Below are 144,179 nucleotides of genomic sequence, written 5' to 3'. Positions count from 1 at the left end.
TGTTTTCCTGTGCAGCGTCCTGTCTCCACACAAATACTGTAATGCTACATTTTTTTCAGTAGGAGGCAGCAAAGTTGTAAAGTTGTAATCAGGGAAAAACAATGTAAATTGTTCACAGTCACCCTAACAATGTACATTGTTCTGTAATTAGTGGTCATTGTGTTGTATGGTTATTGATTTCTGAAAGACATCACTTCCACCCTCCCAGAGCTCAGTTAATAGCCTGGGCTACTGTGTTAAAGGATAACAAGGCACTGGAGAGCTTCATCACAGTACTGAGATCACTAAGAGACTAAGGTCTGATGTGAACACTGAGGCATGAAAGGACAACAAGTGTTTTTATTCCACAGATTCATCCTAAAATTCCACCCCTACCTTCTCTCTGATTGTTTGGAAATGAACTGCCTTGCTGCAGAAAGGATTTCCTTTTGAGGGACAGTAAAGATCTAAAGTGAGCTAAATATATAGATCTTAACCCTCTGAAAGCTGAGGGAATTGGTCTTGGTATCCTTTGGTATGTTAACTTTTTTTTTTTTGCAAATTGTGGAAAATTATACATATATATATACATTCCATCACATCCTGAGTTATTTTCTTGATTTTTTTTATTTTTGACTTTTCATTTTTTCTTATTTTTAGGTAATTTTCTTGTAATGTTTTGTTTTTGTTTTTGTTTTTTACTAATTTCTTTACATTTTTGCTCAGGTTCCAAAGGGTTAAATAGGATCATGAATTCATTGAACTCCTGAAGTTATGCGTCTTTAAAGGGTTAAACAGTAACAGCTTTAGGCAGTTAAAAGGCCATAAAATCATCCTTGCTGCCACCATATTGTCCAAAGCACAGTTATGAAGCAGCTCCAGCCCTCCAGGAAATATAACAATCAAAGTAAAATCAACTGCACTGGAAATTGTGTTTATTGTCAGGAGTTTCCTATGCAGTTATATACAGTTGAAGAGTTTTCTGCCATCTCATCACTGGTAGAAATCCCACACTTTAAAGATGCTCTCTTCAAAGGCACTAATGAGAGGATCTGAGAGGTCAGAGAGCAGGAAATATTTACTGGAGGAGGTCATAAAGATAATGACTAATGATTCTAGATAATGCTTCACTCTTGGAGATCATTATTGTTTGGAGTGTGTGATTGTGAGTGATTTAAACTTGGCCTGTTTCTACTGATAAACATAGTCTGCCTGGCCTGTTTATGTTGCTGTGAATCCTCAAATGTTCTATACTGAGAGAAATGTGACTGTTGATATGAATGATAGAGACGCAGCAGGAGCAGCAGAGAGGATGCACACACAGCAGCAGGCTGCCAGTGAGCTTTCAAACTCCCAATTTCCTTTAACTGTCCTTTGCTATTTTCTGTCAAGGGACTGAGGCACACACATACACACACTCACACACACACACACACACACACACACACACACACACACACACACACACACACACACACACAGACACAGACACAGACACACACACTCTGAGAGAAAGACACGTCACAGTTTCCATCCTAAACATAAATAAACCCTCCTGAGAGCATGGCCATACACAGTCAGCTCTGCGAAGTCTATTATGACACCTCAGCTGCTCTTGTTCACATGTGCAGCGTCACATGATGACTGTTTGATATCAACATCAGATGGATCACCAGGAACAAGACAAGCTGCTTATTCATGTAGCATGATGGTGTTGCAAGATACTGACCAATAACACAGCACCAGTACTTACAGCATTACTGTGTTTGACCTGACTGACCTGTAGCCCCACTGGAGAGACAAAATGACTAAGGCCAGCGCCGGCTAAATCATTACACAGTCACACCACCCTGAGCACATGATCCACACTGACAGACAGCTGCAACATAATGGACAGCTCCGTCTAAAATGTAATAAACCCTTCGAAACCTGGAGCGACATCCATTTTCTTGTGCTGCGTTCAGACACCTCAGTCGTATTGATTGCTTTACTGGCTAAAAAGGAAGTAAAGCAACGTGGTGAGAGATGTCTCACACATTGCAAGAAATAAGGAAAAGAAAATGACCTGATAATTAATTGTGAAAGAAAGAGAGAGAGAGAGAGAGAAATTATTAGAAGATAACAACAAAGAAATAAGGGAAAATGTCCCGAAAGCTACATCAAAATTCATAACAATAATAACAACAGTATTAATAATAATAATAATGATAATAGTAATAGCTTTTAAAATTATTATTAATAACTAATAACCATTTGCTAAATATCAAGTAATTTTCTTGTAAGTTGGAGAGAAAGAGAGAATAAGTGAATAAAAAGAATAATAATAATTATTATTATTAACTATTTTATCTATACATTTATTTATTTAATTATTTTACCTTTTCTGTGTGAACATTTTTTTTCTTTTGTTGCTGAATATCAGGTTATTTTCTTGTAACTTGTCACTTATAACTTCTTTCCATTCTTTTTAAAAGATAAAGCCAGTTTGCTCAGGTTTCAAAGGGTTAAGGTACCACATAGTGTGTGTTTATCAAGTTGGTGTTTATGGATGTTGCAATGCTTTAATTTTATTGACTGTGCTGACTGTAATAAAATGGCCATGGCTTTTTGCATACACTGAAGTTTTGGAGGAAACCACAGTGGAATTCTCCATCAAACACCTGGACTTGTGCTTGTATGATTTTTGTGTGTGTGTGTGTGTGTGTGTGTGTGTGTGTAGTTGCACTTACTACATAGTGAAGGCCATGTCATGGTTTTGAGTGAGGACATTTTTAATAAGTAAAGACATTTTGAAAGGTCATCTTCAAAGGCCTGTTTGAGTGCTAAGACTTGGTTTTAAGGTTTAGGTTAGAAGTAGGTTTAGGTTAGAGTTGGGGTTAGGCATTTAGTTGTGATAGTGTAAGGGGCTAGGAAATGCATTATACTAACGAGTCCACACAAAGAATAGAACTACAGGAATGTGTGTGTGTGTCTCTATGTGTGACTGAGTTTGTACTTATTTCTCCTGCTGGTTAAAAAATGTGAATACTGATAAAAGTATTACAGTGTGTGTGTATGTGTATCATAGTTGCCCTTTACTCTGTGTTTCCACATTACCTGTCGCTGCCAACGTGGTTCGCCCACACTGTTCCATATGGCAGAACATACAGTACATTATTGATCCGGCCTATTTATCTCTTTTATCTATGCATACAGTCTGTAGGAAACTGCTGTCAGTAAGCTGGTCAGCCTCACTGGGCCCATCCCTATATTCCCAAGGTCCTAGTCTAGCCTTGTGTTAGCTTTGTAGCGTGCATCTCTTGATAAACCAACATAACACTGTATTGGTAAGAGCAAGCTTTATAGTTCAAATAGCAAGAGAATGAAGGGATACTGTATGGATGTTTCAATTGCAGTTCGAATGATGAAAATCAGTTCAGCCGCTGTGTACTTTTTACATCTTAAGTCAAGAAAACTGCCTTGCCTACTAATTTGAGGGGGTAGATTTTAAGGAGTATAACATTACCAGACTATAAGCTGAATGTGGGCGAATTCAAGATGTTGACCCGAAGAAACATACATTAAACATTTGATCGATAAGGAAAACATTGCTGAGAACAAAAAACCCTCTGAAAGGTATCCTTAATGTCTGGTTGTGTGGTTAATGTGCTAACTGGCTAAATAGCTTCTTCATTTTTGCGGCGTATTCCTCACAATTGTCACTAGTCAGCCATTGTAGCAGCTATCATAAAAATGTGGAACATGAGGGGGCACCCTACCATCAACAGTCATCTGCTATCATCCCCATTAACAGATGTTTTCATATAAAACTGATCAAACCTGTATAAGCCAGTTACCAACTGATTGCACCTTCAGCCAGACAAACTTGAAGTTGTTCATGGCATTGGGTTGAGGTAACAGCAGGTAGGAAGGGCGGGGTGCAGTAAGAGTTGTTATTACAGTTAATTATAAACTGGATTGAGACATCAACAGTTATTGTGGACATGTGCATGTACTTGCTTGATTATTTGAATAGCTTCCTGTTATTATTATTAGGCCAACTGCAGAGCATTTTTGTGACTGCCTTTTCTTTCTCACAGATCTCCTGTTCTCATTTCTTCCCCTCAGAGGTGCCTGACGGTCCCTGGAGCTTCTCTGATATCTGCATCGTCTCATCAAGATACCGTCTGCAAACACACAGCACTGTTGAAACATGTTGGGCTGTAGATATCTCTGTGTGAGGTTTTTATTATGACTCTATAGTATTTATAACATCTTGATCTTTTCTTCTTTTCCGCCGTATGTATCTTGCTGTGCAGAGATCACACATAAAAAGATATGAACTCTCAGATCACAGCCCCCTGCTGTAATGAGATGGGACTCAAACTTTTCACCATTCTGACCCTTTGACTCGAAGTTTTCTGAATTTTAATGGTGCTCGAACAGTTAGCATTTAAAGGTCCCTTATTGTAAAAAGTCAGATTTTCATTTGTTTTTTAATATGATAGGTGCTTTGTAAATACGGTCGGAGTATGAAATTGTTCAATCCACAGAGAAATACACAGTGTCTGAATTCAGAAACTGTGCCTTTAAATGAGTTGTCAGGATTTTTGCGAATTTGTGATGTCACAAATTAAGTAATATAACACAAGCGAGAGTGATGATATACAGTCCAACATCACGACCTCGAGTGTGATATTGCTTTTATACAACAGTTCTACAAGAGTCTTTTATTAGTTAACAGTAATAAGCGACAAGAAATTATGATTTGTTTGTTTAATTAATGATTTTTTGCCCAACAGGGTCTCTTTCACAGATTGATCTATTGTATTCTTCTTATTCCCCACTCCTAATGGGCTCCAGGAGGAAGACTCTGTTCATTAGCATGACATCATATGATTTGTGAGAAATGAAGTACAGAGCAGTTTAAGCCAGCCAATGGGTGAATGCACCGAGCCCTACTATATTATACAAGTCCTGCTCACACAGCTTCACCTGAGGCCTGTACAGTGTGACCTGAGGATGTGAGAGCAGACAGACAGCCAACATAAACACGGTGACATCACCAGTCTGGGTGAAATGTCTCAATGCCAACGAGGTCAGTTCACCCTGATAACAGCTAGGTTCAATGTTGTGTCACTCTGAGCCACACGTTCAAGAAAGATGAACCTTGGAACAATCACCTGAGTTTCCTCAACCTGGTGTCAACTGGCTTTTTCACACTTCTCTCTGTGGGTTTCATCAGTAGGAGAGCGACATCATGACACATTTTCCAGTCAGGAAGCAGTGTCCTTTATGAAAAACAGAGTATGTTTTGTGGGTGCAGAGCATTGTTGTCTGCTCTGCTTTACTGTTGGAAACAACTTCGATTACTTTTAAAGGTCTTTGAAAAACTGCTAAGAAGTAAACATGTTAGTGCTTTATATAATCCTCGACCTGGGTGGAATGTTTATTGCTTGTATACCTCTCTTCTTTGACTATATTCAGATTCAGATTCAGAAAACTTTATTGTCTGTCCGACTGAAAATCACCTTACACGTGGCTTAACATACAGACCAAAACAAACCTAGACAACTAATATATACAGCATGTGTTCAGAAAACAGAATAAATAGTTTATACAAATAATTTAGATGGAATAAAAATTACAATATACTACTGTGTGCATAGTGGCACAGTGTTTATGTAGAAGTGTAACTTTACCATTTCAGATGTTCATGTCAGTGGAAATAAAAAACTTTTTATACATGTTTTTTCTCGGCCAAGGGGACTTTATAGTGGCAGCCTTAAGGTAGTAGCTGGACAGACCTATGCAGAAGGTAAGAGCGATCTTTTGTAATGTGATAGGCTTTCCTTTCACCTGATTAGGTATGAAGTACTGACAATGGAGTTAGAGTTTTACCAGTTATCTTACTTGCTCGGTTAATGATCCGAGAAAGCTTTGATTTTTTCTTGACAAAGATGAAGTTGAACCAGGATGAGATGTAAAAAGTGAGCACAGATTCAGCATATATCATAATATGATATATATAATATCATATTATCATTATTCTAGCATAGGAGTGATTTAGCGAAGTTATTAGAGCAACTGTTGTGGTGGTTTGTGTTTTTTGTTGGAGTGCTTGTGACTGTTTGTATGAATGCTTGGTGTGTCACCTACTTTTCTGCTGTGTTGCAGGGGCTAGGCGTGGCTTCCGGGTGCTGGAGCTCACTGCACACTTCCTCACCTGCTCCTCATCAGCAACCACTCCTCTGCAGTATAAAGACTCCAGCTTCACTCCTGTTCGGTGCCAGATTGTTTTCCACCTCACTTGTGGTATATCGGCTTTCTCTCATGAGATTTTTCCTGTGCTTCTTGAAACTTTTTGACTCAGACTTGTTTCCAGTGCCTATCTTCTCTGAGCTCCAGCGCCTCGCCGCCCAGCCCCATCGCCTTCGTGTTCAGTCACTGGACTCCCTCACCTTCTCGGATCTCCACCACAGCCTCACACAGCCTCCTCTGCCTTCATGATCCCTGGATCCCTTCCCCCCAACCTCCATTCCCTTCCTCCATCATCCACTCTCATTAAAATCCTTTTGATTATTTTTTTCAACCCTGTCTGTGTTTTGCTCTTGGGTCCACCTCTCACTCACTGTTTACATAGCCGGAACAGCTGTGAGGGAGCAAGGGACAGAAATTTGTGTGTGATTCAGCCTTTTAACAAATGTGATTGATTGTCAAAGACACATTTTTGTGAGGCTGTAAGGTGTGGACACCTAGTGGAAATGAAATTAACTGTGTCATAATGTGAAATTGTGAAATTACTGCTTTAGTCTTAACTTTACCAAAAAGACACCGTCAGTGTGTGCCAAAGTTCACAAAACTGAATTGTTACATAATTTGGCTTTAATCTACACAATAATGAATAACAGTAAGCTCCAAAGTCCTATTTATGGGGATGATAAATTTGTATGGCATGTAACTATAGACCACATGCAGTTTAAAGCGCTGACCTCCCCCAGTGTGGATGTGGATGAGGCCTTTATGTTTAAACCAATCCATGAGCTCTCCTGCTCTGCAGCTGAGCGTGCTATTATGCTACAAGCATCCACACAGATGATATTTAACAGTCTCAGTAAAATAAGCAGTGGAGCTCTAAGTGCTGCATGCAGTGACTGCTTGTTACAACCAGGTGTCTGAGCTTTTTAAAGGCACGCTTAATGTATATTTACAGTATATATATATATGTATACATATGTATGTGTATATCTATCTATCTATATGTATATATAGGATATACATGTTCAACAAGCAATCAAAATGCATTTTGAGGAGGCATTTTAGCTCTGTTATATAATACGTGCCTTGTTTTCTGCACATATTGAAGGAAATTAACTCCACCCTCAATCAGTAAAACTTCTGTACACGAGTTTCTTTCAGTCAGCCAGTTTATCTGTACTTCCAGTGTACACAAAGAAAGGACTGGACATCTGTGTGCACTCAGCTCATAAATAGCAATATGGTAATCCCTGCATCAGTTCATCCCAAATAGAAGTATTAATTCAGCTGCAAGTCATGTTACATCAATACAAACTAACACAAATATGCATGTGTGGGTGGAGGCATGTGAAAAGGAGTAGTTTTCGATGCAAGTCGTAACAGGTAGAGTTCCCAATTGAAAAGGAGACTTAAATTCCCTGGAGGGTTAACTCAACTGATCACAGCCAAGATGGCTCAGGTCCATGGAATTCTTATAGGTCACATACAGTAAGAGCTTGGAGGTCCTACACAAAAACCTCTGGGTTTTGAAATCAGTGAATTGTAACAGATATTAAAAGTATTGTCAGCTGGTGCAAACGTATATGACACTCAGTGACCAGGCAGGGAACAACTGCTCACAGCTGACTGAATGTCTTCTCTGAAACCCACTTCATGGGAAAATACCTGGACACAGGGCACATGACAACTCCTCCTTATCCTAGAACTCCCCTCATACAGTTTTATGTGTTTGTATCTGTGTGTGTGCGTGTGTGTGTGGGTGTGTGTGTGTGTGTGTGTGTGTGTGTATGTGTGTGTGTGTGTGTGTGTGTGTGTATGTGTGTGTGTGTGTATTGTCCTCCCTCCTGAGTTTCCATCCCACCTGTAGCTATGTATACCCCGCTGGTCAACGTGACGCACGAAAGCTCGACCTATTGGACGGCCTCTGCATTCAGGGCATTGCATTGCTCTCTCCGACTTTCACACACACTGTGTTTGGCAACAAATACACTCAGTCATGAGGCTCTGCTCATAGAGACACACATATACACAATAAGTATATCCCCTTGTCCTCAATGTAGTCGTCACAAGTGCCGATGTGATGTCTATCAACAAGTAGTGTGACTCTAACAGCATGAGATACACGTACACACGCTCATATACTCAAACAAACACACACATGCATACACAAATTCATGCATCTCCAAGATCAAGCTTTTCCAGTGTCCCTCCATGCAGGCATTTTACAACAGTACAGTCACAGCACCTCAGGCCAAATACAAAACATTATTTTATCAATTTCTCCTCCACATGTCACAGCAGCTCCTTAGAGGATACACATCAACCATTTCTGGTACTTTTTCAGTAGCACAGCTAAAGGAAATGGGACAGGTAATGTGATCCATGGGAAAATGGCTTGTTGGATTAGGGTTCGGTCTCTAAGGATGCAGAGCAGTGTACAGCCTTTGTGTTGTTGGAGTAAAATGCAAAAGTTTGGCTTCTCTTTAGTTAGGACCAGTCCCCTTTGGTTTAGATAAGCTTGGGAAAGTACAGAACATTCAATAGCTCTTAGCACACTGGGTCTTTATCTACAGGCAGTAAGATGCTTGTTCCTGGCTAAGATGCTCAAACAAATGCTTAAATAGTGAGAGCTGCGTGAAAATAGGGTGATTATACAAAAACAGTTGCACAAGTAGAGAGGAGTCACAAGGTCAGTGATCTGTTCTTCAGCAAGAAATACATGAAACAGATTCTTTCACCTACACTGATGTCACGCTCTACCCACAACTCAGAGCAAATAATCCACCACAGAGAACCCTGACATAAAATAAGTAACTCATTTGTGAAGATTATTTTATAGATACTTATATATATATATATATATATATATATTCCCTTTTTCACTACTTCCACTTTAATATGCCGATACATTTCCCAGAAATCACAGTTCATCTAACAGTAGGCCTATGTCAATTTTACTACTGCAGAAGTTCTTCCTCTTCTTACAGCCTTTTTCAGTCTTGGCCATGTGCCAGAATCTTGGCCAATGGCACTAAATCTGCCCCTATGTAGTGCTGAGGGGATCTACCTGTGCTAACAGGTGACTTATGACCAATGGGATTAGTCATTGAGCACACCTGGTCAGAGCAGATTTGGATTGTTAAGAACATTTGTGCATCTGGAGTTGACTTCTCTTTTATTTTCTCTTACCAGAAAATTAAGAGAGAGGAAAAAAAGAGAAATTTAAGAGAATGTTGCTTCATGAGGCCCATTGTTATCTATACATACAATCACTTTTACATACTTTGTGTATTTAGGAAAGTAAAAGGCTTAGCAGTGTGTGTGTGTGTGTGTGTGTATTTATTTATGTGTGTGTCCGTCCCTGCTATCTGAGGTGAGTCATGGTTTAACCTTAACAAGTCCTGCATACTGCTGTGGACTCAAAGTGGCCGTGTCCCTCTGTACTGACCATCAGTGAAGTCGGTTCAAAGTGACTGTTTTAACATCATGGACACACATATAGCCCGACAGCTAAATGGAGGCATACACAAGATTCCTCATGTGTGGCAGAACAAACGACAGCTTTTCTCATGCGGCCGGCTGGAGGTTTCCTGCTTGCTGCCTGAGTGTCTCTCAAACTCTCTGACTCAGGTCTTTATTTGTGAAGCGTCGTCTGCTCTGGCCAGTGGCTGTGCATGTATATGTTCCCATTTTAGCTGAGCACACATACCTGCAGTATGCATATAGTATACACACCACCACTAGTTTGAATACCAATCTTTGTGCGCAGCAGGAACCTTAGACGTATAGGTATATTTGAATGTTTACTCATGGTAATGCACACACACAGTCTTTCCACCCTCACACACACTCTAACAGGCCTCACACAGGTATGAGCGCACACACCTGCTGCCTCCCATACGTTAAACATACATTCACAATGCCACTTTATCTCTGATGCACCTATTTGTTTACACTCACGCTTCTCAGAGGGACTCTCCCGGCCGCGTTGTTAAGAGTGTGGGAGTTGAACTCTGACCCTGCCAACTGTACAGTCAAGTTCAGAGCAAACGCACACATGGTGAGTCTGTAGTGGCACGGACAAATCAATGTGTGTCAACAAGCTGCAGATTAGATAAGATGTTATGGCCCGGCTGCAGTTGTGTTGGTAAATTCAGCTGACGGTAACAATGTGGAGTACATGGAGCCCAAAGTGTAAGGCCCACTATAACATTTCATACATTACTATCGCTCTGCACACAAACGGCACTTTTCAAAATCAAGCTTCTTAAAAATGTTATACATTAATATGATTTTCTACTTTCATTGAGTTTATTTTTGACATCAGTCCTAATCATAAGTATCAAATATTCATTTATTTTCAAACTTTTAACCCTTTGAAATGCAGGTTTTTGTAAAATGGTAAATGGACTGTACTTGTATAGCACTTTTCTAGTCTTATTGACCACTCAAAGCGCTTTAACACTACATGTCACATTCACCCATTCACACAAACATTCACACACTGGTGGCTGCGGCTACTGTACAAGGTGCCACCTGCTACTCAGTAATCATTCACATACTCACACTCCGATGATGCAGCAACTGGAGCAATTTGGGCTTCAGTATCTTGCTCAAGGATACTTTGACATGTTGCCCAGAGGAGCTGGGGATCAAACCACTGACCTTTCGATTAGAGGAAGACCCGCTCTACCTCTGAGCCACAGCCGCTATGATGATGTCATGATGCCACTATGTTTTTAGATGAAAAAACAAACAAACACAAAAATTAATTGTTTTCAATATACCACATGCTATTTATTATTCTTATTTGATCACAGTCTGGGATATGTCAATGATTAACAGCAACATTGATTGTGACAGTGCAACTAGTGGAAATAGCATGTATTTTCTCCATATGCCAAATCTGGTAAAACAAACAAACAAACAAAAAAAACGTCATCAGGTGGAAAATATTCAAAATGATAAATTCCAAGGCAAAAGCCCAGAATGATACCCAGAAAAAATACAATGCATGTTTTTTATGCTTTGAGGATTAATAAAGTAATACAATTTATCCCACATAAAGCACATAAGCAGGGGTTATTCATGGGGAATGTTCAGTTTTGGGGGGAGGTCGGTCCCTCTGCTCTGCACAAGGATTACACAAAGATTTGGTTTTTATCCAAAGGCTGTGCAACTACTTCAGACTTGAAAAATGCATTGCACTTAACACTGAATGTCTCCGCTCTCTGAAAGTGTCTGCTCACTGTTGAGCTGATTTCAATATATTGAAAGGATTTGTTGTAATGCTTCTGGAGCAAAGAGTTACTGGCAAAGTGTGGTGTGCGTGTTGAAATATCTGCCAGTTACAATACTGTCTGTCTGTAAGGCCAATTTCACTCAGAAGGAAGGAAGACTGGTGCAAGACTGATGAACAGAGGTTCATCAGAACAAGAGTATGGAGTGTGTTTCATCTTATAAAAACCTGAACATTGTGCTGGATGACTGTTTTTCTTTTAAGCTACACATTGAACTACTTGTGGAAAGGCTAAAGATGAAACTGGGTTTTTAATTTTAGAAACAGGAACTGCTTTTCTTGACCAAACAAGACTGCTCTCTGCTATATTTATACTCACCACTGTGTTCATCACATCTCAACACATCTCTGTTTTGATCTTATCTTATTTTTACTTGGGGGTTTTATTATGTCTTTATGTCTTTGATGCATGAAATGTCTTTATTGTAAAGCATGTTGGGCTTCATTTCTTGTGTGAGAGGTGCTATACAAATAGAGATTATTATTAAAATTACTATAAGTATTGTAATAATAATAACAATAATAACAATATTATTATTATTGTTGTTGTTGTTATTATCATCACTGTACTCTATATGCTTGGGTGGGTGGCTGTCTGTGTAAACTGTGTAGACTTTTTCATCTGCATTTTCTTATATACAAAGCTGTTCCTAGCCTACTTCCAGCCTATGTATGTGTGTATATTCAGAAAAAAAATGATATTGTCTATGCGATCCGTTCACATGTCTATACTTAGGGTTAATACAGAATTTGGCAAAAAAAGCCTTTATGTATGCTGCTCCATGTGGAGTCTTCTGCAGAAGGACTTGACATTGCACTCTTTGGCTCCTTGAGGCTGTTTCAAAGCTCTGCTGCGGGTTTAGTATGTTGTCCTCTTCATGCCGATGTCAGGGTGCATCTTAGCTGGTCTTTTAATTGTCATGTTTTTATGGTTTACTTTATAGCATATATTAATAAAGTTTTTAGTTCTTCCTTGTTGTAACTTTGTTTGGTGCTCTTTTTGTGTTTTATACTGTTTGTTTTGGCTGTATATATTTTGATTTAATAGTTTTGTTCCATGTTGTCTGTCTGTGACTTTTGTTGCTGTCTGTCTTGGCCAGGGTGCCTTTGATGTTTTTTTCTGGTTAAATAAAGGTTATTTAAAAAAAAAAAAAGTCAGTTTCAGGAGGGAACAAAGACAATGCTGCATAAATCAAACATAATCTGTACTACAAATGAAGCATGACTGACTAACATTATTAAAGGTAATTTGCTGTTCTTACTGTTAATAGAGATGTAATTTTTAAAAGAAGAAATATTTCTATTACAAATGAAATGTTAAATTAATCAGGACAGACAGGCATTTAACAGCTGCAGCCCATCTTGGATGGTCTGACCAGGAGCTGAGGGTGACTTATGTTAGCTCCTTTGGATTGGATTAATATTACTGTGGAACTTTAATGGACTTTAATGATTCGGTTGGCTGACTTTATGACTCCTTTTACTTGTGCTGCTGTTTTTTGCAGGGGTGGATGTAGTGAAATAAAGCCATCCATTCATTCATTCTTAAAAAAAACATTACTAGTACTAGTGAACTAGTGTTCACACTGCACTATGAGACAATGTGTAAAAAAAAAAAATCATATTTTGCTGCCCACTCTATTGCTTTTTGTGCAAGCAAAAAATAAGCAACCAATCAGAGCTGGTGAGAAAACCATGCCCACCAACCAGACCAGACGTTCTCATTTTACAGCTAAATAGTGCACTAAAATACATTGGTGAGAAAATGAAAAACATGGTGACAGAATTTTGATTCATATTTGATCAGCACTGCTTTGTCAGTTTATCAAAATGAAACATTGAGACCATATCCCACTTTACATATAAAGTGGGAAGTACATATTTAAGGGTAGCATAATAATAGAGGCTGAATATGGACAGAGAGTGAGTTTGGGGTAATTATGTCAATAAATGTAAGACATATGATATGAAAAATACTATATGTCAACAAACACACACAGAACTATATCCAAAATTGCTAAGCACTGTTAAGGCATCCCTCTCAACATTTCGACCCTTATTTTTTTGCTGGTTATTCACTTAATATAACCCTTAAAACCCTGAATAAAAACATACATACAAACAAACAAACAAACAAACAATAACCCCTGATTTCATATGCTTCATTTTGACGACTTTTACAAGCATTTAAACCAAACCAAATTTGGTTTAATTTTCTTTGAAAACATGAAAAAAGGCAATCTGAAACTTGGCATGAAATAATAAAAAAAAATGCAAAAAATTAATAAATAAATAAAAAGTAAAGGTGACAAGAAAATGACCTTAATATAAAGAAATATATATTTATACTTATTATAATTTTATATTTAAAATTAGATGATGGGAAATATATATATATTATTATCTATTTATTTTATGTTAGCACTTTTTAGGCCTTTTCCTGCTTGTTGTTGTTGTTTTCTTCCTCTGATTTTCAGGTTGTTAGTATTTTTTTGCTAATCTTGGGGTCATTTCTTGTTAAGTTGCTCATTGCCTTCTTTTCATGTTTTCGAAAGAAACTGAGCGACACTTGGTGTTCCAAAAGTTGGCCAATACACATTAGAGCGACCCATATAAAACAAACTGTAGGCTACAAACACCCTCCACATTAAGGACATGACCCCAGTGTCCCCAGTGGTAGTTATTTAGTTAAATATTATATGGATATTCGAACAGTATGTTTATTATAGATAATGCAACATGTGACATTTTCACTGGGGGAAGTGATATAGGCTGAGTGCCATTTTGACCATCAAACACACTTTGATAAAGCTGATTTTCTGCTTAAGGGTTTTCACTGAGAGCTGTATGACTTATCGGTTCACAGCTGCTGAACCATGGATCTATGTGCTGAGCAGCAGCCAGGGAGCAGCTGCTCCACCCGACGGGACCCGCCTCCCGAGGGGCGGGGTCAAATATCGGGTGAACTGCACGTTGGAAGGGGCGGGGAGCTGTAATAATTACTACATCCACCCTTTCTGCCTCCGCATCCCCTCAGTTTTCAAACAGATTATTGTAGACCACAACGATAGCTTTGGACGTGTTTCCTCAAACCGTATCGGAAGAGCTTGTTTGATATTTCTAAATATTTTTTTCTTTCAAATTCATCCAAGAAAGCAGCTTCAGTGCTATGGCAAAGGGAGAGGGAGGTGAACAATACTCCAACGCCAGTTTATTGAATAAACCTGTCAGCGCGGATGGTATCAAGCTCGCAAGGAAGGTGAGTTCGTTTAGTAATTAAAAAATAAAAGATAACTTAGCGATTTCTTCTCTAGAGCAGCTCCCAACAGAGCACAGGAGCAGGGAGAGGCTGCTTTTTAGGGGAGTGTGTGTTGAACATTTGAATGACTGGAGCACAAACCGGGACCTGGAAAGTGACATTTCGACACACTGACTCATTAGGTTAGCAAGGCGCGCGCTCTTCGTTGTCATATTTCTACACGAGAATTGGCCAATTTATGTATCCAGGTGACTCGTTGAATTATTAAATGAACGAAATTATCGATAAAAATTAAATAATAAATACTTAATTTCTGTCAATACATTAGTCTCCAACCGGCAGCATGCGCTTTCACTTGCCTTTGAATATCACGAGACATTCCTCAAATGGTTTAAACCATAAACTGTGGCTCTGGGTTAAATATAGCGTTGGTAGGTTTTAAAGCCAAGTCATACTTTTAGGTTGTAGGCTGTAATAAGAGAGGTTTTGGGTGAACTCGTTACCCCAGCTTCACAGAGCTAAATTTAAACTGATAAAAATACTAGCCTGCCGCTCTCTCTTAACGGCTGCCTTTTTAAAATATCTTTGTTGTAACATTATGTTAGCTAGGTTAGCTCACGAAATTGGCCATTTACACCGAAATTTCTCATTTACATAATGGCCTCTGTAATACATTTAATGATACGAAAATTCGTAGCCACACTGCAAATATGTCTCATGTGTATGTGTTGTCGACTGACGTTAATAACAATAAGAGATAACGTTATTTAACTGAGGCTACATCATATTCATTCATGTGGGATTCAGTCGGTTTGTTGTGCTGCTTTCAGGGGCTCCCCTGAAGCCCCCGGCATCTGAGAGAATGGGCTCCAGGTCCAACACTTATACGATATACACGATATATTAGTCGAAAAAAAGAAACAAAAAAATATTGAGTTATTGGAACGTGTCTTTTGGCTTCAGAAATAATGACACAATTCCTAGTATTACCAAGATGCGGAGGAGAACATAAGGTACTCACTGACTATCTGTTTGTTATGAATCAGAAATGAAGTTATGTCTTTCTACTGTTCGGTTCTGCATGTGACCTGTTTTTTTTTTACTTTGAAAAATCTCCCCAGTTGTTAAGAAAAATAGTATCTTGATTCGTTATTTCGAGTGCATTTCAGGGGTTAATATCCGTCTCCGACGGCTTTGAATGCAGCAGGAAGCTCCCTCCAAGGCGACGTGTCAGACACAGAGGGACCACGCAGGGCATCATTTCCTAAAATCCCATGCAGAATTAGAGTTTGTCATCGCCTTAATTAATCATTTAGAGTTTCTAACATCTGTAATGCTAGGATTCATTAAAAACAGTTTTGCTATCTTTGAATGTTTGAAAAACCACACCTGTGTGAGGATAGTGATAACATATCAGTACTGGTAGCTCTGATAACACAGGTAGTAAGTAGCCATTGAGGAAGTTATAGGAGGCTAGTGTTCATATCAGGTTCAATACACTGTTGAATAGATACGCAGTTTGTGTGGCACGCTGAATCATATTTCGAAGAAGACATCAGGAGACATGTTCCTCCTCTGCTGTATCTGCTGTAATAAGGATGGGCAATGCAAAGAGGAGTGTTTTAAGTGGATTGCTTCAAAGCTGTGAAGAGAATTACACTAATACACTGTCACTTTAACACATTCCTATGATAGTTGCATGACCATGTAGGTTTACTCACTGCAATGTCACGTTAAAACTAGGAGGGGCAGAAATATGTACTAATAAACTTAAAAACTTAAATAAAATTAAGTTATTTTAAATATATATAAAATATTTTATCTGTTTTTTTTCTATATTTATGTTGCACCAACCCACTAGAACAAATTCCTCATATTGTGTTAACTATACCTGGCAATAAATCTTTTTCTGATTCTGATTCTGATTCTAATAGTATGCACACTGGTAGAACAGGTGTAGGAGAATTACATACAGTGAAAGAGAGTTGGACTCCCACACTGTCAGCAAAATATATCATAGATCAGTGATACTCAGCTTAACTTGGCCACCCAACCATTTTCCATTTCAGAATAAAATAAAGTGATTCACACTCAGAATTGTTTTTTTTTACTTTTAGTATGCATAAGGTACCAGAGTGCATAAAACAGCATCAAAAAAGAGACAGTTCATCGATAAAGTGCCAGTGGAGGATCCCCCCCGCACCCCCTGACAGAGGTCCTAGACAAGCCCCTAATGATCTAAAATCTGTAGAAATTTCCTAAAATCTGTAGAAATTTCCTAAAATCTGTAGAAATTTCCTAAAATCCTAGAAATGTGCAAAATCCTAGAAACGTACTAAAATCCTTAGAAACATGAATGAGGCAAGGAATGGCCCCTCGCCTCCTTAAATTTTGCAAAAGTGGCCCCCAAGCAAAGCAAGTTGAGTATCCCTGCAATAGGCCTTCTATCAGGCATGGTTCAAGGGGTAATGTGAGTCAAATACTGGGGTCAATTTTGATCCCCGAAGCCGCTAAATTCTCCACCATGAAGACAAATCACCAGGTAGTCCAACTGATGCAGTGCCAGCCATTGTGTTGAGTCTCTAAAGACTGAATAATTGCTTCTATGTTTTGATGCCGCCGGTTTCTCATTTCAGTCAGAGAGGTTTTGTCACCTAAACAAAGGCTTGGTTGGGTGTATCAACAGAAGCTGGGTCCCTCAGTCACAGCCACACTGATGTTTTGTGTTGTGGTCTGATCCAAGATCAGGTTTGTTTTCTTTTTGTCCAGATCAGTGACGTTTCATTGAGGAAGACTGAGACGTACCCTGCAGTTCAAGGTCATTTTCTCCTGAAACAGGTTTTATTGTTTCCCTGCGACCTTTTCTCTAGGTAGTAGCGGGAGAGTTCTCAGCCCAGCTGAAAAAAACGCCAATCACACTCACAACCTTTGGATTGGTTGGGGAGGAGGGTGTGTGTGCAGGAGTGCTCAGAGCTCTGGTCAAACTGGCAGACAACCTGTTGGGTATTATGCCATTTGAGGCTGCTGCCAAGGTGCTGTCACCCTGGCTGGGTGTGTGTTTGTGTGTGTGTGTGAGTGAGAGAGAGACACCATGGTGTTGTCATGCCCTGGCACTATTCTGCACAGATTTGTGGTGCCTTGGAGGAGATGTTTAGACTCTGTCTGCCGGGGAAATTATTACATCTACAGTAGAGTAAAATGGAGAAGAATGAGCACTTGTTAGAGCACCAAGGGTTTCTTGTTACCCACTGGCTGTCCCTGACTTCTGCCAAACACGCTACATGATGGTTAGGTATTAGCCAGCTGAACTCGTCGCTCTCAGACTCTCTGGTGATTAAGAATTTAGGCCGTATTCCTTAAGAGGCACTGCAAAAAGTTGTGGCTGTCTTAATCGGACTAGTGAGAAATTAAAAGATTAAACAGTTCAGACAGAAATTGAGAAAGTTACCTGTTTGTAAGCCTGGGGACAAAACTGAGCGCTGCTGTACTGCCGAGTCGGCAGAACTGACCCCTCCTATAATTACAAGGGCACGGCCCTGCCAGCGCCTGAAAAGGTTTGTGGGCAGCTGCTAATACTTCGCCCTTTGGACACTTTCTCTAAAGGTAGGTTAATGTTGAATGAATGAACACATCTCATGTATGCTGTTTTGTCTGATATTGTGTAAAATTTCAATTTTAGGGTTAATTTAGACACTTATTTAACTTGATTAACCCTTTGAAACTTAAGCAAAGTGACTTCCAAAACGTAGGAAGAAGGCGATGAGCAACGAGAGAAGAAATTATCAAAAATTTGCAATAAACCAGTAAAAAAGTACAAGAAATGTACCTGAAAACAAGTTTGAAAAAAAGAGAGAGAGAGAATTACCTAAAATTTAGCTACACAAACAAATAAAAAGTTAATTGCCAGGAAAAAGTGTTTGATTCTAATAATTCTGTAACATATTTTTAGTTATGCAATTATAAGGATTATAAATACATTTTCTTTTTACTAGACATTTTTTCCTAGCTTTTTTCTAAATCTACTAGTTTCTTGCAATTTCTGGAACATTTCTTACCAAGTTGCTCATTTTCTTTTTTCCCCATGTTTTTGAAAGAAATTACACAATTAGCTCTGGGTTCAAAGGTTTAAATACTTGTGAAAGGTGTTTTTAAAGCAGCACAAGACAAGTGATCAAAGTGTTAACTGTGTTTTTTCTGCTTTTTTCCTTGTTTTTTTTCGCAGCATGAGCACGGGAACAGATTGTCAGTCTGCAGCAAGATCTGCTATGCCATTGGCGGAGCACCCTACCAGATCACGGGGTGTGCCCTGGGATTTTTTCTGCAGATCTATCTACTGGACGTAGCTCAGGTGAGTTGGTCGAGATCATTTCAAAACTCCATAACCTCAGCTGTGCATTTCGTGTCTCTTTCATAACATGGGCCTAAAATAGCCCCTGCCACCCTTAAAGGTCCACCTTACTGGGAATGGGAACATACTGTGCATACAGTACTGTCCTTCCTATACTCTATGCTGTCCTGCTGCAGTGTGTGTGTGGTGGCATTTACAGACTTGGGAGCAAGTATGTGCTACTTCCTGTGCCCTCAAATCACCCCTCTCACAAGGGCACATACAGGACATAGTGACCGCCAAAGCTCCCCAACAAAGGAGGCGATTATCCTGAAAAATGAAGAGGTTGAAAAAGTTTCCATTATTGACTCCATGATATGGCTCCACTGTATCAAAAGGCTTACAGGGGCTTGATCTGAAAAATGTTTGGGGAGGGGGATGATGGTAGCACCATGGTGAGGGGCTCGCTTTAATGGGCTCTGACACTAATCTGATGGTAAAGGCCAAAATAGCGTGTAAGTCAGCTGCTTCCCAGGGTTTAGCTTTGTCTGGCTACCAAGATAGTTGATTAAGAGTCTATTGGGTGACACAGCGTGGTGCAGATTGTACAGTCAGGAGAGGAGCATTCATCGTGCTGCACCGCCTCCAATCAGCCTCGCCTCCTCCGGACAATGAGCTACTGACAGGCTGAGCAGCCAATGGCAGCTCCACGCTTTCACTCCATTCCAAGTGCTGCCTTTTCACTGTTGACATAAAAAGATCATAGTGTAAAAAAAAAACTAAGTCTACAAATTTACTGCAATTTGTGGAACATTTCTTACCAAGCTGCTGGTTGCCTTCCCCCCATGTTTTTAAAAGAAATTGCACCAATTTGCAGTTCAAAAGTGTAAATACTTGTGAGAGGTGTCTGAAAGAGAAGTGATGCCGCTCCAGGTTTCAACGGATTAACTCTACGACCGCATGTTGTGTACCACTAGTCAGCTTCCTCCTGACAGTTGTATGTATGGTGTATTGGTTTACATGTACAATGCTTGGAGTGATATTTTTATGGCAGTGGAGGGACTGAATTTGCACCTAAAATGCCGTTTTTGGAGAAAAGTCTTGAGATGTGTCCTTTTAATGTCACACTAACCCTTGTGTCTTTTCCTTTGGCAGCTGGATCCCTTCTATGCCTCCATCATCCTGTTTGTGGGCCGCGCATGGGACGCCATCACAGACCCCACAGTGGGCTTCCTGGTCTCCAGAAGTCCGTGGACACGTTTTGGACGCATGTTGCCCTGGTAGGTGGAACTCCCAGCTGGATCCAGCTCCAGTCTCATACTGCTGGACTTGATTTTATGATGGCTACATCTACATCTTTGAGCTCTGTAGTTAATCTGGGTTATTTCCTCCTCCAGCTGTAATGGTGCCAGCCTTTTCCATTACGTCGTTGAAAAAGCCCAGTTATATGTCACCGAAGCTCTTATTACACATTGGCTGTTCTAAAAGCCTGACGAGGGGCTGCTGTCAGCCTCGTGAGTCAGAGCTGTGAGTTTTCTAAACATGCACCATACATGTGTCAGTGTTTGGGGGTGGGGCTTAGTGAGGTCATCCCCCACGAGGGGTTAATACAGGTCGTGCTGATGCAATTACTGCTGCCATTTCCTCCTAGCTCACACATGCAACTGTGTCAATTCAAACTCCCCCCTCTCCCTCTCTCTTTCTTTCTTTCTCTTTCTCTCTCTCTTTCTCTCCCTCCCTCTATCTTTCTCTCTCTCTCTTTCTCTCTCTCTCTCTCTCCCTCCCTCTATCATTCTCTCTTTCTCTTACACACGCGGAACTCCTGCCATGCATACAGCCCAGGCTATAAAATGGACCACTGAAGCCTAAATGCAAAGGCACCACTATGCCTTTTATTCCTGTTTTTTACTAAACAAATATAAAGAGTTGCTGCAGGCACTATTCTTTGCGCATTTCCCAGAGCATGGCCTTTGGCATGCTGTTGTCAAATATAACTCCTGCCTGCTACCCAATTGGCTTCTTACAGCAAGCACACAAACCATTTTTTGCAAAGAATTCATCTAAAGGACTCAGACACTTGATCTCTGTATATTTCATATAGAGAGCTAGCTTCATCTATTTGATATTTTGATAGTCTCATTTGTACAAATTGAACCCGATATTTTTTGATAGACATGAAAAAAAGACCAAAAAAGACTCCCCGTATTTGGGGTTACCTTTCAGGTTAAACCACTTTGGCCTCTTTCTGTCAAATCCCTACATATAGAGCAAAATTAATTTTAAAAATCACCTTGCATCATATCTATATGTGTGTGTGTGTGGCAGTCAGCCTGAAATGAGTGGGTGGGAGGCCTGTGGTGCCTCAGGCCTTTTTCACAGAGAGGGTGCTGACCCTTTTCTATTCAGCTGCTACATCTCCTCCCCCACACCCAGACCCCCCAGTCTCTGAGCAGTCGATGAGTCTTTGGCCACGTTTAGACGAGAATGGCCAAGCTAAAGACGGAAAAGTCTTTACTTTGTGCTTAAAAAAAAAAATCCATGTTTATATGATAACATTGTAAAAAACGATCCTGGTGTACACTGATCCACAATAACAACTGAAAACGCTGTAGTATGCATTCCAGGTCAGTAGTTGGTGGTTTAACTTTGTAATGACACACCATAGAAGAACCCCATGCGCCTGCATAGAACAGAGCGCTGCGTATAAACTTTAACTGGTAATCTATGTTTTAGACTGATGTAAAGTCTCTCCAAAATAAAATTAATGCAATTAATTAATGCAAGAGCTTGTTCCACTCAAGTAAAAGGAATGTAGTGCTATCTACATTTAGCAATCAAAATGTCACAAAAACAATGTAAAATACAAGTCACTTTTAGGAGGAGTAACAAAACAGTTACTTTGTTACAGTAACAAACCTCAAATCTAGCAACAAAACGTCTTACAGTAAAATTAGTGCTATTTGAATAACACTTTAACTTTTCTCTGACAGAAATAATTATAACTAGTACATTCTTTCTGCATCAAAATAGTCCAGCCTTAACTGGGCCTTAAGGCACACCGCTGCCTGCTGATATGAGTGAATGAAGTGAGCTAAAACAAAAAATAACACGCTCGGCGCTGCTCACGCTCTCATATGGCGCGCTGTGTGAAACGGTGCGACGTCGACGCACGTTACGTGAATCGGCGTATTCATGTCGACGCGTCACCCCAGCCCTAGAACATACGCACGATAACCACCAGCATTAATAAACTCAGTAGAGTCAGCAGTACAATCACAGCTTGGTGGTCCGCCATTGTTGTTATTGAGCATTATTGTTGTTATTGTTGTCCTCCTACTCGCACATGGCTGTTTGTCTGAAACGTACGCATACACAAAGTGCGGCAGTGACAGGATTGCTCTCACAGGATCTGCACATTCACAATTTACACGGCGACAGAAGGGATAGCGTTTTCAAAAAAATATACTCTGGAAACCGGTTTCAAAAGTTTGCATTTTCAGGCCCCCAAAATGCAGTTGTCGTGTGAACCATTGCCATGTAAACGGCCCCTTTATCTTACAGGAGTAATCAGTCTGTATTAACCTGTTGCTCTTACACTGTTGCTAAAAGTTACAAAAAGTAGAACTCCTAGAACTTTCAGCCCTCCTTGAACTCTCGTCCATGTCTAAAGGGCATCATTCATACTGTTACGTCAGAGAAGTGTGGTGTGGGGTGTCAGTGCTAGCTGCTGGTTCCAGAAGTGTCTGCCAGTCTGCTTTCAGCAGGAGATATTTCGAGCTGCTATCCCCTCAGTGTGTGGGAGCATGCAGCCCCTCCACAGTGTCATCAGGCTGAAGGTGACAGAAGGAAAGGTGAATGTCCGATGGTCTCTGCAGCTTTTTAATGAGCACCACAGGGAGAAGCAGGGTGGCATAATTACTCCCTCTCCTGCTTGATTGAAAAGCTAATCTCCCTGGTTGGTTATGAAATGTGTGCACCATGTGGAACACAGGACACAACTGAGAGATGAACCCAGTCATGAAGGTCTCATGCGGCCGCCTCCTCAGTGTCCTGTGGTCATGTTCCCTCAAGTGGGCATTCATAAAAATATCTGCATAATCAATTTAAAATGTAAAGTGATCGTCCTGTTTAGCTGCTGGTTTCAGAGAAGTGTCCGAAATGTTGTTTTCTTTTGGTCGTGACTAGTGGTGGAGGAAAAATTGATACAGCATAGTATCACGATATTTTGTGTGGCAATATCTTATCAATGCACAGATGTATAGTTTTTTTAATTATGTAATTGCATAATGAAAAATGAATGACTATTATATACATTGAAAAGCATTGTATTTCACATCTCAGTTTTGCTGGTGGGTCATCATGATAACAGTATGCAGAATATGAAGTCAATTGACTTGATGATCACTGAAGTCAGGTGGATTAAAAAGTGGATGTATTGATGTCGGTAGTGGTTATCGGCCAAATGAGTTGTTATATATCGGCATATCAGACATTTTGGCAAAAAATCCAATATCGTGCATTCCTAATAAAATGACTGAAGTAAGAAGAGCAGACTGATTTTAACCATATTATATAAAAACAGATGTCACTGCAATACTTAGCAAAAAATTGCAATAACTGTGTATTGTGACTTAAGTATCATGGAAATATTGTATCGGGTGGCCTATGGTGATTTCCACCCCAAATAGTGACTCCATGCTGTGGCAATTACACATTATGTGCAAATAAACTTCAAATAGCTTCTTGTTGTGCAAGCTTAGATGGAGAACTCTCTGAAATCTTCAGTGCTGGAATGAATTTGCTGTTAGTCAAAAATAAAAACAGTAAAAGCTTTTGCAACAGTTCTTGGTAAAAGTAATCCACACACAGAGTTCTACATAGATGACATCTGGAATCACTATAATAATTTTACAAATCTATCAGCTATCATTCATGCATACTTTGAAAATGTAGTAACAAAGTAGCTCTTATTTTGACAGATTTAATATTAATGTACACACTTCACTTGTATTGAACTAATATGCAGGCAGGAGGGCCAAGGACAGTAATATTATTATCATTTTCAGCCAACATCAGGATGCTGACATCTCACTCTCAGAAGTGGGTCATTCTGGGTGCTGCTGGAGCAAAGCGAGACGCATATCGTCTCATTGTGAGGGATGGGGCGTGGACAGGGTGGGGGTGGGTGTTGGTGGAGGAAGAATGGATGGAGGAATGACTGGCACGTTCACTCACAGTCAGCTCACTCACAAAGATGTGGGGTGATAGTCGCGGTGGCTCAGAGCAGCTTCGAGCTGCTCCATCTTAAAAACTGTGTGTGTAGGAAGTGGGGGAGGGGAGATGAGTCAGGCTGACTTCTCATTGGTCCAGCCCACAACACACCACATATATGAGCCAATGAGGTATCAGCTTTCAGCTCTGAATGGCTGGGTAGGATTTTTAAAGAGTGACTGAGGAATCTAGGAGTTTACTTGAGTTCAAGTTGAGGAGCTGTGGTAGAATGAGTGGTTCTGTTGCTGCTGGGCTGCTGGAGTCACAGCTACACACTCAAGGTCTCCTGTAACTCCCTTAACATGCCGTAACACTCATGACTTTGGGTATATGTTACCTCTTTGACAAATACAGACTGTCTTTTCTAATATGAATTGTGTCCAGTTTACAGAAGCTAAGGATGTGGATACATACATTTTTTTCACATACATTTGACATAAAGCATGATTTATTTTGATTTTGTAAGGTACAGTCAGAATGAAACCATGAAGTCTGAAAATCAGATAATAATATAATAAGCTTTATTCCAGGTGCTCTCCCACCCAGCCCCAATCATAGCTGCCAAACACATGAATTCAGATCTTGCTGTCAGCCCTTAAAAATGTTTTCTCAATGAACAGACACCAGTCTAAAAACTGTCACTGGCTAAGTTAACAAGCAGAGATCAAAATCACTCCTCCCTAGTCAGCACGGCTATTTCAGAGGACATCTACATCTCATTCCAGGAGGGGTGTCGGGACTTTTATGGCACACTGCAAGTCTTGGTTTAGCATTGCAAACTGTTTAAGATCAGCGAACAAAAGAAGCGGAGAAATGCAGAGATCCCACATCTTTATGTCGTGTGAGTTGCAGGATGTCTGAAAAAAAGCCAAGAGATTCAAGTAAAGGCAAATATTTCTGATCCACACACTGAAGTTCATCTCAAAACCTGTGCAAATAGGCTTGATTTCTTATAAGACATGGGAAAAGACGATAGGCAACAACGAAAACATTACCCAAAAATTCCTAGAAATGTCCTGAAATCTGAAAAACATCCTAAAGTGCAACAGATGGCCTAAGATCCTAGAAACATCCTAAAATCCCAGAAATGTACAAAAATTGATCTCTCTCTCTCTCTCTCTCTCTCTCTCTCTCTCTCTCTGTCTCTGGCTCTCTCTATATATATATATATATATATATATATATATATATATATATGTTTAAAAAAGAGGTCACCCCTCTACTAAATCAGCTGGATATACTACTATGAAATACTTTTAAAATAAATAATTATGAGAATTTTAAATATCTGTAGACTTTAAATGTCTGTAGACTTTTTTCCCCTAGCCTTTTTAAAAGAAAATTTCTGAATGCAGCACAAGAATAGTGTCAGTCCAGGTTTATAAGGGTTAAATAAAGTTCCATGCCTAATCTAGTTGGTGTTGTATGTCATTTGGCACAGAGGAAATAAGCTTAAAAAAAGCATTCCTTAGTGCGCTGTCATCTGCAGATAAACTATCTGCTGTAACTTGCCGACCACTCCTGCTCACTCCCACAGTGACTTTACACGCTCATACAGTCCATAATCGCATTGCATGCACACAGAGTCAGCTGAGCGAGGAAAAGAGTGCTGCAGCTGATCAGTGAGGAGTCTAAAGTGAAGTCACAGAACACTTTGATTGAATAATATCCGGAGCCATGGCGAGAAGTTGTGTCATTTTTACTTATGATTATGGCAATAGTCCATAATCATGTGTTTGTGACTCAATTTCCTGTCTGATAAGGCGGAATCTCCTGATGTGAACGTGATTCCTGTAGAGAACAGACGCACAAGCAGGATGCTCGGGCTGCTTCCTGTTCAACAAGCCAGACTCCTCTCTCCAGAGGTGTGGCTGCACTCACCATCTCACGTCTGATTGGAGGCTGTCGATCTGACCATAGGAAGCAGCAAACGGGGCAGGAAGTGACTACAGGCATTAAAATGACCTCATGATGTGGATTTTTGGGATGTTAGGCGTGTGTGGAGGAAAGAATGGCACGGAAGTGTTTACAAAACTAAAATGATATCTTCTTATTGGCATGAACATCTTTCACAGACATGTTGCCTTCTTGAAGCATTTTTAATAAGTTGTGTTTTGTTTAGCATTATTTCCCAGCAGTGGTGGAGGAAGTATTTAGATTATTTACTTAAGTAAAAGTACTAATACCACACGGTCAGAATGCTCTGTCACAACTAAAAGTCCTGAATTGAAATTAGCTGGCGGGCATGAAAAACTAGGGAAAATGTCAAGAAAACTATATTCATAAGTCTTTTAATTCTATTTTTTTAATTATTTCACAGGAAAAAAATCATTTTCATAAGGACATCTTGTTTGTTTGTTTGTTTTTTTGTTGTTTTTGTTACTTTTCTTTCCTTTGTTTTGTGGTCATTTTAAGTTAATTTTCTTGTAACGTTTGTCTAATTTCTTAATCCTCTTTTGAAACATTTTTTGTTTACTTGCTCATCACCTTCTCATGGTTTGTTTTTAAAGAAATCAAGCCAATTTTATCAGATTTCAAAGGGTTGAGTTAAAGTAAGTATGTTCCTGATTATACGTAGTAAGTATAATCAGGAAGATTTAGTTCAAGTATTAGAAGTAAAAGTGCCCATACAAAAAAATATATTTAAGAAACACCCCAAAAATTCAAAATTATAGAAAAATAAATTAGAAAACATCTTAAATGTTTAACAGTTGCTATTAGGTTTCTGTCAATCGGTTACTTCATTAATTGACCAGTTGTACCAGCTGTGCTTGTATAAACTGTTGGGTCATTTAATTAATAACAAAACATATTTGTAAACTTTTCTTTTGATTTTTATGCAAAAATCTTAATTTGTAAAGGAACTAAAATGTGCAGATAAATGTACTGAAGTAAAAAGTACAATATTAAATGTAGTGGAGTAAAGTGGCAGTAAAAAAAGAACAGACTCAAGTGTACAAGTACCTCAAATTTGTACCTATGTTCAGTATTTGAGTAAATGTATTTAGTTACATTCTAGCACTGTTCCTCAGCTTTATATCATCACATAACTCCTCAATTCAGCCACGAGCTCCTCCTGTTTGCATGCATGTGACTGACAATCAGCCTGAAACACCAAACAGAGCTGAGCTGAGGGAGAGCTGGCACCGCCTGAATGACAAACATGCTTCAATGGCCTCAATTAGTTACATAACAAGTGTCCCCTCTCTGCAGAAAGGCTGATAATTGTTTACAGAGTGGGCACGTTTCATGCTCGAGTAAGCTCACGTTTTGCTCCACTCATGCTGTTGTTGTTGTTGTTGTTGTCGTCTGTGCTCCCCTCCTCTGAAGGATTCTTCTGTCCACCCCTCTGGCTGTGCTTTCCTATTTCCTCATCTGGTACGTCCCTCCCTTTGACAACGGCAAAGTCATCTGGTACCTGTTCTTCTACTGCGTCTTCCAGACTCTGCAAACTGTGAGTAGCACACTGATGCAGACACAGACACTCCCTGTGGCTACTCTGTTGTCCCATATGTACAGTCATAGAAATGTTTAATTTCACAATAAGAGTTTTACCATTCAACTCACGCATTATAAAATGTAAAGGTTATTGTTTGGTCAGTATGAAGTAACAATCATTCTGAATCATTCATTATGTTTTTTTTTTCTCATTTTTAAATCTGATTTGATCATCAAAATATGAAGCAAACTTTCCAAAATGAAAAATAAATAAATAAATATCCATAATATTTGTTTCAGGAAGTCCTCTGATTTCACAATAATCTAGAATTTTTCACTTAAGGGGAGTTTGGCGTTTTTGAAATATGCTTATTTTCAATCTTTTCATCAACTTTCCACCAGACTCAGTTACTTCCCTTTTCTTTACATCTCTGCATGGCCACAAAGTGAAACAAAGAGGTGCTTTTATTTTCTCACTGTGTTCCTCTTTTCCTTTGCAAATCAGTGCTTCCATGTGCCGTACTCGGCCCTCACCATGTTCATCAGCTCTGAGCAGAAAGAGAGAGATTCAGCCACAGCATACAGTGAGTATCACAGTCAAGACAAGACAAGACAAGTCTCGTGTGTCACCTCCTTACTGACTCAGGCTTCCTTCCAATCAGGGATGACAGTGGAGGTTCTGGGCACAGTTCTCGGTACAGCCATCCAGGGGCAGATCGTGGGCATGGCTAACGCCCCCTGCCTCCCAGGGCCCGGTGACATCTTGGTGGACCCGAGCAACTCCTCTCTGTCCGTGGGACTCAATGACTCTGCGCCTGTCATTTCCCTGGATCACACGGTAAACACCCTGCAGACAGCAGACAGCTCTTAACAACCTCCGGCAGCAAGAACTGAAGAGAAGTGTGATTTCGGAAACTCATGTTTGCTAAGTGTTTTCTGTTTTCTTCCTCACAGAAAGCAGCCTACATGATTGCATCTGGCATCATCTGCATCATCTATGTCCTCTGTGCCATTGTTCTTTTCTTCGGTGTGAGAGAGCAGAAAGGTAAGGCAGCAACCTCTCCATCAAACTGGCTCCATCCTGCAATCCATATGTCAGTAACTATTCGTTTTATTTTGATGTGTACTCAAAGCCAAAATAAGGAGAAAAACACACACAGAAAGTATAAATCACAGATTTTGCCTAACATTGTCTATCCATGCCTTTTAATTCGCACTTGATGTAACAACTCACTTACATTTTGTACTTACATTTTTAACTGTTGAATCAAACTTTTTTCGCTATAAAATGATGACAAAAAATGCCAGTTGCTGACATGACAGAGCTGTTATCATCTCCAGTGCAATGGAGATGACTGTTGCAGCAGTGATTATGGTGTGAGTGTAGCCTAACAGCCTGTGTGAGAGCACACAGGCTGTTACAGTTCTGATTGCATCAGCACTGTCTTTGAGGCTATATATGCAAAACTCTATAAACTATCCTTAAAACCTCACACACCTAACCAGAAAATAATTGGATATATTTTGCAAAACTTGTCAAAATGTTTTTAATAAATTGTGTTTTCGCAATAATATTGTACACACAAACCATGGGACAAATAGAAATACAGAAAAGGACGAGCCTTAAAGGCTGCCTCACGTCGAAAATGAACCATACAAACTCTGGCTGTAGGAATACAAGAGTGAACCCTCGATGGTTCTGTGTTACCTCTTGGTAACATATCCATTTTTGGCTTTTTAAAGTCACACAATACATCCTCAATTATGCATTATTTTTTCAAAAAAAGGGCCGGGGCCCTAAGGAAACCAGCCGCACTGTTTATATTGTAACATGACTTTCTGGAGGCCATGTTGAGTCCATTTTTTGGGGCATTCCTCGCATGGTTCAGCTCCAAAAAATCTCTCCATGATAATGGTCTGAAAATGTCTCTTTCTGTCATTTTACGATGTGGCGGAAAAAAAGCGTATTCCAAAAAAAATAGACAATATAAGTTTAATTTTAAATTTTATAATGTAATTAATCTGATAGTTTGTGTAATAGAAAAGTGTTGCAATGCAAATGGTGCCTTGAAGCAACACTTTTATGGAATATCACCAAGACAATTTTCAGTACAAAACATTTTTTTGAAAACAGACATAGACAAAATTAAAATTATGTCTATGTAGTCTATTTTATGACAAAAAACATTGCAAATAGTTTTTTTTTTTTTTACAAACGGGCATCATTATGCATACCACAGAGGGTTAAAAAGGTTTTGGATATAATTCTCTCCTGTTTTTTCTCTGTCCAGAGTCGAGCCGTCCCAGGTCAGAGCCCATGGGTTTCTTCCAGGGGATTAAGCTGGTGATGGGACATGGACCCTACGCCAAATTGGTCATGGTCTTCCTCTTCACCTCGCTAGGTTTCATGGTGCGTACAGAGACACACTCAGTTTTCCTGTAAGCTCAGTGAGTGTGTGTGTATGTACAGAGTGTCAATCACTCTGTTTGTTTTTGGTTACTGAGTCCAGCGGGCTCTCCTCATGTGACATTTTGGGAATCTCACAGGTTTGTGCTCCCAGACTGAGTTTACTTCGGGCCTTCAAAGTTGGCCGAAGTGTGGTTGTGTGTATTTGTGTGCTTAGGCAGTAGATTTGACTGAGTCTCTGTGCTTCGCTCTGCAGCTCCTGGAGGGAAACTTTGCCCTGTTCTGCAGCTCCACACTGGGCTTCAGAAACGACTTTCAGAATATACTGCTCGTCATCATGGTGAGTACACACACACAAACACACATATATGCACACACAGGTGGCATTTCCAGACATTAAGACAGATAGCCACACCGTTCCCATAGCAATGACCGCATATCCATCAGCACAAGAAGTCGAGCCGTTAGTTTCAGAGTGCAGACAAAAGCTTCCTCCCAGCACAAACACATAAATTGTCATCAATTTGAAGGCTGGTGTGCACTGTAAAGCAGTGTCTCCTGATGAGTATCTGCTCTGCCTGAATGCCATCCCGTTCCCACAGACAGGACAGGAGCCACATTTGATTCTCGTCTCTTCTCTCTTGACCTGTGCTGAAAAACACCTCTCTCATATCAGAGAATCGCTCGAGATCCTGATCCTAGTATTAAAGCTAATTATTCCATAGATGTGCCTTGCGTAGCACGCACAGCAGAAGTGAACCGCTTGCTGAGGTTGAAGAGATTACACACTTTGATCCTTTACTTTATGGAAAGGATTACAGAGGGAAGGCAGTGAGCTTTTGTTAAAGTACATTTGTTTAGTGAAATTACTTTTTAGACAGGAACTGCTCCATAAGCAGCACTAAGTGAACCTAATCCTCACCGTCAGTTCTCTGATGAGATGTCAGACTGACACTGGAAGCTCAGATTTTATTAGCACAGAGATGGGTTAAACAGGCTTCAGCGCCATATACTAATCTCCTGATACAGATTGAATTTGACCCTATGTAAGTATTGTGGTTTGATATGCCAATTTATTTCTATTATTGTTTACTTTGTTTCCACAAGGTCACGGAAAAAAGTAAAATCATATACTTCTCAAGACTGTATATCATGAGATATATTTCCAAACACAATGCAGATCTCATGTCAGTCAGACTGTCTGACTTTTATTTCAGCAGCATCATTTACTCCATAGAAAAGTGGTAAATGAACTCATAACAGTTTCATTCATCAAAGGTTCTGTATGTGACCTGTAGATCAGCGGTTCCCAACTGGTCCAGCCTCGAGGTCCAGATTATTTCCATAATTATTAGTTCAAGGTCCACGCATAAGACTGCATAAGACTCAGCACATATTCAGTTCTATTTCACAAATGATGTACAACAAATGGGCTTAGAACACAATTATATAAAAGATATTGCAAGATATAGTACAATTACTTAAAACTTAAAAAATAAATAGCACTGTAACCAAAAAAGGGCTTATTAGGCAATGAACAACGAAAGAAGAAATAACCCAAAAATTAGCAAGGAATTCCTAAAAAGACATACAAGAAAGTTACCTAAAAAAAAAAAAGAAATCAATTATTTAATAAAAACAGTACAGAAACATTAACAGGAAATAACCTGGAAAACATGCTTAAAATTTAAAATAATTCTGTGACATCATTTTTTGCTTTTTAAAATCATTTTTTTAATCTGCTTATTTCTAGCAGTTTGTGGAGCATTTCTTACCAAGTTTCTCATTGTCTTTTTTCCCATGTCTTTTAAAGAAATTGCGTCAGTTTGGTTAAGGGTTAAAGGTTTAAATACTTGTTAAAGGCATCTGAAAGCAGCACAAGGAAAGCGACAACAAATTAACTAATTTTCAAGATCTGGACTCTGTTTATGCTTAAGATGTTGCCGTGCTGTGCAATTTATTTTGATTGAGCAGCAACACAATGTTTAACACTTTATGAGGCCCGTTTAAAAGATAAAGCCATATAAACTGATAGTTATGTGTAACTTGTGAGGAAAAGCTGATAAGGCTGGCAGACGAGAGGTTGCGTGTGCGAGGACTTGTGGCATTGAAGATGAGTTTCAGTTCTTGTGACACACACTACTGATTCCACACAATACAAAAACCTCTACAAACGGGAAGGAAATTAAAGTCTCTTGAGAGAAACCACATCAAACAGCTTTTACAACCACATAATATCTCTGTGACACACGTGACTGTGATGAGTGCTGTGTGGCTGGTTTCTCTTTGAGCTCAGTGTTTCACTCATAAATCGTGCGAAAAGGTGGGAAAACACTGTTGCACCACCGCTGTTATCTTTCCCTCAGTCAAACATGGAGGGGTCAGAGGCCAAAGCGATGTAAGCGACCCCCTCCCACAGAGTCAGAAGATGAGCTCTGTGGAATTTTTGCATCACATTGAGCTCAAATGTGTTTTGAGAAGATTTGCAGAAACCATATTGTCTTTACTTCACTGTTGTGTTTGGCAGCTGCGAGAGGTTAAATGTGCTTCTGCATCACCACGCTTCCACACCCAAACGGAAGCTGAGGCATTTTAAGAATGCATCTCATATCATGCTTTATGTTTGTGGCACAGAGGGTCTGTCACTCTTTTGTCTACAAAACCATGTTAACCAGTAATAAAGGGCCTTGTGGGGAATTTACTGGGATGTCTGTGAGTTTTGTCGGTGTGTGTGTGTGTGTGTGTGTGTGTGTGTGTGTGTGTGTGTGTGTGTAGGTGTGTGTGAGAGAAAACAAAAACACCTGGCTAACAGGACTTTAAATGTTTTTCCCCCCTCAGCTCTCCGCTACTCTGGCCATTCCCTTCTGGCAGTGGTTTCTGACTTGCTTTGGGAAAAAGACGGCGGTTTACGCTGGCAGCTTGGTAAGACCCGCAATCACGTCCAACACACCACTTGTATAAATCCTGTGAGACTGACAGAAGCTAAGTGATATTCTAGCAGCTGTAGGAAAACAGCTCTCCTGCCATTAAGAGACTGGTTTTAGGAAGTAAGAGTCTGAATGACAGCTTCAGTGGTCTGATGTGTTTCTGTTCTCTCTAGTCTGTGGTTCCCTTCATGATCCTGGTGGTGATCATAAAGAGTAACCTGATCGTCACCTACATTTGCTCCTTTGCTGCCGGGGTCGGAGTGGCTGCAGCCTTCCTGCTGCCTTGGTAAGACCCCTGCTCCCTCTTTGCTTTTGTCTTTTTCACCTTTTCTTGTCACGAGTACACCTTCACTGCATATAACCAACATGATGGTGTGTGTGCACATGATGTTAGAAAAAAAAAATACACCTAGATAATGCGATTAAGTTGAGCTATTCTGTCATGTAAGCACTTCAGTCAGAATTAAACTGGACTTAAACATTCTGCGAGACTGTTCGTTACATATGAGGGGTGAAGGGGTGCTACAAAAAAATGTCAGGCTTTAAAAAAATGAAAGCACTGAGGAGGGACTTGTGTTTTTAATTTCGGCTTAGGTGAGGGACATACCACTTGATAAGGTCTTATTTTATCTTTATTCTAAATAAAAAAAAGTCACACCCCAGCCACCCCCCTCCTCTGATAAATAAAGTACAGTCCCACAACACCGGCACAGAAGCTAGGTGATGTCCTGCTGTGGACGGAGCCGCGGCAAAACATATTCTAGCCACTTAAAAAGATCAAATTCAGTTTAAAACATTTAAACTGAATTTGATCTTTTTTCCCATTATATTTGAATGTTGTTTCCTCTTTACCAACACAGCAGCAGAGCAGCAGCTCCTCTGTTCATTGGAGTAAAATGACTTTTTCTCAGTGGAGTCTGGTGTTTTGATATTACGGCTTTAAATCCCCCTCAGTAAGAGCTGTCTGACAGCAAGGCAAAGCAGTGAAAATATTCTATATACAGCGTAGGCTACACTTAAACTAATGTTGATTTTTTTAGGTGGCTTAAAACTAATCATTGTTTGCTCAGCAGCGTTTAATTATATGTACGTGATGCGACAGTTTTTTACCCCAAAGTTATTGTAAATAAACAGTTGTTATTGTGATATGGTCTATATCATAGACTGAATAAATAATATAGGTTTATAGCAACCAGCTGAAATGGGGCATATTGCCACCCGCTGTGGAGGAGTCAGACAGACTTTATCAATAAATGGATTGTCCCCTGGTGCTTGTATACTGGGACAAGGAAAGAAGTCAGGTTAAATGGCCTGTCGAGCTATGACTGTAGCTCCACTAAACTGTGCATGGAAACAACCTGAGTGACTGTAATTTTCTGTGTTTTTATTTTTTCAGGTCTATGTTGCCTGATGTTGTCGACGATTTCCAAGTTCAGAACCCGGAGTCCACCGGTCACGAAGCTCTCTTCTATTCCTTCTATGTCTTCTTCACCAAGTTTGCCTCCGGTGTCTCTCTTGGCATCTCCACCCTCAGTTTAGAGTAAGTGTTAAAGTGTTTAAACAGGCACACACTAACCTATTTTGTAAATCATTCACATTGCTTGTAAGTATCTGCACTGGCAATAGCCGTAAGTGAGGGAATTATATTTGTAGGTTGTCTGTCTGTCAATATGTCCAAACCAATTTTTTTAACCCAATATCTGAGAAGGCCTTTAGGAAATTTCTTTAAATTCGGCACAAACAACCCCACAAAGGCAATGATAAACTGATAACATTTTGTTGGTCATAGATCTAAGGTCAGGTTCACTGTGGCCTTGCATCTGTCTCATTCTTGTGAATGTGATATCTCAAATATTGTGATTTCTTCAAATTCGGCACAAACGATCACTTGGACTCAAGAATGAACTGATTAGATTGTGGTGGTCAAAGGTCAAGGTCACTGTGACTTTGTCTGTCTTATTCTTGTGAACATGATATCTCAAGAACACCTTTAGGGATCTTTTTAAATTTTTAGCACAAACATCCTGCACAAATTTGGGAGGTCATAGGTCAAAGTCAGTGTGACCTTGCATCCGTCTTATTCTCGTGAATGCAATATGTTAAGAACACCTCAAAGGAATTTCTTCAACTTTGACACAAACAATAGTCACTTGGACTCAAGAATTACCTGATTAGAATTTGGTGGTTGAAGGTCAATAGTCAAGGCCACCGTGACCTCACAAAACATGTTTTTGGTTGTTTTGTAAGGGTTTTTTTTACGCTAATTATGATGAAAGTGTTAACATTTTATATTCAAAAGTTCAAAGGTCAGCTTCACATTGACATCTTAATGTTCTTCAATTAAACACCTTTAAACTGCTGTTCATAGAGACCTTCTGTGCTGCTGAGAGAAAGGTGTGCCTGAAGTATCCATGTTTTCAGACATGGATATAAACTATAAGAGAAACTTGCCGCGCAGCGGCATATGTTCACGTGGCGGTAATTCTAGTTTTGTAGGTGTTTCATTGGCTGTTTCTAATGGTCTGAGACACAATAAAAAAGTCTAAATGAGGCTAAGCCAAATCTCTCTGCACCCAAATCCCACATCAAAGCAAGGAATTCCTTTAGCTTTCTCTAGATGAAGTACAGTAAGACTGTAGTGTGTGTGTGTGTGTGTGTGTGTGTGTGTGTGTGTGTGTGTGTGTGTATCACATGACTGACTCTACAGCAGTGTTTTGGTCTTTGATCTCTGATTAGGTGGGAAATTTGCCCTCAGATCCAGACCTTGACTTTACTAATAAACCGATTAGCACAGTAGATGTATGACTCCACATGAGTACTCTGCAGTGCAGAGATGTGAAGAACTCACTCTTTCAGTATGATGTCTTTTTCTCAGTTTTGCAGGCTACATCAGTAGAGGCTGCTCTCAACCACAGGAAGTGGATATAACCTTGAAGGTGCTGGTCTCTGCCGCCCCCATCGCTCTCATCCTAATCGGCCTGGTCATACTGTATTCGTATCCAATCAATGAGGAGAGGAGGCAAGGCAACCGCAAGCTGCTACAGGAGCAGAGGTAAGGCCGCGCATTGAAAAGCCTCTTGTGTGTTTGTGTCAATGAGGCAAAACTCCAGCTGAAGACACTCTTTCTGTTCTCGCAGGGACAATGAGGACGATTCAGAAACAGACTCAACAGAACTGTCCAACATGGTGTAGCACCTTGAAGAGAGCCACGGACCAATCGGGTGATCGACTGGCATTTTGCACTGGGCGGGACCAACTAACCTGGGCCTGTCGGATCATACTGTACAGACACTGCCTTGTCCAATCACACTGCTGCTCTTCCAAGTCCACAAGACTTGAATGACTCAAGTGTCATCGCTTCAGCCAAGCTGAGGCCTTTCTGAAAGCATCCTACTCTGTGCATTTGTAATGTGTTCCCAGCATGAAATTCACTCTCCTCTTTCATCCAGTCAGATCTCAGAAGCCTTACTTTTTTTTGTAAAAGTTGGCCTTGTTCTAAGTTAAAATTGCACAAAACCATGACATGTGACGGGAGCATGTTTTGTCAGTGCTGCCGTTATTGGTGCTACAAGCTGGAACTGAACAGTCCTTGAACTTCTTACATTTAGCATTAATGACAGCTCTATGGTTCTGAACGCCGTTACAGACTTGAACAAACAGTGATAACGCCTTAATATCAGCTCCTTTCCGGGGTTAAAAACTGACAGTCACTTGCTCTTGAGTCACTGACTTGGTGTTTATGTTTAAAGTGTTATATTGTGTTTTGTAATTTTACAGATAATCCTCATAGTTTACTGACACCAGTTAGCTAGTTTGTCTCCATCTCATTCCCAGCCTACTGGCTTTTTGTTTTTTTTAAAGAAGCATCATATTGTGATGTTGAAATAGAAAGTAACAGCTCTTAATAGTTCAACACCATCATACTGAAACCACTACAATAGTTAAGCAGTTAGTTTGCAATTACATTACAAACATGACCTTATTTATAGGACAGCTACTGAAGACGGGAAAAGCTTTTTTTTTCTAAATGCTTTCATTTCCTAAAAACTGAGCAAAGCGGTGATGACAGCCGGTACAGATTTAGTGATATTTAAGTATTTATTTGTTTTGATTTTTTTACTGTCTTTGAATTCATGTTTGCTGGAAAGTCATGCTCCTTGCAGTATGTAAATGTATGTAAGGCCTGTGAGGTTCCAACTGAATTAGAAGTTTCGGGGGGGAGGGCATATTTTAAAAACCTTCACATGCCTTTTAATGCATGTTGCCATAGCTACTACCTTTGCTATATGCATATGAAAAGGGAAGCACATAATTGTGAAACAGAATATTGTAAGATGGGGGGGGGGGGTGAACTCCCGTGTTTGTATCTTGAATGTTAATTTTTCTTTGTATATATGTGTGTTTATTGAAGGAACAACCAGGATGCTTTGTAAACATCTCAATCCCTGTCCTGAAACGTGTGGATTGACATCTTTCATATCCATTGATATGGAAACGTGTACATACATACATACAGTGTCATATGTTATACATACTGTTAAATCTTCAACATGTTGTTTCTGACAACTGGGTTGCCGATGTCAAAATGTTAATATTTCATTTACTTTATTGTTTGTGCGTTTCTCTCCCTAGAGGTCCCTTATATATCTCTAGTAGAGGATTGTGTACAGCCCACACAGTGCTATTCTCACCCACTAACCCTGTCAGAATTCTACATGCTGTAAATCTCATCCTCTTTTTTATTTTGTTTGTCTTTTATGGATGTGTCAGTGAACCTCTTGAGGCTGTAGCCAAATGTGTGAGCTTTAACCCCACAGGGACACACAGACGCCTTGTGAACATGCCTCTTGTGCATATGTATATATTGTATGTAAACCTGTAAATCTTTGATATTTGTGGCTGTGAAATGAACCTATGTACACTGTATTGTAGCTATTTAAGAGAAGATGATGAGATTGCAAAAAGATATTGTTAATAAATACTAATTAAGTGTACTGTGAATGAATTGTCAACATGCCTGTACTTGAAACAACTATGTAACACACTCATGAGCCAGTTTCTATGAGAGCAAACTCGGGGCAGAGTCTTTTACTGTCTGTGTTTTTCATCACAACATGTGGATGAACGCTATAATGACTAGTGAAAAGAGAAAAATATAATTCTTCATCAACTTCTGAAACTGCTCTCAAAGGTACCTGCAGCCTGCGACAATAATTATTAAAAGAGCGAGATCAAAAACAACAGGAAAAGTCAAATTAACCTTTCGAAACCTGAGCAAATTGCTTTAATTTCTTTTTTAAAAAACATGAGGGGAAAAAGGCAATGACCAATTTGGAAAAAAAAATGTATGTTCCACAAATTGCAAAAAAAAATGTAAAAGGTTACAAAAAAGATTGCATTAACAATAGTTTTAAAAAGGGGAAGAACTCTTGAAGAATGAAAATGATGAAAAACAAGGAAAAAATGTTCTAAACAAATATTTATGATAATCATAAATATATGTTTGGCACTTGTTTGGTTGTTTTCTTATGTGTTTTTGCCTTTTATCTTTTATTTGTTTATTTATTTTTTGCTTATTTTCTGGCAATTTTCTTCTAACTCTTACAAATTTCTTGCTATTTTTTGGACCATGTATTGTGAAGATGCTTATTACCTTCTCCCCATGTTTTTGAAAGAAATCTGACCAATTTGCTCAGGTTTCAAAAGGTTAAAAAATTACAAACATGGCTAACATAGCTTTGATATTTTTGCTAAATAATAAAGAAACATGTTGGTCACTGCATTTACCAATCTAACGGCATGGTGAGAAACTTTGAACCTGTTGTTCAATACTTATAAAGTTCAGACACATAGACACTTTCAGTGGACTTTGACCACAGCTTTATCCCGATACACAATGGACAGTATTTATTGGAAACTGCTGCCCTCTAGTGTCTGGATTTAGTTTTGCGAAATTGACTAATTTTATGAAATCACAGTGTAGCAAATCAAACCATACCATTCCAATGAATTTTGTTCCTGTTTCATCGCAGCTGTCTATAGCATTTAATGGCATATGGGGTAAATAACACTTTAAGGGGGAATGAAAGAGGAAAATACATTTTGAAAATTTACATTAATTTCAAGCTTTGATCATTTTACTATATTAACTAAATTATTGAGCTGTGGTTTTAGGTGTTGGAGTGAGTGTGGCACAGATTCTGAGGAACAATTAAAACTGATTACTTTTTATGATTTTCAGTTTTATATTATCATTGTTAACCCCCTGCTGTTTTATTGTCTCCACTGTACAGATTATTTATGTGGAGGTGCTTTTTAACCCTTTAAAGCCTGGAGGACAACAGTTTTTTTCTTGAGCTGCATTCAGATGCCTTTCACAAGTAATTACACCTTTACAACCTGAGCAAAAAGCTATAATTCTCTTCAAACATATGGAAAAGCAGTGAGCAACAAGAAAATAAACAGGAAAATTAATGTTAAAAAAGGGAGAGATCAATTTTTCAATCAATAAGAAAAACATTTCCACAAACTATAATTATGATTCAAAACATGTTACAAAATGTGGTTTGTGTGTTTTTTAAAGTATAATCATTTAGCACTTTTCTACAGTTTGTTTTTAGTTTTTTACTATCCTTTTTTTGTTGCTAACTTTCAGCTAAATTTCTTGTAACTTTTTACAAATGTGTTGCAAGTTAAACTAAGTGAAGTTTCTCATTGCCTTCCTCTCATGTTTTTGACAGAAATCAATACGATTTGCATTGAATGCAAAGGGTTAAGGGTTTCTAGGATTTTAGGGATATTTCTGGGATATTAGTGCATTGCTAGAATTTTAGGACATTTCTCGGATTTAGTACATTTCTAGGATTTAAGGACGTTTCTGGGATTTTAGCACATTAGGTGCTTACCTAGTTCCTCTGTAGGAGGGTGCGGGGGATCCTCAACTTGCACTTTTCTCTATTTTGATGCTGTTTTATGAACTCTGACACCTTATGTATACTAAAAGTACAAAAACAATGCCTAGTGTGAATCACTTCATTTTTATTGTGAATTTGAAAATGACTGAGGAGCCACTCAGTAGCCTATCTGGGGCCAGATTTGGTCCGCGGGCCGTATGTTGAGTATGTCTGCACTTCGTCAAATTTATTTTGAAGGAAGAACACACAAACCGGAAGTGTTTACATTCTGCTCGCAGCTGTCAGAAAACAGTCTAACTTCGCAGCTTGTTCCGGCTGCTTTTGCTTCATGTCTGCTTTTATCACGAAGAAGCTACAACGACGTCCGCTGGATAAACAATAACGTCACAGACGCTGTCGGCTCTCTGCTTCATGGACTCGAGGAAGCCTTCTTCTCCCCGCTAACGTGAAGCTGTCATGGCCGCTAACCCTCCGGGGGCAGGCTTTCAGAACAAGGCCCGGGTGGCCATCCTGGCGGAGCTGGACAAGGAGAAGAGGCGGCTGCTGAGCGGCCCCGGAGCTAACCTCCCCCTGGCGGCCAGAGGTAGCCTGAAGGAGGCCCGGGACAGCGCGGAGCAGCAGCACATCGCCGCCCAGCAGAAGGCCGCCCTGCAGCACGCGCACGGCCACTCAGCCGGCTTCTTCATCACTCAGGATTCCTCATTCGGGAACCTCATCCTCCCGGTGCTCCCCCGACTGGAGCCCGACGTTTGACTCTGAAACACCCGACAGACACCGAGCAGGGCCCGGGCCGGCCGGACATCGACAACAGCTCACATCATTCACACGATCACTGTTGTCATGTTTCTCCCTTATTTGTCCTGTATTCAACCTGATGAAGATTCATGCATCCAGACACCTCCACTGACTGAATAAACTATGAAAACTGAAAGCAAGCACTGGTGATGTATTAGCAGGGGTGCATATCTGAGCCCCCAGAACAGAACTGAGTCATTAGAGTGCAATAACTTAGTAATAACACTGTAATTGCTGAAAGTCAATATAGTTACTTTTCTATGGAAGGTGATGATTGAGATGGAAATGTGATATGGGGGGTCGTTAGTAGCTGTGAGCTGAAAAGGCAAAAGCAGGAGAATAGATAAGAGCAATTACCATAAGACAAGGGAAAAGTATTTATTGATTTTTAGGGAACCTGTATTTCCTGGAGGAAATCATTCTTGTGTAAAGCCTAAAGGCAGGCAGCTGCTGTCCAAAGGGTCACTTTTGTTTATTGCATGCTCACATCACAAAATCTTGCAGGACTTTGTATGGTGGCAATGAGGGTCAAAACACTATAACATATCAGAAAACACTACATTTCCCAAAACACAACATTATTTCAGAAAACAAAATAACATTTCCCAAAACACAGGCACATGTTTTGCAAAATGTATTGTATTTGAAAATGTTATTTTTTCTTCTGCAATGCTGTAGTGTTTTGAGGAATACTGTAGTTTTATGGAAAATGTCATTTTGTTTTGGAAAATGGTGTAGTTTTTTCTTAAATGTTGTAGTGTTTTGACCCTTAAGAGCTAAGTCCTGTGTTATTATCTACCCACCTTGCCTTTCTTTTAGAAGGGCCCAATGTCAAAATATAGTTTATAGTTTACTACTTCATATTGTGCTTACATGGCACATAAATTGGGATTACTCATTAACATAGAGCCTATTGGAGGCTGGGTATTGACTGCTTTCTGGGTACCTGGATGAATAATTAAACTGTCTATTTTGTGCACTGCATATAATGTAGACTTGGAGGTGACAGTTTCAGAGACTGTTAATCCGTTGGACCACAGACAGCAACAGTTTCACTTTAGCCAAAAATGGCAGTTGATCCATCCTGACAGTGAGATGTTGCCGTTGGGTGAAAGTAGATAAGGTTTCTTAAAAGATGCTAATAAAGCAAAACAGTACGTGAAATAAGCACAGCAGAAATGAAAGCTAGATCTGACCACCATGTTTAACTATATATGTTTTACTCTATAGTTTTGACTGAAAATGACAACAGAAATAAATAAATATGCTGATTTCGCCTATCTCTGCAGTGCAAAACAGCAGTTTTCTACCTGGAAATGATTGTTGTTAGCGTGACATCACCATTAATTTGGTCTATCCAAATACATGCATGGGTCTATAGGCAGTGCACTGAGGCCTACCAGGTCATAGGGGCTTACCAATACATCAGTCTGGATCAATATATCGATTCAGTGATCATCAATCAAATATCATTAATGCAAAGTGAAAACATTGACACATATATTCATCTTTAAGATGTGACTATAATTTAAATTTCCATGGCATAATTGTGTCACCATTTCTGTTCAAGCACACCAAAGGTCAGTCAGTCAGTCATTTTCTTTAACCGCTTGTCCTCGTAAGGGTCGCGGGGGGCTAGAGCCTATCCCAGCTGTCATTGGGCGAAAGGCGTGGTACACCCTGGACAGGTCGCCAGACTATCGCAGGGAGCACACCAAAGGTGCTCTATGCAATTTGATGAATGGTCTCTGAGTGTAGGCCTACTTCTGCCCTAAACATTTAAACAGTCCCAGCAGCCCAGCTTCACATAGACAACAGCCAAGAACTAACAGCAAAACAATGAGGATGATATTGCTTCATATAGATCACAGGCACCGAAATTTAACTGAATCAAAATTGCATCATGGCAAAATTGTTTTGTAAGAAAATAATATTGTATCACAATGAAATGATGAAATGATTTACACACCCACAAGATCTACAAGGGCCCAACAATGATTATTTGCCCAGGGGAATAATTGTTCTGCTTATTCTCCTGGAAAAAGGAGATAATAATACATTAATTACACAATAACATTCTTTCTCCTGGAAAAAAGAAATATTAAAAAACACACTAACCACATCAAAACATAACATAACTAGCCAATTTCAAGTCAATTTTATCTATAAAGCCCATTATCACAAAACAAGGTTTGCCTCAGAGGGCTTTACAGTGTATGACATCCTTCTGCCCTTAGACCCTCACATCACCTGAGGAAAAACTCCTGAAAAGAACCCCTGTAACGGGGGGGAGGGCTCAGGAAGAGCGGCAGAGGATGATGAGGGATCCCTCTTCCAGGACAGACGTGCAATAGATAATAGCAAATGAAATACAATCATGGCAAAAAGCAAAGAGAAAGAGAGAGGGGGAGAAATGCACAGCAATAATGGAAATAGACGGATGTGATTTTACAATAACAATAACTTAAGTCTCCCCTTAAAAGTGAAAATGGTGTCCGCTTCCCTGACCGAAACTGGAAGATGGTTCCATAAGAGAGGAGCATGGTTACTGAAGGCTCTGGTTCCTAACCTACTTTTGGAGACTTTGGGAACCACAAGTAATCCTGCATTTTCAGAGCGAAGTGATCTTGAGGGTTGGTAAGGAACTATGAGCTGCGACAGATAGGATGGAGCCTGACCATTTAGAGCTTTGTAAGTAAGGAGGAGGATTTTAAATTCAATCCTGGATTTCACAGAGAGCCAGTGCAACGAAGCTAAAACAGGAGAAATATGATCCCTTTTCTTGGTTCCTGTTTAAACACATGTAGTAGTGTTCTGCACCAGTTGGGATTATTTGGCAACTGAATAATAGGGAGTTACAGTAATGCAGCCTAGAGGTGACAAATGCGTGTACTAATTTTTCAGCATCTGTTTGGGACAGGATATGTCTAATTTTTGTGATGTTACGTCAAAGAAAGCAGTCCTTGAAGTTTGTTTTATATGGGAGGCAAAAGATAAATCTTGATCAAATAAACCTCTGAGGTTCCTTACAGTTGTACTAGAGGCCAAGGTAATGCCATCTAGAGAAATTACATCATTTGAAAATGAGCTTCTGAGGTGTTTAGGGCCAAGAATAATAACTTCAGTTTAGTCTGAATTCAACATCAAGAAATTACGGCTCATCCAGGCTTTTATGTCCGTGAGACATGTTTGAAGTCTAGATAGCTGATCAGTTTCATCTTGATTTATATACCTTTATTTGTTGAGAAATTAATGAACATTTTAAAAATAAAATGTAAATGCATCCAGTTTCCTTTGGCAGTCCCCCCCTCCCCCTCACACACACACACACACACACACACACACACACACACACACACACACACACACACACACACACACACACACACACACACACACTCACTCTCATTACCCCTCAGCAACACAAGACTGTTTATACGTCCCCCAACCAGACACGGCAAGTATTCTTATCAACAACAACAAATTTCACACCAACAATAAACAAATAAACCATGTCTTACAGGGGATTCAGGGACAAATTTGGTTGTCAATAAGCCATTTTTTTTAGATTTTTTTAAATGAGCTGTATGAGATGGACTCTCTTGTGTTTTGTGGGATTGTATTCCGGTCATTAGCTGCCCTATAGGGAAAAAAATGATTGACCAAATGAAGTTTTCCTGAATGGGATCTCACAATCTCCTCTAGCAGCCCCTTTGGTGACACTTGTTGCTGGTGATCTAAATTGTATAAGTCTGCAGAGTGGCGGCAGAGCTAAGCTGTGACGGATTTTGCATATGAGGCAGAATTTTTTAAAAATAACAATGTTTTTCCAACATAGAAGCCTATATTTATTGTGGATTGTGCAATGATGGAATGATCTTGTTTTTCTAACCAGGATTTTGACAGCTTGTTTGTATAACGATATGACTGGAGTTTGCAATGGCCCAGGTGGGTAGACATTAATTAATATGAGATATATGAGAAAACATGTACATTCTTGCAGCTTCTGCAGACATATGATTTCTGAGGCGCCTAAATTTGAGAATGTTGCTCACTTTTTTAACATGATGTTTAAACTGTCTAACATAATGCCCAGATATTTGTATTCATTTACAGTTTGGATTCTCAGTCCAGAAATAAAAACGATAGGTTCTGTGTATGATTTAGTTGTTTTGGCAAAAAACATAGCAACAGTTTTAGAGTTAAGTTGTAAATGACAGTTATTCAACCAGTTTGAAAAGTTTACAATGACCTTTGTAAGCTGAGCAGCAGCCTAAGAGTGGTCCTTACCCTTTACAAAAATCACGGTATCATCAGCATACATAATGACCTCACAGCCTTGGCACACAGATGGTAGATCGTTTCTGTACAGACTAAAAAAGATTGGGCCCAAAATTGAGGTAGATTTAGTATTTTGTATTTCAACACACTGAGATCAGTTAGTGAGATATGATTTGAACCAGTTAGAAGTAGACTGGGAAAAATTAAATTGACCAAATTTAGACTGAAGGATATTATGATTAACAGTGTCAAAGGCTTTTCGAAGATCTAAAAAAAAAAATGCGCCAACAACACTCCCTCTGTCCATTAGAGACTTAATCCTTTCAATAAAGTAGACAGTTGCCGTTTCTGTTGAGCGGTGTGCCCTAAAGCCATGTTGCATGTGATGTAGGAGCTGACTAGAATTGAGATGAGAAATTAGTTGGTTTGCCACTAATTTTTCAATAACCTTGGACATACAGGAACTATGCTTATTGGTCTATAATTTGATACTGTGTGAGGGTCAGCACTCTTAAAAATGGAGACAACAACTGCAGGCTTCCAGGATTCAGGGAAACTCCCCTGTCCCTGAGTAAATGAAATATTCACAATGTGAGTAATAGGTTTAATTAATAAACAGGCAAGATCCTTGATCATAGCAGAGTCCATCTCATACACGCCCTTTGACCATTTAGGTTGGAGTGAGTCAATCACCTTTGCTACTTGAGTTTTAGACACTCTTTCTAAATTGAAGATGGGCACAGCAGGATTTGGTGCCTTGACACTATACTGCTGGTTTAAGGGAAAATTGTTGGCAATAGTAGCTACAGATTCTACAAAATAATGATTTAAGGCTTCAGCTACATCCGTCGCCTCATTTGTTAGAGTATCATTGATCCTCAGTTCAATCTGTTTTCTAGCATTATTTTGTCCAGTTAATTTCTTTATTTGCTGCCATATAATGTTGGAGTTTCCCTTATTATTTACTTTCATTTCAAGAAAGTAGTTTTCCTTGGCTTTCCTAAGTTCTCTTGTCACTTTGTTCTTCATGATGTAAATTTGTGCCTACCAGCTGTCAGTTGGGATTGCAATGATATTTTTAAGGTCTGATCTGGATCTTTCATCATTTGAAATATAGTTTCATTTATCCATGGAAGGGAGGCCCTTTTATCTTTATTTCTAAACTTCTTGGAATTTATCCGTAAAGTACTGGCTAGTGTAGTCCAAATTATCTGATTTCATCAGGCCATCCCACTTAATACTCTGCACAGCATTTTTAAAATCTTCCTTTTTATTCTTTGGTATCTTCACCTGAGCCTCCTGCACCTGAGCCTCCTGCACCTGAGCCTCCTGCACCTGAGCCTCCTGCTGCAGCCAGGTTGTCAGAGAAATTTAGATTGGTTTTATAGATAGATATAGTTGCATATTGTCAGCATAACAATGGAAATTTATAGAATCTTTTCAAATTATGCTGCCTAGGAGAAGCATATATAAAGTAAAAAAGATTGGTCCAAGCACCAAACCTCGTGGCACTCCGAAGCAGACCTTAGTATGCATGGAGGATTGATCATTGACGTGAACAAATTGATTTAAACCAGTTTATGACATAATAATTTTTCCCGTAAAAAGGAGATATTAAAAACACAAAGTTCACAACAAATTTTTTTCCCCTGGAAAGGAGATATTAAAAAAACACTAATTGCAACACACTGATTGCATTACAATGTTTTTTTCTAACTTATGGAAAAAGACATATTAAAAACATACTTATTGTATGATTACCCTTTTGTTTAATTCTGGAAAAAAATGAGATATTAAAACTGCACTAGTTGCATTAAAAACTTTTTTTTGCCTGGAAAAAAAGGGAAATTAAAATCATGGAAAAAGAAGATATTAAAAACACACCACTTGCATGATAACACCCCCCCCCCCCCATCTTCCAGTTTTAAAGGGAGATAATAACACCCCAATTACACGATACAACATTTTCTCTTGTAAAGTGACATAATAACACGTTAATTACACAATAACGAAGTTTTGCTTACATCCTAATCATAGGCTCTGTGATCGATTGCTTTCCCCTGGAGTGTGTAGTGAGTGGATCGCAGAGCGGAAGCTAACGCTGATGCAACGCAGTGACAGATCAGTCAGCCGGCTCCGCTCACACACGGCGCGCTGTTAGAGGACAGGTTTTCAGGTGAGTCGGCAGGTTGTACGGTGTGGCTTTATGGTAGACTGGTATAACTATTGGATAACCTGAAAATGACGGTACTGAGTTAGTTGTAACGTTAGTTTTTACCCTAAACATCACCGGAGCTAGGTGAGGTTAGCTGCACATGGTTGTGTTGCTAGCTAGCTGGCCGGTTCATGATCCCCATGAATGTAAAGCTGAGCTAACCGGCACAGTAGCTAGCATGTTATCAGTAAGTTGACTGAATGGCGTGTTCCTGACAGAGAAGAGAAACTGGGGATTTAATAGTAAAACATAGCTGACGTTAGCTCTGTGTGTCGTGTGTTCCTCTGAGCTCCAATTCACTTTAACCCATTGAGACCTGGGCTTGATTTTTTCACACGGGAAGGCAACGAGCAACTGAACAAGAAATGACCCAAACATTTTAAATAAATATATAAATAAATACTAAAAATGTTACAAAAAATAACCTCGAAAAAGAGACAAAAAAGTCAAAACAAACATAAACAAAACAAAAATAAATAAAAAGAAAAATAATCTCAAGAATTTGTTTAAAAAATAAGCAATTATTTTTGATAATTATTTGAAAAAAATGATTAAAATAATTACAAATACAGTTCTCTGGATATTTTCTTTGTATTTTGGTCATATCTTATAACCCTCGAGCTAATTCTCAGGTCATGTCCTGGTCGCCTTTTACTCTTTTTTTCGTAGTTTGTGGGACAGTTCTTGTCAAGTTGCTCAATATGATTTTCCCTTTATTTATTTATTTGTTTTTTTAACTAAATCAAACCAGTTCTCTCAGGTTTCAGAGGTTTACATGCTAGTAAAAGGAGCCTGGATGCAGCACAACAAAACTGAAATTGATCCAGGTGTTAAAGAGTTAATGTTTAGCCATGTCACCTTTCTCATTGGCTAATTTAGGCAGATAGAAATGCCCCTTCTGGTCTTCTGGCAAAATAGGAATATAAGAAATATATCGAGCTGCAGTTTATTTTTTCATCAATATTTAAAGTTTAGGATAGATGCTCCCTGATAGCTTTGGTGTTTTGGTAAAATGAGATTTTTGGGAACCTGCCAAATGAGCTCTAACAAATGTTAAAATATCATTCCCTTGTCTCTGTCAAGGCAACTTTAAACTGAATGTGACTGAATAGAGTTTTGAAGTCCTATATGCTCTGGATTGGCAAAATGAAACAAAGGCACTACCGTTGATTTATAACAATGTTTAATCTTCCTCATCAGAGGGCTCTGCACCATGGCAGATCAGCTGAGTCCAGATGAGAAGTTCCACCTCATCACCAGGAACCTCCAGGTGAGACATGTGAACAAAAACATCCTCACAGTGACCAAATAAACGAAAAGAAGGAATGGTCATGATATCAGTGAGAAAGTTCCAGTTGCCAGACTTTGGTGTCAGTTGTAGTGGAGTCAGTGGGACAGACAAATCACCATTATGACCATCATATCTTTGTTGTTTGTCAACTTTGAAAACCCATCAGATAAAAAAAACAAAAAAACACACATAATGTTATAAACAGTTTAAAAAAAATCAAAATATGTGAGTTTGTTTTCCTTTATATTGGTCTTCAAACAGATCACAGATCTGTCCAGCAGCTGCATCTCAAGCCCTTGTTTGGTCCAAGACAGCATTACATCATGATGCCTAAACAAATGGGGCAGGAAAAGGAACGTATATATTAAAATAAAACAGAACAAAACATCAGTGAGCATCATGTATTGCCTTTTACTTTTACTGTAGGGACTGCTTGACGCATTTTACGTGCTCTTCATTAATTATTTATTTGATCATTTTGGCTGTGTTCATGCATATGGCATGTATTTTTGTTTAATCTGGGAATTTCTGGTTCAGCTCCTACAATAAGTCTAAAATACACTGGGTGAACAAAATTGTTATATTCATACTGTTAAAGTGCAAAAAATGCTCCATTAAAAACCATTGAAACTGCAATTTTTGATCCCACAGCCATCAAAGCATAAAAAATGCATTGTATTTTTTCTGGGTGTCATTCTGGGCTTTTGACTTGGAATTTGTCATTTTTACTGTTTTCCATCTGATGATGTCATTTTTGCCATATTTTGTAATGGAGAAAACACACGCTATTTCCACTTGGTGCACTGTTACGCTCAATGTTGCTGCTAATCATTGACATATCCTAGACTGTGATAAAAAAAAAATAAATAAATAAAAATAAAATAAAATAAAAAAAAAAAAAAAAAAATATATATATATATATATATATATATATATATATATATATATATATATATATATATATATATATATATATAATTAGGACTGATGTTGGTTAAAAAATAAACTTAATGAAAACAGAAAATCATATTTATGTAAACTATTTTTTTATAGCCTGATTTTCAAAATTGCGTTTTGAGCGCAGAGTGGTATGAGTGTGAGTATTTGACACTACACAAAAGTAAGAATGTGTAAAGATCAATGTTGCTTCTGATCATTGACACATCCTAGGCTGTGGTAATCAAAAAGATAATATTCTGCTTAGCATGTAGTATATAAAAAATATACAGTTTTTTAATACTAATTCATCTAAGGGCGGCATTGAGGCATCATGACAAAAGTCTGGCATTTAAACATTAAAATTCTATGAATTGATGAATATTTGATATTTATGATTATGGCTGATTTTGGTTAAAAAAATTAGCTATTGTAAGTATAAAATAATAATGTATATTAGTGTAATATTTTTTAAAGCTTGATTTTAGAAAGCGCCTTTTATGTGCAGAGCAACACGAGTGTGTGTAATATTAAAGTGAGCCCTAAGGGTTCATGAGGTGAAAGGATTTTTCATTCAAAGTTCAAACAAAAAAAAGATATGATGGCTATAGTGTAATTGGCACCATTGACTTCAATAGAACTGACAGCAGTATGGCCCCTCCAGCACTGTCACGCTTTCCTTTCCTTCTATTAATATTGTCCTTGACTATGACTGAAGTCCACCAATGGCTTGGTTTCTTTCATTTCTTGATTATGTGTTGCAGGAGGTCCTTGGAGAGGAGAAGCTGAAGCAAGTTCTTCAAGAGAGAGAGCTGAAGGTGTACTGGGGCACAGCGACCACCGGCAAACCACACGTAGCGTACTTTGTCCCCATGTCCAAGATAGCAGACTTCCTGAAGGCTGGATGTGAGGTGGGCACATCAGTCTGTGAATAAATACTGTGATTTAAACTGTGCTTCGTGCTAAATCAAAGAGTGTTCCTTCTTTGTTTTGTCAGGTCACTATTCTGTTTGCAGACTTGCATGCCTACCTAGACAACATGAAGGCTCCCTGGGAGCTGCTGGAGCTCAGGGTACAGTACTATGAACAGGTCATCAAGGCCATGTTGGAGAGCATTTGTGTGCCTTTGGAGAAACTCAAGTTTGTCAAAGGAACGGACTACCAGCTTAGTAGGTCTGTTAATGTGCATTTTTTAAACTTTACACTTTTCTTTACACTTGGAACCAGACTTGGTAGCTGCAGTCTCAAACAGGTGTTTCAGGTCTTTTTTTTTTCTATTCGACAGAGAGTACACTCTGGATGTGTACCGTCTGTCCTCCATGGTGACAGAGCATGATGCTAAGAAGGCCGGAGCTGAGGTGGTCAAACAAGTGGAGCATCCCCTGCTGAGTGGTCTGCTCTACCCTGGACTGCAGGTAACAACATTGCCCAGGATGGAGGAGTAACAGCTAGACTTATCACACTGCTGCTGACTGATAAAATAATGATCTGAGTCTCTCCATAACCTCAGTGATAAAATTACCTCATTACATCCAAATGTCCACACTTGGTGACAAAAATACTCCAGTTTTAAAACTACAGCAGCTAACGGAGTCCACCCTCACATCTTTAACTCAATAGATCAGCGGTCTTCTGGCGACCCGCAGGCCACATTTTCCATCTGGACCACAGAACAATAATCAATTCCTAAAATTAGAGGAGAAAAACCTGTAATCCAGTAGTTATTATATCTATATTTTTTTTCTTTGTGTGTTGAAGCAACCCCAAAAATAATTGAAATGGAAATAATCTCACCAGCAATGATTTACCAATCCCAAATATGTGCATTTGAACCACAGATACTAAAGTTGTTCTCGATCCATCTGTCATCTTATTATTAGCTTGTTATTGAGCCATAGACTGCAGGACGGGTTTGGGTAAGATGACTAGAAAATATCATGGCTTATCAATTATTATTAATTTACAGAAACGTTATTAAACGTGCAATAGTCCACCTTCCACCTTCCTCTCTGTTTCTCCCGCGCGCGCGCGCGCGCACACACACACACACACACACACACACACACGATGACAATTGATAGAGAGATAGTTGGATGTACCTCATTGGTCTGGAGTTGGGATGTTCTTTCATTACAGCAGCAGGTTGAGGGATTACATGGGAGCAGTTACTTCACTCTAAAAGAGAGAAAGAAATATGAAAATAACAATTTTCATATATTATGTGATAATAAGATGTATAACTATAGAATATGTAAAGAATATACTCTAATTCACAAAATATTCTAAAATGCAAAATCCTAAAAATACAAAAATATTAAATATATCCATAGAATAGCATACTACAAGCTCATATACATTAAACAAGTGTGCAAATTCATTGAAATTTTGGTTAATTGTGCTACTGTAAAGATGGTAGATTACAGGTCGCATCCGTGTGGTTAATTAACTCATCTTTGCTGGTTGGGCATGCAGATTAGAGAGGGGAAGGTAAAACTGACAGGACAGCTGTAGAATGACAGGAAGTATGGGAGAGAGGGAGGGGTTGACACGCATCAAAGGGCCACAGGTTGGAATCTAACCTGGGCCGCTGCAAGGGCCTCGGCATATGGGGCACACACTAGCAGGTGAGCTAGAGGCCGCCCCATGAAGGCAACATCTTGAAGAGGTCATGGGACTTTTTGCTCAGAGCGTTGCTGGGACACTGATGAGCTTTATTTTACTTTATTTTATTTTGAAAGTTTAGTGACCACAGTGACAGCTTGGAAAGTTCTGGTAATGGCCCCTACAACTTTTTTTTTGTCAAACATTGTATGTGCTGTTCTGGTTGATAGGAGTAGTTATTGGAATTTCTGTTGGCCCTCAGGCTCTGGATGAGGAGTACCTCAAGGTGGACGCTCAGTTTGGAGGAGTTGACCAGAGGAAGATTTTCACTCTGGCTGAGAAGGTACCACCTCCCTCTGCTTATAACTTGTCTATCAGTGCTTCAGCCTCTGTCTTTCCTTCATTACTGACCTGCTACAGCCTCTCTTTCATTTCTGTACATACTGTGTCCCCTCAACTCTTGTTTAATGTAAGGATTAGTTTATGAGGGATCTTTTAAAATTCACAATGCTAATTTATTTACTCCAGCTGCATTAAGTTTCAGCTCTTGAAACTGAAAGAGCAGATAATGAAGATCATTTATAGAAGTGATGAACTGTATATTCCATTAAATAGTTTTGAGAATAAGAGCTCTGTAAAACATCAAGTGTAACTGAATCCTGTCATCTGTCTCTCAGTACCTGCCTTCTCTCGGCTACGCCAAGCGTTCCCACCTGATGAACCCGATGGTACCTGGTCTTACTGGTGCCAAAATGAGCTCCTCAGAAGAAGTAGGTCACAGTGAAAGAATTAGTCCATATTTGTTTCTTTGAATCCTCCTGGTGACACTGTTGTCTCTTTGGGCTGCAGGAGTCAAAGATTGATCTGCTTGACTCTGCTGGAGACGTGAAGAAGAAGCTGAAGAAGGCTTTCTGTGAGCCGGGCAACATCCAGAACAACGGAGTCCTCTCCTTCGTCAAATATGTTGTCTTCCCTCTGCGCGGAGGTAAGAAACTCACGCCGAACCTCCATCTGTTTCAGCTTCAGACTTTTGCTCTACTCATTCAGTGAGAATAAAAAGAACTGATGATAAGTATCATTGTGTTTCAGAGTTCTGCATCAAAAGAGACCCAAAGTGGGGTGGAGACAAAGTCTACACTGTCTTTGAGGAGGTGGAGAAGGACTTTGCAGAGGAGGTACAGTACAGACACACAGCTGCTTTATCTGAGGAGGCTGAGACGCTGTGATCTCACTGTTGGTGATCTGTGACTCTGTCAGCTCATCCATCCTGGAGACCTGAAGGCCTCTGTGGAAGTCGCACTCAACCAGCTGCTGGAGCCAATCAGAAAGAAGTTTGAGTCTCCTGAGCTCCGCAAGCTTACCAACAACGCCTACCCCGACCCCTCAAAGACGAGTCAGTACTTTACCCATCATCCTCTCTCACATCCTTTCATCCATAAGTTCTAACTGGTGACTAGTTCTTCATAAATTGGGATGTCAGCCAGCTTCATGTGCAGATTTGCTGTCCTTTGTGTGTGTGCGTGTGTGTGTGAGATCAGAAGGAGCAGGAAAAGGTGCTAAGGCAGGTGGAGGAGGAGGTGGTGGTGGTGGAGGAGGAGAAGATGATGAGCTGGCCCCCTCCAGAGTGGACATCAGGGTGGGCAAGATCATAAGTGTTGAGAAGGTAGGATGGCTGTATCGTCACTTGATATCTGATCAGCTGATCAGTGCAGCTTTTCTTCAGGTGATGATCGATCCGCACAGCTTTTTACACCGTCGCACCGGCAATAGCTGAGGCTGGACACTTTATGTTTTCCGGTTTTCCTCTGTCCATCCGGCCCATTCGTGTGAATGCATTATCTCAGGAATGCCTTGCGACAATTTCTTCAAATTTAGCACAAATGTCCACTTGGAATTAAGGATTTAGTGATTTAAGTGGTCAAAGGTCAAGGTCACTGTGACTTGTCTGTGTCATTCCTGTTAATGCAATATCTCAAGAACATGTTCGAGTTGACTTAGGGATGAATTGATAAGATTGTGATGGTCAAAGGTCAAGGTCACTGTGACCTTGTATTCGTCTCACTCTTGTGAGAGTGATATCTCAAGAACACCTTGAAGCGGACACAGACATCCACTTGGACCAAACAATGAGCTGGTGTCATTTTGTCATCTACCCCCCTCCTAAGGACAGAGGGATGATGCATGCTGTAAAGCCCTCTGAGGTAAATTGATATGTGATAGTGGGCATTATGAATAAAACTGAATTGAACTGAACTGAATTAGAATTTGGTGTTCAAAGGTCAAGGTCACTGAGACCTTGCATCCATCTCATTTTCATGAACATAATATCTAGAGATGGCCTTGAGGGAATTTCCTCAAGGTCAAGGTCACAGTGACCTCATAAAACATGTTTTTGTCCATACCTACACCTACTTACACAGAAGCACGAACAGTGTTTAAAGCTCCTCTGTGTTCACACGTGCTTCTTTGTTGTCCATCCTCCAGCATCCCGATGCCGACTCTCTGTACCTGGAGAAGATTGACGTGGGAGAGCTGGAGCCGAGGACGGTGGTGAGCGGGCTGGTGGCTTACGTTTCTCAGGAGGACTTGCAGGACAGGATGGTGTTGGTGCTGTGCAATCTGAAACCCCAGAAGATGCGAGGGATTGAGTCTCAAGCCATGCTGCTGTGTGCCTCCATGTAAGTGTTGTTCATGTTCCACAGACACACACACACACACGATACATCCCTCGACTTCTTTTAAAACAACACTCCTCTGCTCACTCTGATTTTTAGTGAAGGGGAGCCCAGGAGGGTGGAGCCTCTGGACCCTCCAGAGGGCTCGTCACCTGGTGAACGGGTCTTTGTTGAGGGTTATGAGACAGGCAAACCAGACGAGAGACTCAACCCAAAGAAGAAGGTGTGGGAGAAAGTACAGGTATGTCTCAGTCTGATGGTAATGGCGAACTTGTTTATGCTGCCTATATAGATGAAAATAGATACCTTTGTTTCAAATGTTGTAAACTTCACTGCCCTCATATTTCCATGCATCCTTTATGTTGGCATAAATACAGATGATAGATGGCACTAGAGGGCAGAGTCAAAAGTTTTAAACAACAACAACAAAGGAGGTGACAGTAGAGGAGGCTGTAATATTGTGTCTTTACAAGGAGGCAGCGTTGACGATGGCGCTGGTCTGTGTGGCCATCATACACATCCTGACATGTGGAAACAGCAATTTCCAAACCTGGAAAAGTTTTGGAAAGCTAAGTATACTTGTTGTACCAAAATTTGTTTTGGTAAAGTGAATTAAATACAAAATGCAGCTATTTTAAGTAGTATGGCCTCATATGGAAGCCCTGAGGGGCAAGTTAGATTTTTTTTTTTCTGGTGATTCATTTCTAAGTTAAAAAAAAAAAATCTTCATATGTGAAATAGAGTGGGAAAAAAATTGCAAGAAAAAAATGTTTTGGGCGAGATTTTTTTTCACTTGGTTCCACACATGAACATTTTTTTTTGTTTTTGCAACAAAAAAAAATGGTGATAATTAATTTTTTTCTCCATGATTTTTTTAAGTGTTTCTTTTTGTAATACTCATTTTGACCACAAGAGGCTGATGTGCACCCCCAGGGGACTTTTCATTTCTCTCTACACTCTAAACACAACATGCATCTCTTATTATTCAAATTCTGACATATGAGCACTTTCATGTTACATAAATGGTTATGGGCATAGTGGTCACTGTGTTTTGAGTATTACAAAAAGAAACACTTTCTCCTGGGAAAAAAATTCACTGGGCTCCACATATGGAGAAAAAAAATGTTACTGAAAATGTTTTTTTTTCTTGCAAAAAAAAAAAAAAAAAATTCATGTGTGGAACCAAGTGAAATTTTTTTTTCACTCTATTTCACACATGAATCTTTTTTTTTTTTTCAAAATTAGAAAATGGATCATCAGAAAAAAAAATTCCTACTTGACCCTCAGGGCCTCTGTACTCTCACCTAAAGCCAAAACAGAAAACATAAGTCCCTCCCCAGTGCTTCAAAAAAATATTTGACATGTTTGCCCCTTTTTGCAATACCCCCTCCCTCTCCTGAATAAGTAACAGTCCCTCAGTTATATTAAAATGTTCAGCTCTAATCCTGTTCCGAATTCATTATATTTTGAATAATATATATTTTAAAAAGCTATTATATAATAATGAAAAGGAGCCGATAAGAAGTACTGATGGTCGTTTCAGAGAATGTATGGTCTCTAAAATTTATCTCACAGTAATGGAAAAGTCTTGGAAATTTGATGATAAAAATAAAAATGAAAACTCTTCTGCTCCTCTTATATTAAAACCTCCTCATCTTCTGCAGTCTTATCTTGTTTCAACTACACTACACTGCCCGTACGATCTCTGGTGGTCCTGCTTCATTTTATCCATATCTGTAAGCTCCCAGGAAATACAGAAAAAATTAACACAGAGTACAGGCAGAAGGCTCTGCACGGGCAAAAGTTATAAACACATGAACGGCCCTCATGAGTTAGACTTACGAGTGGGAAATTGGGAAATTTGGATGATACCTGAGTTGCCGAGTTGTGATGTTTGCGTGAAGTTTCAGAGCAGCAGAAATAGAAACAGTGTCAACAATTGACAGTAAAAAATGATTTATTTTGTTATTTTGTTCCCCATAGCTATGGTTTACTTTTAGTAGTTAGCTGTCGCAAGCAAGCAAACTAGAACTAGAAAGCATGCCAGGTGGGTATACTAACATTGATAACAACGTTATTTTATAACACGAGTTGCTGACTCGACGTCGTAAATGCATAAACATGGCGGGCAAAGTAATATGGTATTAATGTTAACTGCTGTCCATGTAGAGTGACCCAGATTAAATAAAAAAATAGAATATATTGAATAATGTATAAAAAATTAAATAATTTATAAAAAAACAAATGAACTGGAAATAGCCATCAGCCTCTTGTTTAAAAGCTCTCAGCATTAAAATGCAACCCATCTTCTTTGTAGCTTCCGTGTTCTTCCCACTTTAAGAGCTCAAAGCACATGAACACAACAAAGTCGGAAGAACGACTTCATAACTCGGAAACTACGACCTGCCGACATCACATGAAAGCAGCTTATGCATAAATGAGCCCTTGCTCTGCTTAGACTGATCAGTAAGATTTAATTAAACAGATTTTATCTGTTCCATCAAAATTTAACTTTTATTCAAATATGTGCCAAAGTGTTGAAGTTTGCACACTTTCCCTCCAATAGAATAAATTCATACTGGAATCACATTTGTTGACATAATGATTGAATCATTTTTCTGTCTCTCAGGCTGACCTGAAGATCTCAGATGAGTGCGTAGCTCAGTGGAAAGACAAGCAGCTGATGACTAAACTGGGACAGATCACATGTAAGACACTCAAAGGAGGCAACATCAGTTAGATCCACCTCCCACTGAAGCTGCTGCTGCCGGCCACATTACAACCAGAATACTCTCATCAAAAAAATCACTATGACAACTACGGTCAAACTTCATCTGAGGGTGTTCTTGGAGAATGATGGGACATTGATGCTAGAAGTCTCAGATGGTTTGGACCGGTTGCAACAGATTCTTTCACCTTTACTTCATTAGGAAAGTATGTTTAATTCAAAACAAACTGTCACTAATCAATCTGTGATTCATTACTGGTTTTCTGTTTTCTGGTGTTGTATGTTGTTTCTAACACACTTAAATACAACAGACATACTGCTGCTCAGATAATGACGGATGACTTCATTGAGTATTGCAGTACTGCTTGCTTGTCCCTGGAGGTCTCTGATAAGAATGTAAGGTATAAAAGGGTTAAAAGGGGACTCTATGTTTCACTACTTGTCTGGGTTCGAATTGCCTTCATGTGAAATGTCAGCGCAGTGGCTAATCTGCCAAACTTTCTTAACAACAAAACAATGTTTTATGGGCTTTAGACACCACACATACATACATACATATATATAAATCAAGATGTCTTGTGCTATCAGACAGTTGCATTGAAGGGTAGCGCACAGGGTATATGTGAACATTGTCATATAAAGAAATGATGCAAAATCTCCAATATGAAATAAACTGAAATCTCTGGTCTGCAGAAATGGATTGTGTTTGTGTTAGATGAGACTGTGTGTGTCATCACATTTTCTGTGACAAAAAAATCATGAAAACATAGTATACTATGTCACTAAAGAATTTAAATATGTCCATACAAATGTCATAGTATAGTATGATCCTTAAAAATCATAAAAAGTCAGTATAGTATGATCTTTAAAAATCATAGTCATAGCACCGTATGTCATTATAAATGAAAAAAAAGTAATTATTAATAATTATTAATTATGTGTGATAGCCATACTCTTAACAATTGCTAAAGTGAATTTTCAAGTCAATTTTGTTTGTAGAGCCCATTATCACAAAACATGGTTTGCCTCAGCGTATGACATCCCTCTGCCTTTAGACCCTCACATCACCCAAGGGGGGGGGGGACCTCAGGAAAAGCAGCAGAGGATGATGAGGGATCCCTCTTCTAGGACGACAGACGTGCAATAGATGTCGTAAATAACAAATGAAATACAATCATGGCAAAAAGGGAAAGAGAGAGGGGGAGAGGTGTCCAAAGGCATGATCACAGCATCTACGCAACTAGCACCAAGACCACGATCAGGGCGAGTGGAGGGTACAGTATAAGTGCAGCCACAGCACGAGCACAACCAAAGGCAGAGTCACAGCACCAGCACAGATATCACCACGATCAGGCACAGCCAGGGTTGCGGCCAGGATCCGGAAGAGCTAGGAAACAAGGGAGCAGGAATGCTCCGGAGAGGCAACGTGTTTAGCGTAGTGCAGTTCAACAGACCCAAGGTGGTGAGCAGTAAAAAGGATAAGCACTCAATGAGGATCCTAGAGTCACTGATCAGCAATTACAACCTAAATATGAATGCCAGAGAGCAGTAATAGAAAAGAAAGACAGAGAGAGGAAGCAGAGCCAGAGTGGCAGGTCTGAACGGACTCAAAACCACCCCCGCCGGATTGGGCCGAAAGCTCTGCCACCTCTCCCTCCTCCCCATCACACGTACAGGGATTTCAACTGAGCACAAGAAACTTGTGCTCCAGGAATATACACACTAACAAAACTAGGGTCACTAAACTGCTATTATGGCTTAAATAGAAAGGTCAGAGAGCAGTGTTAGTCCCCACTGCTCTCTGACCCCTATAGAAAGTCCCCCGGCAGGTTAAACCTATGTCAGCCTAACTATGGGCTGGTCCGGGCAACCTGAGCCAGCCCTAATTATAAACTTTATCAAAGAGGAAGGTCTTAAGTCTACCCTTAAAAGTGGAAACGGTGCCTCCCTAACTGAAACTGGAAGATGGTTCCATAGGAGAGGAGCATGGTAGCTGAAGGCTCTGGTTCCTATCCTACATTTGGAAACTTTGGGAACCACAAGTAATCCTTTTCAGAGCGCAGTGATCTTGAGGGTTGGTAAGGAACTATGAGCTGTGGCAGATTGGATGGAGCCTAACCACTCAGAGTTTTGTAAGTAAGGAGGAGGATTTTAAATAAAATCCTGGATTTCACAGGGAGCCAGTACAAAGAAGCTGAAACAGGAGAAATATGATCCCTTTTATTGGTTCCCGTTTGAACACATGTTGCAGCGCTCTGCACCAGTTGGAGAGACCTAAGTGATTTGTTGGGGTGACTGAATAATAGTAGTAGTTACAGTAATCCAGCCTAGAGATGACAAATGCATGTACTAATTTTTTCGCATCTATCTGGAATAGGATATGTCTAATTTTTGCGATGTTACGCAAGTGAAAGAAAGCAGTCCTTTAAGTTTGTTTTATATGGGAGGCAAAAGATAAATCTTGATCAAATAAAACTCTGAGGTTCTGTACAGTTGTGCTAGAGGCCAAGGTAATGCCATCTAGAGAAATTACATTGTTGGAAAAGGAGTTTCTGAGGTGTTTTGGGCCAAGAACAATAACTTCAGTTTTGTCTGAATTCAACATCAAGAAATTACGGCTCATCCAGGCTTTTACGTCCTTAAGACATGTTTGAAGTCTAGATAGCTGATCAGTTTCATCTGGTTTCATAGATACATTTGTGTATCATCAGCATAACAATGACAATTTATGGAGTGTTTTCTAATAATGTTGCCTCGAGGAAGCATATATAAAGTAAAAAAGATTGGTCATTGATGTGAACAAATTGGGAACGATCTGATAAGTAAGATTTAAACCAGGTTAGTGCTGTTCCTTTAAGGCCAATTAGCTGTCCCATTCTGTGCAGAAAGATTTGATGGTCAATGATGTCAAACGCGGCACTGAAATCAAAAAGGATTAAAACAGAGACCAGACCGTTAATAAAGACGCATTAATTATATCTAATAAAGAGTTGTCTAATAATGGTAAAGCTTCTTTAAGTAGCCTAGTTGGGATGGGGTCTAGCAGGCATGTTGATGGCTTAGTTGCAGAAATCAAAGTATAGAGTCGGCAAAAGTCAATGGGGTAAAAATGGTCCAAATAAATTCCAGGTCTTGCTGCCATATCCAAGCTACCTGAGTTAAGGGCAAGAGGTGGAGGATTTTATCTCGAATAGTTTAAGTAGTTTTAGTATAATTTTATCATTAAAGAAACTCATAAAGTCATCACCGCTTAGGGCCGAAGGAATACAAGGCTCTATGGAGCTGTGACTCTGAGTCAGCCTGGCTACAGTGTTGAAAAGAAACCTGGGATTGTTTTTGTTTTCCTCATTTAATGATGAGTAATAGTTCGCTCTGGCATGGCGGAGGGCCTTCTTATACATTTTAAGACTATCCAACCAGACTAAACGGGACTCTCAGGTTGGTTGAACGCTACTTTCTTTCAAATTTTTGCGATGTTTGTTTCAGTTTGCGGATCTGGGGGTTAAACCATGGAGCTAATTTCCTTTGTTTCATTAATTTCTTCTTGAAAGGTGCAACAGAGTCGAGAGCTGATCGCAGTGAGCCAGTAGCATTATCAAAGAGACAATCAATTTGAGAATGACTTAAATTAGTAATAGCGTTCTCAGTCACTGTGAGACATGGTAATGGGGTCAATGCAGAAGGAATCAGTGTCTTAAATTTAGCCACTGCTGAATAAGATAGACATCTAGACTAGTAACTCTTGCTGAGAGGCTTGTAGTCGAGTAGTAAAAAATTAAAAGTTATTAAATAATGATCAGACAGCGGGATTCTCAGGGAAGACTAATAAATCTTCAATATCAATGCCGTATGCAAGGACAAGATCTAGGTTGTGATTGTAGTGATGAGTGGGTCTATAAACACACACACTGACTGAAGCCAATTGAATCCAAAAGTGTGGAGAAAGCAGAACTAAGGTGTCTCTATTAATATCCATGTGAATGTTAAAATCCACTACGATAATTACTTTGTCTGATTTAAGCACTAAACTTGATATAAGCTCAGAGAATTCAGATAGAAATTCAGAGTATGGGCCGGGGGCGCGGTACACTATGACAAATAGAATTGGCTGTAGAGTTTTCCAGGATGGGTGAGAAAGACTAAGGAAAAGGCTTTCAAATGAAATATAGTTTAGCTTAGCTTTAGGGTAAATTGCTCAGCTTGATTAAAAAATCAATTGGTGACCTTTGCGTGAGGCCTAATCACAACAAATGTTGCCCTGTGTTAAGGCATAGATACCTATGTCGTCCAAAATCATGAAAAAACATTATGCTATAGTATGTTGTTTAAAATCATGAAAGAACATCAAAAACCATGAAAAAATGCGACTTCCACTTCCGCCGACATGGAATGAGCAGCAGACAGTGGCAGCTCCGCCGAACCTCGATATAAAAAACTCCTTCTGGACCAACCGAATAGTAATATTTTTGAGAGGACTACTCTGTAAACCCCCGAAACACAGAAATCCGCCATGAATAAGAACGCCGGCTCAAGATACACGCAGAAAACTTTGCAAACTCCACCGGCCACTTCACCGGCTGAAATGAGAAGCAAGATGGCGGGTCCCAATGAGGAAGATTCACAGATCTCCGTGAGGACTCTGCGAAACGAACTACAAACTTATCGTGACGGTATGATGAAAGACATTAAAACGCAAATTACTAACATGCACCAGGAAATACGTAAAGATATCTCTGCCCTTCGGGATGAAGCCAAAGCCGACATTAATATGTTGCGTACCGAGTTATCACTGAAGATCGAGACGCTGCATAAAACTCACACAGAGACTGCAAACACACAGAAAGAGATGGAGAAGTCCCTGTGCGATGCTTCTGACAGGATAATGCAGCTAGAGAAAACAGCAGAAACTCTTTCTAACGATTATAAGAAACTGCAGGAGAAGTGTATGGACATTGAAAACAGGAGCCGCAGACAGAACCTGCGTATAATCGGGATCTCTGAAGGCATCGAAGCAGGAAACCCAAGCCATTTCATAGCGGAATTCATCACTGAAGTGCTCGGTGAGGAAAACTTCGACTCTCCCATCATCATAGACCGGGCCCACAGAACCCTCGCTCCGAAGCCGCGGAAAGGAGAACGCCCACGAGCCATGGTGGTTCGCCTCCACTACTACTCAGACAAAGAGAAAATCTTAAAGCTATCCAGAAACAAAGGCCGTCTGATGTATAAAGGATCCCCAGTGCACATCTTCCCGGATATGAGCCCTGAGGTTGGCCGGCTGCGTGCATCATTCAACCAGGTGAAGGTGAGGCTGCGCAACGCTGGGATTCCTTACAGCCTGTTCTACCCGGCTAGACTGGTGATAACAACTGACGGATCCAGGCACTCATTCACTGATTCACAAGAGGCTGAAAAATTCCTGAACTCCAACAACCTGACCGTGGCTGAGAACTGAGGTGATGATGCTTCCAGAAACCCTGAATTGAGGGAGATCAGGTGAAACACATATTTACTCAGGACATGTGAAGTTAAAGATTGATTTCTTGGAACTGATGAGACTCTAACAGGTTTATAAAAACTGCCTCTTAGGCAGACAGGTCTGATTGTACGTTAGTTATACACATATTATGATGTTATTATTATTATTTAATGGTTTTTCTCTCCTTTTTACCCTTTACCACCACCAAATCCTATTGAATTTGAATGGTCAATTAAGTTAAATATTTATTTACTTATTCATCTAATTTATTTATATTTTTATTTATTTTATGTTAGAAACAATTTTGGGAGAAAGGAGTTGAATTTCATTTTTTATTGCTATTTTAAAATGCGAAATGCTAGGCCTAAAATTTTAAGTTATCAGTTTCAAGAAAGAATAATATGGTCCAGAAGGAATAATATAAGTGCTCAAAAGGAGCTTAGTGGTAAGACAAATGTCCTCTTTCCTCTCGAAGTTTAAGTGGACAGAATTTGTTCTTTTTCTAGGTTACCTCTTTGTCTTTTGTTCAGGTAAAGATAGAGAGGGGTTCAAGTTACGTTTCAAGGGGTCTTTTTTAGTTTGTTTTGTCAGATTTATTTATTTATTTTTTTTTTTTATTTTATTTTAAGTGGAGGTCATGTGAAAAATATAATACTATGGGTCTGTCTGTTATTAGATTACTAAAAAAGTCATGGCAGGAAAACATGATCAATCTGTAAAAACAGTATCACAAAATTTGGTCCAGTTTGTTTCATGGAATTGTAAAGGACTTAATGGCGTCATCAAACGTAATAATGTATTAGCCCACCTTAAAAGATTAGGAACAGACATTGGCTTCCTACAAGAAACACATTTAAAAAATCAGGATCACAAGAGATTAAATTGCAAGTGGATAGGACAGTTATTTCATTCCAATTTCAATGTGAAAAGTAGAGGCACAGCAATATTGATTAAAAAAACGATACCATTTATAGCAACTAAAACGATTTCAGATCCTCATGGCAGATTTGTCATTGTGACAGGGACTCTTCACAATAATCCAATTACACTGGCAAATATATATGCTCCTAATGTGGATGATGAACAATTTATCAAATCTTTTTTCGCAGTATTACCAAATTTAGACTCCCATCAGCTCATAATTGGTGGGGACTTCAATTTAACCTTAGATCCTAACTTGGACAGATCATCACGTAAACCAGCAATCATCTCCAAATCTGCTAAGTACATTCAGACATTCATTAAAACATACAAATTAACAGACCCATGGAGAGCTTTACACCCTAACAGTCGACAGTATTCCTATTTCTCTCCAGTCCACCATTCTTACTCAAGGATAGACTTCTTCTTAACAGACTGTGAGCTTCTACCACGAGTTAGACAGTGTGGTTATGAAGCAATAGTACTGTCTGATCATGGCCCAATTACCTTACAATTAACTTTTGGAAATAAGCAAATGCCAAAATCCTGGCGATTCAATAATAATTTACTCTCTGATCAGAGAGCAGTTGAGGGAATTAAAAACCAAATAGATCTGTATTTGTCTATAAATGATAACGCAGAAACCTCGAGATCCACGTTATGGGAAGCACTAAAGGCATATATTCGAGGGCATATAATTTCATGGTCTAGTTTAGTAAGCAAGCAACGAAAAGAAAAGGAGGCTAAAATAATTGATGAGATAAAAAATATTGATAACCAGTATTCAACTTGGCAGATTTACATAAAAGAAAGCTGGCACTCCAAACAGAATTTAGTTTACTTTATACCAAAGAGACAACTAAACGTATGATTAAAACAAAACACAAATATTATGAACATGGAGAAAAAGCCGGCAGGATATTGGCACATCAAATAAAAGAACAAGCGGCATCAAGATCAATTACTGAGATACATACCGATACAGGACAAATCACTATAAATCCAAAAGAAATTAATGACACCTTTAAAACCTTTTACACCAAATTATATACATCAGAATCTAAGGGTGATCAATCACTGATAGAAAATTTTCTGGAAAACATTAGTATCCCAACAATTAGTCCAGATAATAGAGAACAATTAGATAGACCTATAACAAAAGAAGAGATAGAACAGGCAATACATAAAATGCAAAATTCCAAAACTCCTGGCCTTGATGGTTATACCTCTGAATTTTATAAAGCTTTTAAGTGTCAACTTTCACCAATATTATTAGCAGTTTTCAATGAAGCACTTGCTAAGGGCTGCTTGCCACCTACTTTTTATCAGGCAAGCATTTCTTTAATTCATAAACAAAATAAAGACCCTTTAGAACCAGGATCATATAGGCCCATAAGCTTGCTGAACGTGGACTACAAAATATTGGCTAAGATTCTTGCATTGCACTTAGAAACAACTTTGCCAACAGTAATCTGTCAAGACCAGACAGGATTCATAAAAAACCAACAATTGTTTTTTAACATTAGGAGATTGCTAAATATCATTTATACACAAACTGCAGATTGTAAAACCTCAGAAATATTGCTTTCTTTAGACGCAGAGAAGGCCTTTGACAGGGTCGAATGGGACTACCTCTTTTCGACCCTGTCAAGGTTTGGATTCGGCCCTCAATTTATTGCCTTTACAAAATTACTATATGCTCAACCACAGGCCTCAGTACGGACAAACAATGTGTGTTCTGAATTTTTTCCTCTAAGTCGCTCTACTAGGCAGGGCTGCCCCTTATCTCCGCTATTGTTCGCGCTTGCCATAGAGCCTTTGGCCACTTCTTTACGAACAGCAAAGGAATATTCAGGAGTGAGAAGAGCAGGAACAGAGCACAAAGTATCTTTATATGCGGATGATTTACTACTGTACATCAAAGATCCTGAAATATCAATACCAGCTATCATTACACTCCTCAAAAAATTCGGATTGGTGTCAGGTTACAAACTGAATTTATCTAAGAGCATATTATTTCCCATCAATTCAGAAGCAAAACAAAATTTAAATACTTTCAGTTCTTACCCATTTGCAATTTCTAATCATTTTAAATATCTTGGAATCAATATTAGTCAGGAATTTTCGCATCTTTTCAAACATAATTTTTCGAAACTTTACGAAGAAACAGAAAATAATTTCAAAAGGTGGGCTAAGAACACAATCTCATTAGCAGGACGCATAAATATTATAAGAATGAATATCTTACCTAAATTTTTATTTTTATTTCAGTGTATCCCTATCCTTATTAATAAATCATTTTTCAAAAAACTAGAATCTTTAATTTCCAATTACATTTGGAATGGTAAAACTCCCAGAATTAGAAAAGTGTTTTTACGAAGATCTAAAAGGCTGGGGGGGATGGGAATGCCATGCTTTCAACTATACTACTGGTCATGTAATTTAAGATCTATGTCTTTTTGGTGTCAACCACAGGGGGTTGATTGGTCAAGGATGGAAAATCATAGCTGTCATCCGTCTTCGCTACAGGCAATGGTCTACTCACCTCTACCTATCTCTAACTTAAAAGTCGGAAATGTAGTAGTCTCACATTCATTAAAAATTTGGTCTCGGATTAGAAAACATTTTGGGTTAAAGGAAGGTTCCGTTTTGACACCGCTGATTAATAATCATACACTCAGACCATCTCTTGTTAATCCAACATTTATCCAATGGTATCATAATGGGATACACACCTTGAAAGATTTATATATTAAAAAAATATTTCCCTCATTCCAACAATTGCAGGAGAAATTTAATTTACATAATAGAGATTTTTTCAAATACTTACAAATCCGTAGCTTTGTTAAGAAAACATTTCCGTCCTGTCCCCATGAACCCCCTGAATCCATCATGGAAACATTGCTCCAATCTGACCCTTTAAAAAAGGGTTCAATATCCAAAATACACGACACTCTGTTTCAAATAGACTGTACAGCTACACTGGATCATCTAAAAGAAGCCTGGCAGGAGGATCTGGGTGTGGAAATCTCGGTCAACCAATGGACAAAAGCCCAGGACAATGTGCACTCCTCATCTGTATGCATAAGACATGGACTTCTGCAATTTAAGATATTACACAGACTGCATCTGTCCAAACTGAAACTTTCTAAGATGTTTTCTTCAGTGAGTCCATCCTGTGACAAATGTGGACAAGATCTAGCTTCTCTAGCACACATGTTCTGGAAGTGCCCACAAATTGTTAATTATTGGAATAGGATATTTCAAACTCTATCTGAGGTTTCACAGAAACAGATCCTACCTGATCCCGTACTAGCATTGTTTGGAGTGAAACCTATTAATGTACGACTCTCAACTAACCAAGATAACATGATTCGGTTTGTAACATTATTAGCAAGGCGATTGATATTGCTTAATTGGAAACAGAGAAAACCCCCAACCCATGCAGCTTTACTAAATGATGTAATGCAATACTTGGAGTTAGAAAAAATAAGATACTCATTAAAGGAGAAAGAACACGTTTTACTCTATATGGCAACCTTTCATGGATTATTTTAACAAGAAAGACCCATGTAGGAGAAAATGACTGAATGAGAAAAAAAAAAAAAAATGGATGTAACATGACGATATTATTAGTATTACTTTGCTTTTTTTTTTTAATTTTTTTTTTTTTATTGTTGTCCCAAAATGTTTATGTATGAAACCATGCATTTATATTTTATTTTTGTATGTTTTGTAATGTAAAACCCCAATAAAAAGAAGTTTAAAAAAAAAAAAAAAACATGAAAAAATGCAAAGTATAGCATGTCATCCAAAATCACAAAAAAACATTAACTAAAGAATGTCATCCAAAATGGTAAAAAAATGTCATAGTATATTATGTTGTCCAAAATCATGAAAAAACATGTACACAATCAAGAAAAAATGTCATATAATAGAATGTTGTCCAAAAATCATTTAAAAACATCATAAAATATGTCTTCTAAAAATCATAAAGCACAACATAGTATAGTATGTCATCCAAAAATCTGAAAAAAAGACATATTTTAGTATGACATCCCAAAAATCGTAAAACACAGTATAGTATAATATAGTATATCGTCCAAAAATCACAAAAAGCATCATAGTATAATATGACATCCAAAACTCATAAAATACGACATAGTATAATATATCTCCCAAAAATCATAAAAACAACAAAGTATAGTACGTCGTCCAAAAATCATAAAAAATCGACATAGTATGTTGTCCAAAAATCATTAAAAAGGACGAAGTATAGTATGTCGCCCAAAAATAATAAAAAATGACATAGTTTAATATGTCATTCAAAAATCATGAAACACACCATAGTATAGTTTATTGTCCAAAAATCATAAAAAATATCATGGTATTGTATGATGTCCAAAAATCATGAAAAACGGCATAGTATAGTGTGTCATTCCAAAATCATAAAATTAACATAGTATAGTATGACTTCCAAAAATCATGAAAACTACAGTGTATTATATTGTCAAAAATCATAGAAAACGTCATAGTATAGCATGTCGTCCAAAATCATGCAAACTGTCATCATGTTGACTTAAATCATCATGAAAATGTCATAGTTGTGCAAAATGTTGTCCAAAAACATGGAAAAATATTTTACTACTGTTGTTCAAAATCATGAAGAAACGTCATATGATGTCCAAAACCATTAAATGTAATAATATAGAAAATATATAAAATTACTCAAAAATCCTAAAAAAGTGTGATAGTATAGTATGTGAAAAAAACAGAAAAAAATACCATAGTATAGTATGTCAATGACAAATCTTAAGAAAAGTAACAATAACCAAAAATATTTTAAAACGTCATAGTATACTTTATTGTCCAGAAATGATGAAATTCATCAGTGTAGTATGTCATCCAAAAATAATGAGAAACATCTACATATGAAACGTATATAAATGTCATCCACAACCCATAAAATAATATATATATGATACATATATATATATCATATTATAATACGTTGACCAAAAGTCATAAAAACTGCATAGTATAGTTAATATGTCATCCAAAAATCCTGAGAAACATATTATAGTAATTTGTCCAAACATCATTCAAAGAACCCATTACAGTATAGTATGCCATCCAACATTCAGAAAAAACGCCATTGTGTAATATGTCCTCCAAATATCATAAAAAACATTAAAGCAAAGTAGGTCCTCCAAAAATGATTAAAAATGTTATAGTATTGTATGTCATCCCAAAATAATTTAAAAAAATGCAATAGAATAATATGTCATCCGAAAATCATGAAAAATGTCATAGTGTATTATGTCGACCAAGAATCATGAATAACATCTTAGTATACTACTGTAACACTGTTGACTTAACCACTATAGAAAATACATTGACCTAAGATCTTTTAAAGATATTTGGGCCTATCTTCTCTGGGGTCGCCTCATGAGCGAAGACATACAGCTAATAAGGGGTTAAAGTGAACAGCTGGTTTATTACAGCACAACAACAAAAACAATAACAATATTTAAACCCCAACTTGGCCCTTGCAGCACAAATTTTCTCAGTACTTAGTTTTTCAGTCTGTACAGTTCAGTCTTCAGCTCTTTTCAGTTATCAGTTCAGGTTTAATGTGTACATTTTTGTCGTTGCTACCTGGGTAGTGTCTCTTGTTTTACAGATCTCATACACTAATCTGTCCTGAAGCAAGGTTGATGTCACTCCTGGTATCGTGGAAACTACCCTGAATCCTCTTCTCGCTCCCCCTGGAATGGGTCCTGGCTCGCCAAAATGGTCTCCGCCGAAATTTTCTCTGACTCAGAAAAACCAACTAGAGATTTACAGAATAATCCCCAAACAGGCACATCAACAGCAAATTAGTCTTCCGGTCTCACTCCCAAAATTATGATGAAAAGAAAATTGAACAGGGTGTTTTATAAACTCCAGACACAGCTCTCTGAAACTTCTCTGCAGTGTTTTTTTCTACGGAGCACATGTGTGGTGTCTCTCTCCGTCTCAGTGTTTTTTTTTTCTTCTATTTTTCTGCCTCCTTCCTTTCTACAATTTCATTTGAAAAAACACTTGCATTACACTGCTTTCCCTAGCAATCAGTGTGGGATCAATAGGGTTATCTCTACTGGCTGACTTCACGTGGGTTACACTACACTGACCAAAATCCTTAAAAAATCATGAAAAACATCATATTATCGTGTCATCAAAAAATCATTAAAAAGCATCATAGTACAGTATGTTGTTTCAAAAAAATAATGAAAAATGTCTTAGCATTGTATGTCTTCCAAAAATAATTTTAAAAAAGAAACGTAATAGGATTTTATGTAATAAAAAATCAGTAACAAAGTCATAGTATAGTATGTTGACAAAAAAAATCATTAAAAAAAAAAAACTTCTTAGTATATGTCTTCCATATATCATAAAAAAATATACTATGGTATAGTGCGTCTCCAAAGTCATAAAAAAATGTCATGGCATAGTATGTTGTCCAAAAATCATAACAAAAACATGATAGTATGGTATATCTTCCAAAAATCATAAAACAAGTCATAGCATAGTATGTTGCCAAAAAATCTTGAAAATTGTGACAGTATAGTATGTCAGCCAAAAATCATGAAAAACATCGTGATATAGTACATCGTCCTAAAAAATCATTAAAAAAAGTCATGAAATATTATGTTGTCCAAATATCATTTAAAAAAATTGTGACAGTATAGTATGTCTTAGAAAAATCATAATAAAAGTCATAGTATAGTATGTCATCTGAAAATCATGCAAAATGTCATAGTAGAGTATGTCCTCCAGAAATACAAAATATGTATGTATACAAAAAATACAAAAAATCATATTATGTTGTTCAAAACCCATAAAATAAAGTCATGTTCCCAAAAAATCACGAAAAATGTCATAGTATAGTAACTCTTTCAAAAATCATAGAAAACATCATAGTAGTATGTAGTTGGGTTTCCTGTTCCAAACATCATATAACAGTATGTCATTAAAAAATGCAAAAAAATGTAACAGTATAGTATTTTATTAAAAAATAAAAAAACAAGCATCATGGGGCGTCTGAAGGTCAGAGGTAGAGCAGATCTTTCTCTAATGGGAAAGTCAGTGGTTTAATCCACTTGGGCAAGATACTGTACCCCAAATGGCTCCTGATGCAACGGGTGTGAGTGTGTGTGAATGGTTACCAAATAGCAGGTGGCACCTTGTACGGTATCCTCAGCCACCTGTGTGTAAATGTGTGTGTGAATGGGTGAATGTGACATGTAGTGTGAAAGCACTTTGAGTGGTCAAAAAGACTAGAAAAGAGCTATACAAGTGCAGTCCATTTTTATGTCATTGAAAAAAAAGAAAGCACAGAACTGTATTTTTAATACACTTAAATTTTATTTATAGAAGTAATAACTGTACAGAATTCTTTATAATCATCAACATGTCGATTTTCGACCCGTTACAAGGAGTCAGTATAATTCACTCACCAATGATTTAGCTGGGGAAAAGCATTTTGTGCAAATAGTGATGAGCTGGATTTTCCACCAAAAAGTCATGGGCCAAAGTTTAGATACACAACATTTAAAAAAAACACTGACCCCATACTATGTCTACTCCAGTGTATCAATCATCCAGGGCCAGCACATTCACAGCCCTCAGAGTGGTTTGTCACATGAAATAGATCCTTAAATATGTCATATTTGGAAGGAATGGTGACTGACAGTGCTACAAGTGGAAAAAAACACACATGAATAAATAGGATACTTGTGTTACTGATTTCCTAAAAGAATTTTCAGAATGTGGTGACCTCAAGCCTTTGAAAGCAGTGCAAATTGGCTTGATTTCTTTCAAGAACATGGGAAGAAAGCAATGAGCAACAAAAGAAAAAATGACCCCAATAAAGTGGCTAAGTAATGAGTCCTAAAACGTGAAAGTCCTTTAGCATTTTTGCACCTCAGTTTCCCCCGTCTTTAAGTCCATAGGTTTTTTGAATCAGTTTTTCACTAAAATGGCTTAAATAAGTTATTAAAAATATATTTAGACGTTTTGTTCTGCAACATAAAATGCATCCATATAAACCTGATTTTTGAACTTTTAAGGTTTTATGCATCTCAAAAAAGGCAGTCGCTAACATGAGGCTAAATTGGACTACAGTGTACTTCAAGGACGTTAGACGTCATCACACCATACACACACTTTCTTGATCGTCTTTGAAAAAGGAAATAAGACTAGCAGCTGACATAGCCATGATCAGCTAGATCAGGTCACGCTAACAGGAAAGAGTTTTGTAGAAAATGAAGCGCGCAAAATCAAATCAGAAGTTGAACGATTTGGTGTAGTGACGTTTAATTGTGCGATCACAATATAGGATATTTCTAGCCTAACATTAGCTTTTTGCTTCTAGGGATTTCATTTATGCTTCAAAACACACAAAAGTGGTGTTCATCTGTTATTATGCTAAAATAATGCTAAAATATCATGCTAAACAAAACGTGTCTCATAAACTTTTTTTTTTGCCAATCAAAAATCCCATAAGGTTTTTGACGAGGGAACCAGTGTGATGCTAACTTCCAGGTTGGCATACACAAAATACATCATCCCTTCACCTCTCTATTTAGCAAGAAATTAGTAAAAAGTAGAAGATTATTGCCTGAAAATTAGTTTGAAAAAAGAAAAGTTGACAGAAAGAAAAAAGAAAAAGTCTTAAGGAACTTTAATAATTTTGGAACATTACTTTAAATAAGTTATTCATTAATTCATAGCAACCGCATGTCCTCTTAAGGGTTGTGGAGGGGTGGAGTCTATTCCAGCTGTCACTGGGCGAGAGGAGGGGTTCACCCTTCAGACTATCACAGGGCTGACAACTATTCACACGAACACTCACACCTACAGCCAATTTAGAGTCACCAGTTAACCTGCATGTCTTTGGACTGTGGGAGGAAGCAGACAACCTGGAGAAAACCCACTCTGACACGACGAGAACATGTAAACTCCGCACAGAAAGGCCCTCCACTCCGGGTTTGAACCTGAAACTCTCTTGATGTGAGGCGACAGTGCTGAACACCACTATGCCGTCATATTAAACATGTAATTATGATATTTATAGTATAGTTGTTTATTTTCCCCAAGCTTTTTTCTTTATTCCCTTGGCATTTTTCCTGAGCCTTAAAAAAAACCCATTAAAAATAATTTTCTAAATCTACTAATTTCTTGCTGTTTGTGGAACATTTCTTACCAAGTTGCTCATTACCTTTTCCCCATCTTTTTGAGAGAAATTGCAACAATATGCTCAGAGTTCAAAGGTTGAAATACTTGTGAAAGATGTCTGAGAGCAGCACAAGAAAAGTGATGTTGCTCCAGGTTTCAAAGAGTTAATAGGAGATTGTGCTGATGGTGTAGAAGCAGCTATTTGCCATTTTAGCAGTGCTGTACTGGGATGCTTTCTTGTGTTACGTCTGAATGGTTTATCGTGTCAAATTGATAAAATATTATCCTGTCATTGTTGTTGATGTGCAGCATCCCTTTTTCTCAAACACTATTCCAGATCCACAGTGAAAAGCAGGACTGAAACGGAGTGACTATTTGTTTTTACTCCGATCTTTAAGCAAACAAGGTGATAAAAATGTTGATTCATCCTGCAGTGGATTTCATCGTCAGCTTTTTCTGCTTCAGTCTCCATGAAAATGGTGTTATATTACAACAGGGCAAAGATACCTAGCAGACAGTAAACCTCTGTACAGAAATGCTTTGTTGAGACAAATTGTTTTCTCTGAGCTGCAGTGACACTACCTAATTCTACCTCTGGGAGGCAATCTCACACAAGCCAAATATTTACCCTTCAGCCAGTGTACACCATTTCATCCTGAGGGGCCTCAGTGAGAGATAAACTCTAGCTTAGAAAAATACTCCAGAATAAAGCTATGGTAGGAAATTAGGAGTGACATTTTTTGCATAAATATGTGGGAAGGCCATTACAGGCTAAGGCTTTTGGAGAAGTCTTTACACACACAACACTCTGATAGTGGAGTTCTACGTCTCTGTGAGTTTGACTTGCTTGCAGTCTTTCCTTGTTCCTCTGGCATGAGTCCAGTCCAACATCTTTCAAAACAGTGTTTCAATTGTGTCCGCTGTCACTCTTGTAGCTGAAGGAGAAAGACAAGAGGAGGTCTGACATTAGCATAATACAGTTACAGAAACACATGTAATGACAGTTCTGTCCTAATCTAATTCAGTCCCTGAGACATGATCATGAGCTTCAGGTTAAAGCTGACTGAACATCTGACTGGACAAAGCTGAAGGCCAGCCAGCAGCGTTTGTCCTGTGTGTGTGTGTGTGTGAGTGTGTGAAGGTGGCGTGTGTGTGCAATTTGCGCTTGTTGGTATGGAAAGCAGGAAATATGGTCTTTAAGGCAGCCTTAAACTGCTTTGCTGTTCCAGATCATGGTAATGCTAGAATTTGCATTTTGCTTTTTCATGACAAGACAGTGCCACATTAACTATTGATTTATGCTAGCACTGAATCAGCCGTATTGGGTTTACACAGCAGCAGTGCACTGATGAGGACAGTTTTTATGCTCCAAAAGCAAATCCTATAGACCAAATATTTGTTTATTTACAAGAACGTCCGGGTAGAAAACCCAGTGTCACATACATATGCTGAGCAAACTGCCTTCATCCACCCAAAAAGGACCCACCGAAAAAAAAAACCAGTATCAGTTTTAAGTGTACTCTACATTTAGAGTATTTTCACCACTTTACCTTGCCATAAAACAACCCTACCCTTGCAGACCAACATGTCAACCCAGCTAGCAGTGAAAGTTCCCACAACATTGGCTTAAGTTGCCTACAAGTTCCAATAATAATTTAAAGAAAACATTTTAATCTAATGTTGAAGGAACATTTTAAGGATGTTTCAGCTAATGTCCCTGTAAGGTTAAAGGCTGACTAAGATGTCACGTTATGACTGCAACATTCTGAGGATTTTTTGGTGATGTTAAGAGGTGACAGAGAGTAGAAAGTTCTTTTATAAAGCGTTCCCACAATGTTACATGACAACAAAGGCAGAACATTTTCAAAGCAACAATCAGACCATGTTATTGTTGACTGAGAATATAGACCATTTTTTAAATTTTTACATTACATTTTTGTAATGTAATGTTATATCACAAGCCAAAATAATCCAAAACAACCAAGAAAATTTTTTACATTTTTTTAAAAATGTTTTTAAAGAATGTTACCCAAGTGTTATGAATAACATTCTGGGAATTTAAAGAAAACTTGCTATTGAAAATGTAACTAAAACATTGCATTGCATCGTACCATTTGCAAACGTTTTTAGAACCAAAAATTGCTACCTGGGAAAACACCAGAGTCTGTAGAAAGAGAGAAAAACAGTCATTTTACCCCACTGAAGAGTTGAGTTGCTGCTCTACCACTGCCCCCATCAGCTGTTGTTTAAGGTTAAGAAGAATAAATATATAAATGTAGTGTACACTGAAACTGATATTGGGTTTTTTTTAGGTGGCAAAAATATGTTTTGCTGGCGCTACGTCCAACAAAGACGTCAGCGAAGCAGCACAGTTCGTAAAATGAACAGAAGCGTTAAACAGCTCGGACCACTGTGTTTGACTATATTTTTATTTGTTATAGTTATGACTGAAAATGACAACATTTACATATCTCTATAGTTCAAAACAGTGGTCAGATTTTAACCCAGAAGTGATTTTTGCACAATGTCTTGGTGGTTCACTCTATGCCAGACCAATAGCAGGTGCTATTTTACTGCTGTTATGAGATTTTAGGACAAAAAAAAGACAGGAAAAGATGCAGTGTGTGTTGTTTTAAAAATGCACACCCACCGTAAAGTCACATAAAACATTATCCTCTGTCTGGTGGTTATTGGGTCATGAGGATGGTTGTGGCTGCTACTCCATTGGCTCTCACTTTCCTACAGTGTCTGGTAGAATCTGCAGTGCTGTTTGAAACATGGTTGATAATTTTCAAAAGCTACCTATTTGCGACTGAAAGGAGCCAAATGACCAAATAGCCGACAATGAGCTGTATTGCTGCACAGTGTTGGACCCAAAGCGCAAAGAATTTTCTACACTTTGGCTGAAACTGGTACTAGTTATAATCATGCTGTGGGTGCCCTGCAAGCACATTTTGTGCAGAAGCTAAACAATATATTGTTAAGAGACAAGAGTTTGATGAAACTATTGCACAGTATGCTTCTATACTATGTGAAATGCTTGCATTGTGAAAATCTGCAAAACAGAAAATGTGTGCTCACAGTAAAGCAACAAAATGTTATTGTCTGTCCTTTGGTTCTTTTAAAGAGTCTTAATACAAAAACATAACTGTTATCTTTCATGACCTTCGCAGATGACATAAAATCATGGTTATGATTAATGCTGCTGCTCTTACTTGTAGTCTCAGGAAGCGTTATTCCTCCTTTTACTCCGTTTCCTTCAACACCGAAGTCCATCTTTGCTGAACAAGCAGGAAGATTCTGTAAAGGACTGTTGCTCCCATGGGATGGTTTCTTTGCTACTGGTGGAGGAACTTTGTCCGACTTCATCCCACCATTAGAGAAAGCACTGGTCTTTGACTGGTCAGACACCTGCATGAGCTCAGCCGCCAAGCTTTGCTTCAAAATTGCCTGAGCATCAGGGGAGGAGGAAGCTGCAGTCTCTATGACAACCTTTTTTGTGCTCCTAGAGAAGATAAAGCTGGCGGTAGAGGCAGGGGACTTGTGCATGTCACATGCCTCTGGTGATTTCAGGGACAGAGCCCCTTGTTCACCGACAAAGCTGTAAGTGGATCTCACACCCAGTCGGGATGGAAGACCATCTCTTGAAGACATGGCTGCAGTTTTCATACGTATGGCTTCCTGTAAGCGCATGGAAGGAGTGTTTAGTGCCAAAGAGGATGTCTTTACTGTCTGAGGGGGAAGTTTTTGTGTCAGAGACTTGCGGATGGGCTTCTGTGGAATATTTTGAGGTCCTGGGATAGAGATCGGGCAATTCTCTTGAACTGAAGCTTCCTGGTTTCCTGATTTGTCCTCCGATGGAGCTTTCACCTGATCTTCGGTCATGTTGACTGATCTGAGACGAACCATCTGAAGCAAGGAAGGGGTGACCAGAGGTATGTTAGCATCCTCTTTGGGAATGGGTACACTTTTGTGTCGGGAAAGGAGCTCCTTGCCCTTGGCGTCTCGGTTTTGTACACTGGGCTGCCTTCTGAAATTTACCCCATGGGTTAAATTCTCTGCTGGTAAAGGTGGGGCAACTGGGACAGTGATTGGAGGTTGGGCATTGACAGGAGGTTTGGCGGGAGTCTGATCTTCAATTTTCAAGGAGTCTCGTTTCAGGAAATTGCTGGGAGGAGCTGAAGCAGAGGTTGACACCGAGCTCTCTGATATTATGGGTGGCAAAGGGGTTACCTCTGTTGGTGGAGGTGGGACATTGTCCAAAACAGATACATTCTGCTCTGGTCTGCAAGATATCTCATCAGTGGTGTTAACTTTTGAAACTTGCAGGATAACCTCTTGTTTGCTTTCAATTGTAGTTTGTGGAACAGCTGGGGGCAAATCTGCTGTTTGCACATGTACAGATGTTTTAGCTTCACTGGAATCCTCGATTGTTTCTCCAATCTCCTCTGTGGGTATTTTTGAGACATCCAGCTCTGTGATACAACTGTCCATCACATTTAGCACACTCTCTGCCACAAAAGGTGGAGGAGGTGGAGGAAAGTCAACCTCATCTCCTCCATCAAAGACCGAGTCCCCTTCCATAGGAGGTGGAGGAGGTGGCCAGGAAGACTCTACAACATGGATCTCCTCCTGTACCCTCTGTAATTCTTCTGGCGGTATAGACACTGATGAAGGAGGTGTCTTTCTTGATGGAGGAGGTGTTGGGTGGTATGCTGGGGGAGGGGTAGGTGGCGGTGAGGCCTTACTAATTTTGGGGACCTCTGCAATAAGAGTCTGCATGGATGTGACCTCATTTTCCATCTCACTATCACTCATCAACTTCTCAACTAAAATGATAACCCCCTGCTGTGAGGAGGTTGTATGGTTCTCAACAAGTAAATCAACATCTGTCATGACACTGCTACTCATTTCATTTTTCTGTTGATCCACTAAGTGTTCTGTTGACACCACTTCTTCTCTGTGCAGTACTGTCATGGGTTTCTTCATGACAGGAGGAGGATCTTTCTTTGGACTCTCAGGGTCCTTCACTACAGGGCTACTACTCTGGTCTTGTTTCTGAACATCTGCACTTACCCTCTCTTGTTCAGTACCTGGACATTCCCTATTCTCCATCTCATTGTGAACACCTTCAGGGTCACTTGATAATGTCTTAGGCTTAGCTTTGCTCTCTGACAGTTGTGGGACAGACTTGTTTATAGTTGATTGTTTCTGATCTAAAATGTGCATTTCCTTGCTGGCTTCAGTCTGGGTTCCTGCTTGTTTAACAGTATTTTCTTGTCTCTGTGCTTGTTTTTGGGGTACTTTGCTAACATTAGGGCAGGGCTCACACAAGAGCTGAAAGGTGCGTCTGTTGTGAGCCCATGTCTCCGGAGGAGGAGGACAAGGCGCTTTGACTTTGGGAGGTGGTGGGATGTTTAAAAGCTCTCTGACTTCAGCTCCCAAATTTGAGAAAACATGATTTGGAGTGCGTTGTTTTGCAGCAAGAGTAGGTGGAGATCCCTGTGGAGGCAGAATGGAGCTACATGTGGAAACATCTGGATTGACAGGCTCAGATGTTGCAGATGATAGAGAGGTAAGAGAGGAGGAAGGAGAAGCTGCTGCAGATGAGGCCAGAGACATGGATCTCTCTGGTTTGACAGGCTTCTTCTGTTTGTCAGGTGAGGCTGGGGAGATCCCCTTTGGAGAGAGTGTCGGAGTGCCACTCTGACTGGAATAGCCACTGGAAGGGGACATGGTCCGTTCAAATTTTCCCCCTTCTGAGGAAGTTTTCTGTGGAGAGGAGCTGCTGGATTCTGGCCGAGGCTGTGTTGCTCCTCCTGCCTCAGTGGAAGAGGCCTGTGTGGAGGCACCATCCAGACAGCTGGACTCAGTGGAGTTTGATACTGGGGCGGGGATATTACTGGTATCTGCAGTTACTGATTTGATCACATTCTTTACTAATATATTTTCTGTAGCATTTGCCACCTCTCCAGATACAGAGTCATTGAGATCCACCAGGACGCTGGAGTTGCTCCTGATCTTACTACTATGCAGAGAGTTTGTCCTCCGCGGAGGTGCAGGCGGTTGCTTAGTCTTCATAACCGAGAGACTGCGAGTAAAATTCTGTTTGGTTTTTGGATCATCTACTGCAGCCACTGACTCTGAAATATCAGACTCGGGTCCTTGACCTGTAACAACAATATCCCTTTTACTGCTGGAGCTGCTTATCATGCTTACTGAGCTATGGAGACTGATAAGGTCTTGGTCCCCAATAGACTGCTCTGTCTGGCTTTCCCGCCTGTTCAGACCCGCTCTTTGTGAGTTGCCACTTCGCGTGCTACCCTTAGATGATACCGGGGAGTTTGAAATAGTCTTTGAAGACTGTGACTCGCTCCAATTGGAACCAGAAGCCGATGTGGACATTAGTGTAGAGTCATTTTGTGAATTGTCAGTCTGGGAACCATCCCCAGCTGATCTTCTGGACAACAAAGGGCTGACCGACAAGTCCCCGGAAGCCAGACTGTTCTTGCTTACAGTGCGGACACTACCACCATGGTTTACACTATTGCCACGTGTCCGGCTGCTGCCACGGTCGATCTCTATCACTTCAACTGAGGCTGGCAATACAGCATTAGGGATGATTGTAGACAAGTAAGTGGCCTGAGGAGATATGGACATCACTGGGCCCTAGAAAAACCCCCATAGAAATATGAAGTGTCACAAATAGCTGAGACAGAATCAGGAAAGATACTGAAGACTGAAGTTTCAAAAACGTAACTTATAAAGCCATACTCTAAATGAACTGATATCTTTCATACCTGGGGTTCCTGGAGGAAGTTAAACATTGCAGAAGCACAGGAGGAGGAGGAAGTAGTCATACCAGGTACTGCAAGAGACTTGGGTCTCAGGTTTGACGTGGGACAGAAATAGGAGCCAAAGCTCTGGTGGTTGAAGGGCTGCTCATCTTGGTTCATTGCCTCAAGGTGCTTCTTAAGCAGCTGTTCATCCTTAGATGCCTGCTTAGGAGTGGAGAGGACCATTCTTTAGTGATAAGGAAACACAAAACCTGTATTGTATGTTGAAACTGTTATGAAGAACCCTTTACCTCCAGCTCTGAAAGGTGCACCCTCGCTCCCTCCTTATTCACGACTGGAGTCCCTCCATCAACCGTAGGAATGATAACAACACCTGATTGGCTGTCACTGATCTCTCTGTCATGATTAGGTGTAGAAACAAGCTGCTGGAAGGTTGAGCTTCTGTGCAATGCTGAGAAGAAGGCAGATCACTTTCAATAACATGTTGACCACCTAGGATAAATGGTGTCTACTAATTTAGTAAAGATGATGGTGTGGACATACCAAGTTCCTTTTGGACCTGGTTTGGAATACCCATGATGGTGGTCCTCCTGCTCCTCTTCCTGCTCTTATCTAATCTTTTCACTGGATTTAGAGGCTTGAATGTAGAACCTGAGCACCAGAAAAACTGTCATTACAGTAGATTTGGACTGTATTACAGTATAACAGGGTTTTTAGAAATCTCGAAGGTATGTTTTTCAGTAAATAAATTAATTAAGCCTTGTCAGTCTTCTATGATGTACAAAGAGAGTTGAATTCAAAAGCTATACAGTTGTGTCTCCTAATGGTGTCTCCTTATTACTCTGAAAACCCGAGAGTAAGTAGAGAACTCGCAATTTGGGGGGTTGGGGCAGGGTTAGTGCCCTGTATACCCTGGTGAAATATATTATGTACCACCCAAGCCTACATTACAGTAACTACAAGAGGCCTTTATTTTTTTAGAGGAAAAAGGGTGAACTAGTGGGAGCAATGAACTAAAATGCTTTGAAACTCAGTAAAGTATATTGGGAACTGACTTTTTCACAGGATTTTAAAGAGGATGTTTAAAATAGAGACCTGAATACCAATCACACACACTCTCTCTCTCTCTCACACAAACACACACACACAACAGCATACTTTGCCTTACAGCTATGATATGCAGAGGCAGACGCAGTGCTGTCTTCAGATGCTTGGAACTTTTGAGTAACCAAAAAAAGCTTCTGCTGTGTGTGTGTCTGTGTGTGTGTGTGTGTGTGTGTGTGTGTGTGTGTGTGTGTGTGTTAAGTTCCTTTTCCTTTGATTTCATACCATAGCTGCAGAGGTACCAAGCAGCTGGGAATGAGACGTGCATGCTAAATAAGTACATACTTATGACTCGCTATAAAGCAGTAAACCCAGGAACAAAGCTCAGACTGCTTTCACAAGCACGAGCACTGTGATTAGCTCCTATTTCCCTAAGATGAAAGAGATATGGATGGTTCTTTTCAAAGTGTCTCTCTAAACAAAAGCACACACAAACAGCTGTGGTTTACCTTGGCGGGTGAGCACAGGCCGAGAAGACACAGCAGAAGTTACTGTGGTATCAGTACTCCCAGTGGTGGATCTCGGCTCTGGGGAGCCAACTCCGTCCTTGGAGCTGATATCCTGCTCCGGACGCAGAGTATCAGTGGACTGCAGGGGTGTACACACACACACACACATACACACACACACACACACACACACACACACACACACACACACACACACACACACACACACACACACAGCAGTTTTCAGTACGTGGCATTCTTTGTGTGTAGGAAATGAAAAGTTATAATCCACAGAGCTGGGCACTTACAGCAACGCTCTCATCATCAGGGAAGTTCATTCCATTTGTGTTTTCTGTGAACAAAATCAGCAAGGATCAGACACAGAGGAACTCAAACTTCATCTATTATCATGTATACATGGATATAGGTAGTATCAGTAGTAGCAATATATAGTAATACAATCATAGCTAAAAGGTAAACCTTAGGCTCCTGATGACCTTCATGCAGAAATCACTACTGTATTTACTAATATTACTAATTTATTTATATACACATGACTTGACTTTTATCCCCACTAACATAAACTGCAATATTTGCATGTAGTATGTAGGTATTGTGGGTCCACTTTATTTTGATGTGTGTGCATTTTATTCTTCATTTTTTTGATAATTAAACCGAAATACACAGTATGTAAATGTCTGCAGTATAAACTAATATGATTAAATATTCACAGTGCTACGTCTGACCTTCCTGCTGTAGTATCTTGAGCCCTTCCTGGGCCTCAGTGTGCAGGTCCTCCAGGTACTGTGGCCGGCTGCCCTCAATGAAGACATTCTCCTGGTAGTACTGAGATGTTCTGTAGTGGACGGCCAACCTTGTCTGGTCATCATTTCCTTTTGGGCCAGCTGGTAGGGAAAACAGAAAAGAAGACAAATTTAATTATGATTAAAAAACTTGCAGTTCTGTCTTAAAGCATGTGCTGAAAATTACAGCCATTTCACTGTATAAAGGCTAGGATGTATACACTCATCTTAAAGGTTCTGTATGTAGGATTTAGAGGCATCTAGTGGCGAGGTTGCAGATTGCAACCAACTGAAATTTCACCTGTGTACCAGGCCATAGGAGAACTACGATGGCAGATGTGAAAATGCAAATGGTCCTATCTAAAAGCTGGTATTTGGGAGAAACAACCAAACCAGCGGACTCTGATGAGGGCCCACTCCATATGTAAATATAAATGGCTCATTCTGGACAAGGAAGAGCCACAAAGTGCGCCACAAAGTGCGCACCTCAGAGTGCTCCACATTCTGGACAAGGACGAGCCATAAAGTGCGCGACAAAGTGCGCACCACAGAGTGCGCCACATCGTGCAAAATATGCTGATTTTCCATGCACCGACCTGCTGATGGACGGCTGTGTGACGATAACATATCGAAAACATTGTTAGTGATAACAACATAGTTATGAATATTAAATTCCATTTCTGCTGCTATACTACTACCTTGTTAATGTCAATTCAAAGCAACTTGTTACACTTTCTTCTTGATTACAGTGTTTATACTGTTTTGTGAATTTTCGCTTTCAGGACTAAAGCACCAGACTTTGCTCTGAAATACATCAGCTTTCTCCAGTTCACTCTAACTTATTTTCCACTGTGGAGTCTTTCCACAGGTCTCTTAGGATACTAACATCAACTCGGGACTCAACAGGTGTCCATTTGCCAAAACATTTATCAGCTTTACAGGGAATCTTCTGCGCCTCCACCTGGCACGAGTGTGTTGTTTGTCCACCTTTGACGCAGCACACTCTTCAAATCTCCTCAGCTGAGCAGTTTGGTGGGCAGACGTCCCAGCCTGACCGGGCTCTCAGTACTAAACTACTGCCCGGCTAATCTCCTGCAGTATCTCTCCTCCTCACTAGTCCATGGAGGATTAGATAATCTGGATTGTCCTCCTGTAAAGATGCCGCTGGACCCCCTGCTGTGGGACCTCCTGCGTGGGAACTAAACCAGGATCTCCCTCTAGGATGGCTTTACTCAATGTAAAGCCATCCAATGTCAAAAAATTGCTGCACAACAGTTAATATGGGGAAAGCTGGCAGGACCAACTGATGCAATAACCCAGTCAGTTTAAGGTCAGTTACAGTGTTCAAGAGACTGTAAGCTTTATATTCTACTGTATGTGCACACAACAGGGTTCCCACATTTGCCAAATAGACAAAATTTCAATACTTTTCCATGACTTTTCAAGGACCCATTATACAACTCCTATTTCTTGCCCCACTTGCCTAGTGTTTTTCAAATGTATCAAATATCAGCATGTCATTGTTATTGGCAGATATTGGCTTTCAGATATAATATCGGAATTGGCCAAAGTGCTGATTTTTGCAGATATCACAGAGGGATATATTTTTTAATTGACAAAGTGAGCATGTACAGATCATCAACCGTAAGTTTAAGTATTTTTCTGACATTTTGTACATTGAAAAGCATTGTATTTCTATTTCTATATTTCTCAATCTGCTGGTGACCCATCATGATAAGAGTATGCATAATATGATGTTTATTCCACTACAGAAGAGACTTGATGATCATGAAAATTGGTTGGGGAAAAAGTGGATATATTAACATCAATATCAGTTATCTGCCAACTCAGATGTTATATATGTATATGTATATATGTATGTATATATGTGTGTATATATAACAAACAAAAACTAATATCGTGCATCCATAATTCAAAGGAGAAAATGTGTGCAAGGAGAAAATGGAGAAACATAAGTGATGGTTAATGAAACATTGGCACATATTAGAGCTACCTGATGTTGATCTACAGAAAACAGATTTGCCATCATGTTACATTATGGAAGGTTATACAGTACATGGAAGATTACTGAAACAATTCATTACACTTAACCAAATTCCATGACATTCCCTGGCCTGGAAAATGTGATTGTGATAATCCATAACTTTCCATGACTGTGGGAACCATGTCACAAACAGTGTTTGGTGAATTGGAAATACTATTGTACAAATTCATCTTTGATGTCACAACTAAACAAAGTTGGACTTACATGGCTTTCTGTTTGCCTGTTAAACACCAGGGGCCATATTCACAAACAATCAAAGAAACTCCTCCCCATTTCCAGCAAGGAGTCAAAGCTTAGGAGAGATGCAGGAAAATTCTCAGAGCAACTCTAAGCAAGGAAGGGACAGAAACTTTGACCTTGGTGAGGAGGTCTGGTTGACCCCGTTGCTAGGTATGACACGTTCCATTAACAGATGTGATTGGTTGTCACAGACGCCCTTTTGTGAGCCTGCAAGGTGTGGACACCCAGAGGAAATAAAATGAACTGCGTCACATTATGAAATAGTGAAAACAGTGTTTGTGTGATCACACTGTGGCTCTGTTGCATTTTTCCAGTGGCAAATTACTTAGGTTTGTCATCACTTTATTTGTTCATATATTGTTGCGTTGGGTGGGAAACATGTGTATCCTTAATGAGATCAACCACAAACACTATTCCTTCACCACTGAATCTGTAGTAGTCATTTCCCCACTGTCATGCAGTGTTAGGACAATATTTCTCCTCCCTTTTGTCTTCCTGCTATTTTCTCCTCTGTTTAAAAAACTCTCATGCCTCATAAAAGTCCTTTGCCTTACTCCTCACAGTTTTTTACTTTAGAGGCTTGCTTAAGGGCTATGACACTGAATAACAATTTTTACCAGGGCCTAGTGTTTAATTCTTAAAAAACATCATAATTCTAAGAATTTTCTCAGAATGTTGTCACTAGGAGCAACTCTTTGTGCTAGGAAGCGTTGTGAATATGGCCCCAGGTGTAGAAAACTAATGGAATAACATATATTTTATTTCTGTCTATTATTATTAGTGTGCATGTTGTTTGCGTACGGCTGAGCAGGCTATGTGAGTTACCTAATTTATATGTTGTCTGTTATGACATAATCAAAGGTCAGCATGAGGTGTCTGCTTTCCCTCCTTTGTCACTCTGCACACTGTGGCTCTCAGTCTCACCTGGTAAGGTAACACTGTGAGTGTGGATGTACACACTGTACATCACTGTACTCGTAGACACAATGCCCTCCCCTGTGTGTGGCTGTGGGAAATCTCAGGTCATTGTGAACCTGTGACTGCGTGATGCAATCCAAAGAACAGATGAATTCCATGACAAAACACCACCACAGGCTACAGACAACTCACATGTAACATGTGCTCAAACTACCAGTTGTGATTAACTGGAAAAGCAGCCCTTCAGATTCCACCAGACTCCCACAGAAGGTTTAGAGCTTTGGGTTGACTAAGACAATTGGCAAAAAAATCAGTTAAGCCTTTTATCTCATTAGAGAGGACCCCCAAATTGCCTTCAACACTAGTTTTTTTGTGCCAGTGTGTCTGTGTTTGTGTGTGTGAGACAACAGAGACACAAAAACAGCAATCATCATCAAAAACATGTTGCTAATGCATCAAGTCATAACCTCAACCATGCAACACTAACTTTGTATGTCAGCTTGACTCCAGAATGCTCAATCAAAGCAAAGTTCAAGAGTATTACTGTGGTCTAACCAGGGTTGATCCTCCTGTCAGCAGTCTGGAGTCAAAGCTACAGCCTGCCAAACGCCATGTGAGTCAGCACTCACCTTTCTTCTTGAAGACAGACAGCAGAGAGTGGATGCTCTTCCTCAAGTAGATCACCATGCCTACACCATCACAGACACTACATCTAAAGACTGTGGTGAAGCAAAGCGGAGTACAACAAGTCCTCTTCCTGTCAGTGCTGAGAGAAATCAGTTGGATTCACACTGAAGATCCATGATGGAAATGTTGAGTGTGACCGTGGCTGGCCTGTCGTCAGCTCTCTCCTCCCTCTGCACTATGTCTGAGTGACTTGGGAAGGACAAGTACACAATAAGATCCGCTTCCAGCGAAGCAGCCTGTCCCAGCTGCCTTATCCCTGAGTCTGATACCCTCCCTCCCCCTTCTGCTCTCTCTCTCTCTCTCTCTCTCTCTCTCTCTCTCTCTCTCTCTGCCTCTATTTCACTCCGTCGTTCACGCTGGCTCTCTCTAATGGTATTCCATCTCTTTTGTCAAATGCAGACCCCCCCCACCGGCAAAACGGCTGTCAAAGTTTGGCTTTTCAGAACAGAACCATCCACCCCCACTTCATTCAGTATAGAGCGACACGTGTGATTGTGTGTATGCACGCACACTATGCATGTGAATGCCCAGTGCCTGGAATATCAAACAATGTCAGGAAAAAGTTTCAAATAAAGAAAAATATGACAAAAGCATCCCGTTTAACGATCATGTTGTGACTCTTCAGATTTGTTTTGAGACCCCCTGAGGGTCTGTGATTGGAAACCCTTATTTTAGGGGTTTACCTTGACTGCTTATTGTCTGGTTTGTAATATTACAATTTCACAAAATCTTTCTGTAAAATACTACCTTGATATTCAATGAAATAACCATAAAACTAGGGCTATCAGCATTAACTTGTCAATCGTGATGCAATTAAAGTTTGCACATAAAGGGTTCATTTTTAAAAAATCACATTAATCATGGGTGATCCTGGCCGCCATTCCTGTTTTTAACCCTTTGAAACCTGGAGTGACATCGCTTTTCTTGTGCTGCTTTCAGGTGCCTTTCACAAGTATTTAAAGTGTTGATCTCTAAACAAATTGGTATGATTCCCTCAAAAACATGGATGAATGGCAATAAGTAACGTGGTGAGAAATATCCCACAAACTGCAAGAAATTAGTAGATTTAAAATTATTTTAAAAAAAATTAGGGGAAAAAGTCCATGGAAAAAAGAAAAAAGCTAAGGAAAGACTAAATGTATATGTGTATATTTTCATATTTAAAATTACGTTACAAAATTCTATTTTTCCAGGTCATTTCTTTGTTGGTGTTTTTTTAAACTTTCTTTTATATGATTTAAAATATATATATATTCTTTTTTCTTATATAATTTTCAGGAAATTTTCTAGTACTTTTTGGGGTGGGGTGGGGTGAGAAAACAAAAACAGAAAAACATATTAATTTAGGTAAAAAATTATCAATATTATCACTTGTATTCTTCAGCTTCAGCAAAACCTACACAGTATCACTGATGTATTTTAAGGTTAGATACTTGTATTTGTCTTTGTCCTGTCCCTCATGAAAGCCCTCAGCAGCGGTCCTATGTCTGACGCTCTGTCTCATTATCTCAGGGCTACAGGGCGACAGCTGACAGCAGAGGTTGAGTCCTCGCAGTGAAAAAGCTAAACCACAACTAGTCAGTGCACGATCACTGCATCGCTCTCTCCTGCCTCTGTCTCTGCCAATCTCTGCTCCTTCACAATTCTCTGCATCTCTGTCTCTCTCTTCTTGTCTGTCCCTTTGCCTTGCAGCCACAGAGGTCTAGCTTGGGTTATAAATAGCTGACACAGCCTCGCTTCATCATCGCAGCTCTCATTGGCACCTACTGATGTTTCCTGACAAACTGCAAAGGGGATGAAATACAACACGCCTATGGGGAAAAAATAGAGACTAAAAAGGCTGATTCTGATTCAAACAAACAACATTGCAGTCTTCCAGGGTTATTTCCCTGCTATGGAAGCAGCATTTGCCCTCTGAATGGATGGCTCTTCCTAATAAAGTGGCATGGCAGGGGGCTACAGCTGGCCCATACACCCGCACCAGCTGGAGGGTCCTCCTAACACAATAACCTCCATCCACACACCCACCATGCCTCCTCACTCTGGGTGGGAATGTGAAGAACCCTCCAGCCTGGTGTCCAGGGTCAGACAGCCCGGCCTGGGGTGCTGGCGGCAGCTCAGGCCGGGCTGAGCGGGGACTGGAATAAGCTGCGGCCTGCAGGAGAGCAGCTTTAGACATGGGAGTCATGCCAGAGGATTAACTGTGCCAGGGACGTAACCTGTTCATCTCCTCACCTCAGGTCACACCTGGCATTCATTTCCCCTCTATCAGCGCTTCTCACCTCAGCCTTCATAAACATCTTTTCCATTTGACATTTTCACTCACTTTGACATTTTTTTTTACTTTATGTATCTTCTGGATGAAGTCACTCAGGCATCTAGTTAATACTTATTAGCACCTAATCCATATTAATTTGTACTAGACAGTTTACTCATTTCGGACACGTGGGAGCTTATCTGCATAATGTACTCTGTGGTGGAATGTAACAAAGTAAGAAAAGTTAATATAAATGAAGGATTGGGAGGGAAGGAAATATGTATTTTATTCTTTAACCCTTGGAAAACAAATTGGATTGATTTTTGTCAAAAACATGGAAAGAAGGCAATGAGCAACATGAGAAGAAATTAACTTAAAAATCAGAAATTAGTAAAAAGTGCAAGAAAATTACCTTAAAAATAGCAACAAAAAAGGAAACAAAAAAAAAATCTAATTGTGATATTTAAAAATACAATTTTGTGGCCATTTTTTCCTAGTTTTTTTAAATATAATATTACAACATCTCTTGCCAAGTTGCTCATTGTCTTTCCCTCGTGCTTTTGAAAGTAATCAAACCAATTTGGTCTAAAGGTTAAAATACTTGTGAAAGGCGTCTGAAAGCAGCACAAGAAAAGTGATGCTGATCCAAGTCTGAAATGATTAAATCGTACTAGTTGTAAAAAAAAATTAAATTTTTTTAAAAAAGCTTCCGTTTTAAGGGAGGTGTATATTACAATGAAGTACAATTCTGACTGCTTTCGTTTTTATTACTAGTATTTACTTGTACTTCAGTCCTAGGTTATATTTCATATCATAAAAATACTTTTGATACTTAAGTACAGTAAATATTACATACTACATCCTAATAGGTGACTTTAACTTCAACCAAAGACATTTTCTGTACTTTTACTTAAGTATGACTTTCAGGTACTTGATCTATCTCTGACTGTGGTGGCAATGTGTCCCTTTATGTTCCAAATACTCTTTTCTTTGGAAAAATAAATCCCTTCCACACCCAGTCTCCCCAGTGCAGACCTTTACTAAGTGCCAGTTTTGGGGTCTGTGGCCCGGTCTGTGTACCCTCCTGTTGTTAGCAGAGACCCCTCATATCAATATTCATTAGACGGCCTAAAGAGACACCATCTGGTGCTGGGGGAGAGGGCAGAGGGGAGAGAGGGGCTTCACATGCCTATGATTCAGAGCACACAACAAAGTGTTCCACTACAGCAGCCAAATAACATTGCACATCACAATTCAACTTGAAACTGTCAAATACAACAATTTTAAATCAAACACTGTTTCTTTAACCCTCTGCAACGTGGATCCACTTCACTGTCCATGTGCTGTTATTTAAACTTTTGAACTCTGAGCAAACTGGTGTGATATCTTTCAAAAACACGTGGAAAGGCAATGAGCAACTTGACAAGAAATGTCCTGCAATTTGTTACAGTTAGTAGTTAGTAGTAGTACAGTTAGTAGTTTCAACAGTTAGTAGATTTAGAAATTTATTTTTAAAAGAGCTAGAGATATATGCCCATAGAACCATATTTATTATCCATCAAAATTAAATCATTATTATCATTATTTTACAAAATTGTGATTTTTAAGTTAGTTTCTTAAGGTCATTTCGCTGTTTTCTTATATATATATATATATATATATATATATATATATATATATATATATATATATATATATATATATATATATATATATATAATTTTCCTGTATTTTTGTTAGTTTTTTGCTTGTTTTATTTTTTTTTTGTAAAAAAATGTCTTGTTTTGGTTTTTTTCTACCACTTTTTCCAAATCTTAATTGTCTTTATTCAAGTCTGTCTTTAAAAAAATAATTCTGGTATTTTTTTTGGTACTTTTTACTAATTTCTTGCTGATTTTTTTGGGTCATCATTTCTTAAGCTGCTTATTGCCATCTTCCTTTGTTTTTGAAATGCCCAGGTTTCAAAGGATAAGAGCAACTCATGTGCTGCCTCACAGATAATATTATAAATCAACTGCTAGACAGCTGGACTTGTTAGCTGATCCAAGTGTCTGTTAGAGAACAATCAGAGTTCAGGCAGCCCACTAACCAGCCTTGTTAAAATGTCAAAGGCCAAAAGACAATCTCTTCATCAATACAAGTCACACTCGAAATAACCATAATGATCTGACACGCCGTTCTCTTTTTCTGATTTCTAATCTAGTCAGTATTGCTGAAATCTATTGTGTTTCTAAATTTAAACTCTGCTGGTGTAGATAGATACTGCCTGAAGTGCTTAGGTGAGAAGTTGATCATTTGGCTAGTCAGCTGTCATTTTTTTAAATGCTGAATAAAAAAAATAAGCAACAACAGAAGAAAAAGAAAAAGAAAATTATAGAAAATATAAAAATTAAAAAAAAAAAAAAAAAAAGGGGAAAAAGGAAAAATTCTGAGACAATTTAAAATATGAAATTATGATAATTAGCCAAAAAGAAAAAGAAAAGTTTTTCCCCTAGCTTTTTTTGTTTTCCCTGGACATTTCCACCTAGCTTTTAAAAAATAATTTCCCAAATCTACAGGTTTCTTGTAATTTGTGGAACACCTTTCACCAAGTTACCAATTACCTTTTTCCATGTTTTTGAATGAAATTACACCAATGTGTTCACGGTTTAAATGTTTAAATACTTGTGAGAGGTGTCTGAAAGCAGCACAAGACAAGGGATGTTGCTCTAGGTTTCAAAGGGTAAAAGATGTAAACTGTATAGTTTCTTTTGTCTCCTATGATAAAGTGCCCCTTCAAAACCAAACTAATTGGATTCACTGTTCAAGACAAAGTGATCCACCACACATCCACACTGAAAAAAAAACTTAACTCAATCATTTTCAAACAAACCAGACGAGACTGATAGACACTAAGGGACCTATTCAATAAAAACCACATATATCAGTCTCTCTAAGGACAGATATTATAGGTTAGCTGCTCTACATCAACACTGCCATTTCATGTACACACACATATAACTTGTTTCTCCACTAGAGAGAGCACTGCTGCATCAGCTCTGAGTGTCTGCACTGCAAGCATGAGGCTGCAACAACAGCCGCTCCTGTGATAGAAACATTTACTGCAGACACACAGAGCCATGTTTGGACAGATGACCACCACTAAGCAGCCAAATGTAAAATATGACTCCCAGCAGACTGACCAAGCCCAAACTCTGGCGCTAACACCCCACACACACACACACACACACACACACACACACACACACACACACACTTATTGGAAAATGCAATATGGAGAGTATATTGTGAGTATTAGCTCATGTCATGTCCTCAGCTCAACCTCTCATGTGCTGCAAGAGCAAGGATGTAAGCAGAGAAGCAGAGAGAGAATATAAAGTGATAGCTGTGATAGCTGCCTTTGTCATAACCTCAGCATCAGTATCAGGTGAGCGTTCAGACCACTGGGCCATGACAAGTAGCAGGTTTTCCACTTCATGCCCCACTGGGCCTGAAAACGGCCACTGTGTGTGTGTTAGGTGTGTGTGTTATTAGGTGGTGTGTGTGGTTCAGTGCGTATGTTCTAGGTTTATTTGAAAAAAGTAGGTGAATGCAGAGACAGAGCTGTGAGGACGTAAATAAGGATGAACTACATAGTTAACATACTGATCATCAGTGTTGTAGAGCAGGTCTCAGGAACACCTGCAGAGCGTCACAGCTGTGGAATCCACCAGGACAACAGGCGCCTGTTCAAGACAGAGGTTCAGGGCTTCCTTTCCTCTTTCCATAATTACAACCTAAAACAGCTGGGCACTAGTTTTTAGCAAATGTTCCTCAAACAGGAGTAAATGCAGTTTCTGGGGACTATTTTCAGCTGTGGATTAATACACAGTTGGTGCTCTATTCAGTCCTTTCAGGACTACAGTTTTTGTTTCTGTGATTGTTGTGACCTGAAATGCCTGAGTTCACAAAAGCTTTTCTGAAAAAATTATGATGGCTTCAATACTTTTGAGGTGTTTTTGCAATAAAATTGAGGTGAGAATTGCAAAAATAGTTGTGACGCTGTCTCAGATTCAGAGCTTATTATAATGAGCAATCAGTGTTTCTCTCAGAATTAGAATACATTTGTTATGGTAGGGTGGTTGATACTCAGCTGTTGCTGCTGCTCTTGTCCTGCTGTCTCTGCTTGGCACAAGCTAACACGACATCAACAATGAACATCGGACACTGTGCCATTAAACAGTTTCAACAATCTCATGCCACAGACGAATCGACTCAGTCATTAAATGCTTTGATCAACACTGGGTAACGTCAGCCGTGTGTGAGGGACTCAGTCCCAGGCGCAGCAATAGCCTCATGATAAACAGAGAGAGACAGAGAGGCTTGTTACGTGGTGCCACTCTGTCAGTGACCTTCTGCATCTAGTTATGACATTTTAAGTATCCTTCTACGTCAGCTGTTTACGTTCTGGGATGCTGTTACAGTGATGTCAACAAATGCACGTGATGGGATGACGCAGAATGGTCCTTATATTTACACAACATGAGCACATGGCAACCAACATGGACTGTCACAATGGTTAGAATTAGACAGCAAAGTCACTGACGGTTAAGTTTAGGCAAAAGAGGCACATGGTAAGGTGTAGAAAAAAAATCCCCTGCACACAGAATGTGAACTCTGGACTCCCACACAAAAGTCAGTCGTTTGTGGGACCCATCCACCTCCCCACCCACCTGACCTATCAGCTCACTTGTGCATGTTATATTACATTGTTACTGGCAGCGGTATTACCTGAGGCTGCGTATGCAACCGGTTCTGTCCGCCCGCGTTCTCAATGCCTGTGCGCATTGCATGTGGACACACCCACTGATGTATGTCTGGTTGCCAGCTTCTAATAACAAAGCCACCAGTTCTGTTGAAGCGTGTTCTCATCTAACGCCATCCAGCCGCGTTTTGGTTTGATGTGGAAGGTGGCTTTTGGCTTCATGCTTGTACACCAAAAGCACTGACAAAAGCAAGAGCGGCGCTATTTGACAAGCTTGGACTAAGAAGAATCTTATCACACAGAACGCATGGTAATAGCAGGTGTAAACAGGATCTGTGGCTCTGTCTGCTGTCCACAATAATTGGCCCAAAGTCTTTCCATCCCCTCAGACAGAGCTAATCAAACTGCCAGAGTACAGGGTTAAAATGTGACCAGCAATAAACCTTGCCCCAATACACACGCACGTACACACACACACACACACACACACACACACACACACACACACACACACAGAGAGAGAGTGTCATTATTCAGCTGATTGGTATTCTGGGGCTGCTGTAGTGGACTTGAGTTATGAGCTCCCCCTCATTGAGCGGTGTAGTATTAACCAGGCAGAGACAGAGAGGGGCAGGCTAACATCCATCCTCATCCTCAGGCACACATCTAGTGGAATATTTCATGTATCTTGTTATGATAATATCTGGCAGCCTGTGCTCAGGCAGTCTGCACATAATGAAATATGAGCTGTGAGATTAGACTTCATTGCTTCCTGCATCTATCTGATGAGAGCTAATAGTTGTAAAGGGAGCACAAAAACAAAACATACCAAATGTAAAACTTGTACAACAAGAACATGGAGATGACAGAAGACAGGAGGGCGGAGACATGAGGGAGGAGACTGAGAGGAGGCGAGGAGGGGCTGAGGAAATTAAAGAAGGTTGGGAGCATACAAGGGAGAGGGAGGACATAAATCACTGAGTACAGCAACTGTCACTACCCATGAAGCCCTGCAATTCTGATTTCCTCTGAGTGGGTCACAGAGGGAATGAGATAAAAAGGGAACAAGAAAGGAAAACAGTGTGTTAAATAGAAATGGCGAGGAGGACAAAGAGGGCAAAGGAAAAAAAGAGAAATGAGTCACTAAAGGCTTATGAGCCAAACTTGAGCAAATAAAAAAGAGCTTTGATAGAATTCAGCTTTTCCTATGGGCAGCTTCAGCTTTAGTTAAAAGTTCCATATTGTGAAAACTCAGATTTCTGTTTTTTTTATATATATATATAAAACAGGTACAGGTGCTATATAAACACTGTAAAAGAATCAAATTACTAATTCCAGTGAGAAACACACACAGGTCCTATTCACAGAATGTGCCTTTAAACAAGCCGTCAGGAATTCTGTGAATTTGTGATGTCACAACTGAGGATGACACTTTCTGTTCATTTTACTTTAAAGAGCAGGGGTGTCAAACTCATTTTAGCTCAGGGGCCACATGGAGGAAAATCTATTCCCAAGTGGGCCGGACCGGTAAAATCATGGTATATAACTTAAAAACAACAACTTCCGATTGTTTTCTTTGTGTTAATACGGTCCAAAATAGTACAAGCACAACCTCACTATTAATCATAAAACACTTCAAGTTTTTTGAAAATTCTGAGGAAAAAGAACACACAAACACACAATGCCTCAGTGATTCACAGAACTGTATCACAGATCACAGAACTATATCAGGGTGTCTCATGCAGCTCTTTAAGTGGGGTTGCATTGTTTATTTGACTCCTGATACCTGGCATCTTTTAGCTTTCACCAACGCATCAATATCAGGCGTCACATCCTAAGTGGCAGCCAACTTCAGGATGTGATTCAAGTGCTTGTGCGTGAGCCTTGAGCGCAGCTTTGATTTATTCATGCTCATTACAGAGAAAACTTGCTCACAAAGATATGTGGTTCCAAACATGCACAACAGTTTTGCAGCGAGGGCTGTCAAGTTGGGGTAAACTGGCAAGAGATTCTGATAAAATGTGTCCAAGCCAGCTGCGGCAAATTTGCCCTTCAAATCCGAGTCACAATGCAAGTTTATTATTTCAAGTTGGATGTTGACGGGCAGATCAGAGGAATTTACGGTGAATGGCGAGCAAAAAACTTTGAAGTCTTTCTCCAGTTCACCAAAAATCTGAAAGCGTTGCTCAAACTCCCGTAACAGTCCCGTTATTTTGTCTTTGAACCGCTTCATGTCTGCGACGTGTTGGGTCGCTCACACATTTTTCAGACAGAGAAAGTGAGCTGCATCACCACCAGTGAGTTGCGTCTCCCACAACGACAGCTTCAACTTGAAAGAGCGTATGCTGTCATAATACTGCGTAACAACTTTGTTGCGCCCTTGCAGCTGTTTGTTCAAGTTATTCAGGTGCTCTGTAACATCCACCATAAATGCAAGGTCCTGCATCCATTCTGTGGACTGAAATTCTAACACTGGTTTGCCCTTTTCTTCCATGAACTGTTCAATTTCTTCTCGTAAATCAAAGAAATGCCTCAGCACAGCACCTCGGCTTAACCACCTTACCTCAGTGTGGTATGGCAGGCCATAGATGTGGTCTTTCTCTCTGAGAAGGGCGTCAAACTGACGGTGATTCAGTCTTCTGGATCGGATGAAATAAACAGTTTGGATGACCACCTTCATGACATTATCCATCTTTAATGACTTGCAACACAAAGCCTCCTGGTGCAAAATACAGTGAAAAGTCCAAAAATCACGTGCTCCATTTGCAGATTGCACTTTCTCTCTGAACTTTGTCACAACACCTGCTTTTTTTCCGATCATTGAGGGCGCACCATCTGCAGCCAGGCTGACAGCACGAGACCAGTCTACTCCAACCCTGTCCAGCGAGCTGACGAGTGCGGTGAAAATATCAGCTGCTGTCATATCTGTCATTGGCACCATCTCCACAAACTCTTCGGTGATGGTCAATGTGTCATCAACTCCGCGAATGAAAATGGCAAGTTGTGCAACATCTGTAATGTCCGTGCTTTCATTAATTGCAACTGAAAACGCAATAAATGAATTTACTTTGTGCTTTAACTGGCTGTCCAAATCCACTGAAAGATCCGAAATCCTGTCTGCAACTGTGTTTCTTGTAAGGCTGATATTTGCAAAAGCCTGGCGCTTTTCAGGGCACACAATCTCCGCTGCCTTCATCATGCATGTTTTTACAAATTCACCCTCACTAAATGGTTTTGAAGCCACTGTGATTTCATTAGCAATAAGGTAGCTAGCTTTCACTGCAGCGTCACTGATGTCTCAGCTGTGAGTAAACACAGACTGCTGTTTCTTCAGACCCGCCAACAGTTCATTCACCTTCTCACTTCTCCGTAGTCCTTGAAGGTTGTCATATTTGTCGGCATGAAGACTCACATAGTGGCGACGAAGGTTATATTCTTTCAGCAGTGCAACATGCTGTGAACACACCAAACATATGGCTTTCCCATTCACTTCCGTGAATAAATAGGAGGATGACCATTTTTCTTGGAATACTCTGCACTCTGCGTCCACTTTTCTCTTTTTTGACAGAGACATATTGGGGCAATGAGGGTGCCAAAGCACATAATGTTAAAAGTAGAAGTCGTAATAAATAGCGCGGGCAAAACACAAAGTAGCTCATCCGGACTGGCTGCACTTGCTTGACCTACTTGCTCTGCCCCGGTATAAACAGTTTGCTTGCTTAACACAATTGCTATTACGCCATCCAGTGGACGCAATTAGAACAGCAGTTTCTTTTATTGAAAAATTGCAGCTCATTTTTATACTTTACAAAATCATCTCACGGGCCGGATTAAACCTGTTTGCGGGCCTGATCCGGCCCGCGGGCTGTATGTTTGACACCCCTGTTCAAGAGGCTCATTAACTGATAACTAACTGGCTCATTTTTGAGAGGAAAAGATGTGAAATGTTCCACGGCCTGTCCTTTTAGTCTGGTGCTACTTTGTCTCTGTGAGCTTTAGTGCTGCATTTCAAAGCTGTATCTATTAAAAGGTGTTGAAATATTGATGTTTATGATATAAATGTCTTAATGTTTATTTTCAGTTGGCTTTGCTGACAAACAGCTGGCCAGTCGTGTTAACATGTAGAAACATGCCCACTGCCCAGCCTCAGGTCTCCACTGGTTCCTCAGCTGCTCTGCACTGCACACCACCAGGTTGGATGGGAGCTGGCAATAGCTTGCTAATGGCAGTGCAAATTCACCAATCATCTGCTAATGCTGTCCTGGAGAATGCATAGCTCTAGGAACATTATGCATAACTTCAGTCTCCTCCCAGGTCACACTGGTGACTGAATGGCTTCATTTTGACCACAAAACCCCTTTAGCATTGTTAACTTTGTAATCACCTGTGCTGACACTGATAACGGTGGTAACAGAGCTAACAGTGATAGCCACCAATGGGGGATTAAGGCTCAAAACTGAGCCACTTACTCACCGGGGCAAGTTGGGTGGCGACCAGAGGGTGGGCACAATGTTTCCACACTGAGGCTGTGGGGTAAGGATGGCATTATTGGCAGTAATGAGCTGCACCGCCAGCTCCTACCATACCGGGGTTGGGTTCAGTGTAGTAAACTTAAGCAAACATAATTAACCTAGACATTTGTAACAATAAAAAAATAGTTAAGGTATAGTATAGGATGTCTCTAGTCACAACTATGGTCACAACTATACTATATAAAGGTAGAAATTGCCGCTAAATCATTTCTCTGGGTGCAATAATGGTGCAGAGACGGTGAGAGAGATCTGGAAACACTGACCAAGCAGAGCAGACTGGACTTTTTTGAAAAGGGGCCTTAAAGCGACAGGCACTAAATTGGAGCATCAGACTGATGGTAATTACAGTTATATTCAGGCAACCAGAGAGAGAAAAATGTGTTTTCTTAACATAAAAGCATGTAAACATTCTCTAGTGGAAAACAAAGAACTGTGTGTAATCAATAATTAAAATGTTTATTTTTGCTGGGTGTCATTTAACATTTAAAAAAAAATAGCCAACTGCTCAACTACATGTGAAGTGAAATAAACCTCAGCATCAACTGAACCAGTTTGAGCTCAGTTGTTAATCGTGACCTGCAGGCTGCACACCTGAGCTGAGCTGACTGATTTCACCTCATGACACAAACATGGAGCTAATCTCCACTGCTGCAGCACCCACTGTGCTTCAAAATAGTAACTGTCTCTCTTTTTGCAACTATCCCCATCACCTCCTCTCCTGCTGTTCTTTCTCGCCCCTCCTGATAAGGGGATTGTGGGTGTTTTTTCTCATGGGGGGGGGGGCTGTTTTTGCTTCTTGTCATTCCAAATGAAAAGCTTTTTCTGAGCTTTTCTGAGTGAGAGCTCTGCAAACACAGATCCAGACGCCTCACAGTGGAGACACAAATGATCCACTGTTTGCTACACTCATCTGCAGTCTTAAAACAAGATAATACATCAGCATGTTGCCAGTTGGAGTGGGAGTGAGCACAGGAGCCCTCAGGGTGACCCTGGGAAATTAGAGGGTAAAGAGAGACACAAAGACCTCAAGGTAAAACCACCCTGACTGAGAGAACACACACAGAGTATAAGTGTAGGGTGTAATTCAATAAAATAAAATACAAATCTGCTGGTTCCAATGCAGAATCACAGATACTACCTCGATGCAAAGCACACAGCTCTGAAAACACTCTCTAAATGAACTCTGTGGTCAAGAAAGTAAGAGCACCTAGTCAACAGCTGGAGAGAGAAAAAGGCATGGGTGCTGCAGGTTATTCCAGGGCATGTCTCCCTAATGGTGAATGGACTCATTTAGTGTGATTTATGAGTTAATGAGAGACTTTTGGCTTCCGCACAGACTCATCTCTGAGTGGAACAAGACAAGACAGGCCCAGGGCCCTCAAGTCTGATTTCTCCGTCCCACCTAAAATCCCTCCTCAGTTAAGTGTGAGGACTCAATCAGCTGGTGTCCACCGACAAAAAAACAAAAACAGTCAAATAGAAAAATAATGCATAACTTACATTTTTTTTGCCATGTATATAATCTCATATTGAAGTTTTGCAATAAGTCACAGCATGAACTATTCATTCATTCCTTTTCCGTAACTGCTTGTCCTCGTAATGGTCATGGGGGGGCTGGAGCCAATCCCAGCTTTCATCGGGCAGAAGGCGGGTACACCCTGGACAGGTCGCCAGACTACCGCAGGGCAGCATGAACTTATAATAGTTTATTTTTGTATCTTTCTTTTCTAAAAAAGGATCATGTGCAATTTACCATAATTTAACATAAATGTTACCATTTGTTAGCACACCTTCATCCTGCTACATGCAGCCTTCCTCTCTAGACCGGAGCACACATTGTGTATCACGTCTGTATAACTACATCATATCAGTATATGTGTGTGTCACTGTTTACTACACAGCCTCTTGCTTGTTTACAGCCAGCTCTATGCGATGTACTCAACCAAACTAATTAACAGTTTGTAAAGCCGGTGTGAAATGTATGCCCAAAAGAAAATCCCTCATTTCTGGTCTGGAGGGGAAAAACAGCCATTTTTAAACATGAGGAAAGACTCAGATATCAACAGGCTTTAAATATGGATATAGGACTAAATGAAGGAGGCTTTGCTTGCATGGCAGAAACTGGAGAAATATGCACATGTAAATGTTGGTGATCTTCTTAACATACTCTCAGCAAGAAAAACAAATCATATTGAGGTGTGCCTTTTAATTAGTTTCAGTAAATCAGGATTTAAACCTATAACAATTTCACCTGTTTTGGGAATATCATTATGTTGTATCTCACTAGCAGACCATTGCTTTATATTAGGCGAAACAAAGATCTAAAGGCCTACCTCTCTGCAATATTTCTTTACATAAGCTCATCCATGTCACTCTTGTTCACCATTACAAGTACTTACTCAAACTGCACAAGTAATAATAATAACTTTATTTATATAGCACCTTTACAACAACAGTTTACAAAGTGCTTTGACAAACAAGGCAAAGCAAAAGTAAGAAGAGTTTCACGCATTAGTAACATGACAAAAAAGAGCCAAAAAGAAACACCGAACTAAAGCCAGACAAATGAGAGAAACAATCACAAAACAGAAAAAAAACAGCAAACCATCCTAGTATGAATAAATGCTGTTTGAAGAAACACAGAATTAATAGTACTTGTTATAGACTTAAACATTTCCAGGGCAGAATAAAATAAGTAATAAATAAATAAATTCAATGATAAAAATAAATAAATAAATAAATAAAGAGATGAATTAAATAAACCAATTAAAAAAGAATTAAGATAAGATAAAATAGAATTAAGATAAAATTATCCTGTCATAAAAAAAAAAAAAAACATTAAAAAAACTTTGTCAAGGACTGGTGTGAGACTCACACTGATGGATGCCAAAGCAAAAGACTGTAATGTATCCACTGAGATACAGATGTGTATCTTTCAGGCATAAATTGTGGCAGCTGTTCAAACTCCCCACCTCCTTGACCTTTTCTCGATTGCTATAATGATATAAAATCCAAATGTCACAGTCTGGTTCCTCTCATTAGCGAATGTCTGCATTTGACTTTCCTTTTCACGAAAATGTCATTTACTTCAATGCATGTTCTCATCCTCCTCTGGAAGTTACTGTAAAGATTTCCACACATGGACATTTCTGTGAGACAACTGTCTCTTGTCCTTTTCTGTACATGCATACTCTGTCTATTGTGAATTAATCTCATGGGATTCAGACACAAGTTGGTGAAATACAGAAGGACTGATATAGCCTATAAGCATAGTTTACCATATCTCATTGTTAAAATGGGAAATATTAAACTTTGCACTCAGAATGAAGTGTCTACATGGACATGTTGATGGTTTTCATTGATATCAAGTGTGCTAACAAGGAGTGAGCAGCAGAGTTGAGACAGACAAATGTGCTGATGTCCTCAGCGCTGAGCTGTGAGCTACAAGTGACTAGAAGCTGATTGGAATCACACTCAACACATTCAGCTGAACAGATGCAGCCTGTTTTCAGCACAGCACATATGTAACAAACAGAAATGTACAGCCAGTGAAAGTACCAGTTTGTTCATCAGCAACATCAGAGCTACAATGTGTGTGTGAGAGAGAAATATGCAGTGAACAAGCGCGTGTGTTTGTGTGTTTCTCCTGCCCACAGAAAACAACATCTCACTCTGCCAATTGTGAACCCTCATTAAAGTCCCAGAAACACACTCCTCCTCATCACTCTTCCTCAGTGAAATCCCATTATGCACGGCCAATGAACTAAGCCTCCCTTTAGTAAACAAGTCGAAACCATTTTGACTGAATCACTCTGAAAACACTTGTAAATCTGTGAGAAAAGATGCCAGCGTGTTTGAAGAAACCTGCTGCCAAATGTTGAAGTGCTGGAGGCTGGCGCTGGTTCCACACCATCTGCTTGGCGTGCGCGTGCACGTGCGCACACACACACACACACACACACACACAGCTCCCTAGCAGAGCCAACATGAGTCCAAGGTCTCCTGACACCAGTAACATAACTGGAGTTGTTGAGGTTAATTATAGCTGGTGTCAAGCATTACACTGATTGACATAACAAATATACTGTATATATTATATAAGACTGTCAGTCCCTCGAGGATTTTGTGGCCATTCTTATTTTGTTGCAGCCCATCTCATGGCATCTTTAGTTTTATTTTATTTTATTATCATTTTTTATTTTGGTTTTATTGTTTTTTTTTCCTGCAATAAGAATGTAGGAGCAGGTGAATTACAAAGATATATTTTTGTGTGTAATTCAGTAAAAATGAAAGAGATCTTATTTTCAATTAACAATTTTCTCCCCTAATATGTATAAAGCCTTGTGTACGCTGTGAGAGTTTTGGGCTGTAAGTGAGCAGATGGTAAGGGTTGATTTTGGTTTGATGGTTTGGTCTAACTGAATGCTTTGAGACAACCTGTAAAAAGCAATTTTGATTGATGGATAAACTAATTCCAGCAAAGTCTAATCTTAGGTTTGATACTGATCTCTTGTCTGTGGGCCGGGCAGGACATGCTCAGCTACTGTCACAAGATCCAGATTACACATCGGACATAGTGATGTTACAAGTAGAAGGCTAACATGAGCAATAAAGATGATTTTGTTCTTGTTTTAAATTGATAACGATCAAATCCAAGACATGGCCAGAGTTCAAATAATGACCTTTGAATGGTAAGGTCACATGCAGGTCTGTGTGTGTGTGTGTGTGTGTGTGTGTGTGTGTGTGTGTGTGTGTGTGTGTGTGCTGTTTAATGGTATGATCTGATGCTTTAATTCAATTTAGCTGCAATGCAGGAAGCCAGTGGACTGAACCCCATTACAGAGCAATCCAAACACTGAGTCCTTTTATACTGGAGACAGAGAGAGCTTTCTGATTCTCTGAAGCTACAACGGCAACATGAACAGTAGCATGAACAGCCACATGGCCAGAACTTGGCCTAACTTAACTCAGTGAGTGCCATTGACGTATATATACATCAAAGTGTGTTTTCGGCGGCTGGCACAAGGGGGTGCTCTTACGCTCCCTGTGTGTAATTGGGGGGGCTGCTGGGATTTGTAGTTGTAGTACAAAGGGTGGTAGATCAAAGCATGAAGTGGACTAGCCAGGATCAGAGAGCAGAGTGATCGTACAGAGGTGATTCGAAACTACAGCAACGAAGCTACATCAATTCAATATTGGCATAAAATGCCCCCCAAAAAAACGAAGTGGGTCAAATGGCCTGTTTCGCCAGTGGACGCTGGAAGCGTCATTGGCACTATCTCCACCAGTGTCCTGCGGGATCCAAAGCGTTTCCGTTAAAAAAAAGTGTTCAAAGCAGGCCCGGCTGAATACTGCAGGTAGGAATAATGGAATAGGACTCCAGGTTCTAATTTGTGGGTTTTCTCTCTCTGAACTGGGGCCATGATTTGTTGCATTGTGCTGTACTTTGCATATTTATTTTACAATAAAATAACATTTGTAATACAATTTTCAGATGTCTTTTATGTCATTGAAGATAAAATTATAACATTCAAATCACGGTTTTGCTTGATAGACTCCCTTTCACAAAAATGCATTTTTCTTAGCTTTCTAGAAAAAAAAGTGGTCTTTTTGATGAAACTAGCCTCTATTCAACTTTAAATAAATCAAGAATGGAAACAGGTGCAAACAAAAGGTTTTTTTCCATGACGAAAAAGGGAGTTTCTTCTTCCATTTGAGCTATTCAGTCTTTGTACCAAATATTCTGTGGGTCTTGAAAGATGACTCAAAATGGCCAGAAAAGCTGGCACAAGCCACTTTACATTATATAATGGACTATACTTGTATAGCGCTTTTCTATTCTTGTTGACCACTCAAAGCGCTTTAACACTACATGTCACATTCACCCATTCACACACTGGTGGCTGAGGCTACCTGCTACTCAGTAATCATTCACACACACTCACACCCTGATGACGCAGCATTGGAAGCAATTTGGGGGTCAGTATCTTGCCCAATACTTCGAAACAGCTGATACTTCAACAAGTTGCCTGGAGGTGGGGATCGACCTGCTGACCTTATGATTAGACGACGACCCACTCTACCTCTGAGCCACAGCCGCCCCAGTGAGTCAAACTCAAAAGATATGCAGTTAGTCCTGTCATATCATCTACATTTAATTTGAAAAGTATTCCCTCCCTGTTATATATTAAACAGACAAAGGGCGATGTTAGAATTCATGTTATATATTATGTTTATGGCCAACAATATAAACATCAGTGTTTCAAGCTGCTAAATCCTCTACTATGTTCACCAGCTAGTCACTAACATCAGTTGTTTATTGTCAAAGTGAAAGTCAGTTTTATATTTTGCCGTATATACAGGACATAGACAGGATTGAAATGCTGTTTTGCTGTGGCATGATATAGATCTGAAATGTAATAATATAACTATGAAATCAAACATATGGAGAATGTTGTGATGTAACTGTAGAATGATACCATTCTGGAATGTCATAATGGAACTTTGGAACGATATAGTTCTAGAACGTTATGACGAAACTATGAAATGATATAGTTCTTGAATGTTGCAAAGTTACTGTGGAATGATACAGCTCTCGAATATCATGATGTAACTATGGACTGATACAGTTCTAGAATGTTATGATGGTAATATGTAATGATACAGTTTTAGAATGTTATGATGGAACTGCAGAACGATCCAGTTCCAGAATGTTAGAATGTAACTTTTGAACGGTACAGTTCTAGAAGGTGATGATGTTACAGCAGAATGATGCAGTTCTAGAATAGTTTGATGGAACTGTAGAATGATACCATTCTAGAATGTTATGATGGAACAGTGGAATGAAACCATTCCAAAATTTTATGATAGAACTGTAGAGTGATACTGTTCTAGAATGTTATGATGGAACAGTGGAATGAAACCATTCCAACATTTTATGATAGAACTGTAGAGTGATACTGTTCTAGAATGTTGTGATGGAACTATGGAATGATACCATTCTAGAATGCTACAATGGAACTGTGGAATGATGCAGTTTTAGAATGTTATGATAGAACTGCGGAATGACACAGTTGTAGAATGTCATGATGGAGCCGTGGGAAGATACAGTTCTAGAATTTAATAATGTAAGTATGGAATCAAACAGTTCAAGAATGTTATTATGTACTTACAGAATGATACAATTCTAGAATGTCATGAAGAAACTGTGGAAGAATACAGTTCTAGAATGTTATGATGAAACTGTGGAATGATACCATTCTAGAAGGTTATAATGGAACTATAGGATGATACAGTTTTAAAATATCATGACGTAACTGTGGAATTATACAGTTCTAGAATGTTAATGATAGAACGATGGAATGATAGTTCCAGTTCCATGAAGTCCTGGAATGTTATGATGGCACTGGGGAATGAAGAGTTCTAGACTGTTGTGATAGAACTGCAGAATGATAAAGACCAGAATGTCATGATCGAGCTGTGGGAAGATACAGTTCTAGAATTGAATAATATAATTATGGAACGATGCAGTTCTAGAATGTTATGATGGAGCTGTGGAATGATACAGTTCTAGAATTGAATAATATAATTATGGAACGATGCAGTTCTCGAATGTTATGATGGAACTCTGGAATGATACAGTTCCAGAATGTTATCATGGAACTGTGTAATCATACAGTTTTAGAATGTTAGGATGCAACTGTAGAAAGATGAAGCACCAATGCTGTTTTACACCTATTCATGTACACTCACCGGCCACTTTATTAGGTACACCTTGCTAGTACCGGGTTGGACCCCCTTTTGCCTTCAGAACTGCCTTAATCCTTCGTGGCATAGATTCAACAAGGTACTGGAAACAGTCCTCAGAGAGTTTGGTCCATATTGACATGATAGCATCACACAGTTGCTGCAGATTTGTCGGCTGCACATTCATGATGCGAATCTCTCGTTCCACCACATCCCAAAGGTGCTCTTTTGGATTGAGATCTGGTGACTGTGGAGGCCATTTGAGTACAGTGAACTCATTGTCATGTTCAAGAAACCAGTCTGAGATGATTCGAGCTTTATGACACGGCGCGTTATCCTGCTGGAAGTAGCCATCAGAAGATGGGTACACTGTGGTCATAAAGCGATGGACATGGTCAGCAACATTACTCAGGTAGGCTGTGGCATTGCAATGATACTCAATTGGTACTAAGGGGCTCAAAGTGTGCCAAGAAAATATCCCCCACACCATGACACCACCACCACCAGCCTGAACCGTTGATACAAGGCAGGATGGATCCATGCTTTCATGTTGTTGACACCAAATTCTGACCCTACCATCCGAATGTCGCAGCAGAAATCGAGACTCATCAGACCAGGCAACGTTTTTCCAATCTTCTATTGTCCAATTTTGGTGAGCCTGTGCGAATTGTAGCCTCAGTTTCCTGTTCTTAGCTGACAGGAGTGGCACCCGGTGTGGTCTTCTGCTGCTGTAGCCCACCTGCCTCAAGGTTCGACGTGTTGTGTGTTCAGAGATGCTCTTCTGCATACCTTGGTTGTAACGAGTGGTTATTTGAGTTACTGTTGCCTTTCTATCAGCTCGAACCAGTCTGGCCATTCTCCTCTGACCTCTGGCATCAACAAGGCATTTTCACCCACAGAACTGCCGCTCACTGGATATTTTCTCTTTTTCGGACCATTCTCTGTAAACCCTAGAGATGGTTGTGCGTGAAAATCCCAGTAGATCAGCAGTTTCTGAAATACTCAGACCAGCCCGTCTGGCACCAACAACCATGCCACGTTCAAAGTCACTTAAATCACCTTTCTTCCCCATTCTGATGCTCGGTTTGAACTGCAGCAGATCGTCCTGACCATGTCTACATGCCTAAATGCATTGAGTTGCTGCCATGTGATTGGCTGATTAGAAAATTTGCGTTCACGAGCAGTTGGACAGGTGTGCCTAATAAAGTGGCCGGTGAGTGTATATTATGTATTAATGTATTTGAACTGTCCTTTACTGTCTGTTTTTACACTGTGTTGTCAGAATGCCAAAGGCAAATGTCCCTTTCATGTAATGTAATGTAATGTTCTATGTCGGCCCACAGAAAAACATCGTCCCTGCAGCACTCTGTAACAGGATTTCATCGAGTCAAGTCCGTACTGAGCAAACTCAGGATTACTCCAAAAACACTTTCTTGTTTACATGCATAAAACTTGCAATTGGATTGTGGATCCAAGAGAAGGGTTAACCTTCCTAAAGTGTAAAGGGTCCTTGAGATGCTATCCAATGGCTAAAAAATTCCCATAATGCCACATTTAGAATCAGGGCATGCAGGCAAACCACAATTACATGCTGCCAAAAGCGTCCTTTCGTTTAGAGGAGGAAAACAAAAGTTCCTACAGCTAAAGGGCATGAGAGCACAGGACAGAGGTTAACGGCCCCCCTTCAGCTTCAGTGCTGACACTCTGGTGCAACAGGCCAGAACATGATGCTGCAGGTGAAACACTGATGATGACAATAAAACAGACAGAGCCTTTTCACTGGCTTTAACCCTTTGAAACATGGATCCACATCAGCTTTCTTGTGCTGCAGTCAGACACCTTTTACAAGCTGTTTAACCCACTGAAACCTGAGCAAACTGAAATTAAAAGTATAGGAAAAATGAACAGTATCATAATAATCATAAATTAAAAATTATGTTACAGAAAAAAATACACTTATATTTTACAGTTTTCAGCTCTTTCTTTCTTTCTTTTTCTGTCTTTCTTTTCTTTTTTTAAAACTTTTTTTGAATGGTTATCTTCAGGTTTTTGTTGCTGATACTTTTAAAGTATTTTCTTGCTTGGGACATGTCTTCTTTAGTTACTCATTGCCCTCTCCTCATGTTTTTGAATGAAATCAAACCAATTTGCTGAGGTTTCAAAAAGTTAAACAGACCTGAGGCTTTTTTACTAAGTGTAGAGCACAAACAGATGAGGAAACTGGAGATAGAGAAGGAAGCCCACTATGAACTTTGGAAACCCAAAGAGAACAGTGGAGGAAATTTCAATTTTAAAAATTGCCCTAAACCACAAAGGTGCATCAGTGGATGAAATCGATTTATCACCTGACCCTACAGGACAGTAATTAGATCAATCTTCCTATTTTTCTTTTTGTAGGAAATCCAGGTCAAGATGAACCAGTGGGATGGAGTTTACATGCTGTTGGGATGCACCTGTGTCTGCAGGTATTCCCTCCCTGTATGAAAAGCAGAGCAGAGCAGTAAGATGTAAAGAGAGAGACAGAAACACAACATAAGAGATCAGGGCTGGAAGACGAGATGGGGTGAGGCGTAGGAGGGATAGATAGCAGAGACGGAGAGTTATCCTACTGTATGTTGCCTAAGCTCTCTGCAGGGAGTCCACGACTTTGACAGTGGCACACAGTTAATGGGATCTTCAAAGGAGGACCAAGAACAGAGCATCTTAGCCCAGCTTACAGAAATCAAAAGGCTTAGGCGAGCCTCACCCAGCAGCAGTATAATGGAATATGGAATATCACAACTCGCACAAGACAGTCGTAATGAAAATGGTAGGGAAATCTGCTGCTAGCTTTGTTCTCCAATTATATACACCTCCACACAACATGCCCCTGTCTTCTTCTCTGTCATTTATATTTTGACCGGAGTCACCTTCTCTCTGCTCTCCCTTCCTAATTCTGTCATTGCTCTATTTTACTTCACCTGCCAATCCTTCATTGCCATTAAAGTTATTATTTTCCATTTATGCAGTCAAAGGCATGTAGTCAGTGTAAATCTTACCCTATACACGGGCAAATCTCTACTTTGGAATTCTGGGAGATATAATAACAAGCCAGCAGTCCAAGGTCAAGAAGGGAGGAAAGAAACAGAGGGGACTGTTAAGGAAGGAGGTTACAGTAAAAGGCAGAGAAGGTACACTGTAAAATGTTTAAAATTAATTTAAATTTTAAAAATTTAAAATTAAAATTAATAAAAATGAAGTTGAAAAAAAAGATAAGTATTAATTTCCTCCTACTCATTTTTGGACATAAAATACTTAGGTTTGTTTACAGAATATGTCCAATTGGCATTCTGGTGTTGTTTTTCTGCTTATATTTTATTTTGTTCTCTTTTTTATTTGGCATGTTTGGAATAAATATCTAACTAAAACCTGACAACTTGATCTTACTTAAAACAATCTTGGAAACTGACTACCTTGAAAAAGGAAAGTAAATATAACTATGAATCTTGACTTGTGTTTACTTTATATCTAACTGATATGTTTACTTAAAATATACCTGTATTTACTTAATTTTGCGAAGTTGTTGCAACTTTAAAATAACAAGTGAAATGACCTTGTTCTTTCTAAGTGTAAACAACTTCAGTAAAGCAAGTTAGTCTGACTTAAGTTGATTATCACAAAGAGGATTTAGCCAATGATGAAGCTAGGAGATCTGTGAGTTCTGTTTTGCTAACATGTTTAAGAAAATACAAATATGATAGTTTGCAACCTGAAGAATACAGATATATAGCTCAGTGAACCTGGTTTACTAAGGTTGCTAAAACCTAGAAAGATTGATTTAATTAAACTTGTTATTTTTAAGTTGCAACAACTTCACAATATTTAGTAAATGTAACTAAATGTTAAGTAAACTTAACAATTAGGTATAAAGTGAACATGAATTAAAATTAATAGTTATATTTACTTACATTTTTCAAGGTTTCCTAGAGATTTTACAGTTATGTGATTTTAACAATAATTTTACAGTCACTCCATTTACATGCACACACTATTATTACAAATTTGACAACATTCTGTATTTGTTACGGGTTGTGTTAGCGTCAGATTTTGTTTGGACATTCCAAATCAGGCCTTATTCCAAATGTAGCATTTTCTAATGAGGACATGTTGGACATGTTGGCACTATTCTTGTTTCGGGAGCATTCTTTGGACATGCATACAGCACATTTGGAAAGTACGTCTCAATTTTTTACCATACTTTTACTCACACACAGCCTCTTGTTTGTTTAGGGTTTGATCTGTGCATTGTCATGGATGTGTTGTACATAAAGCAACAGTTAGCAGAGGTGTGCAGCAATGAAAGCCCACATGTCAGAAGAATACATCTACATTTAAACATGAAAGTCTCGGGTATCAACAGGTTTTTGGATATGTGCAAACATCATGATATCGACCTTTCAAGAAGGTGGTTAAAGGAATAAAAGTGTGAGGGTGTGTTGACACACTTTAACAAGTCTGCCACCTGACAAAAACTGAAAATATTTTATTTTGATGCAAAAAAGCAAAATGGCACAAGTCCATATAGCTGTTCCACTTTCCTATATTGTGACTTGATAAAAATATGTTAGGATGCAAGAATCAGAGGAAGCACAGCTAAACTGGTGTATGAATAGAATATTACATTTCATTAGCAATGTAAACAGTTGGGTCAGAAAAAATATATTTTTTGGAATAATGTCAAAAACCAGAATATTTTGTGCACGTAACCATAGTCAGTGACACTAGTTTATTAGATGGATGTTTGAGACACACGGTGATGACAGCAGCTGAGGTTCCCCCTGCACAGTGGACACTTATGAAAAGGTAATCAAAACATCTGGAGAGCTATCAGCATGATGAGTGTAGCTCATAAAATCTAAAAGAATGAAAGGATGACAGTGCAAAGAGAGTCTGTGTGTCTGTACAGATGATATGTTCCCATCAGCAGCTTTCTGTGTGTGTGTGTGTGTGTGTGTGTGTGTGTGTCTGTGTGTCTGTGTGTCTGTGTGTCTGTGTGTGTGTGTGTGTGTGCACCTGGCTCCTTCTGTGTCACTGAGCACCTGTAGATGCAGTACAGTGAGTTTACAGTGAGCTAATCTTATCCACTGCAGCCTCCATCCTCAAACTCACATCACCATATGAACGGGTGTTTTTCATTAATTTGCAGTTGAAAGAAGGTAATAAATTGCAACATATTGCAATGCAATACTCAGCATACTGCACAACATTTAAAACAACAATAATATTGTATCATGACTTAAGTATCATATCAGGGAGCCTCTGGTGATTCCCACCTGTCATTTTTGGTTTTGGCCTCTGACGATTTGCTGCATCTCTATTTCATATGACAGTGAATGTGATGTTGTTGAGATTGAGATTTTAAGAAGTCACATTTAACTTTAGAAAACTATAATGAGCTTTTTTTTTTTTTTTTTTTTACTATTTCTGATACTTGGCAGCAAAAACAATTAACCAAGAAGAGCAAGTTAATTGAAATTGCGAAAATAAAATGTGCCTAATGGAAACATGTCAACTTTGAAAAACCTCCCATTTATCGCCAAAAAAAGTTTTTACGCTCCCACGAGGTGGTATTTGAGGCGATTCAGAAAGGCCATATTTGGCAAAACTGCAATGGAAACACTTTTCTGTCTTCATGATGCAGCATGAGCTACAAGAGCTGTTATTGAATCGCATAACTCTTTAAAAGTTGAACGGATCATTCGGAAGTTTTGAATCCACAATTCATCTGTGAAATCGTGGACTATCAGCTCCCAGAAATCCCTCATAAGTGGCCGCTCCCACATATAAGGGGCTTGCCTTTCCATTATTGCTCCATAAGATGCCTACGTGACCTTGGATTGGAAATAATGACGGCTAGTGCGGTGGCTGCAATAGAAATAAAGCTGCTAATGTTTTAAACATCTATCACCATGCTTCTTGGCACAGTCACAATTGCAATTGTGTTTTATTGTAATTTAGAAAATATCAATTAAGTTATGAGCAAATCTGTCATGGAGACCTACCTCATCTTTGCAATTAGGACTAGTTTTCAGGAACTCATTGAGCTGACACAAGGTACAAGGTAGATTAATTTGTCATTTTTCTTAAACGTGGTTTAGGAAGAAATGACATTAAAGTTGACTCTAAATCCTGCTGCACTGTTTTAGGGTTAAAGTTCAGAACAAAGCAAAAGCTAATGGGAGACTTGAGAAAAAACACACCCATTGATGACCATGACCAGATAAAGCAAGGCATTTCACGTGTGACATCCACCCTCCCGGTGTGTTAAGTGTTGTATTCCCCGAAACTGTGTTGTGAAGGACACAGGCAGAGTGTAAGGTTTGGAACATGACCAAAACTAGACATGATACATATTTCAGAGCAAAGGTGAGGATGAGATCATTCCCTGCATGCTGCACTGTAGCTTGCTGCAGCAAGAGCTGAGTTACTACAGCACACACGCACACGCACACACACACACACACACACACACACACACACACACACACACACACACACACGCACCATGGACTGTATGGGTTCTGCATGTTATTTGGAGCCTGAGAAAATTAGCTTTTTTCAAAAATATGGACAGAAGGCAAAGAAACAATGACCCAAAACATTAAGCAAGTAATTAGGAAAAGAACAAGAAAATTACCTAAAAATAGATATTTAAGTAAATAAATCATTTAAAAAAATGAAATAGTAATAATAACAATAACAATAACAATAACAATAATAATAATAATAACAAAAAAAAGGAAAGTTAAAAAAATATGAAAATGACCTGGAAAATTCCTTCCAAAATTAAACTTATTTTGGAGCATAATTTGAAATATATTATCAGGATCATTATAATATAATTTTTCCCTGGCTTTCCTTTTTTTACCTAGACATCTTTAACATCCTCTACCTTTAAAAAAAATAATTCTCTAAATTCTAAATTCTGTTTTCTTGCAGTTTATGAAACATTTCTTGTCTAAGTTTTTGAAAGGAATCAAAACAAATTTGCTCAGGGTTCAAAGGTTTAAACATTTGTGAAAGGCAACTCAGAGGAGCACAAGAAAAGTGATGTTGATCCAGGTTCCAAAATGTAAATCCAGTAGCTGAGGTTTACATGTGCGCACTGACAAATCCATGCAACACAATGCTCTCTCTCCTCTCTCCTGCTCAGCCTGCCTTCATTTTCAGGGTATTTTGTAACAAAAGCTGCAATCACCTACAAAAAACAGGAATTGAGCCCATTTCAAGAAGCGGTGTGTTTGTGTGCTGGATGGGTGCTCATGCGTAAGGAAATCAGCTGGAATGTAGGAATGCATTCACACCCCAAGTTTCTGAATAAACTCCCCATGAATGAGGTAGTGATTACAGGACAATGGGAGCACCCACACACCCACACACACACCGACCACCCTGACAGAAAACAATATCAAGTTGATTGATCTCATGTTTAACTGACAGCCAATGCATCTCCATACCATTAACACAAAGGGAGTCAATACAGTCAGTGATGTTAGAAAAAGTTGAATTATTGTTTATTGACTCAAGCTGGACTTTTAAAATACATGTTAACAAATTGCAAGAAGTGGAAATTGTCACCTGGGACCAACATGCCTGAATAGCATTTGGGGGTCAATTTACTCTTTCGTGTATATGCATCAACCGGACTTGAACTGGCCTAGATGTTTTGTACATGCCCATAGTTCCTGTGTTTGGCTTTGACCCAGAAGTCGAACAGTATAAATTTGTACAAAAAAAGCTGGGAAAAACAAAAGAAGAAGAAGGGAAGAAAACAAAACAAGCAACACGTTCTTATTCCAACTTGTCACATGGTGCCGCTCTGTCAGTGAGCATCCGCATCTACTTATGATATTTATGATATCCTTCTCCATCAGCTGTTTACGCTCCGGGATGCTGTTATGGTGATGTCAACAAATGCACATGCTGGGATGAAACAGCACGATCTTTATGTTTACACAACAGTATGGACTGTCACAACAGTTAGGATTAGGCAAAAGAGGCACATGGTAAGGTCTAGAAATAAAACACACACACATCCACACAGGAAGCAAACTCTGGACTTCTGCATGAAAGTCAGTTGTTTGTGGGACCCATCCACCTCCCCTCCTACCCCCCATAACTGCACTCGCACTCCTTATGTTATGTGGTTAGCGGCCACATTATTACCTTATGCTGTCCCTCAGCGTTTCATGCGCATGTGGCTGGTTCTGTCTGGTCATGCTCTCAAGTGACGCTGGCTGTGTACATTGCAAGTGGACGTGCGCAGTGTTGCCCAGCCTTCTGCCAGCATTTAATCACAACACCGCCTGTTCTGTCCAAACATTTTCTCATCTGATGCCGTTCAGCCGCGTTCAAGTCGGACGTGGAAGGTGGCTTGTACGCCGAAAGCACTTACAGAGCGGAGCTATTTCATGAGTTTGGAGTGAGAACTGACCATAACAACACAAAGGTAAAAGCAAAGTGTAGAGTCCATACGAAATCTACAGCGGCAAAAAGTGAAACATGTTTTAATCACCCAACTGCTTGCTAACTTGTTTGTTATGTGACGTAATAGATCAACAGTAAGATGGTCCAGTAGCACTCACTTGTAAGGGGGCATATCTCCACCTGCTGTGGAGGAGTTGGACAGACTTCAGCTTCAATAAATGGATTCTCTTCTGCTGCTTGTATACTGGGACAAGGACAGGAGTCCAATTAAAAGGCCTAATCAAGCTGTAACTGTAGCTCCACAAAGCTGTGCATGGAAACGTACTGAGTCCCTTAGTCTTTTTGCACTTACTAAGGGTTTTTTCCTTAAGTCTAAATTCTTGCTTGTGTTGTACGTCGCTTTGGATAAAAGCGTCTGCTAAATGAAATTGTAGAATTGTAGAATTGTAGAGTCAAACAAAGGCCATTACAGTTCTAGTTCTATCCTATAGGAAATTGATGTAGGCACGCAGTTCGTTTAGTTTATTATCCAGCGCCTGTAGAATAGCGAGCATGTGGCTGGAATTGCAACCAGTGTTGAATTCATGCTTGCCTCTGTGCCTACTCCAATGTACATATGGAATTCGAGATGGACACAGACAAAATCTTGAAAACCTCAAAATTTGAAAACCCCAACTGGCCAAAAGGGCAGAGTTTGGCAGGAGGAGAGTGTTACTTTTGAGTAGCCATATGCCATCAGTGTCCAGCACAAATCCCGAAAAGCATCACCAACATTTGTGATATAGACAAAAGAGATACAATTGCATATATTTAGCACTTATTTAGTGGAGCTGATGGAGAGGTGACTGGAAGAGTTCATGCTTTTTAGAACTGTCTACAATAATAAATGGTTGTGTTTTTTTTTCTCATCTGAAAATCTAACAGCAATGAAGAACCCACAAGCAAAATGTTAGTCTGTCAGTAATTGATGAGTCTTGGTCTGATTGTTACTACTGTTTGGTTCGGCTAATGTTGGTCATGTATAATGCTGTCTGATGACACAAGCAGAAAGATGCTATTGGTAATATTCTAATGCACCTCCCTCAACTAATGGCCATATAACCATGACATCTGTCTAAGAAAAGAGGCTACACAGAACTATGGTGGCTTTGTGGTGGACAAGTTGCTCTATCAGCATCTTTACACAACTGTTTATCACAGACGACGAAGATGTCAACTTGAAGCAAACAGTGTTGCAAGAGTTGACATATTTTATCAAAACTTGCCACACTGACTTAGACTTGAACAAGAACAGAAAAGTTGTGGTTCTAAAACGTGCTGAAGAACTGAGGGGAACTTAACAGTCCAGTGATGATTCACTGTGGGTCTGCCATAACAAGCACCCTGTTTCACATCACACGTAATTATTGTATCCATTGGTAATATAAAAATGTGGGTGATTCCAGCTCTAAGGCTAGAGTTGGTACAAGTTCCCAGTGTCCAAAAAGTTCACTAATTTGTCAACATTTAAAGAGCCAAAAGAGAGAGGAGGTGTTATATGAGAAACACAGGTAGACTAAAAATAGTCCTGGCTGAGGACGGAAAACAGAGACAGAAAGCAAAACCTGAGAAACAAAATGTCACCGGCAGCCGTGTGAAGGTAAATCTCAGTGGCAGAGTATTATCTGACAATCTGTGTGTGTCAGTCTGTGTTAAACCTGTTTGTCTGGTGCTTTTTGCTGCTTTAGGGACTGTTAACAGACCCACAGTGAATCATCACTGTTAACAGCTTCTTTAAAAAAGCTGTTGTTGAACCTCTGTTAAAAAAACCTCACTTGGATCCATCTCTGCCAACCAGCTACAGACTATCCAAATTACCTTTCATGTCAAAGATCTTGGAAAAAAACAGTAGCAGAGCAACTTTTATATTTTTTGGAAAAAAATAATGTGATGGATACTTTCCAGTCTGGGTTTCGCAAATTTCATTCTACAGAAACTGCTTTACTGAAGGTCTCTAGTGACATCTTGATGGCAGCAGACACTGGAGAGTACACAGTTCTGGTTCTACTCGATCTCTCCGCTGCTTTTGATACTATTGATCATGGTATCATGTTAAACAGGCTAAAAGATTTGTTTGGCATTACTGGTGTTGTTTTAGAATGGTTTACATCCTATTTATCTAAGAGATCTTTCAGTGTTTGCCTAAATGGAATAATGTCAGATACAGCGGACCTACCCTGTGGGGTCCCCCAGGGATCCATTCTGGGTCCGATTCTGTTTTTATTATACATTTTTCCCCTTGGGCAAATTATAAGACGTTTTAATGCTATATCTTATCATCTCTATGCGGACGACATCCAGCTATACTGCTCTTTCAAAGCTTCTGAATTTCATAAATTATCTAGTTTAATACACTGCCTGACAGACATCAAGACATGGTTACAAAATAATTCTCTACAATTAAACAATGAAAAAACAGAGACTTTGATTATAGCTCCAGACAGGGAAATCCCAGAAATCAAAAAACACATAAGCTTTTTAGGGTTTTCAGATAAAATATCAGTTAGAAATTTGGGTGTCCTCTTTGATAGATCAATGTCTTTTGAGCAACATTCTAAACAGCTGGTCAGAAACTGTTTTTACCACCTCAGGAACATCTCAAAACTCAGATTACTGGTGTCAAAAGCAGAACTTGAGATGATTATGCATGCTTTTATTTCTTCACGTCTGGACTACTGTAATAGTCTTTTTATCTGTTTAAATAAGTCAGCTTTAAATCGTCTCCAGACAGTGCAAAATGCCGCAGCCAGACTTTTAACTAGCACAAATAGAAGGTCACACATCACTCCAGTTTTAGCTTCTCTTCATTGGTTACCAGTACATTTTAGAATTCATTTTAAAATTTTAGTTTTAACTTTTAGGGCCCTACATGGTGAAGCACCACAATATATCTCTGACCTGCTGCAACCACTTTCTTCATCTCGTGCTCTGAGGTCAGCAGGCCAGAATTTGCTGTTCGTCCCACGCACTCATTTTAAAACTCGTGGTGATCGGGTTTTTCAGGCAGTAGCACCGAGACTATGGAACTCTCTGCCACTGGCTCTACGCTGCACCAACTCCATTGACTCCTTTAAAATGCAGCTAAAGACACTTTTATACAGACAAGCTTTTAATTAACCTCTTTTATTAACTTGGTGTTTATATTGTATTTTCTTTTGCCTTATTTCGAAGAACTGTGTTGTATTTTATCCTTTGTAAATCACTGTTTATTCTGTTTGTGAAGCACTGTGTTTTTACTGTAAAGCACTTTGTGATTTCTATCTATGAAAGGTGCTATATAAATAAAATTTACTTACTTACTTACTTACTTACAATGATCAGTGTGGGACAGACTCAGCTCTGTCTCCCACTGCAGAAAGAGTGGTCTGGCAACAACTCACATAAAATAAACTGACCCAATAAGGCACAGGATCTCACACAACAAATACGCACACGCACACGCACACACACACGCAAACACACACTGTGGCACTGGAGGGCATGGAGGTTTGGGGCTGAAAAAAGGCAAATTCTGTATGAGTCTGTCCTCAATTAAAACCCTCTGTTACTACTCATCCGTCAGCAGGAGAAACTATTCCCCAGAACAAAAAGAGAGAAAAAACACACAGTCCTGCCCACACACAACCTTCTTGTGCACACTCGTGCAATAAGCAGGGAGCCTTGAAGCTGACTCAGGTGAAGTCAGCATGAAAATATTGTCAATCTGCATCTAAAGGGCTTAGTGTGGGAACTAATTCACATGCACCTGAGCACACAGCCACAGCTAAGTACACTCTGAAAAATAAAAATGCTTACTAGAACCATACAGAGTTCCATGGCTTGTTCTCAAAGGAGAACCCTTTTTGGTTCCCCATTAAACCTTTTTTTAAGGATCCAACTGGAACACTTCAAAGGAATCTACCTGGAACCCAACATACTGAAAATCTGTGAAGGGTTCCACCCAGAATCCCCAAATGAGACGTTCAACAGAAAACCATTACACCTTCTACGGTGTTTCTATGGTGTAATGGTTCTATGCAGAACCCTCTTTAGGTGTGCCATCCAAAACCTTTTCACCTCCTAAGGGTGCTGACAAGAACCCACCCAGGGGTTTTCTACCAAGAACCCTTTCATATTTTAAAGGTTTCATCTAGAACCCATTGAAGGGGGGGCTGTAGAAATAGTAATTTACTACATTACCCACAGATCTCTCTCCCATGAACCATGGTTTTAGTTCTTAATGGAACTCTTAGGGGGCAATCACACCAAGATACATTGTGCCACACGGCACCACTCCTAAAACACCTTTGAAGTGCATCTGGCTGCGTGCTAATACTACGTGTGCATGACCAAAAATGACGAGCGGTATAACTCCACACCTTGAGTGGAAAAGCTGAAAATATTTAACTTTTATGTGCACACAAAATCTGTCACACAAAACATCAAGAGAGAAGCACCTGACAGGTGCCCTGTACCATGGAGAAATAATGGTTGTGCTGGCAACGCATTTCTAGTGATGCGTGTCGGTGTGATCAGCCCCTAGTCTTACAAAGAACCTTTCCATAAAAAAGGTTTTTTTCAGGAGGAAATGGTTCTGGGTAGGACCTCAGCCCATCAGGATGAACCCTTTTGGAACCTTTAGTTCTAACAGTGTTCGGGCACTAATCTCAACACTTCTCAGAGCTCACATTCCAAGCAAGTCCAAGTTAACAACAGTCACTCTCACAAAAGCAAGACTGTAAATGAGCATTTCTGTATCCAGACACCCTGCGTTCCTCTTACCTGTTCTCACTTTGTCTCTGTGTCCAAAAAACCAGAACCCTTGAGGTTTTTCCCGGTCTGGGTTTGAGGGTGGGGACGGGGGTGCAGAGAAGTTTTTCTCTGTTTGGACCTTTTTCTTCTTGTGGAAGCTGTTCCCCATTGTGGGGCCGTCCTGAAGCCCCTAAAGGAGCTCTATCATGGTTGCATCCTGTGACATTACATCTATATTCTCTCCCTAACAACCCCACAGTCCCTCGCTCTCCTGCATGAAAACACTCCCTCAAAGTCAAAGTCAGTAACGCGCTTCTGAATCACTCTGGTCAAAAAAATCCTGCTGATTCAGTCCTGCTGAAACACACACACACACACACACACACACACACACACACACACACACACACACACACACACACACTACGGTATAATGTGTGTGTGTGCTACAGACCAACTGACACCATTCCTATAAAACAAATAGCTCCAAAGCTGTCTCACACACACACACACACACACACAGATCCAAAAATTCAACACAAACACTCAAATGAGTCCTAGTCTGCGAGCTGACACACTTCCAGTCCCGTACATCCAGCTGCTGAAGCAACGGCAGCATCCAGCACCGACACTACCAAGTGTGTGTGTGAATGCATGTGTGTGTGACTGTGTGTAAGTGCCCCTCCCACTCTCTGCCTCTGTGATCGCTGAGCTCCGAGCTGAGCGTTTTCACTGTTGAAGAGGGGTCGAAACACAAACACATAGATACACACACACACTTATCTCCATAACACGGATCATATGATGATTCACACACATCTCTGTCACGGTTAATGAAGCTCTCCAGCTGTGTATCTCTCCTATTCTCCTCTGTTAGCGAGCAGTGATCAGTTTTCTTTATTTCAAACCATTCCAAGCACTGCTGACACATCCAGTCAACACAGCGTGGTGATGGAGAAAACACAGAGTCCTCCACAACACACACACACACACACACACACACACACACACACACACACACACACACACAAAGAAAGCTGTCAGTGATTTTTATGAGTGACAAAGAGAGGGGATAAATTCTGAGATAAAGGCAAAAGCAGACACTAAAAACAACAGAGGGATGCTCACTAATTCAAGCGATGCTCACAGGTTCAGCTCTCGTGTCTGGCTCCTTTGGAAATTCCTACCAGCACAAAAATCGACACAGATGAAAAGTAAAAAGAGCAGGATATATGCCCGTCAAGCGATCAGATGGATGAAAGCTGTGTTGAGATTCCTGCGAGAGGAAGCGCAGATGCTGAGGCAGACGGGCGAGTTACAGAAACAGGGATGATGGTGGATTCCAGAGGAGCAATGTTACTTCACTTTAACCCTTTGAAACCTCAGCAAATTGGCTTCACTTTAATCAAAAACGCAGGGAGACGTTACAAGCTACCAATGACAAGAAAATTAAGCAAAAATAAATAAATAAATAAATAAGAATAATAAGAGAAAGAGTTCATATATATGTATATATACATATACATACATACATACGTACATAGGTACAAGAAAATAAGCTAAAACACAAACAAACAAAAAACAAGATATTGAAAAACCAAGACAAACAAGAAAAAATATTACAATAGTATTACAAAGTCTTTTAGAAATAAATGTCTAAATCCACTAATACTTTGCAATTTGTTGCTAATTGCCTTCTTTCCCATTTTTTTGAAAGAAATTGCACCAGTTGCACCAAATGCTTAGAGTTTAAAGGTTTATATACTTGTCAAAGGTGTCTGAAGCAGGACAATAAATTGATGTCACTCCAGGTTTCAAAGGGTAACTAACAATAATTTCTCTCTCTCTATCCCTTTTAAAATGATTTTTTGGGTAATTGTATTTTATTGTCATCTTTTTCTAAATTCTTGCAAATTGTAGGACATATCTTACCAAGTTGCTTATTGCCTTTTTAGCCAATGTTTTCAACAGAAATCAAACCAATCTGCTCTGGTTTTAAAAGATTTAAATGCATGTGAAAGGCATTTGAATGCAGAAAACTGATGCTGTTCCGGGTTTTAAAGGATTAACAGAGCACCAACTCAAAGATGTGAGACAACATGCAGCAAACATGAGGAAGCAAATATAAATGGGCAACACTGAGCAACCCCCTCTATTTACAGGAAGTTGTCATCTTCCTCGTTCCTTACATTTCCCTCTGCCTCCTCCCATTTCCCTCGCTTCTTAAAAGTGTACATTTCTAACAGGGCTGAACGGTGATGATGTCATGACCTTTGCCGTCACTAAATGCTGATAACACCTCTCCCAGAGCTTGAGGATCGATAACAGTCATCCACACTGAGGTCAGACAAACGTTTAAAGGAAGAGGAACAACATAAACACCATCAGCGTTCTCATCACGCCACTCAGATCACGTGCAGGAAGAAAATGGAGCAAGAGGAAGGGAGTGTTATGTTGAAGAAGAAAAAAGTGAAACCACACGCTCCTCATCATGGCCACCCTGATCACGTTTCTTCCCATCCCTCTGTCCCCCACCCCCTCTTGTGCGTAGAGAACTGCTGGAAGATAAAAAGCCTCCAATAAAAAGCAGATTTACTGGCTGGGGGAGTCGTGAGGAAGAGGAGATGTGCTGCACTACGGAGCAAAGAATTTACAATCCCTCGCTTTTCTACAACAGGAATCGATTTGGTGTTTGGAGCTTCAGGGAATTTCCCAATCTACATGTTTGTGTGTTTGTGTATCTGCATTGGAGAAAGAGAAATGAAAGACATGACATCACTAAAGCTTTCCATCACAGAGTGTAAAATGATCTGCTATAAAACGCTCCGAGAGAAAGATGCAGCGTGTTAATGCAGCCCCACCAGAACCACACCCAGTCCATTTGTGCTGCTGGAGTACTCTGAGCTCACTGTCTCAACTGTCACAGAGCTGGGGGAGTGCACTCACAGTGTGTGTGTGTGTGTGTGTGTGTGTGTGTGTGTGTGTGTGTGTGTGTGTGTGTGTGTGTGTGTGTGTTGGACGCTCTGTACACTGCCTTCACCTACAACTTACCAAACATGCCCCAGATACATTTAAATATGAGTGTGATCAAAGTGTATGTCATTGTCAGGAGAGATTTGAGCGTTTGACAGCTGCAGCGAACTCAAAGGAGAACGTAGCTAGTCAGGCTATGTGCATGTGTGTGTGCATGTACCCCTGCGTACATTAAAGTGCATTTGTGTGGAGGAATGCGGTTGTCAGGGAATAGTCGTCAGGGACACTGGTTGTCAGGGTGACCATCACCACGGCCTCAAGACGGGATTAGAGAATCTACCTTTTGAAATATTTCTGTGTAGACTTTTACTGCTGAGTGTGTGCTCAAGAATCTGAGACTGGGAGCGTGAATTAGGACATTTCTATTAAAGAAGTTAAAAAAAAATAAAACAGTAGCAGTCATTATAGGTTGACCTATATGACATTGTTTCCATCTCTTCATCGCAGTTCCATTCTTCACTGTTTTATTTCCACATCCAATCAATCAGCCAACATCAGAGCTGCACTCCCATCTTGTGGCAAGGCCTCGCCACCACAGTACAAATACAGGACAGACAGTGACTGATGCAAAGCACTCAAAACTGTTCAATAACATCAGCTGCAGCTGCAGTCTAACCGGTGTCACCAGCCTGTTCTCATTCCAAACTTGTAACATACTGCTGCTTTGACCTAAGATCATGATGCCAAAAACCATCTTTCTTATGTGCATTATACATAACAGAACGGCATCACAGTATAACGCTGACGGTGATATAAGGAGTCTAACAAACCTTGGACTTTCATGTGGGAGTCCAGTGTTCACTTCCCTAATGAATGTTTAGTTTTTTTCTTTCACTTTACCATGTGCCTCCTTCTGCTGCGTGTAACCATCCATGCCAGCATGTGCATTTCTTGATGTTGTGACACTGGCTGCCATGTGCTTGTGTTGACATTTGCATTTGTTGACATCACAGTAGCGCCATCCCGGAATGTAAACAGCAGATTCAGAGGGATACATGAACATAATATGTAGACGTGGTAGCCCACTGCAAAGCAGCAATATGTGACGACTTGGGCCATATGATGCAGAAGCCAATGTGCGGGATTTACAGGCAAGTAAAGTAATCACAAATTGTAATTGTACAGTTTTTTGGGGGGTACTGTGGGTCACTGTGAGTCCTCAGTCCCTCTGGTTTGTCAAATGATTGAAGGAGGTAGGGGATCTTATTCAAAATCTGGACCTAAATGGATGCAAATTTTGAAATTGCAGCATTTTTGGCTGTATAGCTCACTTCCTGCAGGTCTAACATGCTGTTCCTTTGCCATGGGATAGTGTGTGTAGAATGGACTAAAATCACTGAAGGGTTCTCATGGAGATCTGCAGCCTGCTATATATAAATCTTGTGAGTTTAAGCTTGTGACACAAGAGGCCAGTCAGATGATCAATCACAGTGTGGCATTGCATCTTGAAGCAGAGACAAACATATTAGAGATTAGATAAAGTCACTGGCTAGTGTTCCGAGATGTTCCACCGAGTCGAGTCTTGAGAACAATTAGGTCCCCGATGTCTCTTCTCTCAACACTGACTGAATCCCTCATGTGCTTTGCCATTATCTGCTCTGTTCCTCTCTGCACAGAAATACAGACTGCACAGCTGGATCAGGTAAACTGTGTTCAACAGGTGTATCTATTACAACAAGTTATGTAAGAGGAGCCACACACACAGTCTTAAGGCTAAATCAGTTGTATATCCATGTGTATACAGACTCCCACTCCCTCAGTCCCATGCTGATGTCTTCCAGCTGCTTCTCGGCCACATCAAACACCCTCCATGTCCTATAAAACAACCCATTAGCTCTGATTCCATAAACAATACCTCTGGAGAAGAGCTTTGGATGTTGATAACAAGCAGTTTTAGAAACCCCTTCCTTTCGTGTAGAATATTCAACTTGCTTTGCTTGGGGGCCACTTTTGCAAAATTACCAGTCACAGCAGCCCCAGTAAGGATCTAAGGACATTTCTGTGCCACTGGCACTTTTTTTGATAAACAAGCTTTATTTGGATGCTATTTATGCACTCTGTTACCTTATGTATACTAAAAGTAAAAAAAAAGAAAAAGAATCCCATTCTGAATCACTTTGGTTTTATTGGAAATAGAATACTGTTGTGGGTCACCAAGAACCCTTTCAGAGGCCAGATTTGGCCTGTGTGCCATAAACTGAGTACTGCATAGTGTATCCATGTCCATATCCATGTCCATGTGTATCTGTGTGGGCAGAAGGACTGTGTGTGCATGGTTCTCCAAATAAGGTCAAAATATATTTATCAAACATTTTTTAAAAATTGTTTCTGCTGGGTGTGTGTGTGTGTGTGTGGGGGGGTAGCTGAATTGAATCATCATGAGGCTGAAATAAATCTGATTAACAGGCATATGAACAGTGGGGGGTTGTGTGACCTCAATTCCTATCATGCTTCTCCATTCCGTCTGATCTCCATCCGCTCTTCATTCTCCCACTCTGCTGCAGCTCATCTCTGCGGGCAGCTCAACAGCATATCCTCATATTTAATACAGCCTGAAAGATGATTCAACCTTTGAAACCTTGGCAAATTAGTTTTATTTCTTTCAATAACATGAGGAGAAGGCAATGAGCAACTTAGCACAACATGGCCAAAAATTACAAAAGCAATTAGCAAAAACTTACAAGAAAATATGCTGAAAATAAGCATAAGAAAAAAAAGAAAAAGAAAAAAACAAGTTAGTAAAAAAGAGGAAATTACCCCCAAAGTGCTGGAAATTGTTAAAGCAAAAAAAAAAAAAAAAAAAAATTATTTCTGTAGCACATTTTAAATACCTCACCTTCTTGTCAAGTTGGTCATTGTCTTTTATGCCTTTAAAAAAAATCAAACGAATCGGCACAGGTTTTAAAGGGTTAATATTTCACTCTGACAGGGATCCCATTGCTGCCACACAGCATTGCTGCCTCACAGTGCCGTTGCCTGGGTACGTTTACCTCACCGGCATGGCTTTAGGTCTACAGTGATGGATGAGGGTTGGAGGTATCTGCTTACCCAGGTAAAATTACCTTGCTCATCAAAGTGTGTGTGTGTGTGTGTGTGAGAGAGAGAGCGGTGAGTTATGTTCGCAGGGAACATTGTGAAGTTGCATTAAACTTTCACACTCCTTCCTCTCTGCTGCACGCCTTTCTTTGCCCTCCACTCTCTGCCTTCATCCTGTCACACTGTATTAAAGGAGCCCTGAGTTGTGGCCTGTAATAGAGCTCAGGCTCTATACAATGTTCTCTGTGTAATGAGATGTTTGCTCTTCAATTACTCTGCAAGCTCTGTAATCTGCATTATAGTTTGCGAATCTACACAACCTGACTGCATTTTGTGATGTGGCAGTCTCTCGCTCTCACACACACCCACACACACTCACACACATCCCTGCGGACAGAGAAAATCCAGCAAACACTGCTATCTAGAGTTGGGTTGAATTCCAGTTTTCCTGGTCTAGTTCAGTGTATGAGCAAAACCACTTTGATTCATGCAAACCGGCCAAACCAACATTTGTCATTATATGTTACGTTCTGCCAATTTTAAAAGTAGCCTAAGTCAGAGTGCTAAATCCAAGTCAAATTGCATTAGTAATAAGCACTATGACAGCATGATTAATGTAATATCATGTTTGAAACTTACTAATGGACCAACTAGTGTAATACAGGCTTGTGTGTAATTTACTGCTGAGGCAAGGCAGCCAGTGTTGGCAACATGAGAGAGATTAAATGCATCAGTGTGACATTATTTTGGAACTGAGGCTGATAAAATAGCTGTCCACAATGGCTGCAGGTCTGTGAGCTGAACTTTAGCTTGACGTTGTGTTTCCATTTATATCTGATGCTTGCTTAGAAAGTGCCACAGTAGACGAGGATCATCTGATTTTTGAAGTTGAAATGAGGAATTATTTACAGGACACCTCCTTTTTCCACAACCAAAAACCTAAACACAGTGTCAGCTGGCTGGAGGGGAGATCGCTGGGAAGAGTTTCTGCTGAAGTAGATGACCATCGCTAAAACAAGCTAGGCTAATGTTACTTGCTATTGGTTACAATTTATGTAATTCCCAGTAAATATCACAATATAAAACATGTGTTCTCTGATTTAAAACATAAAATTACACTATCTTTTCAGTTTTTATGTCTCCAGTCTGATCTACAGCACACAGTTGATAGCTACATGTTTGTTTAAATTAAGTAACAGAGGTGCATATTTGATAGACTCAGTGTACACAGAGAGCTCCAATGTTACGCAATGCTACGTGATACTTTCTATTGGTACATGGAGTCGTTATGTTCCAATGAGGATGAACTGCTGAATCATGTGGGACACCTGGTAAAATTGTGTAAACTGGTACAGTGTTTAGCTTAATATCAAATCGGTTTGAAAATATTCACACTGGCTCAGCCCTGCTGGGATCCAATATAAACACATTTACAAGGCCTGCATTTGTAACACAGTATTCACACACAGACACACACAAACACATGGCTTCACACGTGTAGAAAACAATGACTTCACACATATGCGGAATCCCAGGGACCGTGCAAGATGACCTCACCACTCAAACAGCCAGCAGCTGAAGATGGACTGCGCTGGACAAAGCAGGTAGTTGCGGGGGCTCTATGCGCCCTTGTGTGTGAGTCTGGAGGTGATGTAATGAGTGCTGGCGTTGGCTTGGCGCCGCCCTAAGCCCAGCAATATGATGCTGACACACCAACACACAGAAACTCTCTGATACACACCCTCACGCAGCACTGTAGATGTTCACAAACAACTTTAAACACACGCTGATTACACAATAAAGAGCAGTGAAGACCAACACACCCACAGCAGGGCTGAACACAGGCTATTAAGCAATCTGAGAAGCAAATCAAAAACAGTAATATCCAGTAATGAATAGGCAAAGAGACTGAAAAAACTGGAGCCAAAGATAAATAGGTGTGTGTGTTTCTGTGCTAAGAAGTCGCTCTAATTAAAAAAGCATTGAGAGAGTGTTTCCTAAGAGTCCTCTCAGGGCTGAATGTGGCTTTGTGATTCATTGTAATCTCCTCTCTCCATCGCATAACTCTAGCTTCAATCTGGCATCCAGGATGCCACGCACGCACACATGCAGGCTGAAAGACCTTGACGCACACACACAAACGGCTCTGATGCACGGCTCTCAGAGTTCAGCACATCAAAGAGTGTTTTTTTGTTGGGTTTTTTTTTATACAGTAGAGGAATCTCTGAAAAATACAGCCGGCAGTCAGCGCTGGACTGCAGGGCCGTGGATCACGGACGAGCAGGTCGGAGCCAGTCATGCAGGGATGACACAGCCAATGTAAACCCAGCAACAAAGACACATTCTAGTAAGAGCTACAGGTCACTGCAACAGAAACAAGAAGGCTCACAAGAGGAAGAGAGAGGAGCCTCACTGTGTTCTGTTGTCAAACGTCATGTCAACTGTCTCTACACTGCAAAAAATATGCATCTCCACTTCAGATCTCATCAATGTAGACTATGAAAAGAATGATTGCAGTGTATGAAATTTAGTTTCCTTGTTATACATTCAACATTTCCTCTATGATACACTTACAAATCATCATTAGTTTGCTTTACTGGAGTAGAGTTTGCATAACTGTGATTAAGATTTCTTATGATTTGAGTAAAGGCAACACGCTTTTGTTCCAAGTCGTCACATGTTGCCGCTTTGTAGCGACTTCCACATCTACATATTACATTCAAGGTATCCTCTTGTGTCTGCTGCTGACCTTGTAGATGCCGCTCTCAACACTGGGATGTCAACAAAGGCACGTGGTGGGTATATGTGACCAAAGAACATGGCAACAAATGCACATGGCAACAAACATTGTGATGTCAACAAAAGCCAGCTCATTCTCATCCCAAACTCGTCAAATATGTCCACTCTGTCAGTGCTTTCAGCATACAAGCGTGATACCAAAAGCCACCTCCTGTTTCCAGCCAGAACACGGCTGTACAGCATCAGATGAGAATGCGTTTAGACAGAACTGGTGGCATTGTTATTATACGTTGGGGGAAAGCTGGACGGCACCAGGCACGTCCCATGCAACGCACACAGACGGTGTCACTTGAGAAAGCAGCTGGATGGAACTGTTCACGTGCGCTTTAAATGCAGAAGGACGGCGGCAGGTAATAATGCTGCAGGTTATGACATAATGTAAGGAGCTTGAGTGCACTTATAGGGTGGGAGGGAGGGGAGGTGGATGGGTCCTACATACAACTGACTTTTGAGTGGGAGTCTGGAGTTTGCTTCTCGTGTGGATGTGTGCTGTTTTTTTTCTGCACCTTAACATGTGCCTCTTTTGCCTAAGCAGGTTGCCATGTGCTGTTGTGTGAACAAGGATGTGTCATTCCACCATGTGTAATTGTTAACGTCACGGTAATGGCATCCCAGAGCGTAAACTGCTGAAACAGAAGGATACCTAAAATGCCATAAGAAGACAAAGATGGTCATTGACAGAGAGACACCATGTGACAAGTTGGGATGAGAACGTGTTGCAAAGGTGCATGCTTAGGATTAGGCTAAAAGGGAACATGGTAATGTCTAGACAAAAACACAACACATTCTGGCTTGTTTGTTGATCCACCCATCAACACTCAACCCACCCCAACCTTTGTGCTCCTTACATTGTGTCGGTACCAGTAGTGTTTCAACCTGATGCTGTCTGGTAGCGTATCATGTAGACGAGATAGGTTCCGTCCTTTTTCAAGTGACGCCGCCCATCCGCATATGAGGCTGCCACAGTAGGAGCCATATGGCTGTCCATTGGCAAAATATAGCAATGAAACTGGTTCTGTCAATCCTATTCTCAGTGTATCATACAGCCACGAGAGGTGGCTTTTGGTGTCAGATCTTATGCCAAAATCAATACAAAAGCGGCGGTATTAAACAACTCAAGAATGAGAACAGGCTGGTAAAGGATATACATCTTTTTTTTGTTGTTTTTTTTTTGCTCTGGAATTTTTGAGGGCACTACATGTTGCAGAAATGTTACAGTTACACACACTTAGTGCACGACATTTAGTCTCTACCATTTCATCTAAGTGGCAGTTAGTGGGAAACCTCTGTATTTTTCAACCTGGGCCCTATTTTCAAATGTTTTTATGTCTAAGTGACTAATAAAACACTTTTAGCAGACTTAAATTGTTGCTGCACAACTGCCTGTAGGGATTATATTGCAGCTTGTTTTGTTACCATGGCTGCAGTGCTCTCTCGCAATACTGGACCAATTCAAAAATTGTTGTCTCAATGAGTCACTTAAACACAAAAACCTTGGAAAATATAGTTAAGGCTGAAAACACCATTTCCCCTTCAGGGCTGATTTCAGGTGTATCTTATGTCTACTGAATGATTTGATTCCTCTTGTTTCTACAGCTGCTTTCACACCGTTGAGCAGTAATTTGTCGCCTACAGTCATTTCAATGAGGGGAAAGCAGCAGAGGGGAAGCGGTTTCCTACATGGCGGTAAGGTGCTGGGGTACGCACACAGATTTGAACCTCTGGCTATCACCGCCTGGCTTTTACCAATTAAACAGCCGGTATCACATGTAATGGAAAAAAGACAGCATGTAGGAATTGATAATGTTGGTTTCTGAATCAGTGTTAATTTCTGCTGCCATTTTAGCTTCAGTCTCAATCTTGAGACAAAAAGGCTTATAAGTTTTAGTCACATTTTAGTCATTTCATGACATTTTAGTCAACTTTTCCTCAAGATGTTTTCTGTTAAATATATCCAGTTGGACTAATATTTGGCAGGCTTAACTGATAATTTACATGTACGCAAGAGCTGATCATAATTACAAAAGCTCAAAATCTCTATTTATGGTCTCAGATGCTTTGACACCACTAATAAATAATATGAGACAAGTGGGTTTTGTGCCCAGGTTACCTGTAAACTCTAACTGATCTCACTGTTCAGTAGCAGAAAAATAATTTAATTTCAGCCAAAAGTCCTTCTCAGTCTGCTATGTCCTGGACTTTATAGTTAGTCGGAGCTCCGATCTCATATGGCTCATACTGTGTGAGAGAATAATTGCAAATATGACTGTTGTTAGTAGTAGTAGTTCTATTTTGTCATAGTTGTTATTATTGATTACTTTTTTAAACTCAACATCTCGTTTTCTTCATGGAGAAAAAGATCATTGATGACTGATTTTCGTCATAGTTTTCATCAACTAAAATCAACACTTGTCTTAGTACCTGGAATTACGGTGGCAGTAACTTGTTAGGACAACCAGAAGAAAAACTGGGCCAACATTTCTACCAAGCTTCAGATGGCTGGTAAATTGTCCAAATATGTAGAAATCCTTCATTATTTCAGTGATATCTGTTGCCTTGCTACAGTATGCAGCTACAAGCTAACTTTCACTTCGGCTAGTGTTCACCGGAGAACCTGCCCATCATCACAGCCGTGGTCTGTAGTGGCAGCAGTTACTTAAAAAAAATGCTTTGCTTTTGAGGGAAATGCTCTTGTGGGTGGGTGATTTTGAGGGCGGTCACTGATAGGCAGTGTGAAATCTCTGGTTCAGGACATTTTATTGAAACCTGTGTCATGACAGGACAGGATAGGTGCTCACTGCTGAAACAGCTGATGTCAAATAGAAAATTTGCATTAGTGAGCGATCCTTTGTCTCCGCAAATTGTCAAAATGTGTGTCTGGTAACCAAACCAGTATAGTCAGAGAGACCAAGTAGTGTGTGAGGACAACATACTTACAGTATGTGTACGTGTGACAGTTGTCTTCGAACATTAATCTCATCAGGCTGGTAAAGTCACTCAACAGGTTCAGAGAGACTGAACTGCAGCAAGAGGAATATAAAGGTGCAAAACACCACTTAGTATTTACTGGTGGGAAAAAAGGCTTTGCTCATTATCTTTGAAGGAAAAAAGTGCCAAAGAAAACAATCCAAACATAACAATTAAATGACACACACACACACACACACACACAACAGGTGAGACAGAAAGCACCAGCTGTTCATGTTGCTGAAGTAGAGCACCTGTGTTTGCTGACACCAGCTTAACTTTAACGAGATATGACCGCTAGCTAAAGTACCTGTGGCCCTTTGCTGCATGTCATAACCTCTCTCCCCCTTTCCTTTACATCTCCAGCTGCTCTATCTATAAAAAAAACAATACTAGTCCCCGAAAACTAAACTTAAAAAAGTTTTGAAATGATCCAGTCAAAGATTCATGGCTGCATTCTGAAAGATTGTGAGAATTGTGCGAAACACAAAACACAAAACACCTTCAGCTTCCTGCTTTTACTGATTATACTGATTTTCTCACCAAAGTAAAACTTTTAGCCAATAGGAAACATATCTGCTGTTACATTAGGACCCATCTGCTCAATCACAATCAGTCAACAAAGGATGATTTCTGAATAACAACGATATCTTACAGTAACGACATCTTAAAATGCTCTAAACAGTAAGGGAGTAAAGCAGGGCTGTCTTGAATACCATTTTCTGGGCTCTGTAGCTTCAGCATTTATCAACAGCAATTATTTGAAGCTTCAGTTGGTGGGCGGGATGTGTGGGGATCTCGCCTGGGATCCCAACCCCCGTCAGTTTTAGCGTCAGGTGAGAGAAAGACACAGTGCAACCCGGAGCTCCAGTGTCAGGTGAGGGAGAGCCCAGTGTGCCTCGAACAGCTTGACAGCAGCTGTGACACTTTATAGTTTGTAAAGCTTAAAAACTCCAACTCCATTACGCAATACAAAAATCTGTTTCTAGCATTCTAAATAAGTCTCTTCACTAAGGAACTATTCACTATGGAAGACAGATCTGCTCTATGCTGCAAGTCAAGTCAAGTCAAGTCAAGTCAATTTTATTTATAGAGCCCATTATCACAAAACATGGTTTGCCTCAGTGGGCTGTACAGTTTACGACATCCCTCTGCCCTTAGACCCTCACATCACCCAAGGAAAAACTCCCGAAAAAGAACCCCTGTAACGGGGGGAAAAAAAGGAAGAAACCTCAGGAAGAGCGGTAGAGGATGATGAGGGATCCCTCTTCCGGGATGGACAGACGTGCAATAGATGTCGTAAATAACAAATGAAATACAATTATGGCAAAAAAGAAAAAGAGAAAGAGAGAGGGGGGAGGGGGAGAGGGGTTGAGAGAGGGGGAGAGAGGCACAGCAATAGTAGAAACAGATGCTACTATTGCTCCACTCAAGATGAGCTGTGGGGGGGCTCAAGCAAGTTGTGAGTTCAGTGCTGCTCAATACCAAAATGTCTACACCCCTATCTACATCAGTGGAGCTGAGGTGGAGCAGGTGAACAGCTATAGGTTCCTTGGAATTACTGAGAACCTATTTCTGTCATCACACATCACCACCCAGGTTAAAAAAGCACAGAAAAGGCTCTACGCCCTAGAGAAACTTTGGAAGGCTAAATTCCAGAGCAAGATCCTGGTTAACTCCTAAGGAGGAGCAATAGAAAGCATACTGACTGGAAACATGATGAGATGGCATGGTTCGTGCACGGCCCAGGACAGGAAGGCTCTACAGCGGGTGATTACACTGCCCAGAACATCACTGGTTCCCATATACAGATCATCAGTGACTTCGGTGAAGTGAGGTGTCTGCACAAAACCCACAGGATACTGAAAGACAGCAGCCACCACAGTCTGTTCACCCTGCTGCCATCTGGAAAAAGATACAGAAGTATCTGCTGCAGAACCACCAGAGTACAGAGCAGCTTCTTTCCCCAGACTGTAAGACTCCTCAACTCCTCCTTTTTACGCCAAAAAGATGTAGCGGGATTCATTTAATTACAATAAATCTACATAAATCTACCTTGTACCTTGAAATGGGTCGCCACAGTCATTAAACCTGTTAATAACCGTTGGGTAAAATGATCATTCCTGCTTACAGCCGGCTTTGCCTTGTTTGTCAAAGCACTTTGTAAACTGTGTTTTTAAAGGTGCTATATAAATTAAGATATTATTATTATATTTATTATTATTCCCGTCAGCGTCTGTGACAGGTGCAGCAGCAGTCTCATGATAAACAGAGAGAGAGGGACTGAGCGGATCAATATACTGTGCACAGCTGTGCAATGAAATAAGTCAAAGTCGGGGTAAAGTTGAGGTGATGACAAAATTGCAAGGTCATGCCGAATTCACAGGGATTGCCTGATTCCACATGAATTGTTGTGATCGCAACATTGTGAAATACTGGAGGGGCTGATTAAAGGCATTCCAAACTATCGAGATGTTCAATGTTCAATGACCTTTTGAAGCACTTTCATGACATTACACAGCTTGTGACAATTTTTATTATCATAGATAAATAACTTCAGACCCAAAAACTCCTCATAATAACCTGACAAAGCCCTGTGACACAGAAGCAGAGCATACTAAGATTTAAGATGTATTTAATTATTCGTTTATCCTCTCAAACATTGAAATGACATCCATCCTCTGGAAAAAAAAGAAGTAGCTTAGATATACTGATTTTCTCTCCTATAAACAAATAAATGAAGTTTGATTAGGACCCACCTGCCCAAGAACAATCAGTTAACAAACTAGAACAACACAGAAAGAATTCTTAAAAAAACGTCATTATCTTGCCGCAAACATAACTCACGATGCTGTGAAGCAATAAGGGAGTAAAGTTTAAAAGAAAAAAAACAAACAACTCAGTCACACTATCACTATGAAAAACGCCTGAATGTTCATTATGATGTGCGATCTGTTTGTTGGACATGTTTGACAGTCGTCCCCTTTAGTTTTAAAATCATAAAATCTCTGAGACAACAAGCCAAAAACTAAGGTTCCCACACATTCTTACCATCAGCCTTTGACCACATCCTATTCTGGGGAATTATTAGCCTTACTACTAGTTAATCTTTGGTTTCAAATGGAGCCACTGTCTGTTAGCCATCCAGCATTCATGGTTCTCCATAGACCTTACACAACCACAATGTTCGGCATAATGAGGTATCATGGAGGTTCTTCTAAGGCAGAATGAGCACAAAACCCACAAAGACCAAACAAGGTCAGACAGACTGTGAATCAGGATTTCTAAGAGTTGCTGGATAGTTGCTAGAGTAACACACACACTCACACACTGACACACACACAGTAACAGAAGAGAAAAGGATGGCTTTGGAGGTGAAACAAAAACAGGGAATGGGGACTGTGGGTAATCTCTGTGCTGCCGACCAAGCAAACGCATCAGTAAACAGAAAGGGGGATTAGACTCCTGTCAGTCCAGTCTGACAGTCTGAGTGTGCGTGTGTGTATGTGTGTCACTTCTGCCAAGTTATAAATGTACCGACTGATGTCCTGATGATAACAAAATCCCTGTTACCTTTCCATCTTAATCCAAAAGTCAGCATATTTCCCTGAAACCTCATGACTGTACAGACAGTCTGATCGTTACAGACAAAACAAAACATATTTATACAGCAAAGCTGCCAAACAAGCAAAGCATGGCTCCAAAACTCTGATCCTCACCTAAACTGAACCCTGACAAGAATATCCATGCCACTAAGACTTGTATGCATCTCTGATTAGAGTCAGAGTCTTCTCTCACTGATATCCCACTGTCTTCCTGCAGATCATCCTTTCATAATAACTTGAGAGCAACTGGACTGACAGAGAATCAAAACCATACTAACTGCAGGTTGTTTACTGAAATTGTTTTTATGTGTCTGTCACATCTGAGTTTTTTTTCCCTTGAGCCTGCTTTCGTGGTTTTTTTTGGCCAGTAGGGGGCAGTGTGACAAGCTGTAAACACAACATTAACATCATGTTTATAACCTTACTACAGTGGTCGTCAGGGGGAATTTAAAGCCTCTAGGAACCCAAATCACCAAAAACTTTTTTTTAAATATGTCATTTGGGGTCTTACATGCATAATAAAAAGCATCAAAATGGTCTGACATTAGCCTCAATCCAAATTTGAAATCTTGTCATTTTAGTTTTTTTCACAGTGTCCTGAAGCTGTGTTGATTTGGGCATGGTTATCCCTGATCCATATCACCTTGGTCCAATAAATCTACCTTACTTTACCTTACCTAATGTGGATAAAGACAATGAAAAATTTGAAGTCAGCTGTAAGTTGATACTAATTTAACATGCCAAACTGAAATCCCTCAAAGCTCCTTTCAATAGGGTGCGATCAGAAACGCTAACTCTGAGTGTTAGAGCGCACTGTGGCACAAACTGGACTGTTGGTAAAGGCGGAGCGCTGCTGGAATGTACCGTTCAGTTATCCAGAGCAGTGCACTCAGGGTGTGTCAGAGTGCACTCTGGGCACACTGTCTGGGGAGAAGGAGCAGCAAAATGCAGAGTGAAGTGAATGTGTAATGAACTTAACCCTTCTTTAATTCATGGAGAAACAGAACACTCCAACAGCAGCTCTCTGGATTTAGGAACGCAGCCAAAGTCAGAGAGCTGGAACAGATAGAGCTGTACCACGACGACTCTGCTTTGCTCCATGGCTGTCGTCATGGAGATGAGAGACAGTTGACAAAGGGGGGATCCAAGAAGGTGTCAATCAAATGTGCATTCTTACTGTTTCAAGCCACATTTCCAGAGGCTTTACAGCAACACATGCAAATAGACAAAACAGAAGTAAATTATGAAAACATTAATTTCAAGACACATGCACAGCATTTCTAGAACATGCTGCAAATACCACAACACAACACATTAAGAAAACATGCTACAATACTTTAAAACAAGTGTTTCCAGAGGACATTTAACCGTGAAGCACACACCTGGACATGCCTGTTTTTCCTGTGGTTTGTGACTTATATTTCTGGAGTCAGCTATCCATTGTTGGTGCTGGAAAATTACCTAAAATGTAAGTGTCTTTTACTGCAGTCAAGCCAACCTCCACTCCATAAAAGACGGTCTAACCAGCCACCACCTTGTTTAGTGGATCGTATATATATGATAGGTATTACAGTAAGAGCATCAAAGAACCGACTTCAAAATAAAAGCTTTGTTCTGTGAATTGCATTCATTTAACTGTCAGTTAATCATATCTAAATGATAAAATAAATACATAAACAAATAAATATATGAGTAAATCAATGATTTAATGAGTGCACAAATACAAATCAATACACAAATTTATAGAAAGATAAATGAATTAAAAAAGAGAATGAGTAGTATTAGATAATACATTAAAATAATAATACAACATAATAACTGCTGCCTGAAAACTGCACTTCAGACAAAAAATAGGACTGTTAATTATTGTTCTCACTAACAAGAAAGAACAGACCAATCTGACTTCATAATGACACCATTAATTAACAATAAAGACCAGACCCAAACTATCAAGACGCATTGTGATCCTATCACTCAAACCACTTGCTGAGGTGCTCTGGGACACATGTCGCCACCTACCTCTTGCAGTGCGAACACAAATGTGTCCCTAACAAGGACTATGTCATCAGTGCAAGGCATGGTGATTGTTTTGATGACAGCGTGGTGATACTCTGTAACTTGCCCAGGTGTGACTAAACATTGTTTTGTCCAATAGAAGGAAACGTGTTGAATTCTGTTGACAGTGGTGTCTCCAGCTGTACTGACATAACTGCTAACATGATGCTAGCGAGCAGCTAGTGAGAGTGTGGACATAATAACTATGCTCCGGGCCCTTCAACCTTTTAACGTCAGTCACGTAGGCAATAACGAAATTAGAACTCAGAAGATCAGTAGGAGACACATGACAGAGGTGTGAATAGTGATGAGTTTGATCTGTCCACTTGATTTCGCAACACCAAAACACATGCTAATACCAGGTTTAAACAAGCTCCATGTCTGATAGAATGTCATTTTCTGTAATCAGCTGAACACAGAGAATTAAGAAAAACAGTGAAGCATAATGTCTTGGCTCACTCACCTTTTGCAGTTTCATGGTTCTGAAGTCCCACTTTGGTATCTGTCGCACCAGCACCAGTTCGGTTCAGCCCGTTTCCAAGGTTCTTCTTCTTCCGGCTCCCCTTCAACCAGCTGAAGGCCTGTCCAAGGGAGCTACCCGGCTTCTTCTGCCCACGCTGAGCCCTCGCCTCCCGGGCTAAGATCTCAGTGATGTCCCTGGGCACCAGGTCACCTGTAGACCTCCTCCGGGACATCCTGGAGGTTGGTCCTGGGAGCTATGGCCCCTGGACCTCCACCCAGAACTGTGTGTCTTCTGTTGGGAACAAGTGAAACCTTCCTGCTCTCCAGGGTGTCATGAACCCCTCTGTCCCTCTCTGGCCTCGTTCAGTGTCTCTGTTTTTCCTGTCTGTCACCACCTGGGACAACAGTGAGATCAGCAGGATGGAATGAAAGACAGAAAAAAAGGGTCCAAATGAAACCCAGACAGACGTGATGAAGCAAAAAGAGAAAACAAAAATATCAGATTTATTAGAATATGAACACTAACTGTTTGAAACCTCAGCAAGTTAGCTTAAAGAAATGGCAAGAAGGCAATGAGCAACTAATAATGAAATTAGCAAGAAATTAGTAAAAAAAAAAAAGTTCAAGAAATGTACATAAAAAATAGGGGGGAAAAAAGGAAGGTCAACAAAACAAACAAGGAAATGACCTGAATGCTTAAAAATAATAAAAATAAAAATAATCATAATATTGTAGCATTTTTTTAAAAATTGAACTATATTATAATAAATCATTTTAAATATAATTTCCTGGACTTTTATCCTTTTTAATTTAATTTTCTAAGTCTACTTTTTTAAAAACATTTCTTGTCAAGTTTCTTTTTGCCTTTTTCTACATTTTATCTGAAAAGAAATTACACCGCTTTGCTCAGGGTCCAAAGGTTTAAAAACATGTGACAACCAGCTTAAGAAAAGTGATGTCGATCCAGTTTTTAAAGGGTTAACTGGAATAAATCAAACTCATCAGGTTATTTCAAAACTAAAGAAAGATAAAACAGGAAAACATACCAGCCTCACTGTAAACATGAGTATTCCCACATTGTCTTACTAAAGTTTTCCCTCTACTCGCCCGCCCCCACTGCCTCTTTTTCTATTCTCTCATTTTTGTGTATGTAGAGGAGAAGCCCCGGGGAGCAGAGCTGGACCTCTGCACAGTCTGTGTGTGTGCGCATGCATGTTTGACATGTGGTTCACATCAGCAGAAAAGTGTGTATGGCTGCGTTAGAGTCGAGAGAGAAGTTCAGTTCAATAAGACTAGTGGTGGGCAAATACAAAGCAGACTTTTTACTTTATAAAGACACATTTAACCCTTTGAAACCTGGAGCCACATCACTTTTCTGTCAGGTGTGTTTCACAAGTATTTAACCCTCTGAACCTTGAGCAAATTGATGTTTTTTTTTTTGTTCCAAAAACATGGGGAAAAAAGACAATGAGTAACTCGGTAAGAAATGTTTCACAAATTGCAAGAAATAAGTCGATTTGGAAAATGTGTTTGAAAAAAGCATGGGAAAATGTCTAGGGATATATATATATATAATTATAATAATTAGGTATTTATACTTATGGTACATGATTATTATAATTTAAAACTTTTTGACTTTATTTAAACTAATTTTCGGGTGATTTTCTTGTACTTTTTTCTCATTTTTTGGTCATTTCTTCTTTCCTCATTGCCTCGTTTCCATGTTTTTAAAAGAAACCAAGCCAATTAGGTGAGGTTTCAAAGGGTTAAAGAACACACATGAACCCATGCACTTTGCTACATGCTGTCACATTAGCAGACCATGAAAATATTTGCTATAAAACAGTCGGACAGAATAGAACAGTGTTCAACTTACAGAGCGAGCGTGCAGTCCTCTCCCCTGCTACCCTCGTTCCTCTCAGCCTGAGAACAGCTTTGCAGAGCATGTGTGTGTGTGTGTGTGTGTGTGTGTGTGTGTGTGTGTGTGTTTAGCAGAGTGAATGAAGCTCCATGCTCTCTGAGTCCCTCCCTCTGTGTGAGAGCCAGCCTCTCCTCCCACCTCTCACTGGGCTGTGAGCAGTTTGCAGCACCATTCCAGCTCTGGCTGCTTCTCCTCATTTTCCAAACAGCTGACATTTAGCATGTTAGCTTCAGTACAGTCCACCATAGCAGCTGCACGGCTCATTAGTATTTTCTAGTCCTGCTGTTAGCTTTCCTATTGTCTTTCCTCCTAGCCTCCTTTCCGGGGATCAGGTGCAGTGATCCCAGTGTCCCTCAGGACGGGAACCCCTGGGTGAGGAAGCATCACGGCAGCTAGGAGTGAAAAACACACAGCATGGACCAATGAATCAATGGATTCGCCTAATAAACCAAATATAAAACAGAGAGCCAGGTGTAGCTTTCACTGAGATGAGGTCTCTTGAAGCAAAATTTAAAAAAAAAAAAAACATTAAAAAAAGGGAAATCTAATGACAGATTTCCCTCTGAAGCAGACCAGTGTTGGAAGGTGGCCTGGCAAAGGTGAGGAGGTTCAGTAGTTTCTGTGCAGTTAGGAGGGAGTGGCTCTGTCCTATCAGGTGGAAACCCGAAACCCCTTGTTAAACATGACACACACAGTCAGACAGACAGGTGAGGTCAGTCACTGTTAAATTTTGTCCACTTGTACTCACCATACAAGCTTTGCCACTACATTTTGAAGTGAGTTGCTAATTGCTCTGTGGTGGGACGAAACACGCTGACATCACTGTATGTGTGTGTGTGTGTGGGGGGGGGGACACTTGTCAGAAGTGGGTGGAGTGCACGTGTGTCGTAGGACTGGCTCATCTGGTTTGGATGTGGAGGAAACCCACTGGGGTAGGGAGGGGGATCAGGAGCTGGAGGAATCTGTCAGTTACCAACAAGAGTCTTCAATAAATGTATGGTTTTATCTATGACAGGGATACTCAACCTGCTTTGCTTGGGATCTACAGGAGGCCAGTTGCAAAATGTTAAGACATAGGATTTTAGGACATTGGCCGGATTTAGGACAGTTCAAGGATTTTAAGATGTTTCTAGGATTTTAGGGCATTTCTAGAATTAAAGGATTTTTCTAGAATTTTAGGATATTTCTTGGATTTTAGGACATTAGGGTCTTAGCTAGGACCTATGTCAGGTGGTGTGCAGGATCCTCCATTGGATCTATTTAGGGTTAGGTGTTAGTTTTCTGGCACCTTATGTATACTAAAAGTACAAAAGAAATTCCCAGTGTAAATCATTTTATTTTTATTGTGAATTAGAAAATGTTCAGGGGTGCCACCTGGCACACTATCTGCATGGACTGTAAGTTGAGTGCCAATAATCTATGCTAATGCAACAGCACAGTAGGCTATCTCGTTGTAATAACAAAATATTTGTAATATCTTTATCTAAAGAGAGCATTTCTGTGTTATCATGGTACAGAAATGTACAATAGCTGGAAAATATTGATATTCAATACATTTTTTTTTACCATGGGGAAAAGTGACATTGAGGGCATACAATGTATTTTTTTCAATGTATTTTTTTTTTTAAATTAAAGATAAATACAAGAAGGCTATAACATGACAACAATGACTGTTCCTTTCCTGGTTAGTAGCAGAGAACGGCTAACTGTAGTTAAAGAAAGCAAGAAAGTGCAGCTGAAACAAATGTATCAATATTGCAGAAAATGTTTTGAAACTGTTTAAGGTATTCAGGATGAATATGTATCGAATTTGTGACAACTTCATGAAATAGCATACCCTGCTTTGTGTACACTTGCAGCAAGCCTATCAAAAGAACAAATAAGTCTTTATATTTGTGATAGAATATGTGATAATACCGAACGGATTCATGTCGGCTTCATCCATTATCAGCAAGCTGTAGGTCACTGTCTTTATTTAGTTCCTAAATTACCTGTCCACTGAGATTCTTCAGCTAATTCTGGCACAAGACCCAAGGATGTCACTGTCAGTTTGGTTCTCATATGCTGCAACTTTAATGGCCTTCATTCCTCAACTAGATCACATACTGTCAGTGCTGGTTGGCATTCTCTTGCTATATCTCATGAGCAAACGTTATGGAGAATCAAAAGGAGAAAATGAAGATCAGGTGGCAGATTCACTTTTTAAAAAATGGCAAAAAGGAATTTTCTTTTCTTCCTAAAGTCTGACCTGTTGCTTATTTTCAGTAAGTACTGATTCATGATTTCTGTGTGTGTGAGATGAGGTTTTGTGTGTGTGTGTGTGTGTGTGTGTGTGTGTGTGTGTGTGTGTGTGTGCGTGTGTGTGTGTGTGTGTGTGAGTGCTGGGTGAATCCATACTGTGTGTGTGCTCTGGTGTGATGGGAGGGGTTAAAATGAGTCATGGTTTAGTTCACTCATGCCTAACAGATTGAAATGTTTTAATGTTTCCATGGCGATACAATCGAAAACAGCCACTCTGTCTATGTCTGCGAGTGTCTGAATGTTTGCAGTGAGAGGCTCAAAATCATTAACCGCCAGAACACTATGAGCCTACTGGGGAATGTATCACCAATCCTCCCCAACTCTGTTTTCCTCTGTTTCCTGTTTGTCTCCATCTCGACTTTTCAAGCTCAATGGTTAGCTTCATTTGCTTGCTACATTTACACTGCGTTTACATGCAGTCATATGTCTATGACCATAGTCCTGCCACAGAAAAGATTAACTGAATCTATGGTCATACTTTTGTTTGGAAGACAGATCGCCATGCAAACAATAAAAGATAGTTGTGAAATAAGTTATAAGGGAATAGGACTACTGCACACATTTTAGATCCAGCATTTTTCTGTTTATTCAAACCAGACGTAATCTATCTAAACAGCTACATATGTATACAGAATCTGTAAGCAACGGAGCAAGATTATGGTATCTTTCTGGTTTCCATTTGTAGTCCAAGTAGTATTGACCAATCATGTTTGAATGGCAGGTAAACAGTCTGAGGCAGAACACAGTGACTGAAATGCAATCTGGGAACTCACTGGGATATCCCAGAGGGAGCTGGAAAGTGTTGCTAGGTAGAGGGATGTCTGGAGTACTTTGCTTGCTCTGCTGGCCCACAATTTGGCCACTAAGAAGCAGATGAAAATGGATGGATGGATTTTTTGTGTCTCTTTGAGATCATTTTGTGTCTTTTTTTATGGTTTTGTGTTGCATTGTTGTTATCCTTCCATTTTTGTAGATATTTTGGGTTTCTTTGTAGTTCCTTTACAACTCTTTATGGTCATTTTCTTTCTGTTTTCTGGTCATTTTGAGTCTTTTCGTGGTTGGTACATGTTAATTTAAATGATGCTTTGTATGTAAAGGCCAGTCAGGCCCCCTTACACTTTGGGCCCCTGTGCCCTGCAGGGCCATATAGTAATCCATCCGTGGCTTCATTGTATTCCCTGAGGTTTATCTTTGTCAGACCATAAGCCTTCGGTTTCTGAACTTGATTCTGTACACCCACCAGCCAAAACATTAAAACCACTTGGCGGGAGAGGTGATTAACATTAATCCTCTCGTAACAATGCCATGCTGTGCTGGGAGACCTTGAATCCTGGCATTCATGAGGATGCCACTTGACATGCACCACCCACCCAAACATTACTACAAACCAAGTACCGCTACATCATAGCAAAGGTCCCTAGGATAATGCACCATGCCACACTGTAAAAACTGTTCAGGAATGGCTCAAGAAACATGATAAAGAGCTCAAAGCATCCACCTGGCCTCTAAATTTCCCATATACCAATCTGTTTGAGCTTTTGTAGGATGTGTCAGTACCCCAGAGGTACCCCAAATCCAGTGTGGGGCCTTTTTGGATTGGACTTGTCTTTGAACTGTAAAGGAATGGACGCAGGACTTCTGAGGGGCACCCTGAGGTGTTTGGCACAGGGATGTTGGCCGTAGATCCTCTGAGTCCTATCTGTAAAATGGTGTACCAGCATGTTCTATGAATGCTTAAGCAAATTAGGATTAGGGGAATTCAAAGGCAAGGTGGACACCTTGAGCACTTCAACACATTCTTCAGGCCATACCTGCACAGTTTTTATGATGAGGCATGGTGCATTAAGGGGGGGGTACTTGTTCCACAACGGTGTTGGATGGTACATGTCAAGAGGCATCCGAATGATTGTGAGGACCAAAGATTTCCCAGCAGAACATTGTATTTTCACAGAATGATAAGGCAGTATGTGGAATACTGCGTGCATATAAATCAGTTATAGCCACTTTCCAAAACATGTTCAAATAGTCAACAAAACAGAAACAGGCGCTGTGGTGGTTCACTTTTACACTGTGATCTGTACATTAGGCTTTAGCTTCTATCTTTGTTTGATCTGTTTTTGCTACTGTGTGAGGTTGACATACTGGATATATCCTTCGAACACATATTGCAGACCCCTCTGTCTGTGTCTCTGTAAAATCCCTTTGTCATTCTCCACAAAATCAGAAAATATTTCTTCAGGGAGTGCCATTAGTTACAGTGTGAGCTCTATGCTCGCCACTGCAGCTTGACGGGCCATCGCAAAGGGGCAGGGTTTAGCAAAGGGTCAACTGAATTAGATAACGTCTTGAACTCAAATAATCCACTGGAGCAGTTGGGCACCCTGCTCAAAGCAATTTGAGGCCTTGAGACCCACAAATCACACAGAAAACAGATATCAAGTCATGACAGCAACATGAACTTTCTGTCAATGACCTGAGTGTGTGTGTGTGTGTGTGTGTGTGTGTGTGTGTGTGTGTGTGTGGCTGTGGTGAATGTGACTGAAAGGAGGCTGCAGGCAGGAAATCCATACTGCCGGTTGGGATAAGCCCAGCTCTCTCGGACCAGTATTATCATTCCCGACCTGCCTTTGTCCGGCCACAGACACATTCTTTCTGCACCGACTGCTTCTCTCTGTGTGTTCCTCTAACAACAGCAAGCAATATTGAAACTACATCAAAAAACACTAACACAGGTTGCAACAATACTTCTCTATTGTTATATTTAGTTACCTTTAAAACAAGTGTGTTCATGTTTTTCCTCTAGAAACGCATTTCTGAGAACTAAGAGTCACTGAAAGCTCTGAAAAAGAACAAAACTCTCCAAAGTTGCATTCCACAGTCTACTATTTATAACAGCGAGGATGGGAGGGGTGGAAAGAGAGGTGAGAGAAAGAGAAATGAGGACAGACAGAGAATTGAGGCATGTAATAATAGTTTTAGAGAGAAGAGGGAGAGGTTCCAGGTTGATACTCAGCTGTAAAACACACAGAGGGGATTCCTCTGTGCAACAGAGACAGCTTTGTCTCACCAGCATACGACTAGAATAGATGTACAGTCTCTGTTGGCAGAGAGCTCTGGTTGAAAAAGGGGTATGGAAAGAGGAATGAACTAAAATATAAACCAAAGTAGTTCAAAAAGTGTAAGGTAAAAGAAAAAGAAAGAGGTAAAAAACTACTGTCCTATC

The 144,179-nt window shown here is 39.8% G+C and overlaps 4 protein-coding genes across 7 annotated transcripts; 3 read left to right on the top strand and 1 right to left on the bottom strand.

Moving 5' to 3' along the window:
- The first annotated feature begins 14,531 nt into the window (after window positions 1-14,531).
- On the top strand, window positions 14,532-38,145 carry mfsd2ab (MFSD2 lysolipid transporter A, lysophospholipid b). Its single transcript, XM_042506635.2, has 14 exons — window positions 14,532-14,774; window positions 18,997-19,122; window positions 20,257-20,381; window positions 27,703-27,826; window positions 28,316-28,394; window positions 28,473-28,648; window positions 28,765-28,855; window positions 30,102-30,220; window positions 30,474-30,557; window positions 33,056-33,139; window positions 33,318-33,430; window positions 34,541-34,684; window positions 36,020-36,196; window positions 36,282-38,145. Exons 1-14 carry the CDS (start codon window positions 14,685-14,687, stop codon window positions 36,334-36,336), a joined length of 1,587 nt encoding a protein of 528 aa, XP_042362569.1. The 5' UTR covers window positions 14,532-14,684; the 3' UTR covers window positions 36,337-38,145.
- Window positions 38,146-40,300: 2,155 nt separating this feature from the next.
- On the top strand, window positions 40,301-42,133 carry LOC121957861 (SOSS complex subunit C-like). The gene has a single exon (XM_042506650.2). It carries the CDS (start codon window positions 40,515-40,517, stop codon window positions 40,809-40,811), a length of 297 nt encoding a protein of 98 aa, XP_042362584.1. The 5' UTR covers window positions 40,301-40,514; the 3' UTR covers window positions 40,812-42,133.
- Window positions 42,134-47,173: 5,040 nt separating this feature from the next.
- yars1 (tyrosyl-tRNA synthetase 1) lies at window positions 47,174-58,276 on the top strand. The gene is made up of 14 exons (XM_042506866.2): window positions 47,174-47,310; window positions 48,550-48,619; window positions 50,341-50,487; window positions 50,574-50,749; window positions 50,862-50,991; window positions 52,440-52,520; window positions 52,855-52,947; window positions 53,027-53,162; window positions 53,267-53,352; window positions 53,435-53,570; window positions 53,716-53,840; window positions 54,662-54,855; window positions 54,952-55,093; window positions 57,482-58,276. Exons 2-14 carry the CDS (start codon window positions 48,563-48,565, stop codon window positions 57,590-57,592), a joined length of 1,614 nt encoding a protein of 537 aa, XP_042362800.1. The 5' UTR covers window positions 47,174-47,310; window positions 48,550-48,562; the 3' UTR covers window positions 57,593-58,276.
- A 13,091-nt stretch (window positions 58,277-71,367) lies between these two features.
- On the bottom strand, window positions 71,368-138,695 carry nhsl3 (NHS like 3). Of its 4 annotated transcripts, none has more exons than XM_042506544.2 (10): window positions 138,611-138,695; window positions 136,736-137,129; window positions 82,296-82,454; window positions 81,858-81,901; window positions 81,550-81,688; window positions 80,540-80,647; window positions 80,287-80,447; window positions 80,000-80,200; window positions 76,415-79,868; window positions 71,368-74,134 (listed from the first exon to the last, which is right to left on the bottom strand). In XM_042506544.2, exons 2-10 carry the CDS (start codon window positions 136,965-136,967, stop codon window positions 74,094-74,096), a joined length of 4,539 nt encoding a protein of 1,512 aa, XP_042362478.1. In that variant the 5' UTR covers window positions 136,968-137,129; window positions 138,611-138,695; the 3' UTR covers window positions 71,368-74,093. The 4 variants fall into 4 exon arrangements, with proteins under 4 accessions (XP_042362478.1, XP_042362479.1, XP_087946539.1 ...); XM_042506545.2 differs by having other exon boundaries at window positions 80,000-80,197; XM_088090413.1 differs by lacking the exons at window positions 136,736-137,129; window positions 138,611-138,695 and adding an exon at window positions 118,808-119,396.
- Window positions 138,696-144,179: the final 5,484 nt, after the last annotated feature.

The sequence above is a fragment of the Plectropomus leopardus genome, chromosome 17 (assembly GCF_026936395.1).
Source record: "Plectropomus leopardus strain MGB_pleo_1.0 chromosome 17, ASM2693639v1, whole genome shotgun sequence".
In the NCBI taxonomy this organism is placed as follows: domain Eukaryota; kingdom Metazoa; phylum Chordata; class Actinopteri; order Perciformes; family Serranidae; genus Plectropomus; species Plectropomus leopardus.
This window is presented reverse-complemented; position numbering and strand designations above follow the sequence as displayed.

Coding starts and splice junctions, on each gene's coding strand:
- mfsd2ab (XM_042506635.2), top strand. CDS start 14,685: ATGGCAAAGGGAGAGGGAGGTGAACAATACTCCAACGCCAGTTTATTG. Junction 27,827..28,315: donor TCTTCCAGACTCTGCAAACT/GTGAGTAGCACA, acceptor TTTGCAAATCAG/TGCTTCCATGTGCCGTACTC. Junction 36,197..36,281: donor AAGCTGCTACAGGAGCAGAG/GTAAGGCCGCGC, acceptor CTGTTCTCGCAG/GGACAATGAGGACGATTCAG.
- nhsl3 (XM_042506544.2), bottom strand. CDS start 136,967: ATGTCCCGGAGGAGGTCTACAGGTGACCTGGTGCCCAGGGACATCACT. Junction 82,455..136,735: donor GAACCATGAAACTGCAAAAG/GTGAGTGAGCCA, acceptor TTTCCCTACCAG/CTGGCCCAAAAGGAAATGAT. Junction 80,201..80,286: donor TGCACCTTTCAGAGCTGGAG/GTAAAGGGTTCT, acceptor TCCACTCCTAAG/CAGGCATCTAAGGATGAACA.
- LOC121957861 (XM_042506650.2), top strand. CDS start 40,515: ATGGCCGCTAACCCTCCGGGGGCAGGCTTTCAGAACAAGGCCCGGGTG.
- yars1 (XM_042506866.2), top strand. CDS start 48,563: ATGGCAGATCAGCTGAGTCCAGATGAGAAGTTCCACCTCATCACCAGG. Junction 53,163..53,266: donor TGTCTTCCCTCTGCGCGGAG/GTAAGAAACTCA, acceptor ATTGTGTTTCAG/AGTTCTGCATCAAAAGAGAC. Junction 53,353..53,434: donor AGAAGGACTTTGCAGAGGAG/GTACAGTACAGA, acceptor TGACTCTGTCAG/CTCATCCATCCTGGAGACCT.